The 144,179-nt window shown below is 38.1% G+C and overlaps 3 protein-coding genes across 3 annotated transcripts; 1 reads left to right on the forward strand and 2 right to left on the reverse strand.

Moving 5' to 3' along the window:
* Positions 1 to 3,469: 3,469 nt before the first annotated feature.
* Positions 3,470 to 87,265, forward strand: LOC128864086 (mucin-2). The gene is made up of 5 exons (XM_054103583.1): positions 3,470 to 4,479; positions 82,641 to 82,947; positions 83,039 to 83,276; positions 83,343 to 83,505; positions 83,564 to 87,265. The coding sequence occupies exons 1-5, from the start codon at positions 4,360 to 4,362 to the stop codon at positions 86,789 to 86,791; spliced, it is 4,056 nt and encodes a 1,351-aa protein (XP_053959558.1). The 5' UTR covers positions 3,470 to 4,359; the 3' UTR covers positions 86,792 to 87,265.
* Positions 87,266 to 103,980: 16,715 nt separating this feature from the next.
* Positions 103,981 to 105,723, reverse strand: LOC128863639 (uncharacterized protein K02A2.6-like). The gene has a single exon (XM_054102891.1). It carries the CDS (start codon positions 105,721 to 105,723, stop codon positions 103,981 to 103,983), a length of 1,743 nt encoding a protein of 580 aa, XP_053958866.1.
* A 361-nt stretch (positions 105,724 to 106,084) lies between these two features.
* LOC128863641 (uncharacterized protein K02A2.6-like) lies at positions 106,085 to 108,049 on the reverse strand. Its single transcript, XM_054102892.1, has one exon. It carries the CDS (start codon positions 108,047 to 108,049, stop codon positions 106,085 to 106,087), a length of 1,965 nt encoding a protein of 654 aa, XP_053958867.1.
* Positions 108,050 to 144,179: the final 36,130 nt, after the last annotated feature.

Below are 144,179 nucleotides of genomic sequence, written 5' to 3' on the forward strand. Positions count from 1 at the left end.
CCATATTGTACATACACAACCAAAGGTTACCCGGGTCCACGTTTTGGTCTCTATCTCGAGACCCTAGTCACAGAGCGGCATGAAAAATACTCTGGACTAAAGCATTCACCAACAGCTTCCATTTGATACCCATATTGTACATACACATCCGAAGGTTACCCGGGTCCACGTTTTGACATATATCTCGAGCCCTATTTCCAAAATAAAATATAATCCATGTTACTCGTGGATGATGTAGCTTTCGAATGGTGAAAGAATTTTTAAAATCGGTCCAGTAGTTTTGAGCCTATTCATTACAAACAAACAAAGTTTTCCTCTTTATAATATTAGTATAGACAACATATCTTATAAGGTATATGGTAAATATTAAAATACATTTTTTCCTTCATATATAATAAAAAAAATTAATAATTATAACATTAAAACAACAGGTATTATTAACAAGCTTGGTTTTATTTTAAATTCTTCAAGTGAATCAAATTAATAATAATCAATAAGAAGGCATATGCAAATACAAATACGTGAATTTATATATGTACATATGCGCATATACATACATATATACGTTCACTTAAGTAGGAGAGAGCAAGATGTCGAACGTTGCCGTTCGTTTGCTTTGTTTGCTTTGTCGTTCGTTCCGCGCTTTCGCTTGCAGTTCATGCAATGCAATGAGCAAGGTAACGACAAATGAGCAAGGTAACACTAATGAGCAAGGTAACACTAATGAGCAAGGTAACACTAAAGAGCAAGGTAACACTAATGAGCAAGGTAACACTAAAGAGCAAGGTAACACTAATGAGCAAGGTAACACTAAAGAGCAAGGTAACACTAATGAGCAAGGTAACACTAAAGAGCAAAGTAACACTAATGAGCAAGGTAACACTAATGAGCAAGGTAACACTAAAGAGCAAGGTAACACTAATGAGCAAGGTAACACTAAAGAGCAAGGTAACACTAAAGAGCAAGGTAACGACACATTTTTTCGTGCGTGCAGCCTGTTAAATCGAATTATAAGACGTTATCACGTCAAAAATAATAAGGGAGCTCAGCTTAAATAGTCTTGAAGCTTAAATATTCTTACCGCTCTCCTCATATCCTCAGTTCTCCGTCAAGAATGTTAGAATAAAATACTACTCAGATTAAAGTAGGAAAAAAGCATAGATTACTGTGCCGTAAATAATATAAAGAAGGAAGGTAATAGAAAATAGCAAAGATAGAAAACATATAAAATAAAATTAAGCAAGTTCTAAAACTACAGCTACTTCTATGAAATTCACTAAAAGCTGATCTTCTCTATTCTCCCCACTCTGGCATAAGATCCCATCGGATCTAAGGCAAATACAAAATTATCCACGATGAGAAGATTTTTAAAGGGGTGACCAAAATCAGACCGTTAATCGGCGATTAGCGAATTTCAAAGAATCAGCTGATTGGTTGATGTTACCTGGGGTAATGACAACAGTTTGTTTATGAAAGAAATTGAGATTGTGTTGGTGATATACGAAAAAGATTAACCTTAAGTCAAACCTCATGTGGCTTCGTTGCCGTCTGAGAAACGACTGATTGTACGAGTGTGTGAATACGAGAGAAATGAGCAGGCAGAAGGGTGCTCACACTCACCAACATGGGGCTCTTATTAATTACAACGTATCAACTGATACGGGCGTATGTTTACGTTGGTGATTGTGAGCACCAGAACTCTGCCGCCGAGTACCGGGTGACGTTGCAGCCAAGGTTATTCTCACAATTTTGTTTTTCGTCATAGCTGAAGACCAAATTTGGTAATTTAACATCCTTGCAATTATTAGTGTTTGAATGTTGGAACTACATATGGGTTACGCTCTCGAAATTCTGAGAAAGCTTTGATTTTTTATCAGAAAATTGGGTTTTCACATGGTTGAAGAAATTTAGAAAAAGGTTGCGTATTTTGCAGACTGCTGCTCGAATCTCAGTTAATTTTACACAGTCAACTTTTGAGTTGATCTCATTTTAGAAATTGCTTCATATGTTTCGCTAGGTTAGTATTGTATTAACGTAACTTTACTTTTTCAGTTTTGTTTAGAAAAATTATTTTTCTCACCTTTTTCGTTTTTTCGGCAGTTCTTTCTTTTGCAGCTTATTTTAAATTAAGTCAGCGCAAAATGACTTGAAAAATTCCATACCAATCTGCATGATTTCATCTTCAAATTTTTTTTGTGAGCCATGCGTCAGCACTTTTGTAGTAGGCGCTAGGCCTTTTGTTCCATATAAAAAAATTCGGGCATGTACGTTGTATAGAAGAGAAGGCGTAGCAGTTCAGAAAAAAAAAAGAAAATAAACATTTAAAACCCGTACCCGTTATGCTAAAATGCCGTGGTATAGAAAATTTCATACGCAGAAAAATTATAAAAATTCTGGTTAAGGAGTGGAAAATTTTGATGATATTTCGAAAAATTTAACAAAATTTTCTAGAAAGTTTAAAATATGCGCTTTCTTTCAGGATGAACTATATTAAAAAAAAAATATATTTTTATAAAAAATAGTTTATTAGAGTAGATTCCTTATGAGGTTTGCACTTCGACCTCGTGGCCTTTTGTGCCCTAAACCAGTAAAAACAATATTTGTAAAAAGTATAAATTAAATACTTTTTGAATAAAAAAAATTTTATAAAAAATACAGTCGTTTGTTAATAATTCTGCAACTGGGTGCGTATGAGCAGAAATCGTAGGTGTGAGAATAAATATACCTTTGCCTGTTTTCCGCTTCGCCGTAACAGAGCAATGCTGCTCTTCGCTCTACCTACTCGTATATTCCCCTTCGTTCTACTTACGCACCCCTTCGCTGACAGAACTGTTATGTTCTCACCCAATTCATTTCTGTAACTGCTCAACTCATTGAATGACCAATTGTGAGCCAATAGAAGCAAAGTATCGCGGACATTTTTTATTTTTTCTTAAAAGAGTAAGTAGGATTCTGACTAGTGCTCGGGTGTTAAGCTAAGCTCAAGTGTGAGGTTTAAATTTTTAACCAATTAATTATTAAGAATTTGTAGCGATAACTTAAATACTTTACAGATTTTAGGGAATTTCCTGCAACACACTTAAAGTGCGGTTTTTCATTTCGCACCCGACTTCACATTGAGGACGGGGCAAAAATTACATAACAGACCAACTTTCTTTTTAGTATTTACATAAAAAACTAACGTCACTTTGCAGAATACATCCAATTCAACTTTGTTGCTTTTGATCCCATAAATGTCAAACCTTGCCTATTTAAGCCAAAAAAAAAAAAATCAAACCTGATACCATAAATAAAAAACAGAAAATATTTAAATTAACTGTTTTAGCCTTCCTCGCTGCGTTAAAAAACCTTTGGAAAACTAGGACAGGAATTCCATCCAACAAATTTATTATATGGAAAATTATTACCCAAAGTAGTGTCCAAAGGATTATTTAATAAAATTAATATTTTTATTTTTTTGCAGAAAAATAACAAAAAACTTCAATCGAGAATTACCTTTCACACCTGCAACACGAGCTCGTTGCACAACGTGCGTAGAGTAGCAAAGAAAGCAGCCAACGGCAGCCCATCGCTCATCATCAGCGTCCATCATCATCGTACCGACAACAAGCATAGATATTAATGCTGCCAACAACAACAACAAAAAAGCATGCGGCGCCTTTAGCAACACCATAACACTCGAGCACTCGAACAACGAACGAGCCCAGCCAGCTAACCAATCAACCAACTTGCTAGCCAAGTCAGCGACAGTTGCTGCCAGTTGACAACACCACTCATAGCGGCAGTGGTAGCCAGTGACAGCATCAGCAGCAACAGAAAAAAATAAACAGCAACTTCTGCGTACTCAATTTCATTACGCTTATTAAGCGTCAACAGCAACAGCTGCACTTTTCCGCTTTTTTCATTCATTCATTAGTTAATGCTATTAATATATTTTCACGCGACATCACACACACACGCACACCCATATTTTTTCTCCCTACACCGCCTGCCACTGCTGTGCTCACCTCCGCGTATATTCACGCGGTGTCACTCAGCCAGTGGTGATGTTGCACGAATGATTGTGAGTGACGCGTGAAATGACAATAAAGTTGCATGCATCCTCTTAGCAAAATGTTGCTTGCAGGCGTTGGCCAACGTTGGTATTTGTGATGTGTCAGGCAGAAAATTAAGGCGAAAATACTTAATATTTGTGAAAATTTGGGAAAGTTGTGTGAAATTTAAATTACTGAAGGCTATTTGAGATTTTTCGACAATCAAAGGCAGGGGAAGAAAACGCGAATTTGTGAATTACAAAAAAAAAAAAAACAACAACCGAACAAAAAAAGAAAGCGTGCTACGTAGTGTAAATAATATTTTATGAATTCAGTGGACTACGTACGGAGCACGAAAATGGATACCGTTTACGGCACAAAAAAATACTTTCAGAGCCTATCTGGTGCTAGCGACATCTATCGGACGCCGGCGTGTCGCGCCGTGGTGAGTGTAGCAATTTTTATTGATCATTATTTTTACTTTTACTTGTTTATTAAGCGGAATTTTCCATCAGAAGATTCTATCATATTAGAGGAAAGTTTTTGGTCTTAAATTTTTATTAATTCTTTTGAATAGTCGAATGTTTAATTTTGTATTAATATTGCAATGATTATGCTTATACTGAATTGAGAATATATTTATTTCCATTAATTGAAAAAAGAAATTCTTGTATTCATTCGTTTATAAGTACAAAATAATTCACTGAACTACTCTAAAGGTCAGCTTTAAGTTCATTAAAGTTTTCAAAAAATTTCAATTTTAGTTTACTAATATACAACTATTTTCAATAAGTACAGTTTGAAGTCACTAAATCTTTTTCAAAATTTTTTATTAAAACTTTTTTTTTTAAATATTTAAATTTAAAATATTTTATTAAAACTTGCATTTTCAAAAATATTTGAATTTTAAACTTAAAAAAAATTTATTAAAACTTTTTTTTAATGTTTAAAGTTTTAATAACATTTTCTGTAAGTTCTTTAAAGTTTTCAAAAAATGTTTTTAAAAAAGTTTCAATTTTAGTTTACTACAACTATATTCAATACACACAGTTTTAAGTCCTTAAATTTTTTTCAAAAATTTCTATTATAATTTTTTTTATTAATATTTATATCAAACATTTTTTATTAAAACTTTTTTCAGAAATATTTAAATTTAAAACTTTAAGAAATTTTTATTATAACTTCTTTCAAAAATATTTAAATTTAAAACTTAAAATATTTAAAAAAACTTTTTAAGATATTTTTAATAAAAGTTTTTTTAAGTGCACCAAATTTTTCCAAAACTTAAAAAAAAAATTCAATTTTAGTTTACTACAACTATATATATTCAATACACACAGTTTTAGGTTCGTAAAATTTTTTCAAACATGTTTATTAAATTTTTTTTCAAAAATATTTAAATGAAAAATTTTTTATTAAAACTTTTTTCAAAAATATTTAAATTTAAAACTTTAAAAATTTTTATTGAAACTTTTTTCCAAAGTATTTAAATTTAAAACTTTAAATATTTAAAAAAAGCTTCAATAAAATTTTTTTAAGTGCACTAAATTTTTCCAAATTTTTTTTTTTAATTTCAATTTTAGTTTACTACGCTATATTCAATACATACAGTTTAAGTTCCTTAAAACTGTTTCAAATTTGTTTTTTTTTCAAATATTTAAGGTTTTAATAAAATTTGTTTTAAGTTCATTATATCATAGTTTTCCAAAAATGTTTTTAAAAAAATTTCAATTTTAGTTTACTACAACTATATTCAATGCATACAGTTTGAAGACCTTAGAACTTTTTCAAAATTTTTTATTCAAATTTTTTTCAGATATTTAAAATTTTAATACAATTTTTTTTAAGTTTATTAAGGTGTTCCAATCTCCTTTTTTTAATTTTAATTTTAACTTACAACTATATTGAATACATACAGGTTGAAGTCATTAAAATTTGTTCAACATTTTTTATTAAAACTTTTTTCAAAAATATTTAAATTTCAAATATTTTATTAAAACTGTTTTTATAATAAGCTAGCGGACCCGACAGACTTCATTCTGACAAATAGATTTTGAATGTGGCAGTTTATATCTCGACTTTAAGACGTTTTTACTCTGCTGACCCTCACACACCGCCCTATCATCATGGTGACGGTTCTGTTCAGGAGAATTAAAGAAAAGGGTCAGCTCGGGTGACCTAAGTATCTTCGCTTCCACGAACTTTGGCCACCCTTTTGGGACCCACTAAAAACCCCGATTAGGATGTTTGCCAGAGGGCTTCAAACTAAGAGGGGAACTTAAGGTTCAAACCTGATTGAAAAATAATCTAAGGAGATAGTGGATGCCAAATATTTTTAAAGTGGGTGCTTCAATGACAAAACATATGGTAGAGATAATTAATTATTTATTGTTAATGTTAATAATACACCGATATGTGTAATAAAGAATAATGAAAAAAATAAGTAAGTAAGTTTTCAGTAATCGCTTTATTGTAAATCAAGTGAATCATAGTTATTAACAAAAATCTGTTTTATTTTTATTGTAGTGCTTTATGATATACAATGTTTTTTGTTTGATTACCTGGTGAATATACAAACAAATCTGATGGTTTTCCAACATGGGAACAGGCAACATACAATTGACCATGTGAGAAACATGACTTTTCTAGATTAATACCACAAATACCTAATGATTGCCCCTGGGACTTATTTATGGTCATTGCAAAAGCAAGCCGCACTGGAAACTGTAGTCGTTTAAATGGTACATCAGTCGGAATCGTTGGGATGCGTGGTATCAAAACGTCTTCTCCTTTATACTTTCCTTTCAGTATAGTTGCTTCCTCACGTTGTTCAATAATTTTTTTATCACTAACCGTGTGCCGTTGCAAAGACGCAGTTGGTTAATATTTCTCAATATTATAACTACCGATCCAACTTTTAATTTAAGATTGTGAGGTGGCAATTCTGGTAAGTCCATCGAGTTTAAAAATTCAGACGGATAGTTGAAGACATCATCTTGGTTTGTAGCCGAATCAACTGATTTATATTTCCTCAATTCGCATATAATTTGTTCTTAAATTTTGAAATTTAATTCATTTACATCTATGTTTTTTGTTTACATCTATGTATGTCTTTTGTTCGCTCAACCAATCATGGTTTCTGTAATTTTGAGCAACATCTGGAAACACCTTTTGAATAAGTGCACCTTTTGATCCAGTTAACTGACAAAAACTTTGAGGAAAGTTAATGCAACCACACAAGGTGTTTATAGGCAATTCGCCCTTTCCAATGTCAATGAGTTGTTTAGAGAATATGTCTCCATATTGGTCATTTTGCAACTCGACACGCATACCTGTATTCTTGCTTAAGCGTAATACCTTGACATGTTTTCACAAATTGGAGGACTTTAAACGTGCATTGAGTTCATCAGCTGGCGTTGATCGTGGAATCACTGGCAATGTTTGACGAAAATCTCCTGCTAATAAAATCATTGCACCCCCAAATGGGTTATGATTCTTCTTAAAATACGTTTATCTTTAAAATATTTTTGGATTTGTTTAGCCCTGCATCTTAGAATTTACTTAACTATTTTTATTTATTATTTGTGAATGAAATCATTCCTTAAATCGTTATCACTTTTGTGTAAACGCATTAGATCCTCCAACGCGAACACGCACCTACACGAACGCCCAATACTTGTATGGGGAAAAGAAAAGGGCTGTTTTAGGGGTTTCCAGGAAATTATCGAATTTTTCTCGCCGTACAAACCATCCTTGGACTTCTAGGAAAATTAAAAAAAAAAAAATAGTTGTGATTGGTCCATGCGTTGTTGAGTTATGCGCTTACCAACACATTTTGCGATTCATTGTTTATTATATTGTAGATATTTAAAGTTTTAATAAAAAAAAATGTATGTGCATTAAAGTTTTCCGAAAATTTTTTTTTTTTAATTTTAATTTTAGTTTACTACAACTATATTCAAAACAAACTCTAATTTTTCCAATTTATTGTTTTAAACATTTTTTTAGACACCTAAATTTTTTATATGAGACATTTTATATGCTTAGAGATAACTAATCAGCGATGAGGAATATAATTCATATGCTAAATTAAAATTTTTTTTCCATCTACGAAATTTTGGGAAAAATATTATTAAAAACAGCAAAAGGCTTCACATACCTCTTTTGCTGGAAGCACGTCATTAACGGAAAAATTCCTTTTGAGATAGCTATTCAGAAATCACTGTGGCTACTTGCTTTGCTATATAAAATCTCATAACGGGAATACTAAAATGGTCACATTAGGAGGAATTATGTCTTAAGACGCAATCGTAAATTTAAAACTCTAAAGTCGTTTTCATGAAATTTTTGATTTCTTAGTTATGACATTCTTCCATAAAACTTGCAATATCCGTTAGTGATTATGTGCTTATACCTCACGTAGCCTCACATACTTTTATGCATACATACATATGTACATATATATGGTATATTATTATTATTATTTGGCCATAATTTACTGCGAGCTCTGACGTATTCTGTGTACTTGTATGTGTATAAACATGAATGTACATATGTATATGTGGCAATATAAGTTTTATTCCATTTAAAGCTAACCAACTTTATTTAGGAACCTTATTTTTTATTAATAGAAACTCCATCCACAAATCTTGTACGTAGCTTAACCCAATAACTCCTCCGTGGCCCGCCCCATTCAGTAATCTAAGATTGAATACACTACCCATTGGCAGCTCTATTTCCATTACTTTTCTCCTCACCGCCTTTATTAGCTGATTTATGCACTCGATTGAATGTTTGTGAAATATGCGAAATGGTTAAGTGGATATAGGAGAAGTGTTAAGATTGACTTTTATTGGCACTTAAGGCGCCGCATACCAACAGCTGTAGCTAATAGTAGTAGTGGAGACGAGAGCCAGAGCAAAGCAAACATACCAAACTATTATTTAGTGGGACTAAAGTGCCAGTGAAGGCGGCAAAGGAGAAAGAGTAAAAGGTGTAGGGTGGAGGTAATAAAATAAAAGTGCTAGTTAGTAAGTGCGCTAAGCAGCCGTGAGCTATTAAACAAATGTGCTATGATTTGCGAGAGGCCAACGAAGTGGAAAGAAGAAGAAGAAATGCAAGTACAGTTCGTTTGTTGGAAGTGTTGGGAGAATGAGAAGAGAATTTATTTAGAAAGAAGTTAGCACATTAATAGGCTTTATGTTACTCGTAATAGAAGGCGGAAAGGAAAATAAAATAATGTTATAGCCACCTTGCAAAGCATGAAAGCAAATAGAGGTGTTAAAGAAATTTCCAAGTGACTGAGGTAAAGAGCTGAGAAAATGGTTTAAATAAAAGTAGGATGAGTGCTAAAATGTAAGATTAATTCGTTGAAATGAAAACCTTTCTTGAACACTTTGTTTTGGTCCGGATAGTATTAGTGTACTCAGTCAATTTCCATATAAAACTGCCATATTTGAACTTCAAATAAAGGCACATTTCCTCAACATTTCTTTGCATCATTCGACTCCCCTTTTGCACAAATGTTATGGGGTACGAGGATCCAATGAGAACAAATCTGACCCACGACCAAATATTCATACAATATCGAATATTCATGCAAATATCATGAGGCGGAGAGGCTTTCTCCCGATATATCACATGACCATCTACCGTTATTAATTGACGCACAGAAATTCATCACGAATTTCATATCACTATGTAGGATCGATAGCCATGTTGGAACTCGTTGCATCAGCGTTTCACTAAGTGTGGTGCTTGAACGCTAAAAATCGAAGTAAATTTATTAATGCAGTCTTGTTTCGGTATCCTCGTCGAAAATTCGAATAAATCGTCGAACGAAAATTTTCCCGAGTTGATTCCACCTTTTGGGCGGGATGAATTTTCCAACTCACTGAAACGAACAAATAAAGCACATAAGTGAAAACGTCGTATGAAAGTTTGTGCTAAAATGTACCAAATTTTTCGATAACAACATTTAATTGTAGCTCATTATAAGTAGTGCTGTAAAGGTGCTAAATATAAAAAACCGCTTCCCGTTCGGAGTTAGCATAAAACTGTAGGTCCCTCCATTTGTGGAACAACATCAAGACGCATACCACATATGGGTGGAGGAACTCCGCTAAACACCTAACAGAAGTTTACGTGCCAGTCATTTATTTTTTTTATTTCTAAGAAGATTTTTTTCGATCTTTAAATTTATTTGAAAATTTTACTTTACGTGGCGATTAAGTCCTTTTAGGAAATCGGTTAGGTTAGAACACATTGTAGCCGTTGTCAACTATGGGATACTTATTTACTTACTTATATGGCCTGATCGAAGACCACAACCCGTTACCGGATTATGGTTGTCTCTAACAAGTCTCGCTTTGCGCGTGCTTTCTTCAATTTGTTACACCAAGCGATGATGGGGTTCCTTCGACTAGGTCCTTCCACCGGTTGCATAGTCTTCCTTTACGTCAATGTCCTCTAACTTGTCATACGAACACCTTTTTCGCTGGAGTTTCTGCATCCAGCGCTGGCTGGGCCACGTCAAGCGCTGAATATTGATGCGCTTCACTATGTCCACATCATCGTAGAGCTCATACAGCTCGTGATTCATTCGGCGGTAGTAGTTATCGTCAACTCGAAACGGACCGAAGTTTTTCTGAAGTATCTTTCTCTCAAATCCCCCAAGAGCGGCTGCATCAGTGTGCGACACAACCCATGCTTCGGCGCCATACAGTAGCACGAGCATGAAGAGTGTTTGTTTTGTCGGGCGAGAGAGGTCTTTGCTACACATTCACTTACTGGGGATGAATGAAGGATGGTTCCGTGTAGTGGCCAGAACTATTCTTCTGTATTCAGTCCAGCTCACAACCTCTGGGTTACACCCAAGTATCCTTTGGTTAGCTTCCAAACAGTTGTTTGAGAGCGAGCTAATGTGAGAAGGCGAAGCAGCCCAGGATATCTGGTTGTGCGCCGGGTTTGGGATCCGCCACATAAAAACAACGATTCCAGTGAAGACCAGTATGGAATACAACCAGGCTTAAAAGCCATTGTGATGCCATGTGGGGAACTTGCCTTTATTTTTTCCAAAACCTGTATAAACTTTTAAAAAAATTTAGAAGATCTCTCTTTTTTTCAGTACTCTGATCTTCAGACTCATTAAACAATTGTCTGCTTAAAAGAGTGAATCTACCTCTGGATAGAGCAGGGCAGTGGTGCAGAAGTTGGAATTCGTCTCTGCTTCTTCCTCACTTAGAAAGCTTTTGCAGAAGTTATGTGTCTAGCTTATTTTGGCTTGGCAGATATTCATCATCATTCCCTAGCGGGACATAAGACACCAGAGATAAATATTTAATTATTTAGTTAAATGAGGAACGCGAGTAATGTTACTCTTCAGGGCGGCAATTGTCTCTAGTTTGCCTGTAAAGACCAAATAACCAATGATATCCGTTGCTCCCTCAGAAAATAGTCGAACGATGTTAAGCCATTCGATATCAAGTGCTACTGAATATCGACGTCTAATGGTATGGGGAAGCTTCACGAACTTCTAATTAAATTGAAAATGTCTGGTAAATTATGGCAATCAGCGCCATCTGGTTAAAGTCATGCCATCCGTTCCAGGCCATAAAAAGTTTGCTATCATTATTTGATATGGACTGCCATTTACAGAAGGAGTGGCTCTTTACGCATCTTTCAAGAAATGAGTGTCGATGAAACCGCCGGACGAATATATATATATATTTTTTTTTTTTTGGTTTTTGTCGGGACAACTAGCAAGTGCACCACTCAGACCTTAATTGAGTCCATTGTACTACACTTGGACTCCCTTTTAATTTCGTTTAAACCTACCTGATCTCCAAAGAAATCGGAGTAGATCTTGTGGTGCCAAGGAGCCAAGGTGGTCGCTTCTTAACACATCAGTGCCAAAGACCTAAAACCTGATTCGAGTGAAGGCGGGGCAGACGCACAGAAAATGGTCCGCCGTCTCATCCTCCTCTTCACAAGCTGGGCAGAGCACATTGTCTGAGATGCCCAACCTTTCCATATGCTTCGAAAGTGACCCGTCATTAGTCCAACCAGCCGTCTGCACTCCCCTCTGCTTAATGACAGAAGGGTTTGCGATAGTCGATCGGACATGACCGGTAACATCAGTTTAGTCCATTTGCAGCCTTTCTCAGCCTGCAAAGCTCGCTTGTGGGTTGTAGTTACCCATTTGCTAACTGTGTCTTTGATGGCCGCAGAAGGGGGTGGCAAAACGGGCTCTGAACCAAAGAAGTTGGCCTCAGAGCCCATCCTGGCTAAAGAGTCAGAGGTCTCGTTACCCGCGATACCACGTGTCCTCGGACCCATGTTAGCATCTACCGACATAGTTCAGCCTGGATTTACAGAACTCGACTACCAATGATGAGGTTGGGGGGTTGTCTAAGGCCATAAACGCAGCTTAGCTGTCACTGCATACACGTATAGATCTGCCTCTCGCTCGGTTTTCCACAATAAAGTTCATCGCTTATTGAACCGCATACACCTCCGCTTGAAACACAGATGCCTGCATTCCAAGCGCAAAGTGCAGTTTTGTCCTGCTGGAGTCCACGTAGACCCCAGAGTCCCAACCATGCTCGGTCCTGGAGCCATCCGTGAAAATGCGAAAACAGCGTTTGCCGGGCTCATTTTCTGAGTTTGACCACAACTAAGCCTCTGGCAGCAGTACATTGAATCTCTTTTCGAGTACGACTCTGATGGCATGGAGTCAAGGGGCATGGAGAGAATCGTTGGATCGTCATCCATGCCTTCCCTGTTTTCCAATGCCAGACAGGTGGCGTACCAGTTTCCATTGTGTTTCAGTCTGCAGATGGCCTTGAAAGCCTCTCCATAGATGAAAGTATCAAGTGGTGGCAAACCAATCAGAGCACCTAATGCCGGGACTGAAGTAGTCGGAAAAGCTCCAGATGGTCACAGTGCGTTGTTGTCTCGATAAGGTACTCCTGACTTCCACGAGAGAGAGTCGACTCTTCCAGACCACTGATGCATAGGTGATAATAGGTCTTATCACAGCCGTGTAGATCCATAGGACCTTGCTAGGAGAAAGACCCCACGTTTTCCCAAAGACACCTTTGCACTGCCAGGAAGCTGTTAGTGCTTTTTATGTATTTGTTTCAATGTATAATTTCCATAGAAGCTTACTATCGAGTATTACTCCAAGATTTTTAATTTCCTTGGATAGCTGGATTGTGACTCATTTTAGCTTAGACAGAACGAGTCCATCAAGCTTGCTCCTTCTGGTGAAGCGGACAATACCAGTCTGGGTGGGATTTGCCGATAGCCCATTCGCACAGCACCAAGTGTCAATCAAATTTGTGCACTTTCCTGCAGATGTTCATGAGCGAAGGGCCTGTTACCAAACAAGCAACATTGTCCGCATATGCTTGTGCTTAGACTCCCGAATCGTTTAAGGTGGTGAGTAGAGGATCGATTATCATGCACCAGAGCAATGGGGACAGGACACCGCCTTGGGGGCACCCTCTATTAACTCCGGATGATACCAGCAGATCTTCCCCTGCTCGTACCGAGACGATTCTTTGGGCCAGCATCGAACGAATCCTAATCACTAGCACCCGGTCTACGCCGCGCCTACTAGCAGAGCTACATTTACAGTCAAAAGTGGCATTATTAAACGCCCCTCTATGTCTAAAAGGATGCCCACAGCGTAGTCCCTCCTGTCGAGGACCAGCTCTACCCTAGCAACAAGGTTTTGCAGTGCCGTTTTGTTCTCTTGCTGTTTTTCTATTAAAGTGGTATTTCTTGCATTTCTTTCTACATCTATGGAAACTATATTGTTATTTTCTGATTTGCTCTTCAAGCGCCTTAAAGTACACTAAATATTTAAATTTAAAATATTCTGCGTCCTTGCCAACGTAAACAAAGCTAATGAAAATATAGTGAAAAAAATACAATGATTATAAGAAAAGCACCTACACACACAAAGCTCCCAAAGCAAAATAAAGGAAAACAACACAAAATTACATAACAAACAAAATTGCAATAACAAGTAAACAACAATCAAAAATATAACAAAAATGTAATCAAAAAAACTGCATGCGGGCAAAAACTTAACAACAACAACACAAGCGAAGACAAACGAGCTCGTAGCTTTATTTACATGAAGAGGACAACATGCTTTGAGTATTTGAGTGCACAAAACAAAAACAAAAAGATACAGCAACCGAAACGAAGAAATGAATTTGAAGTTGAAGTTGAAGATGTTGTACATGTTGCAAAGGAAGTAGCAAGACGGCTGCCGCAGTAAGAAAATATTGAAAAAGTCAAAAAGCCAACAAATGTCACAGCACACAGCACAGCAAGCCGCTTCTGTGCATCTACCCGGCACCAGCGCGCTTGGTCTGCATGTTGCACATCTTCAGCGCATTGTTTGCTTTATCTGCATGCCACATCCGGCAGCGCACTCTGCGCCGCAACAAACTCTACATTCGCATTAATGTATGTGTGTGTGTGTGTATAGGCGTTCATTGCATGTTGCATGTGGAGCCTTTTCAATTTTCATTCAAGTAGCACAAGTAAATCCTTGCTGTCGTTGTGCTTTGTCGTTGCTGTTGCGCATAATTTGCATATGAATGTGCATGGGGTGGTGTTGTGTACTCTGTTTGTTATTGTTGTTGTTGTTGAAACTGCTGTTACAGTTGCTTGTTATGTGACATTGATGTTGCTGCTGCGCTGTGTTGCATCAAAACTTTTTCTTCATATTTAACCAGTCGTTATTGTTATTGTTGTTGTTGTTGGTCGCATTTCGCTTTTTGATTATTATTATTGTGATGATTTTGTATTGTGTATGTATATTTGTTGTTTTCGTTGTTGTTGTTGTGGCTGTTGTTGCACTCGTGCCACTTCATAAGTTTGTTGCATCGGAAACCACTTATGGGGCAGACGCTTTGCATAGACTTCCTCTCTTGCGTTTCATGCATTCTCGCAATCGGTGCCTTCGTGTGGCATGCAACTATGTACATACATACATACCTCTTACCTTACCCTCTTCTTGCCACACCGGCTTCATAGTGATGTTTTGACGTTGACAGTGTTGCACATGTTGCACTTGTTGGCTGGTTAGAGCTGCTCCTGTTTGTTGCTGCAGCCTTGCGCAAACACTTATACACACACACACACACGTGCGCGCTTCACATTTTGCATGCTTGATTTCCCTGTCACAAGGAAGTTGTGTGGCAACATCAGCTCTTATTCACTTACACAATGTGGCAGCAAAAGAAGTTGAAGAAGGTGGCATATCAGGTGCAACATAATAGAAAAGGCATTGTGCGTAGCCGAGCGCCAGCGTTAACGAGTATTTGAAAGACTTCAAAGTTAATGCTATTGTTGCACGAGTTTTTGTGTTGTTGTGTTTGCTTCTGCTTTTCTTGCGGCATAACACAATGTAGCGCCGATAAGCAAAGTAGGTGTTTTAAAAATAAATTGAAAAGCTAAGCAACAAGCAAACAACGCGCGTGGGTCGATTGCAATGAATTACATTAAGCAGCTGGCTCGTGCCACAAAGTGTTGCATACAATGTATGCTGTGTAACATAGAGCTCAGTGATGTTTTAAAAGCAAAATTCATCAAAAGTAAATGGAAAAATGATGACAAAGGATTTGAATAAATACGAAATGAGGTTAAAGTAGAGATAAAAGCCAAGTAACGATAAAAAATAGATTTAGAATGTTGACTTTGAAAAGTTGCTTAAAAAGTAAAGGAAATTTGCTTCAAGTACAAAACTAGTCTTTTGCAACTACTCAAGCAAAATTAAGCGCAGCAAATCGTGCAAAACGCCAAGAACCACTCCGATTCCTAGCAGAAGGCCTTCTAAGATAAAGTTCGACCAAACATTTTTGAGAAAATTTGAGCCAAATGGTTAGCTAACAGTCGTCGTTTCTATTTTACTGCCTATTCATGGTAACATTTTTTACTTCCACATTTTGCAAACGCTTACTTTACTGGTGGTTAAGCGGCATTTGATCAATATATCCCGTGGCAAATTTATAAAAGCGCCTCAGAATAACAAGTTTTAACTATTTATTTATTTAATTTTTAATTTCAATTTTTTATTTTTATACAAATATAGCTTATAACAAAGACCTTAATACACCAAGTTTCAAACTTTTTGCTAGATTTATAAAAAATCGCCAAATTTGCATTAATCAGAATTTTTTAAACACTTCGGGTGCGTAATTTTATAGCCCAAACAGTTTTAGTTAAGCGCATTTTTGAGTTTCTCAGTCAAAACTTGTCAATATGTCGTTCTTTTATAACTATGCAACGGCTTATAATGGTAAAGTGGCGTTTAGCTATCAATAAATTGAGAGTGAAAAATGACGCAAGTAAAAAATTCTGTCATAAATAGGCAGCAAAATAGAAACGACGACTGCTAGCTAATCATTTGGTATTAGTTTTCTTAAACATGCTAGCTGTAATTTATCTTAAAAAGAATCAAAGTGGTTTTTGGTGCTTTCCACGGTTTGGTAAGACTTTATTACACTTCTTATCTGAGAACTGCCATGGCGAACGCGGAGTAGCATAAGTACTAGTTGCCCTCATGCCTTACTTCATTCTTAAGTAACTAGATATTAGAGAGTATTGATCTCTATAGTGATAAATGACTCCTGCTTTAATCTAAGCGTAAGTAGGTATCTTTGAACTAAAGCAATTTAAGAACAATTGTTCAGATAATATTCATTCAATGTTCATTTATATTTTCACTAATAAAGTATCTACTTAGTTAGTTGTCCTTTTTACATCGAGCAATCACTGGCTAGTGCTTGATCAATTGACTCCCGGCAGTGTTGATACACATTTGTGTCCGTTTTATAGCATTTTCCTTGATCTCCGATGAATTTTCTCCTTAAGGGTTTCGATTGCCTGAAGCTTATTGGCATAAACTCGTGACTTCAAGTAGCCTCAAAGAAATAAGTTTGCGATGGTTAAATCGGGCGCACTTGCTGGTTATGTCAAATTTCCGAAACGTGAGTAAACGCTTCCTTCATAATCAACATTATGGCCCGTGTTGCGTGTGCGGTTGCACCGTCTTGTTGAATCCACATGCTCAGCCGATTCCGGTAGTAAGGAGTCATTTATCATGGCCTTGTAGCATTCGCTAGTAACAGTGATCATATTGCCGATGATGTTCTCAAAAACGTACGACCCAATCACACCTCATGGGGCCCCTCACACAGTGGCTTTGAGTGGATGCTATGGATATATCAGTTGATCACATGCGTATTTTCTGTGCTCCACAAGCGAAGATTTTGTGGGTATGGTAGCTCGGTGGTATAGAGCTCGAAAATTTAGGATATTTTCAGGAATTTTTTTTACAATAAATAAAATGAAAAACGATATTTAATTTCTTTTATAAACAAAAATTAAATTTTAATAATTTTAAAAATGGCGCGGAAGTTGACCCTCTCAAAAAGTTGGATCTGGACGGTGTTGTCCATTTTGGCTCTTTTATTTATCTGAAAGACAAAAACCAAAAACTCCCGTACTAGAATAAAAAAAAAAAAAAAAAATTGACAAAATGGCGCGGTTTTAAATTTGACAATCTAAAAATCGAGTTTTTCTCGGTTTTTCAATGAAAAAAATACGAAACAATTGAAATAATAATATGATTCTAGTACGGGCGATAGCCATTGATGTTGTGAAACATATTACTAAAACACCGGGCCGTTAAACAATTTTTTGAGATAATTGAGTTTTAAGTTTTGAGAGTGGCCGCGTGGCGAATCTGACTCTATGTGCTAAAAGGGCTGTAGAATCGAAAATACTGGGAATATCCTTCCAAAAATTTGACAGTATATTCTTAAAAGCATATACTTTCGAAATATTATAAAGAAAAGATCGAGTTTTTGAAAATTCTAGACCACCGGGACCCCTTAAGTGGGAATGGAAATGGTTTGTATATACAAATTTTATATGAGTTAGTTTTTGAAACCCATACGAGTTTTTCAATGAATCTATGTAAAATAAATGCTTCGTAAAACCTGAGTTATAAAATAATTTTATGAGCCTTTTAATTTTTTACTAATTAAATAAAATATTTTGTGGACAATACCACCAAATGACTGCAAAATGTGTTACCAGTCATGAGTAGCTAGAAAGACGTGATAGTGCAATTCTGCAGTATTTATTCATAGAGAGAGACTGAAAGGGTGCAGTTGAAATCTATTATTTAATTAATATGACTGCAAAGGTTTTAAATCGTTTTGGTTGCATTACCTAACATGTTTGGTATATTTTTAAATTAAAAAATGCTGGCACGCTGGAGAATATTAGTGTTCTCACTTCATCTTCAGTTACAGATCAATTTAAGGTATCCCTAAAGCTAAAAGAACCAGTAGACAATTATTTTGTTTAAGAACTGAAGAATTACTCATATACACATCACAAGGGCAGTTGATACAATATCATGGAGCTTGGTGTTTAATCAGTTAGTAGGTTGGAAAGTGTTTTTGTAATTGATGAGTTTAAAAAATTCCTTTATGCATCTCAACCCATTGCGCCAGTGGCATGTGTTACCCGAACTTATGTATTCACTGCGGAACCGCTCTCGCATAACTTCGGCGTGGAGACCCCTATTGCACTAGCAATATAGAAAGCTATCTTCCCCAATTTTCTTCTTTTTCTATAATTTTGAGACTATATTTTCGGCCGTTACATTTCCTACTAACAAAAGTAGTCGTACGCGTTCTTTTTGCTATCTTTTGCATTCGAAAAATGTGTGCCTTGCGTTATCTGATAAATTGTCACCGCGTACACAGTAGGGAGAATTTACTTTGAACAACTTGAAAAGGTGTTGATTGAAATACCGTGGCTGGAGAACAACTGTGTGATGTAAAAGTTTACTTCCCCAAAACCTCTGCTGCACCAAATTTGAATGTCGCTGATTATTTTGTGGGTTCATACCCATCTTCCTGTAGCTTCTTTGTGCCATTTGCCTTGCCATATGTGGATTGTTTGCGCTCGGATTTAATGCTGCTCTTCTAAATACGCGGCTTCTTTCTTTTGAATCCAAAGCCGTTGGTGCTGCATCGCTAGAAGGTCTATCGGGGTCGATCTGCTTGTGACTAATGCAACAGCTTTTGATACTGTGCGGTATGCCGCTATTATTCGGAAATCAGCTGTCCTTCGAACTTTTGCCTAAGTCTTACGTCTTCGTATTGTTTTGAGTGCAGCCTAAATTTCACACCCGTATAGCAAAACCGATTGGGTAATTGCCATAAGTAGTTTCCGTTTGCTAGCTATTGGTCCACCAATGTTTGCCAACAGCCTGGATAACTGATTTCTCCATTACTCCGCTGCATGTTTAGTTTGCGCTCAGTTTGTCAGTTTACTGTCAATTCTAACACCCAAGTATTTTAAGGCAGTTTCCATTTTTATAGTTTCAGACTACACTGGTCTGGTAGTAGTGATCTGGTAGTTCGATAAATCGCAGCCCAGTTTTCTTTTCTAATTTTTTTTGTGTGTTTTTTATTTATTGTTATTATATTGCCGTGACAGCATTGCAAATTGAAATTTAACACCCGATCATTATCTACTCTGACAGTCAAACTGCCATAAAGTCTCTAAAGTGCGAAAATACTTATTAATCATTGAAAACAGCTTGGCCGATATTAACTGTAGGTAAAAATTATGTTACTCCTAGAAATATAAAGGGTTTTCCAATAACAGGTATTATTTACGATATTAACAGGTATTATAACGATTATTATGACCGGAATTGGACGCTATTGATCTGGACAACGTGTATTTTCAACAAGACGACGCTAAGTGCCACACAAGCAAGGAAATCATTGATCTTTTACGGGAAAATACCGGACCGTATTATCTCTCGAAGAGGTGATCACAATTGGCCACCGAGATCTTGTGATTTAACACCTTGTGACTTTTTACCTTGGAGCCACGTGAAAGAGAAGGTCTACGCTAACAGCTCATGGTCGATTCAAGACCTAAAAGATGAAATTCGTGAGTCTATAGAGGACATAGAGCAGCCACTTTGCAATTCGGTTATGTGAAATTTAATGAAAAGGATATTGTCCTGTAAGCGTCAGGTCATTTGCGTGATGTTATTTTCCACTATTAACGGCATACCTTCCTCTTTATAATGAAATAAACATCCGATCATTTATATATGACAAAATAGCATTTTTCTTTAAATATCAAAATAACCCCTCTTATTGGAAAACCCTTACATAAATCATATTTAAAAAAAAATGTTAACCAAATTCTTTTAGCAGGTTCTAGATTCTTGATTCTTGATTGGCGCAATAACCGCTTACGCTATTTCGAAATTACCTCTTTTAGAAATCGCGTAGATTTTTGACAATTTTTTCTGTTGACGGTGTTGGGTGTTTTCTTCCTTATAAAAAATGTGGAGTAGGCGTTAAATTGAGAAAATGTAGAAGGCCACGTGCGAATAAAATTTCCAAAATTCAGTGTGATTTTTGATCTGCTTGAAATTTACACTTTATTGCACCTAAATTCAATGATTTGTAAAACTGCATACCTGAAATTTTTATAAAAATTCTAATTTGATATTTTGATGAAAAATTTGCCGAATTTTAAAATTTTTTTTCAAAGCTCGAAACTTTTCTTTATATGGTTATTTTTATGGTATGATTTTATTTATATTTTAAATAAATTTTAGTTAAGTTGATTTTTTAAATAATTAAAATTGTAATGAAATTATTGAAAAGTAATTAAACTTGTCAATATATGGCGTACACTTTCTTATGACGTTTACTGCATGCACTTTAGTATCCCGGCAGAGCAGCAGTTGCATTCCTTTTGCTCCCGGCATAATCAAAGTGCTATAAGTGAGTATACGAGATACATACGTAGATATTGCCATTGTAGATTTTAGTCTTTGTGTTCGCTTTGAGAAATAAGGTGAGTTTTTTCGTTTCTTCCACGCTTTGCTTCGTAAATTTTGCATAAGGAATTTCAGTGGAAAAATACTAAAGGATATTTATATAAAGAAAATTTTTATTCGAGTAATCTATTGTTCTGCGAAACAAATTTCATGCTCATCAGAGTGAACTGATTGTCCTCACTTGCAAAAGTATCTGTACCTCTTAACCTCATTCGGTCAATGGCTCATCAAATCGGCACTACTTCAGTAGGAGGATCTGCCTTTTTGCCACGTTACAAGCATAAAAGTCAACGACAGGCGCTATTAGCAGATTTTTTCTATGGGTTTCTTACTATTTTGAGTTATTTTCAAACAAGTGATTCTATGAAATTGCGCGTAGTACATTTATAAAGAAGAAATGAATACAAATAAAAATATTAAAAAAATGCTCAACCAACCTCAACTGCATTTTCATATCTCTTCTTCTTGTAACTGATCGTATCTTTTGCCGGACACCAACAATTCAACCCAGAACACATCAGCACAGTAGCAAACTCAACATGCAGTGTAGGCAAAAAAACAAAAAGAAATAAAAAAAAGTAAATAAAAAAAAAGATGTTGGCACTGACTAAAAAATATTGTAGTTGTTTTTTATGTTGTACTACTTACGTGTTACTGTTTGTGGTTGCGCACCGAAATTGCAACACTGCGTCATCATTAGCATTAAGTGCACTCACGGAATTACTCCAGCATACCTAATTAACTGGCGGCCATACATGAAATTCTACCAAAGAAGCCCAAATCAGTTTTATTTTTTTGGCAAAAGCAGAGGTAGAAATTGCTAAAAAGTGGCAAAAAGAAAATAGAAGTGGAAACTAAGAAACAGAAAATACGATATGTTTCTTTTGCTTTGTTTTGTTTGTGTTTTTGTTTTTTTGAAATGTAATAGTGGTTTACATAAATACAAATTTATGCACATAGAGACGAGTAAATAAACCTTGCACATTCACTATTCGCCAGCCATTCACTCTTCTACGCTTACAATCGCGATGTGCCAGCAAATATATGCATACATGCAAACATACTTATGTATATTCCGTTACTAAATTTATTTCGGTGTTATAACCCCACAGTGAAACCTGCAGGGACTGAACTACCTTAGTACCAGTTTGCTTTACAGCTGCTCGTTATTGTAGTTGGTCTTCTATTTCTCCCAATACGAGCAACTGGCAAATTAATGCAGAGAGACCTACTAAATGTCAATTGTCAGAATATGCATCAGAATGGCGTCAGTAAATGAACTGTCATAGCTCATAAGGGACACAAAAAGTTGTAGTCTAATTTGCTTCGAAAATCATCAGTTTCGGATAGGCTGAAAAAGTAAATAAAATATGATAAATTAATGTTTCAAAAATATTTAATTTTTTTATGTTTTTTTTTTTTTATTTTTCATAATATTAAGACATTGCCATTAACTACTTGTTACCTTTATATTTATTGTTTGACTTAAATTATTGTAGCTATTCACAAAACAAAAAAAAAAACACAAAAAAAAAATACACATTTCTTGATATTAAAAAATTTAGTTTCTTGCATCCAATAACATTTTTATGTCGACTTCATTTCTCACAAAAAATGTTGCCTTTTCATTGCCATCCATTGTTCGATTCTAAAATAAGTGACAAATCGGCGAGACAAATCAGTTTTTGATTCTCAACGAAGAAAAAGGAGACAAATTTTCTGCCTTGAGTGAGGAGTTGGTTACCTTGAAACTCAGCTGACTACTTAAAAGATTACTATTAAGACATGCGTGCGTTAGACAAGGATAGATACATACCTCCAGTGTTTGTGCTCTTTTCTGAGCCGGCAAAAAACATGCCCTTTTACAGGGATGAGTGCAACATTGAACAATTTGTGCACCGTAGTAGGGCAACATTTTGTCATAGAACCGAAAACACTGTCACATTCTATAGCGTTTTGACTTATTGTCTGGTTTCGACAATTTATTTGCTTCTTATTTAATTTGATTAATTTTTTATGAAAATATAGTTAATTTTGCTGCAAAACCCATATAAATCTAAGTCTCAAACTTTGAGCAGAATTAAAAAAAAATAAAAAACAAATTTTTATCAAAATTTCAAAAGTTTTAATCAGAATTTTTAGAAATATTTTGGATATGTAGTTTTTTGCCCATTAAATTTTGTTAATAAAGGTAAAGTTTAAAATGTTTAAAAAATCGTGCTAATTTTTGAAATTTTTTTTCCTAAAGATTATTGATGGTTTCTACTATACAAACAAATTTCGATCATTCATACAAAAAGCAACACGATTTTTAGGCCGTCTCAAATGTGAGTTTTTATTTTTCCTTGTTCACTCCTCTCGGGAGCATAGAGCCTCGACAAGATTCAGTCTTGCGTTGGTTTCGTTAATCTGTTTCGAGTTCTGACAGGTTAGGGGGTTAGCCTGCCGCTACCAGTCCTAAGTAGTGGAAATGCCCACCTGTCGTTGCTTAGGAACAATGCCTTCTTACTGCTTGGAGCGCCATCTGTGTCTCACATTTTTCTGGCAGAAGAATCGCACAAATGGTTGAGGACTTCGCTAAATTTCGTGCGTCTGCGCTATTACCGCGGTCGCCCGCTTCCTCTTGCTGGCGCCACTGATGCATCTGTAACTGTGTGTTTTTCTTTGTTTTTTTGTTTGTTTTAGCAGCCACAATGCAAATAATGCGCAGATTACGGTGCGGGAATAAGGATGGAAAGGATAAGTTTTTTTGCGGTTGAGGAATGGAATGGGAATTTTTGTTATTTTTGGTTTTTAAAAACAGGGAAAGTAGGTACATTTGGAAAAGTGCGAGGACCGTGTGATACGTGGGATTCCCACAACCCACAACCTCTGAGATGGCAAACACTTACGCTAAACAACCGAGGCCGCCTAAATCTCAATATGATTGTTGCAAAACTTTATGAGCTAAAACACTGCATAGCCGAAATTTTTTCAAAGTTTCTAAATAAATTGTTAGGATTGCAATTGGATTGTCTAACTTGTCAAAAATGCCCTTTCAAAAAATTTATTTAACACAGAGTAAATACTGTTATATAGTTCTTATAGTATTCTAACGGTGGGTTGGATCGAATTCGCTAGAAGTAATAATTTCAATTGTTTGCAATCATTTAAGACTCTTCTATTATCTCGACAATGGTCTTCCATTGTAAACTGTTCTTAGGCTTTTGTTTTTGCCCCGTCCCTTGTGATGTCGGCATCTGCTAGCTTGCACAACATCGACCTGCTCCCAGTGATCTTTGGCCGACCGCGACCTTTGCTCCCTTGCACGTTCCAGTCCAGTGACATTCTCGTGATGCTACCTGGTGGTTTTCTATCGTGAGAGCTATCCGTTGCCACTTTCCGCTATTGATTTGCCTTAGGATGGGCTTCTCATTTGTTGATCCCCACAGCTTGTCGTTGCCGATGGTATTTGGCCAGGAAATTCTACAGATGATGTGGACGAAAGATTATAGATATTATATATATATATATATATGTATACCTTCTGCTCAAATATGAACGAGACGTTATCAATAAAACGGTCCGCGGATGACATATGGCAAAAATAAATTTTTTGTTTTTTGGTAGGACTGTTATAAGCTTCCATGGCAAATTTCAGCGTGATATGTCACATAGTTTGTGTTCTGTGCTATTGTAAACAAGTTAAGCTCGAGTGTGTTCTTCGAATTTAACGATGAAAATTCAAGTTGAACAAAGATATATATATATATATAATTGGCGCGTACACCCTTTTTGGGTGTTTGGCCGAGCTCCTCCTCGTATTTGTGGTATTCGCCTTGATGTTGTTCCACAAATGGAGGGACCTATAGACTATTTTATATATTGTAGTAACAGAAAAATAGCTGTTTTGCATACAACCCCAATTGAGCATTTTGCAACTAGTATAATGCAAGCCACTCTCGAACTAGTTTGAGCTCTTCCTACAAATACCAGTTTATGAACTAGAAGGTTTGCTGAGTAGTTTGACAGGGTTAAGCTCCTCACTATGAATCACCTGTATGTATATATCTACATACTAATGTATACACGTACACTTATATACATATGAGTGGACATGCCAATTTACGCCACTAAAAAAAAAGAAGAAAAAAAATCTGTACTCCGCTGCTTGAAAAGCTGCTGCTGCCACTATTTTGGCTACTTGGCGCAAAAGTTTCAACACCCTAAATATATCATATAAGTATGTATGTGTGTGCTCACCCTTTCAGACTACAGCGAATGTATTCATGGTGAAAAGTTCAAGCAGACAAGAAAGTAAAGTAGAAGGAAATACAAAATGAAAACAAAAAAAAAAAACACTCTCATCTTAGCGGTAAGTAACAGAATATAAGCTTTCTCCGCCTGTTTTGAATAGAACAACTCAATACCCTAATATTAAATATTAACAAGCCACCAAAAAAGTGGAAAGTAAAAAATATTAAAAATGCAAAGAAGTACAGAAAAAATAATACTTTCTGGGTTTATGGTAGTAAAGCGTGGGGCCGGTCGTTCTTGCAGCTACAAATGAGTAAAGATAAAAGTGGTAAGCAAAGTGGCAGCGTTTCTTAAGTGACAGTGCAAGTGGTTTGCTCCGAAGGGGCAAAGTGTCTATAGCAACGCAACCAATTTGCTTTCTTTGCGACTTTGTGGGCTTACCCGATTCTTTTATTTATAAATTTGTATTTGCTTACAACTTTTTTGGTACAATTCAGTCTTTGGTGTGTTTGGGTGAGAATTCTTAAGGGACCTTTTAAGGTACGGATAATGATTTAACATCAAAAAGATATAAAGGGTGGCCCAATTAGTGTTTGGAATTTTTGATGTAAACGATATTTTTGATTTAAACAGCTAAAAAAGCTGTCGTGCTGCAACATGGAATTAGTTTATTTTGTATTAAATAATTACCCTGAAGTTTGACATCATTTCAGCCCGATTTGATTTCGTTAGACTTATTTTTTGTTGGGCGGCATTAAAGAAGAAATTTACGTGTTATAAAACCTGAAGCTTCCAAATACCGCCTGTGTGTGAATAAACTATGTTTTCGTTGTTGCTAAAGTGCTTAAATATAAAATTTATATTGAAATAATCCTAATTAGCGACTAGCGCCGATTTACTATCCTTCCTCTCGGGTGATGTCAGTGGTTTTGTTTTTTGTTTTTGGTGGTTTAGTCAGATAATTTTTGTAAGATCCAAGTAGCAAACTTGTTACCTCTATGTCTCAGATTTCATTAATTTGCTGTACGAAAGGCTTACCGAAAGGGCGAAGTCTTGCTCTAGCTACACCTGGAAAAGCCTGAGATTGAAAGGAAGGTTAAGTCTGATTTCATAATCCCCTACCATCCAGCCACCTGTAAGGGTTGCAGTGATACATGAGATGCTTGAGCGAGAGCAACCTAACAGGTAATTCGTCCTCTGGATATTGATCGACGGCTTTGTTTTTCTAGTCGTGGTGCATGCAGTTAATTCTCTTCACCTTTTTTCGATTAAAATATAGTTGTGTGAAGCAATGGATGTCTTGAAAGAGGTAGCAACTGCCACCGCTTCTGTCATGTCAAGTGCCGAATCTGTTCTTGTTAGCTCATCTGCTATCTCATATATAATTGGCGCGTTTGGGGTGTTGGCCAAGCTCCTCCTCCTATTTGTGGTGTGCGCCGAACGGCAGACATTTTTATGAGGAGCTTTTTCATGGCAGAAATACACTCGGAGGTTTGCCATCGAACCAACGTTCTCTCTGTGAATTCCGAATGGTAATCACGCACAAACCCATTCGGCTACGTCGGCCGCCATCTATCCGTCGGCTATCTCATAACCCTCTATTTTCCTATGACCGGGAACCCATATCAGAGTAATTGGAAGTCAATGACCAAGTAATTCTACTTCATTTCTACACTGTAAGACTAGTTTGGATGAAATGGAATTGGAATTTAAAGCTTTGATAGCTGCTTGACTGTCTAAAAAGATGGCTACCCTTGCACCAATTTTTTTATGGTCTTGTAGTGATTTGCATGATTCTCTGTTTGCTAATAGTTCTGACTGGAACACGCTGACATAGCCAGGAAGTCTTATTGATTTGGATAATTTGAGAGGCCCCGAATAGAGGCCAGGTCCCACACCACAGTTCATCTTAGAACCGTCAGTGGAGATTTCAATGGCGAATCTACCATTCACTTCCCTTGAGAAAATTATAGTACCACAACATTTTGTCCAGTTTTTACTAATTTTCTTTTGTTTTTTCAATTTCTATTAAATTTTTGTAAAAAATGTATTTTATTCTAAAGGGTGGTTAAATTTCAAGGGCCGATGTTGAATGTGCACCACACCTAAACGTCAACGACACCGTTGGACTTCTTTCTTTGAGGTTATCTGAAAGAAAAGGTGTACGTCGATAAGCCAGAAAAAATTCAAGAGCTAAAGGATGAGATAATTCGGCACATTAACGGCATAGAACCTCAATTATGCCTCAGCGTCATCAAAAATTTGGACCATCGGATGGAGGTGTGCCGCCGAAGCCGCGGCGGCCATTTGACCAATATTTTGTTATATACGTAATTGAGCCATACCAATATTATCATAATAAAACGAAATAACCATAGTTTTTTACAAAAATTGTATTTTATTCTAAATCAACACCGGCCTTTGAAACTTAACCACCCTTTAGAAAAAATTCTGTATAAATCAAAGTTTTAAATTTTGTATATACAAGATTTGTGAAAATTCGAAAAATTTTGATTGAAATTTCAAATATTTTGATCAGAATTAAATTTTATTAAAAATTTTAGTTTAACAAAATGCATGCTTGACGTGGTCCTCAAATTCTGCAAATGCATGGCTTATCAACAATAAAATCATAAGTTCTGTTTTTAGTGCTTGGACATGAAATATGAAAATAATTTTGTTCCTCGACAGTCAGTAGAGAAATTTCATATGCGGTGACGTCTTGTAAAAAAAAATTCTCAAAAAAAAAAAAAAAAAAATCTCTATCCTCCACCTGAAAAGAAGAAAAATCTGTGCTCCTTAAGTCTTATATCAACTTTATTTTTCTCTATATTTTAATTCCTTAATTAAGAGTAAGCTGAGTTAACTTGGCTGATCAGCATTGATCTTATATGGCCTCTACTGTTGACGAGAGCTTTCGTGGGAGCAGAGAATTCAGCTTCCACTATTATGCACTGTTTTGTGAGTTTCATAAAACTGCTTAGACTCTCATCTAGGCAATCCATAAAAAAGACGTAGATGTTGTAGTTAAGTCCGCCTTGGAGACCCGTGGAGAGTAGCAAATATCGCAACCCAACCTAACTTAGAAAAGATTCCATCTAACAAAAAAAAAAAAAATTGAATAAATTAAAATAATAATAATAGCTTTTTTCATCGTTGCAGTAATTGGAAGTTCGCCGAATTCTGTTCGTGAATCTAACCGCTCTTTACAGATACACAAGCACCGCTTTACCTTTCGCTCCAAAAGACCATTTTCCTTGAATACAAACAAACGCTTTATGACAAAAAAAATAAAATAATGATAATACAATTTTTAATGCTTGCATATCCCAAGCCTACCATGGAAAACCGCAAACTATTTTTTATTTATATTAATTTTTTTTTAATTTTTTTTTCTGTGCCACACATCACACCATAAATCATTTTGCATAAAAAAAAACTGATTACTGTCAAAAAATCATACACTTTGCACATAAAAGTAGAAAAGTTATTATAAAAAAATTTAGTTAGCAAAATTTTCCTTACAAATATGTAATTTCCCCTTGCGCAGAGTACACAGCCAAGCACTTAAGGCACTCCAAGCCACAATTGTCGACGCCACGAAAGCGGCTCATCATGTCGCGCCTTTATTTGCACCTAAAGGATCAAGCAAAAAACAGAAAGTAAAAATCAAAAAATGGATGAGCAAGCAAAAAAATCCTCAAAAAAAGTTAAGTAATGTGAAAATATGCGCTTGTCACCAACGCGAAAATTCGTCAACCACAACTCGCACACAAACACACAGTGCACATCCAACTTGTGCTTGCCATTCATGCTCTGTATGCATAGACTTTGCCGTGGCAGACGTCGCCAGACAAACGCTAATTCATGCATGCATGAATAGCGTACGAGCCAACAGTCAGTGGCTTACAAACTCATATACTCACAGACCATATATATGTGTATGTGTAGATGTGTGAGTAGCCATATTTGTTATACCTATGCCATTTTTAACTGCCTCACTTTCTTTTCTGTGCCTCCGCCACTCATTACATTAACCCTTACTTACATCCTTAAATGTGTGTAGGTATGTGTGTATGTAAAAATGCATATGCGCAGCGGCCAGGCACAAATTTTAAATAATATGGCAATGCTGGTTGCAAAGAAGTTACTTATGTAGATAAATGTGCAACAGCGACGACTTGCATTACTGCGTCAACTGGAGGTGGAGTGCTCGAGCAAAGCATCTATGCAAATATAAAATGCAAGAAGTGCAAAAAGCACAAGGGGAGGGGTGTGAATGCAAGCAGAGTAGCTGAAATATCTGATTCGTTCAATTGTATGTATCGAGAATGTGACATTCCGTCGCCGTTGGTTGTCGCAATTCCTCATCCGCTTCCGTCGTCGTCAATTTCGTTTCCTGCGGCTGTTGTTGCCACTGTCGCAACTTTGTTGTCGCAGTTGTCAATGCTGGCGCGTTCGTTTTTAATACTTCTATTGCTTCGCTGGTTATTGATGCTCTGGCCCAAGCGACTCTGCCCACTTTTTGGCGTATTTCAATATTATGACAGACTGCCTAGACAGCCAATTCAAGTCCTACAAAAAACTCTTCTCGCCTGAGTTCGGCATTCAATGCATGCCGTCTGCAGGCTGAGTTTGCTCACTGTTGAGTAGTGGAGGAGACGAAATGTGAAAGAAGAAAAATAAAAAAGAAAAATTGGAAGCCCAGTAAAAGTAGCGAATAAAGCAGACATAACATTCCGCTCGAAAATATGCAGTTGCCGGGCATTTACAAGTTTTGTTGCCTCATGTTGCCCTTTTATTCTCTGCCCCTTCCTCTTGAAGCTAAATGCAGCCTGTTTGCCGTTTTTTGTAATAAAAATAAAATCTAAGGATTGAAAAGGACAATTGATACAAAATTTAGTTTTCCAACTTTTCTTTGTGCTGGTGGTGTCATTCCACTTTGCTATTATCAAAATTGTTTGTTAGTGTAAATGAGGGTATAAACGACGATTAGAGTTAAAGTTTGCAAAAACTTTTTAATACATTTTTTGATGAAATTTAAATATATTGTATTACTTACAACTATTGGGCAACCCATTACGGAAATATAAAAAAAAAATTTGCAATTGAAATTTAAAGACAGATTTATAGGAAAAATATTTTCATATGCTGAAAACAGATATTGGATCTGCTGACTCCAGCAGTCGTCTCCGGATGTTTGTTGTCCTTTCGCGTCTGCGGCTTTCTTGGGTGTTTCAGTCAATCGCGGCCTTTGTAATATCGCCTCTTTCTCTCCGCAGTACATGACCGATCCAGCCTCACTTTCTTTTTGGGACTTCTAGTTGCACCGGCTTCTACTATGTTCTGGCCCATTAATCAGCATTGGCTAGAATTTTTCATTAGCGTCTGTTTATAAAGAATTGTAATAAGTTTGCGTTGGCTATTTGCATTTGAGAGCATTACTAATAGCGCCGTGGTGTATAGTATCAAACACCTTTTGAAAGTCTATGAAGACAAGGCAAAGTGGAGTCTTCGACTCAACTGACTATTCAACAACAACTCGGAGACTGTTGATAAGGTCGATGCATGAAAGGTTAATTCTGCAGCTCGCCTGCTCCTGTCTGAGTTTTGGTTACTGTACAACACTGAAAGTCTTTTGCTTATTATTTACGCCATTATTTTATTGATCATGTAGAACAAAATTATGTCCGCTCAAGTTTCCAATCTGTAAGATTGCCTTTCTTTGGAATTTTCACAATCACACCTTCTTTGAGTTCCTTAGGCAAGCCAACGGTTGCCCACAATTCCAAAATTAATGGGTATACTAAACTCGCACTGGCCATGGCACCTGCTTCCAGTAGTTCAGACGAGATGTAGCTTTGCTCTGGAGCCTTTTTGTTCTTAAGAGACTTTATGGCTGCAACAATTTCAGAAATGTTTGAGCAGTCCTTTGGAATGTCAATCGTTTCATCATGCATTGTAAACTGGCATATTTTCCAACATCCTCGGGTGAGTCAGAAAGCATGTCTGCGTAATATTTGGTCCCAATAAATAGCTAATGCTCAAAGGGTTATAATTTCGAACAAATGTGATATCACTGCGGCCCTCTACGCATCTTTGTCCCAAGTTTGTCGCTACATCTTCCAAACCTCCATCAGATTTTCGGTCAAGCACAGTAGACCATATCAGGGACCATCTGAAACTTGGGTCTATAGAACAGAACTCAATAAACGCCCGTGCTTCTTGAGAAAAATAAAAAAATGCGCTGGATTGGTCACACCTTGCGCAGAGGAAGCGAAGACCTAATAAAAACTGGCATAGACTGGAAACCTTATGAGGTAGACCTGCAAAAAATCACTAGAGGATTTCTAGCTACTCGAACCTGAGCTGGAGTGAAGTGAAAGCTTTGGCGCACAACCGACCCGAATGGAGAAATCTTGTTGTGGTCCTTTGTCCCACCTGGAAGCCCTAGGATACATATAAGTATATGCTTACATACAGGGTTGCTAATATTCGACGGACCCATCTGGCAACCCTGTATCTTTAGATAGAGACGTCAGATCGCTTAATGACATACCGCGTTGAAAGCGTCAGTCCAAGCAAATTTTTACCATGGAACAGTAGACGCCACGCGAGCGCTCCCAAATTGTTGAAATGTACATTCAACAAAAGAAGTCAATTATGAAAACTCAACGTGCATATAAAAAGTTAAATAATGTGAAAAGTGCGCCTTCTAAGAACACCATTAGTCGTTTGACTGGTGATGCTCTTTCTAATCCAAAGAGGCCAAATCAAAAAAAAAACACCTGGGTCCGTCGAATATGGGCAACCCGCATGCCCCTTTGTGCTGTATTCTCTTCCATATGCTGTTGTATAGGCAGAGTACAACAAAAAAAAGTGCCATTACACCTGTATATGTTAGCACTTGGTATCATAAATTGATTTACCATATTTTCAAGACTACTCGTATTGGCTAATTAAAAATAAAAAAATAAATAATTGGTGCGTACACTTCTGTTAGGTGTTTGGCCGAGCTCCTCTTCCTATTTGTGGTATGCGTCTTGATGTTGTTCCACAAATGGAGGGACCTACAGTTTCAAGCCGACTCCGAACGGCAGATATTTTTATGAGGAGCTTTTTCATGGCAGAAATACACTCGGAGGTTTGCCATTGCCTGCCGAGGGGCGACCGCTATTAAAAAAATGTTTTTATATTATTAATTTTGCTTTCACCGAGATTCGAACCAACGACCTCTCTGTGAATTCTGAATGGTAATCACGCACCAACCCATTCGGCTACGGCGGTCGGTCAAAATAATAGTAGTGCAAGGAGTGAGCAGCGAAAAAAATCATATAAAATATTTATGTGTGTCAAAAATTTACAAAAAGGTAATTACTGCATTTTCTGACGTATTTTCATATCGTTTTGTGAAAATCTGATTGAAGATTTTCAGCTATGAGATGAGGCAAGCACTGCGCCGCTAAATAGGGCAACCTTATCAAATGACTAATTTCGAAAGAAAGACGTTAAAAGCAAGAAGTTGACGATATTAAGGCGTTTCACCGGCAATGATTTGTAAGGCACTAAGTCAATTAATCGTGTGATGAGGTATTCAAACAATAATTACAAGTGAACTGGAGGTAGAGGCAAGCGTGGAGACTATTTGTAGACGTTTGCGAGAACAGAAGTTGGCAGCTCATAGCCCAAGAAAAGTGTCATTACTAACTTAAAAGTGTGTGACACAAGGGCTAAAGTTTACAAATGACCCTTTCGATTAATCCACTAGGTTAGGTTAGGTTAGGTAGTGATGGTTGCCCAGAGAGTGGACTCACTTGGACGAAAGAGTTTGGTTCATTCTTTGTGATACCATTGCAAGAGGGGAAAAAGAGGTGAAGGAAAAGGATGATAGTACGAAAGGGAAAGGGTTGGGGAGCGTTGAGTGTTTGTGGACTATGAACGGTGACTGGTCTGCGGTTGTGTTAACCTCTCTATGCTGCTGATGAAGTTCATCAGTTTTTTGTTATCAAGACCCGCTATATCAGCAGACGCAGAAAAGAAGTGATAACCAAGATGCTTGAATCTTAGTCCCGCGAGAGCTGGGCAGCTGAGGAGCCGGTGCTGAGATGATTCCACCTCATCCTCCATACAGCTGACGCAAAAAGGACTCGAAGTGATTCCGAGTCTCACGGCATGTGTACTCCGCGGGCAGTGCTCCGTGAGGATGCCCACGAAATTTGAGACATGCGATTTCGTCATCCTCAGAATATCCCTCGAACGCCTCCTATCCAAACGAGGCCAGGAGGACTTCGCGACCCTACACGCTCGTGTACTTACGTAGCGCTCGCTGAGTAGGTGCAAAGCACATCCTTCCAGGAGTAGAGCGCAGGTTGTGAAGGGGATCCCGATCCTCTCTTTTCGCGGGCACACCGCCTCACAGGTCCCTTGTCTGGCCAGCTCGTCGGCTTCGCAGTTTCTAGCAATGTCACTGTAACCAGGTACTCAAATTATCTTTATATCGAAGAATTCTGATGCAATCGAGAGAGAGACCAGGCATTCCCTGACCAGTTTCGAGTGCACCATAATAGAGCCTAGGGCCCTAATTGTCGCTTGGCTATCGGAGTAAATATTTACCTTCTTAACAGTTATTACGCCAGTAAGTAGCCAGTCAGCTGCTTCTTTAATTGCGGCCACCTCTGCTTGAAACACACTGCAGTGATCCGGTAGCCTGAATTTGAGTTTGATGGGGAGCTCTTTGCAGAAAACTCCTCATCCAACTCTGCCGTCCAACTTCGAGCCATCCGTGAACAGGTTAACCAGGAAATGGAGAAATATTTTGGGAACAGATGAAATCAAAATCGTGCTGGATGGTACAAGAAGATCTCGCCAATACGTCAGACAACCTGCAAATTCCGAGTGCAACCCGAAATACACAACCAAAACTATTAAGCATAGAGTATTAAGTATTATGATGTGGGTATGTTTTTCATTTTATGGTGTAGGACCGATACACTGGATATGGGAAACCGTGCATCGTACTGTGAAAGTTCGAGTTGTGGAGGAAATCATGCCACCATATGCTCGCGAAGAAATGCCACTGTTTTGGGTCCTCCAACAGTACAATGACCCAAATCATACAAGCAAGTTGACGCAGCAGTGGTATCAAAGAAATATACAATAGTTGAGGTTATGAACTGGCCTGCAAAGTCACCAGACCTCCATCCAATAGAGAATTTGTGGTGCGATGTGAAGGAGGCAGTTGCTGATGCTCATGCAACAAATAATCATCAGCTTTGGGAAAGAGTAGAGCGGGCATGGAAATCGATACCGAACGATAAGGAACAATATGAAAATTTCATTAATTCCATGAATCGGCGATGTATTGTGGTAATATCGAACAAAGAATACTCGACTAAATAGTAATTATTATTATGGTTATTTAAATAGTATCTTTTCCTTTAAATGTGATTAAAAGAAAGATTTATTTTAAATTAAACAACATTTCATTTCTGTCCCACTGTGTAGGCACTACTATTATTTTGACCGCATCTGTATACTTATATATTATAATAATCACAATACCTAACCTAACTTAAATAAATAGTTCTCATCTCAGGCTTTGTTATCATTTTCATTGCGGAGGTATTTTTAAGTGGCGGCTTCCAAACCCATCGCACAACTAGATGTCCTGGGATGTTTCGCCTTCTCACATTAGCTCGCTGTCAAACGGATGTTCGGGAGCTACCCAGAGGATACTTGGGCTAATTCCGGAAGTTGTGAGCTGCTTGGACCGTGTGCAGAAGAATCGTCCTGGCAACTTCCTAGTGAATGGCAATCAGCGACTTTTCATACTTGCGTGGACTTCTAGACGCGGAACCATCCTCCACGTTGGTAGCGGCGAGTATCCGATGAGCTGTATGGAACGATGAGCCGTATGAGTTTTACGACGACATAGACATATGTTTGGGTATTTGGCCGACTTTCTTCTTCTATTTGTGGCGTGCGTCTTGATGTTGTTCCACAAATGGAGGGACTTACAGTTTCAAGCCGACTCTGAACGGCAGATATTTTTTATGAGTAGCTTTTTCATGGCAGAAATACACTCGGAGGTTTGCCATTGCCTGCCGAGGGGTGACTGCTATTAGAAAAAACTTTTTCCTCATTTTGGTCTTCGAATAGTAGTCAATTTCGAATAGTAGTCACACACCAACCCATTCGGCTACGGCCATACACATAGCGCAGCGAATAAAAGTCCAACGGTTACGTTGGCTGGGTCATGTCGTCCGAATGGGTACAAACGCTCCGGCTCTGAAAGTATTCGATGCGGTAGCAGCAGGTGGTAGCAGAGGAAGAGGAGGGCCTCCTCTGTGCTGAAAAGATCAGGTGGAGGAGGACTTAGCCTCATTTAGTGTGCCCTACTGGCACCGGTCAGCACGAAAAATAAATGACTAGCGCGCTTTGTTAAGCTTGGCCAAAATCTCGTAAGCGGTTATCGCGCCAATCAAGAAGAAAAGGAACCTAACTTAAATTTCTTCTAAACAGATTTTCATGCTTAATTTTGAATACAAATAAATTCTAATAAAGCCCAATTTGCAACTCATTTCAAGTTTTATTCATGCACTTCAGCTTTGCTTGTATGCAGTCCCCAGAATTCAATTGTTTAAAAAAAATGCATGCTTGCAACTTTTTGTGTTACTCTCCATGTGACTCCAACAATAAAGTTTCCTTATTGCCACCGGAGAGAAAAAAAATCTTATATTAATAAAGTGACAGCAGTTAATGTTGTTGTTGTTGCTTAAACGCCTTTGCTGCTCCTGCATGTTGGCGTTCACAATTTACGCATGTTTTCATTTGCAAACTTTTATGGTTTTTCTTTTATTTGTTGTTATTGTTTTGCTACTTTAGAAGTTGCAGTGTCAACTGGAAATTGTGCTCTTGTCGTTTGCTTTTTCTTCTTCTTGGCAATAAACTACTGAACCCAGTTTATTTCCCTTTTTGCATCAGTTTAACCAACAGCATCACACATGCGCACACCCACACACTCACGCATCAGCTACACTCGCATGTATATTAACATTTTCAGCAAGAGCAATCGTGTTTTTTCTGCCTTTTGAATAGCAGTTGCTTTATTACTTTTTCCATATCACTTACTCACTCGATTGTTGTAGCGGCTGTTGCTGTTGTTGCTGTTAAAAACAAGTGTTGTTTTTTTCTTGTTTTTGTGTGTGCCAAAGAGTTCGGTGTTGCAACATTATTGTACTTTGTTGTTATTACATACTACTTTGCAACTTAACATATGCCACTTACGCAAGCAGCATGCAACTGCAGGACTGTGTGAGTTGTGTGTGTGTATGTGTGTGCATGTTGCAAGTATGACATAACAAGTAGCTATTCAATTTCTTTATTCATTCTCCTTCTGCTCTTTTTAGTTAACATTTTCCGTTTATTTTTTGTGTTGACTTAGTTTTTTGCCTTCGGTTTTGTGTTTTTTTGTCCTTCGAAGTTGTAAATTTTCTTTCGGTTGCTGCCATTGACAGCACTTTAGCTTGGCAGCTCGGTTTAGCGCCTTGGTGTATGCAAAGTTTTTCTATGCATTTTTGTTTTTTATTTACCAAAGTATTTCGTGTTGTTGGCTGCTCTCTTTGAGCTGCTAAAAAGATGTGCATTAAATATGAATTTTTCGCTTGAAGCGTAATAATTTTTGCTGCTTGCTTATTACTAAAGTTGTTTATTATCATTTATGGGATGTATATACCGTATTAAAATAAATTTTGCTATGTGCATAAACTTAGGTTAAGTTAGATCACAATGGTTGGCACTCTTCAAGGGGATGTAGAAAGACCCACTTAGGCCTGGAAGCTGCCCGTGATACCAAGTGGTTGAGCTAAGGTGTTTCCCTTCTAATTTAAAATATGGTGAATTTTAATGGAAATAAATACTTTATTTGCAATCTATTTTAGAATACAGATATTCAGCAAAAGAGATCTTATTACCTAATGACAGCATAGTATTTACACTGGTGCAAAACTACATATAAAACTATAGAATTTTTTTCTTTTTACAATTCTTATGCATATTTTATGTTATTAGATTTAGTTTTTACTCGAAAATTGTATAACTTACTTCATGTATAACTTTATTATTTTAACAATTTCATATTTAGCTCTTGTTTTTTTTTGTTTTTTGCTATTATTATTAAATTGACAAATTTAAAGGAATTCTAAGTCTAAGACATGATTGCGCTTTAATCGTCTAATTTCATTGGTTGTGTCCAACAAGCAAATAACATTTGTGTTTACATGATTTGACAATCGTTCAATGTATCTCTTAGAATATACTGAGATTTCTCTCTTAACAAATGGAATACCTAGATCCATGTGTATGGCTTCGTTTGTGATAAACCAAGGTGCATTAACCCTTCATTAGGCACGTGGTCTACAATCGTAGACCACTTCGTTTTAAAGTCGTGCAACTCCTTCAATTTGTCTCTTAAATTACCTAAGCTTTTTAATAGCTGTTTATAATTAATCTCTTTATCCAATTAGTGCATTCAGTGCGGGTTTGACGTGCAGTTGTAAATTTTATCAAGGTCTGACTCTTTTTTAAATCGTCCATTAGTTATAAGGGGGCGTCCATAAATTACGTGAGATGTTTAAGGGGGGGAGGGGGTCGAGTCAAATCTCATCTAATCTTACGTTGGAGAGAGGGGGGGTCTCGGCAAATATCACGCAATTTTTTTTCTGATTGAAACAAAAAAATTGTACATGCTTAAGATTTAATCTCAAGCGTAATCGTAGTATGATTAAGATCATTCACTAATTCGTTCGAAAGAAAATAATTTCATTCATACTTCGACGTTATACATTACTACTGTCAAACCACAATATTTGTTTTATACCAAATAGCTCAATTTAATCTGAATTTGCGGTACAGTGTAGCCCGTCGGTTGTTTTCGCGTCACTATGAGCCGAACGCCCTATCACTCAGGTTGACGTTTGACAATTCCGAACTTTAAAGAACATGACGGAAAATCATTTGCTTCATTTCTAATACGCCTACCGCTGAATGCCTTTATCAGCACGCCTATTGATCTCTATTGCCCAAGTATACGTGATGATTTAGAGAAAATATGCTGCAGTACATGCGGTATTTACTTCGCATCTATCACAAGAGCTGCAGAGCACAGGAGAGCAGCTCACATTGCACCAGCTAAGCAAGCGCGTATGTTCCGCAAAGTGCGACCCTCACGGATTGTCACAAGACGAGCTAATGAGTTACTGGGCGCAAGCGTCAACGGCTTAGAGTGGATAGATCAGAACGCAGTTGAAGGAGCAGATGATTTTACTGAAAATCATATGGACATGTTGGTCCCAATAGTCTCTCTTGAAACCGCGCATGATTCTCCATGGACTGAATTAGAGTAGATATTCTTTTTTTAATCGCAGTAGTTACGATTTAAGTCTTCTACTGTTAAATTTTTATTACACTTATAACTCTCAGCAATATTGATTACTAGTCTTAACTAGTCGTAAATAAAAGCACGAATCAAATTTTTTTCCTTTTTACAATAACAATCCAACGCGTTTACATAAGAAACCCACATTTTGAAAAATCTCACGTGAGATTGGGGGATGGGGGAGGGGGTTGAATAAAATCTCACGACATCTCACCAGGGGGGGAGGGAGGGTCAGAAAATTGAAAAAAACACCTCACGTAATTTATGGACGCCCCCTAAGAAAAAACTTTTATGAATTGCAATAAATGTTAAAAGCACACACATTCATGTTTTTATTGAATTTACAGAAGATACACAAATATTTTAGTGAAAATATTATTGTAGTTTATATTCTTCACATTAAATCACAGAATATATTGTACTTATGAAGTATTATTAAGAAACACAAATGAATAACACTTTTAGATTGTAGACCACGTGCCTAACCACGCTACAAAAATCCACGTGCCTAACGAAGGGTTAACAAGTGTTCGTAAGGTCTTTGACTGATAGCGTTGCAAAATCTCCACATTGGACTTACTAGCAGTTCCCCAAAGCTGTATACCGTAGGTCCATATAGGATTCAATATAGCTTTATACAATCTAACCTTGTTTTCTAGACTAAGTTGAGATTTGCCACCAAGTAGCCAGTACATTCTTTTGGTTTTATTTTTAAGCTGTTGATGCTTAGCTTTAATATGATTTTTCCATGTGAGGCGTCGATCAAGATGCAAACCCAAGTACTTGACTGTGTCGCTAGTAGGAATTTGATGACCATTTAAATACACTGGAGGACATTGTTCTCTTCTTAGTGTAAATGTAACATGAATAGACTTTTCATGATTAATATTATTTTTCCATTTATTGAGCCAAGTTTCCAAAGTGTGTAAGTGATTTTGTAGCAAGGAGGAGGCCTCTGCAGGGGACTCACTAGATGCGATGATGCTGTATCATCAGCAAAAGTCGCCACTTCTACCTTTTCTGTTGTCGGCATGTCGTAAGTAAATATCGTATACAAGACTGGGCCTAAAACGCTACCTTGAGGCACACCTGCGTTGATACTATATATTTCAGATGACGCATATTGGTGCTTTACATAAAAGTGCCTGTCGCTTAGATAAGATTTAAGCACTAAGCAAAAATGTGCTGGTAAAAGTTTTTTAATTTCCCATTCAAAATAAAATGAAATATTTTCGATAGTTTCGGATTCTAAATCCGTCAGTTATTCAAAGAAGTAAGAGTTTGGACAGCAATGTCGCGTCCTGGCAATACTGGAATAGTGACAGAGAAAGTATTCAACACTCTGCACTTCCTTTTCGCTTGCGCAACTACCACAGAAGTCATCAGAGGAGAATGTCATACGCTCGGTCGTAATACCCACCGGTGGGCTAAAGGAATGCCGGCTCATACTGATGGAGATTTAGTTATGTTTTCATTCAATCTAAGACAAAATAATAATTCTTGTTATCTCACAAATGAGCTCCGAGGTCCCTCCGAGCTTGAGACTAAAGGGAGCTGCTCACATACTAGGCAGAGTTTGCTGATTTAAAATTAGTTTCCTTCTCAGCCAGCTCATCCGCGATGCAATACCCTGAAATGCCTCTGTGCCTGGGAATCCAGTAAACTTTCGTGGTGATGCGTTTAGCTAGCTCATTCAAATTAACTCTACACTCAATTGCTACTTTAGAGGAAGTATTATATTATTGCACTGTGAATGAGAGTAATACCAAATATTTGCTGAAATCGAGGCGTCTTACGCAGATACTAAATCTTCACGTGGGAGCCTGCACTTAGGAAACAGTGCGACAGTTTAAATAAAGGGTTTTTCAATTGGCGCGGGTCGATTTTGGCGCCCTGTGGCAGCCATTTTGTTTTGGTGACATCTGCCAAATCTTTTGTTTATTATTCAGGGATTTATGCCAAGTAATCATGGCAAGTTACACGATTGAACAGCACGTTCAAATGGTAAAACTTTATTATCAAAATGAGTGTTCATTAACGCAAACGTTGCGCGCATTGCGCCCATTTTTCGGTAGACGTGGTGGCCCTTCCAATTTCTTATGGCCCATATTGAACCATATGGACCTAGACGACATGTGGTTCCAGCAGGACTGCACTACGTGCCACACAGCAAACGCCATTTTATTCCATTTCAACATCTACCCGCCCTTATTGAAAAATCCTTTATTTGGGAGTTATGTTCACATGCAGCGGTGATCCCACTCCTGCAGTCAGGGAACGCATCAACGCCGCCAATAAAACGTATTATGTCCACCTTGATTTGTTTAGACCTTGACTAAAAGTACAAATTTAGCTAAGTACAAAACTTTTATTCGACCAATCTTAACGTATGAATCTGAGGTGAGCGAAACATTTTAAGAAATATTTTTGGTTCCATAAGAATGAGTTGCAGTACCTACAGAATCCAGTATAACTCGGAATCAAACGATCTTACTCAGAACGAGATAAATGTGCGATTTGGGAAAGCACAGCGCATAAGATAGTTAGGTCACTTTACCCGCATGGCTGCTGGCAGTACCGTGAAAAAACCCATGACAGAGAAGCGAATAGGCCAAGGCCAGGCCGAGGAGACTATGGATAGCCGCAGTGGATTTCAAATTTTTGGAAATTTGAAACTACGAAGCAAAAGCTTAAGATCATCCGCTTTAGAGGAGCACTGCGAAGGAAGCTTTAACGTAGCCCGCGTTGTAACGCTCGAAGTGTTCTGTGAAAAACGCGGTTAGTTCTGAAATATTGAAATATCTTGAAGTGTCGATCATATCCAAGCAGTTAATTGGTTTGTGATGTGTTGTAGTCAGGTCATGTCTTCCTGGACATTGCACAGGTTGGTGGGCTCCTCCATTGTCTAATTAGAATGCCGTAATAATGAGACTCTAATTCCACCTTAATCCGACTGAATGAAACTTCTGCTGGCTCTACGTCGGTCGGAGAGGAGGCTCTTAGTCTAGAAAATGCACCCGCCTTTTGGTTACCCTCGGTGTTGCTATGGCCTGGAACCCACGCTGGAGTGATATCGAGCCACTGACTACATCCACTAACTGAGCGAGCTGAGTTCCTCTATACACTGTAGTTCAAGTTTGAAAGTTATGATGATTGAATTTATTGGTTTTACAGCAGGCTGACTACCCTTGAAGTTAGCTACCCTGATTCCAGCTTGCATGTTGCCAGAGATAACCTTTGCTGGCTTCCCTTTTAACTACAATAAAATTCTGCTTCGAATACGCTAGCTTTGTCCAAAAAGCAAATTAACTTGTAGATATTCAGAGTATATTCCTATTCTAACGTGGTTCATCTTGGACCCCTCGATGTAGATTTCTCAAACAAAATGTCTTAAGATTTTCTTTAATTTCTGCTCTAGATCGAAATATACCTAACTTCCATTAATTTTGGTTTGTAATTAATTAATTGTAGATATTCAGAGTAGATTCCTGTTCCGACCCCGCGGTTCATCTTGGACTCATCAATGTAGATTTCTGCAACAACATCTCTTAAGATTCGCTTCCTTTTCCATTCTGCCCTAGATCGAAATATATCCAACTTCTTTTAATTTTGGTTGGTGCGTAGGGCCAGCGTGGCCAGATGCAAATACCACAGAAAAATCTTCTGTGAAGGGAAAGCTCGGTAAAAGGTACTCGGTGGTGATGTTAGCAAATGGTGGTCCCTGTTGCGTCTGTGACCATACGTTCAAGTGGTCCAGCCCCCATTTCTCTGAGCCTGTCCTCGGTTGTTGTCGGTGTATATTTAATGCTGAGTAAGTTGAGCGTATCAGCGGTCATGATAGCCGAATGCGGTGGTGCGTGACTATCATACGGAACGGCAAACCTGCGAGTGTATTTCTATCTTGAAAAAGCTCGTCATAAAAAGCCATTTACCATTTCTAGGCGGCATGAAACTGTATGTCAATACGCATATCACAAATAGGAAGAGGAGCTCAGTCAAACACCCAATAAAAGTTGCAAGCGCTGATTAAGTTGAGTGTAACACCTCGTTTGCCTTTAACTGGTGCAGGCTACCAAAGGGGTAACTTATGTACAGGGAGGGTCAAATAAGACCTACTAATGTCACGCAGCAGGCCCATAATTTGGCTAGCAGTATGCGCAGTTGCTCCATCTTGTTGTAACAACAAATTAGGATACTGCTCCGTCATTGGCCGCAAAATCAGTGCTCTGTAAGAAGCTCCTGAAATCGATTCCGGCGTTTCATCCTCATTTTCGAAGAAATATGGACCGATATCTCTAGTGGCCATAACACCGCGCCAAATAGTATATTTAGATGGGTGCAACTGATGTTGGTGTGTTGCCCTTGGATTTTTAGAGGCCCACAATCTACAGTTTTGTTTGTTGACATAACTATTTAAATGGAAATGCGTTTTATCCCACATCAAAACATTATTTGAAAAATCAATTTGTGTGGCTAATTGTTGCCAATGAAGGTGGGTTTTGACGAGCTAGACCCATCGCGCTTACCGATTCTGTTGTATAGACCCAAAATTGAAAAATACCACATTAATTTCGTACTCTGTAAACTTTCCTCAAAGCGAGTTGTTGGGAGAAGTCGCCTAAACCTCTTCTTATGCCCATTTTGGAGTTCTCTACGAATGTTATAATTGCTTAGGACGATGTCGATTGTCCTTTTCAGTGTCGTCTTGAGTTGATCAGCAATCACTTCTTTAGGTAAAAATACAATATAAGAAATAGCTAAGACTGTCTTTATTTATACAAAATATGAATTTCCTCCAATAAATTTACTTTTTCTATTTTTTTGGTTTGAAAAAAAAAAAAAAAAAAAAATTAACAGCTAGACTCGTTTTAAAACCATATTAATTCACAGATTCTCTGCTGCTTATTTGCACGCCAGACGTCGTCTGCTACTCAAATAATACACCTACACATACATACAAACAAACTATTTACGTGTACGTGCTTAGCTTATCCTTTGTATCAAACGCGGTCTGTTTTCTTTTCCATTTTTTCGCTATATGCAGCTTCACTTAATCCTTTCGCTCAATAGTTTTTCGTGCCTGCATTTGTATAAATGCTGTGCGGCTGTGTGTGTGGATGTTTGCCATTGAGCTTTGCATTTGATATGCAAAAAGTGTTGAGTAGCTTAGCAAGCAGTTGTACGTGTGTCTGTGTGTGTGTGTGTTTGTATTAAGCAACCTGTCTGCATCAGTAAGACATCTTTTTTAGTAGTTGATTTCGCTCGCAGGTTAGACAAGTTCACACAAATGCACCGAGCCATTCGAGTTGTATGGTTCAAAATCTATTTGTTCTGGCTGTCTGTTGATGTATTTTGGTCTGTTTGTCTGCCCTTTTCATTTGCATGCACTCATGTCTGCTTTTTTTCTCGCCCGCTGACAGTGCGCCGCTTGCACTTTGAGAATTCATTCAGCACCCAGCACTACAAATACATACAAATGCCGCACTGGTAATGCTTCCTCGTTTCGCTGCTTTTCAAATGCGTTTTTGCCCCAATCTAGATTTTCCTGTTTTCAAATACAATTTCTGTTTTTTTTTGTGTGGTATTTTCACACCTTTATATTTTACCATGCAACAGTAAACTGTCACCGCATGTCACTTGACTTACAAATCTGTTCCTGCCACTATCATTCCTTCTGCGTCCACGTTTGTGTTTATGTCTGCATCTGTGTCTGTCTATGCCACAGTCTACACCACTAATATTCCTTTTGCTTCAGCTTTGCTCATTGCATTGAACCTGAACCCCACGTAAATGAACCCTCGGGCTAGCGACGCCACGTATGACTGCACTGGAACCAAAGCAGTTGAAAGCTACAAAGTGCTTGCAGCCGTGGTGCTTATGGCAGCGCCGTACCCGTATTTTCGGCATAATATTCTCCAGCTAAGTTGTGCTCACACACGCCCACTAGTACACAAACCTACACTCATACATACAAACATACACGCGCACTATTAAGCTATCAGCGCTTTTGCTGTTTTTGGGGTCATAGCCTTGCCTTTGGTTAAATTTCTATTTGGGTAGTGGATGCTGTTTGGTGTCGTAGAAAAGTTAAATGGTAACCATCAGTAGTCAGGAGTCAATTATCGGTTGCTTCGCATTTGTTGTAAGCCACATTTAATGTTCCCTGTCACACCTGGTAGCTGCTGTGATTGCTGATTGCATTGGCAATTGGTGATTGCAAGTAGCTTTTCGGGTGGTGGAGATTATTTGTTTATTAAAAAGGGAATGATTACAAGTACTATTATAAATACTGTATACGAGGTAGTGGAGGATAATAATTATTTTGGTATCTATAGTGAACCTAATGGCCCACACTTCCACTTAAAATATCCATTGTGCCCGTAGTGGAGGATATTTTTTACTTTTTTTATGGAGTACAGTTGATTTTTTTTTTTTTTTGGGCAGGATATTTTTGTTTCATTTGTCCCACAGCCAACTTAATCTGATTATAAATACGAAGTTTCAGGCAAATCGGCTTATTAACCTTTGAGATATGGGCTGGTTAGTCCGCTAATCAGTCAGAAATTATCAACTATGGAGAAAATTGAGTTTCGTGCCGTGTTTGAGTTCCTTAAGCAAGGGAAAAATACTGCGGTTCATTTTGAAAGAAATGCCATCTGCATACAAGAAAAGTAACTATTTATAAGCGATGCAGCCTATTCAAGGAATTTGTTTCCTTGTTCACTCGCCTCGGGAGCACAGGGCCTCGAGAAGACTCTTCCATCGTACACGACTCTGTGCTGTTGTTTTCGCACCGTCCCATGAGATCTCGGCATCTGCTAGTTCGCGCAATATCGACTTTCTCCAAGTGTGTTTTGGTCGGCCACGACCTCTGCTCCCTTGTGAGTTCCAGTGCAGTGCCATTCTCGTGATGTTATCTGGTCGTTTTCTGAACGTGTGACTTATCCATCGCCACTTTCTGCGTTTGATTTACCGAAAGATGGGTTCTTCATTCGTTAATCTCCACAGTTCGTCGTTACTGATGGTGTTTGGCCAGAATATTCTGCAGATGACGCGGAGGCATTTGTTGATGAAGGATTGTAGCCCCTGTGGGATGTTTGCTCATTCAAGCAATATATATAAATTTACAACTTCCTTTAGCACCGGTTGCACCGTAGGCTTATTCAAGCAAAGTAGAGGGAAATTGGATACTATAATTTTTGAAGGCAGCCATATACAAACACTTTTTTAGAGAATCAAAGTACCTGTAGGTGCAAGTACGGAAGGTGGAAATTTATAAACGAAACATATCACAGTAATGGTTAGAGTGCCATCTACAACTATTTTAGATATTCCCCATAACCATCTCGATCTATCTAAGACCAAGGTAAAATGAATGCCGAAAATGCAGAGGTCTTTATTTTTAACATCATTTGCAAGTTTGAGCCGAGGTCTAAAGTAAGTTCTACTTATTTCCCTATGTAGCGCTGCAACCCTGTGCCGGTTTCGACCGAATCCAAAATAGCTCGCTGTCCTGCGCTTCCTGGTACATGTGGCTTTCCCCTACCTCGTCTTCCATTTTGGGGTACCACATCGTAGATTTTCCTTGCTGGAGCGCCTACAGGGTACCCTGACCAAGCCAACCTAACCGCTGTATTTTTACACACTTAATTATAACAGGCGGCCGTAGTCGAATGGATTGGTGCGTAACTACCATTCGGGTGTGCGTAGGTTCGAACCTTCGTGCATGAAATAGCAAAACTATAGAAAAAGTTTTTTCTAAAAGCGGTCTCCCCTCGGCAGGTAATGGCAAACGCCCTAGTGTATTTCTGCCATAAAAAAGCTCGTCATAACAACCATTTACCGTTCGGTGTCGGCTTAAAATTGTAGGTTCCTCCATTTGTGGAACAATATCAAGACGCACACCACAAATAGGAGGAGTAGCTGGGCCAAATACCTAACAGAAATGTACTATTTATGTTTGGACTAGCTATATAGCTCATAAAGCTCGCGTTTTACCGTACACGATAATCCTCACCAACGCGCAGGGGAGAATTTCGCTCTCGAAGGCTCCCAAAACTTTATATCATCTGCTGTTGACATCGACCATGCTTCTGTGCCAATAGCTGGACGAAATTGATGAGTATTTGAGTCGTTCAAAAGAGAGCTCTACTTATAAATTACTTTCTGAGCCCAAAGTAGAACTCCGAGTTAATTGATATGTGCTGGTCCCAAGGTAGACAAAGTCCTTCACAACTTCGAATTGTTGGTTGTTAATACTGATATATTGTCCAAGATCGAAGACTCCTTCTGTGTTGACAGCAGATAATTTGTTTTGCCCTCATTCAGCGCAAGCCCACAAGACGCACGCTACAAATAGAATGAGGAGCTCGGCGAAACACCCAAAAAGGGTGTAAGCGCCAATAATATTTATATATAAGAAAAGGACTTTCAGTCCAATACACTTAAAAAAATTAAAGTGCCAACTTGCCCTGCAAATCAAACACTAAAGGATGAAAGTTACAATTACAAAGTTTATTAACTATACAGATAATCAAATGTTACAAGTAAGATTAGTGTCCACTACGCAACTGCCCCTTGATGTGCGCTGTAGGCCTTTATAGGTGTTGGTCGTTCTGCTGTCTTCAGGTGCGCCGTGTCTTGGTACGCTGGCTCCGCCCCTAGCTTCCCACGGTCGGCATGCACTGGTGGCATGTGCAAGTATTTTCCAATCGTGTGAAACATAATTTGCTGACGCTAAGTCTGGCTGTGTTCTTATTGCGTAAGCATTAGTACGTGGTACTTGATATGCAATTGGCCTTGACCTAGGGTGTTGGGTTTGACTATAAAATAACAGCGATTATGCTGATGCAGCGGCACGTGTATCGGTAGGGTGTGGGAATGCAATATGTTGGGTGCCGTAGCGTGTTAACTTATATATATACCGAATCATATATAAAAGTCACAATCCCAAAAGTTAGGAAACTTCGTTTGGTACCGAACTGCTTGGTGAGGTTACTTCCAATTCTGACGGAGCTCGATGACTATTCACGGTTATGTTGACCGCCGAGTGCAACGGATGAAACTTATTACATGGTTAATATCCAGGGCCCTTATAATCGCAGGCATAGAAAAGGAGTGGACGCTTAAACGTTTAAATTTTAGCTTTCCGAGAGCAGGACCGTTGAAGAGAAGGTGCTGCCATGATTGCACCTAATTTTCCCGACAGCTTCCGCAAAAAGGACTTGAAGTAAGTCAAGTCTCACAGCATGCATGCGAAGAGTTTGTGTTAAGAAACTTGAAAGCTGCGGTTTTTTTAACCTTAGAAACTGCCTCCAACTCCAACTCGCTTGGGGCAAGAAGGATTTCGCGACTTTACAAGTTAGTGTTGTTGTCTAGCTTTCGCTGCATACTGCCCAGCAAGTCTTTCCAGAAATATACCATAGATAGGTAAATGAATTGCAGTCTTCTACCACCACTTCCATTTCACGGGTCCTTTACCTTGCTTACTTATTTGTCCAGCAGTTTTTCGCAATATCTGACCAGGTACTTAAGTGATCTTGATTTCAAAGAATTAGAATGCGATCGAAAAAGAAGCCAGACATTCACTGAGCCAGGCATTATGCCGATTTTGGAGCGGTGGCATTGTTGATCCATTTTTCTTTGATCATCCAGCTGAAAACGCCATTTTGGTGAACAGTGAGCGCTACAAAAGCATGATAAACGATTTTTTTACGGTCGCAAATTAAGGACATTGATTTCAATAATACAGGGTTTGATTGAAAAGTAATGAGCCTTCTCGCGCGGAGCGTCTGCCAAGCGATCAACCGAATCGGTTGGTGGGGGAAAATGATCGTAGGACCTTCCCCTTCCGCTAGAAACCGGTCCCAGTTCGCTGGCAACAACGGTGCAGTCAACATCGCTCCGCGCGTGAAAGCTGTTTTAAAAGTGTGTTAGGATTTTGCAGTGGCGAAAATGCAGCTGATCATCTTTCGCGACTCTCGAGGCATTGTCCACAAGGAGTTTGTACCTCCAGGAAGCACTGTAAACGCGTCAGTTTACAAAGAAGTGCTCCTTCGGCTGAAAAACCGCGTCGCCCGGGTTCGGCCCGACCTCGTCAACAGTCGGACCCTTCATCACGACAATGTACCGGCGCACACCGCATTCCTCTGCACCTCTGCATTGGCCAAATTGGGGTTCCGGTGCTTCCCCACCCTCCCTACAGCCCAGACCTGTCCCCTCCGGACTTCTTCTTGTTCCCGCGCCTGAAAAGAAAGCTGAAGGGGAGGCGTTTCGACTCCATCGAGGCGATCCAAAAAACTGTGACAGCCGAATTGAACGCGATTCCGGCGGATGAGTTTAAAAAATTTTTCCTGCAGTGGAAGGACCGCTACCAGCGGTGTATTGACGCTCGTGGGTCCTATTTTGAAGAATATTAGTTGTATAAGCCAAAAGGTTTAATGAAACTGCTTAAAAAAATAAGGCTCATTACTTTTCAATCAAAGATGGCACACCAAGTCACATACCCCATGTCATAGTCATTTGCTCGCAAAGTCAAATAATTATGTTATTAGTCTCGGGCATGCCAATTGATCAGCTATGAGCTGCAATTCATCGACCTTAGACATTTGTTTTGGGTTGTTGTGAAGCACCAATGTTTCACGAGCATTCCTTTAACGATTTAGACCCTTAAGGTGAGTATCGAGGAAGACATTCCTGAGATAGGGCCATAAACCGTCGTCAAGCCCTTAGGAAACTGAATTAAGAGAATATGCCTCCGCGAAGCCAGCCGCAATAGCCACTTGGATGAAATCGTTATTCATCAGAAATGGGAGTATTTGACCCTTCGTATAACCAATAATATGCCGAAAAAGTTGAGCTTTGGTAATTTATTTGAATTTTTGGAAAAAACACTTTTAGAACACATTTTATAACAAATTTAAATTTATAGAATGAAGCAGAAAAGCGCCCATTTAATACAGAAAGGAAACGGCTTCTGTTGAAAAAAGTTATATTCTAGCACGACTCAGTTTTGGTGTTTTTACATTTAGTCAGAGGTGCCGGAGCAATCGATTGGTAGTCCCAAAAAATATCATAAAATATTATTTATATGAAAAAATTGGGAGTAAAATTTGCTAAATAAATATAATTTTACTTTTATGAGAAAAAACATATTTTTCTATCTAAGTCAACACACCAAGGAACCTTGATACTGAAGCTGCCTCTCGTACTTCACTCCTTTGGTCTGTTCTAATGCAGATGGCACAAAGCAGGCTCCTGTTCGAAGATTCAATTATAAAGTAATAAAAATCAAATAAAAGACGCAACTAAGAATATGAAAGCTAATGCTGAAGAAGAAGGAGAAGAATGAAAAGAGCGCTAGCTACAACTAACGCAAGTAAAGGAGTATCTGAGCGTCGCACTACAGAAGTCAACCAGTCAATAGACCATTAAGAAAATGGCACCGCCTGTAGTAAAAGGTTGCTGTAAAAAAAAAAACAGCAACAGCAACAGCAACAACAAGAAAAAGACTACGCTATGGCATGCAAAGGCAGAGTGAAAGAACAAAGCAATGCTTCTTGTGAAAGCGACACACGCAGCGAAGAACAGCAGCGCTCAAGTGCTGAAGTTCCTTTTAGAGCATCCATAACTTTGGCTAAGTGCGAGAACTTCAACTGGTTTTCTATGCGCTGCTGTCTAGTATACTTAAAAGCAAAGAAAGAGAAAGGCAACGAGGCATACGAGTATATAAGGGAAGGTAGAGAGGAGTAGGCAGCATAGAAGAGATGGGCAAATATGCGAACCAACAAGTTGCTGAACGCAACTAATATCGCATAGATGGCCAGCAAAAGGGTTGCAGCGCGTGCGAATGGCTGGCCGGTGGACCGTGCATAAACGCATACTTGTGTGTGCATGTATGCGTGTATGTGTATGTGTATTGCTACTGGTGCAACTGCAAAACTTATACAAGTTAACTGCAATACTATTTAGTGTTTTTTTTCTCATTTTCTATAGCATCAACTCCTGCTTCTTGTATCTGCTGTAACTTGGGGCTTATGCTCCTTAAACACATTATGCTGGCGGTTGCTTGTTGTTGCTATTGCTATTTAATGCCTTTTAAGCGTTTTTAATTTAATTGTTATTATGTCTGCCTTAAGCTGCGAACGCGTAAATGCTTTTGATTTTCATTGTTTGCAATACGCTTCGCTAACTCCTTTGCTGGTGATATTTTTTTTTTAAGTTTTTTTGTAACTTTTTTTCTTGTATTTTAAAAGCCGGTTATTGGACGCTGGACAAAAGTGAGTTTGCTTTGTTGACTAGCAGATAAGCGTTGGGGGGAAAAATGTGAAAAGCGATAACGAAACTGGCGGTACTGCAAAAAAAAAAAAAGTTGAGGAGTCTGTGCAAGAAACAAAAAAGAACCTAAGTGTTGCTGCCATGTTTTTATTTAGTGTAGACATTTTTTAAGTGTGCGCTTGTTATAGTTGTAATTCACTTAGCCGGCAGCTGTGTTAACTATTTTAATTGTGACGTGAGGAATTTTTACAAGGTTTGAGGTGACAGAATAGTAAATAAATAAATAATGAAATAAAGGGACTCTTTGCAAAGAGCAGCGAGTGACATTAATTATGTTTTAAGACGTTGAGAATTCGACTTAAGTGCTTTTAGTACTCAGTTTTTTTTTCCTAAGGGACATTTAAAGACTTGATTGCTTTTATTGTATAAAGAAAAGTTTAGTAAAATTTCAAATATTGTAACAAATTTAATTTGTATAAAGGATAATTATAATTAATGAAATTAAGGGTATAAGAATATAAGTACCTTTTCTTATGTCATCTTTGACATCTTTGATATTTGTCAAGTAGACAGATTTACAATTTTGCACGATAGAACAACGCGAGAAACAGAACAAGATATCGTACCCAATAATGGTAGAAATAATCATTCAAATGAGTCGATAATTCAAAAATTGGTGAACAAATTTCAAGAAACTCGTTCTGTCGAGGATAGAAAATGGACTGACAGGCTAAAAACTGGACATTCTGTTGATAATTTTGTCGCTGTAGCGTAAAATACAACATTCGGACTGAGATTGCTGAACTCAATGTGATAATGTATGAGCGAGTGCTTGAAAATTTCACTTCTCGTATGATAGACGTGCTCATGGTGGGCATGTGTGGCTAAGAACCGTAATTTGAATAAAAATAGTGAAACACGAAAGAATATAAATTTTCATATGTTTTATTTTAAGAAAATAATATACTAAGTGCTTGTTTTAGTTTTCCTTTATAATTATTGGAAACGTCGTGCGACAGTAAAAGTTATTCAGCAAATATTTCGTGGGCATGTGAAACCAGAGATTTAACATAGTAACGTTCTACTTTATACCCAGTTTCTCATTTCCTCAAAAATTCAATTTATTAAAAGACTTTGAAATTTCAAAGGATTAAATTCTCAAAATATGGTTTTAAGAACTTATATTCCCGCTTTTAAAAATGGACATCAAAAGTAAAAGGATATAATCAGCTATTAAAAAATGCTCTCGTTTATTTATCAACAACCTTCTTCTTGCTTCTTTGTGAAAAAGTAAAACTTGAAGAAATAGTTGAATTTGTTGAATGACATTATCTAAAGCAGACTTTGAAGTGTTTCAGCTACTCAACAAACAATTATTTTAATGAGAGTTCGTAATTTTTTCCTTAATAAAAAAGTTTTCTCATTATAAATGATTTCCGGCATTTTAGACAATAAAAAAAGTTTTAGTCAAACACAAAAAAAACAATAAACTTTCGAAATTTAAATAAAAAAAGTGAAGGCTTGGGAATCATTCTCACTTGTGACCAAAAAGGTGTAAAACTTCTGTTATGCAGCTCAGCATAAAATATAAGTTATGAAATACAAAAAATATCATCAAATTAAAAAAAGTATTAAATACAAAATATAAAACATAAAATGTAGATTATAAAATCTAGAATATAAAATATAAAACACAAAAAAGAAATTTAAAAAATATAAAAAATATAAAGCAAAAAAACATGAAATATAAAATACAAAATATAAAATACCAAATATAAAATAATAAATATAAAATGTAGAATATAAAACTTTATATAGTAAAACCCGATACAAAATGCACGGCTTGAAATATCGCTCACTAAAGATAGCGCGCCGCCGTAGCCGAATGGGTTGGTGCGTGATTACCATTCGGAATTCACAAAGAGAAAGTTGGTTCGAATCTCGGTGAAACACCAAAATTAAGAAAAACATTTTCTAATGGCGGTTGCCCCTCGGCAGGCAATGGCAAACCTCCGAGTGTATTTCTGCCATGAAAACGCTCCTCATAAAAATATCTGCTGTTCGGAGTCGGCTTGAAACTGTAGGTCCCTCCATTTGTGGAACAACATCAAGGCGCACACCACAAATGGGAGGAGGAGCTCGGCCAAGCACAGAAAGAGGGTGTACGCGCCAATTATATATGTATAGATATTTATCCAGGTCTAAAGCCACTGGCCACAGGCTTTAGACTTGGAAAGTCTACCATCGACCATTGAAAAGCCGCATGAAAGGAGAATCGACACACATCATCTTTTCGTCGATTTCAAAGCTGCATTCGACAGCACGAAAAGGAGTTTCCTGTATGCCGCTATGTCTGAATTTGGTATCCCCGCAAAACTAATACGGCTATGCAAGATGACGTTGCTGAACACCGGCAGCGCCTTAAGAATTAGGAAGGACCTCTCCGAGCCGTTTGATACCAAACAAGGTTTCAGGTGGAGTGACTCTTTAAACTGATATTGGAGAGGATCGTACGAGCCGCAGAACTTAATTGCTCAGGCACAATTTTCTTTAAGAGCGTACAATTATTGGCGTATGCCGATGATATCGACATCATCGGCCTTAACAACCGCGCTATTAGTTCTGCCTTCTCCAAACTGGACAACGAGGACAAAACGAAGTACCTCCTGTCATCAAACAAACAGTCGGCGTTCTCGCATACCCGCATTCACGTTACTGTTGACAGCTATGATTTCGAGGTTGTAAAAGACTTTGTATACTTAGGAACCAGCATTAACACCGATAACAATGTCAGCCTTGTCGGCAACGGCGAATATCGCAGCGATTAAAGATCCAGCGGCTACGTTGGCTGGGTCATGTCGTCCAAATGGATACAAAGGGTCCGGCTTTGAAAGTATTCGATGCGGTACCAGCTGGTGGTAGCAGAGGAAGAGGAAGGCCTCCTCAGATGAAGGGACTAGGAAAGATCAGGTGGAGAAGGACTTGGCTTCACTTGGTGTGTCCAATTGGCGCCGGTTAGCACGAGAAAGAAATGACTGGCGCGCTTTGTTAAACACGGCCGAAATTGCGTAAGCGCTTATCGCGCCAATTAAGAAGAAGAAGAAAGATATCTATCCACCTATGTAGGTTAGGTTAGGCAGTGCTGACTGATCTGTTGAAAGATCTCACTTTTTATCTCTATCCTCTCGGGAATCACTACTTTATATGCAAATAAAAAGATGCCTGACGAAAATTGGCGAACATTTTTTATTGCATCCAATATTACCCACACATAGCTGTCAGTGTGTGCGTTCACGCGTTAAATTATTTACTTATTTGAATGTTTCACAGTGAACCCACAAATATTCCCAACCACTACTCACATCTCACATGGGGAATAATAAATAATTTTCAAATATGATTTGCCTATGAAATATTCTACTTAATATTTTGCAGCCAAATCTTGTTCAACAAGTGCAAATTTGCATAAATCCAGCAGCTCTACGCAAACACAGCTCTCGAGTTGCGCACAAAATACCTAAAAATCCAATTTAATTTTCTAAAAAAAATAAGAGAAAATCCGCATTTGACATACAAACCGAAAAGTCCTATTCACGCAAATGCTTAAACGTGTGTTTGTGTGTGTGTGAATGCGCTACGGAGGCATAATAAACATTTTGCATGCAAACTGCCAACACGTAGGCTACACAACTCCATACCAAATAAAATATTTAAATACGAATACACAGTTGCACACACAAACACGTTTAGCGCTTAAGCTGCAAGTTGTATTTAGATATTTTCAACAGCATCAAATCAGCATAATCGCTTTATAAGCGGACGACACAAATCAAATGCCACACAAAATCACTGGAATCGCTGAAAGATGAAGTGATGCAGAAAAGTTGAGGCACTCTTAAACTCAGCGCAGCATCGAAGCTTTGCAGGCCAGGCAAGCATTTCAGTGGTTTGAACGGCAGCAGTGAGTGAGTGAGCAAGCGTAGCGACAGAGCCGGGTCAGAGTCAGTTTCAGCGTTAAATCGTTGATAGTAGGCCTTTGCGGGCTTGCAACACGACTATTTGGTTGTCTGCCTGCCTGCCATCAGTGGGAATTTTCTATTTACGCTTGGCGTGACGCACATAAAAGCGACACTCAAGTGGTGCCACGAACTCTAGGCTATGGTATCGCACAAAGGACCGCAAACAGACAGAGAGACAGACAGAAAGAAATACGAAACGGGCTGGGGCTAGATATGCAGATACCGCAAATAGCAAACGACAAACGAGCAAATAACCTATCATGGCTAGACCGTCTAGGTTGGCTGCCGCATGCTGCGGTTGGTGTGTTGTTGTTGGGTGATAGCTGATGCTGCTGATACTCATCTCACTGCTTACCAGTTTGTTCAGGCGTGAATTTCTGGCATAAACAAATTGAAAATTGCCGAAGGCAAATATCAAATTAAAGTTAATTTTCATATTTTCCACGTAACGTGACTGCACACACACACACACACACACACACATGCATTTAAGCGCTCAGTACTTCGTAGGCGTGAAAATCAACTATGGTACGTAAAGAATTTAGCGAAAATATGCCATGAAATGATAAAGCGAAACCAAACCACTCATTCCATAAAAAAAAGCACAAAACAAAAACAACAAAGGAATTATAAAAGGAAAAAGGAAAAGTTGCATATTTAAGTAGATACCACCTAAATCACAAAGCGCCGAATCAAAGTTGCAAAGCAAAAACACTAACAAACCCCGACCGCTGATTTGCCTTAATGCCAGAGCTCACAAGCACTAAATTACGAACTGCATTCGGCGGCGTAAGTAGCCTTGAGGGACGCAAAATGAAGAGAAAAAATCATCAATTTAAAGTAGAAAAAAAATTAAATGAAAAAAAAAGAACTAAATGAAAGAACTGAAAGAATACGCGTGCAGGCGCAAGCGGACAACATGTGGCACGTTTTAGTGCTATCTGATGATGTTGCTGGCTGCTGCCATTGCTGCCTCTGTTTCATTGTACCAGTAACCGCATACATCTGTTAATAGAGCTGGCGGTCGAGCTGTGATGCTTACACACACACACACATACACACATTTGTACATACAGAAGTACTTGCTTGCTTGCTGCTTACATTTACGGTGCCCCGAAGGTGAAAATATGCTAAGCAACAAACGCAATGAGATCCATATCAGTTACAGCAGTGTAAAAAGGGGGACCAATTGACTATAGGGTGAGAGCAGAGCAATGCGAGGCACCCGTACATATACACATACAATGGAAGACTATAACTTGAATGTGAGGAGAAGCTGTGGGAGGAGAAGAAGGAGGGGAATGTGGAACGTGAAGAGGCGCAAGGCAGTGTATTCAAATATTTACGGAGTTGTAAGTGGCTGTTACACACACACATTTGTACATCCATAAGTACCAACAAATTGCCTCTCTGCTTAGAATTAATGAATACACAGGTGAAATGGAGCTGTTGCTTGGTATCCATGTAAATGCGTATATGTATTGAAGTGTGTATGTGCTTGGTATGCCTGCTATGCGTAAGCTGCATAAACTACATAGAAGAGACAATTTTAAAGTTGAATGGACACAATTTCTGAGAAAAATAAAGAAAACAAAAAATGCTTAGAACACATTTCATATTAACCAGCAAGTCGGCGTGATGTAAATTTATTGCTATCGATGTTGGAGAGTAACTAAATTGGATAGGATTGGAATGCGAAATTTCATGCTAAGGCATTGGGATTTGAGTGCGTAAATCTAACGTAGCAGCAGAATAAATGGATAATATTTTGATATTATTTAAAAAAAGAAATTTTTATTAACAGACTAGCAAACCCGACCCGCTTCGCTGGGCACACTAAAATAGAATAGATATAGTTTAGAACAGAAAAGATATGGTTTTCATATTATTTATTTCTTTATTTTTTATTCAAGCGCTTTGGCATAAACAATATGTTTTGTTTTTCTATTTGTTTTTGAGTAAATATATAATGTTGTTGGCTTCCCAACACGTGAACAGCCAACGTATAGTTGACCATGGGTGAATACTGGTTCTTCTTCCCGCATATTTCTAAAGTTTGCCCTTGTGATTTATTGATAGTTATTGCAAATGCTAAACGAATGGGCAGTTGCAAACGCTTGAATTCAAATGGCAATTCAGGTAGAATCATTGGAATTCTTGATATTAGAACGTCTTCATTCTTGAATTTGCCAATTAAAATAGTTGCTTGGATAACATTATTCATCAATCGTTTGACTACTTCATTTTGTTCTTGACGTTCTTCTGATGTCGCGTTATTCCGAGCATTTCTCATGCGCCTATTATTATTTGTCGAACGACCAATAGGATTACGTGATTGTCTTGGCATTTGTACTGTAATAAACATGATTGTAATTATGGTATTCTGAGATTTTAAAACATGTTTTTTTTTTCAATTTTGTGGATTATATTTTCGATGCATATGTGTTTAAAAGACCAAGTCCACATGGTCAGGATTATTTTATTTTGTTGTGATTTTCTTAAATCCTCTCGTTTCTTCTCAAAATTGTTGACAATTTGCATGATAAGACTATTAATTTTTTCATCAAAGCTACGCATTTTTTCTTTTGCATCCTTTGACCATTTCTTTTGTTTTTTCATTTCTTTTTACCATTTTTTTCACTCATGGTTATCGTAGCTTATCGCATATGAACCGAAAAACTAAATCCACAAAACATAATTTCATTTGAACTTTCGGATTTCACATTAAATTCTCAAATTTCGTAAGAAATTATTCACTGTTCCAAAATCCACTCCAAAAAAATTCACAAAAAATGTTTACACTTTGCACTTACGTCTTCTCCTTATGGCGTCCAAATCAGAAAGAAATATTGACACATTGTAACTCACACTGTCAATTTGGCAGTGCAGTTCCGCCCCAAGCGTTAAAAAAGTAAACGACATTATGGCTGGTTCAAAAGAACGCTGTACGCGTTGCCGGTGTTCCGAATTACAACCAAACTTTACAAAACACATTTTCAATACTTACTTAACAATGTGTGTAAATTACCCCGTATTAAAGCACTTATCAACGGCTTTCATTTGATACCCGTATTGTACAAACACATCCTAGGGTTACCCGGGTCCACGTTTTGGCCTATATCTCGAGATCCTAGTCACGGAACGGTATGAGAAATACTCTATACTATAGAAATCATTAACAGCTTCCATTTGCTACCCATATTGTACAAACACATCCTAGGGTTATCCGGGTCCACGTTTTGGCCTATTTCTCGAAACCCTGGTATCCGATTCTTAAAATTTCAAAACACAAACCTTCTTCACATGTGTTTCTTCAATGTGGCAAAGTTTGGTCAAAATCGGTTGAGCCATTCTCCGTAAAGTTCATCACAACGCGAAAAACGGCTGAATTTTTATATATCTACCTATATAGATAGAGACATCATTTCCTCAGTGTGGGGTGTTAAGGGCGTCAAAGCCTCGAGCGTCAGAGCCTCGTGTGCTGAGACAGGCAGTACTGCGTGAAGGTGAGGTTGATAGTTGGATAGAATAGGCTATAAATTCGCATCACCACCGTATTTGACCATATATAAAGGGTGGTTAAATTTCAAGGGCCGATGTTGAATGTGAACCACACCTAAACGTCAACGACACCGTTGGACTTCTTTCTTTGGGGTTATTTGAGAGAAAAGGTGCACATCGATAAGGTAGCAACAATTAAAGAGCAAAAGGATGAGATAATTCGGCACATTAACGGCATAGAACCTCAATTATGCCTCAACGTCATTGAAAATTTGGACCAACGGATGGAGGTGTGCCGCCGAGGCCGCGACGGTCATTTGGCCAATATTTTATTATGTGCGTAATTGAGCCATACCAATATTAATATCATAAACAAAAAATGATGATAATTTCCTAAAAAAATTGTATTTTATTCAAAATCAACACTGGCCCTTGAAACTTAACCACCCTTTATGAAATATTGGGCCACCTATACAGCTTATAGCGGATCATACATTTAGCTAAGCTCACAAGCAAACTTATAAGCGTTGATGATACAAATATAGGATACCCTTTACAATGTATTTAATAGCCGACTATTTTAAGTGAGTAGTTTTCAGTATTTTTGTGCTTTGCTTCCTATATAAGTAGCTCCAAAAACGTCTATGTGGAGCCTAAATTCCTTTTGAAGGCTTTTACACTCTACATCTGCCGATCTTTCAAGCCACCCTATACTACCTAAATACCTACAAACGTAGGTACATTCATTGGTGCACATGTAGATGTGTACCGGCATTCGTGCATGTGTTTTTTGCTGTCCTTTTGTGGTCACACAATCTACAAACCCACTTAAAAAGTAGAATCACGGTAATGGGATAAAAGCAGCCAAACCATAAGTATGTCTGCAGGTGTGCATATAAGTGCATAAGTATAGGTATGTGGAAGTGTGTGAGAAGTGAGATTAAAAGTGCCAGCAAAAAGCTAGAAAGAGGACTAAAAATATTTGCGTCCTTTTGCAAATATGCCAAAGTAAAGTAATGCAATGTGAAGTGAAGCAGATAGCGGAAATGCCAGATAGATTATGTAGCATGTGGAGGGAGATGTTGCAAATGGGGCGGCGGGGGAAAAGCAAAGGAGGAGGAGAGGGAGAACGTGTAAAGAAAATCAAACAACCAAATGAATTTGCATGCTTTTGGTATGTTTTTTCTTGGTATGTATCTACATATGTATGTGTGTATGTATGTTTGCATGTGTGTATGTATGTTTGTATGTGTGTGTGTATGAGTGCATATATGTATGTATGGGTGCATGTAGGAAACAGCTATTACAGCAGCGAAGTAAGCAAAAAAGCGACAATTTGTCGTCGCAAATAGTTAGTGAGTTGTTGTTGTTTTTTTTTTTTGTTTTTTTTTGTACCAGCATTTCTCTATTTTTCTTCGTACAAACACTATCTGTGCATACATCTGCAAGCGAGCTTATTTTTTCTGCATCTACCGCAATTGATAAGATACAAAAAGAAAGCAAAAATATTTGAAGGAGGCAAAACAGCAAAATTGAAAAAGACTTGCCAACATTCGAATGCTGAGTGTTGAGTGTTGAGGTTTACTTTTTTATTGACTCTTTTTTTTTCTCATCAAGCAAATGCGATAAACAAATACACGCTCGTTTATGTATGTGTATGCTTATGTAAATATGTGTGTGTGCGTTTGCCTGCCATTTGGTTGTGGCTAAAATTGTGTGTGGCATGTAGCAGTTACGAATAGCAATTGATGTTAAAATTGTTGTTGATTTTCCTGCTGTTGGTGGCGCTTGAAAACACAAACACAAACACACACACACGTACGCACATTCAGCAACAAACTTACCCACTCTCCAGCCCGCGTACTCCCATTTCTTGTAAGTGTTACTACATTTTGAGTGCCAGCACTAGGTGCATGCGTGCGTTTGTGTGTGTGTGTGTGTGATACCGGCAGAAAAGCGATTTTTCATATGTCAACGATATGTCAACTTTTGCTTGCAACAGACATAACAAATAGGAAGGACGCATAAACCTCAGCGCATGCATAGATTGCATTTAAAACCCAAACTAACATATGTATGTTTGTATGTGTGTACGTGTGTGTGTGCATTGGACTTAAGTATGCGTGTGTGTTTGTGAACTCCTCAGCTTTTTTGGTTCACTTTTTCTCATGCAACTATTTCAACGTTTTGTTGCTGTGTCATAAAAATGTTGTTTGCAGCCGTGGCCGTTGCTGCTGCTATTGCAACATTTTGCTGCATGCACCATTATAAAGGCAAATGCGCAGCGCTCTTTTCCTACACTACTTTTTTGTTAGATTTCTTTTTGTTGCTCCCTTCCTGCTGTAACTCCTCTTAGCCGTAGCCGACATGCTAAAAATTCAACAAGTTTTTTATGATTCTCAAGTGCTGCTGCCAATTGCTTTCTGTTGCATGCATGTATGCATGCATTGTTGGTGTTGTTGTTGCTTTTGCACTTGCTGATGGCCGTCCATAAAAAATGAGCGACACTCTGGAGCAAAAGTGCGCCACGTAGAGCAAAAGTGACATTGTTGCTTAAGTTTGTGGTTGAGTAGAGAGTTGCACCAGTGGAATGAGGAAGTGTGTGGAAAAATGAGCAAAAAAATTAAAAAAAAAAAAAAAAGGAATGCCGAAAAAAGTGAGCAATGCAGTTGAATTGCTGTCAAAATATGCACTTTTATGACACATTTTCATTTTTTTTTTATATTTTTTTTAAGCCTTGGTAAAAATATAAACGAAATGCTGGCACTTGCCATCCTCGGAAAAGTTGCGGAAAAAGGAAAGTCACGCTAGAAGAGTGCGAGAGCAAGAAGAGCGTGTGGTAAGAAATTAATAAAAGTTCGCTTGACACTTAAGCATTACAATGCTAGATCTCTTTTGCATAGGTTACTGGTACTGTGGCAACATTGTTGCAGCTGTCAGCCAGCTTTATCAAAATTTTAATACGAACACTTTGTGAAATGAAAGTTTAACTTGAAGTATGGGTACTCGAAGGAGGAGGCTTCGAATCTGCCTCAGACATCATATCTTATTGTGTGTTTGCGTATTCTTCATTACGCTTACATCATCAAGGAAGAAATGAGCGGCGTGTAATATTCGATAACAAATAAAAAAATGTAATGAACTCACTGAAAGGTGTCCTAAAAGTTCATGAGGGGACCCACAACGCTTATAAAATTAATTTTAAATGTATGCGGTTTGTTTTATTTTAATGTTAATGCAAACAGGATGTTTTTACAGAAGTTTCATTTGAAATCCTTGAAAGAAGCTGTAGACTCAAGTTTCTTCCGACGAAATATTTTTCAAATGCCTTTTGCTAGATAATCCAAAGCCTTTAATGAAACGACTCATTGAATTGCTCGTACTTGCGTACAAATAAACTTAACTTAATTTAACAAAAAATCCCATCCTCCTTGGTGGAGCAGTGAGCTCTCAAAACTAAGGGAAAAATCTGGATCAACGTTTTACCTCGGAGACAGTACAAGAAGGCAATTAGGGCCGCCAAGAAAGGCAGCTGGAGCGAATTTTGTTCGTCAATTGAATCCACCAGGGATTCTGCTAGGTTTAGCTTTGTCCAAAGATCATTCAAGGTCTTCTTGGGTCAAGAAGCCTGATGGTACTTGGACTGCTACGACAGAAGAATCGTTAGAACTTCTGCTAAATACGCATTTTCCCGGGTGCAGCGTCATCGAAAGTGGGAGCGGAAATATCAGGCGGAGCCAATAGAATCCACAGCATCTTGCAAAAGAAATAATTACGAAGGAGAAAGTTGGATGGGCAATTAAATCTTGCTCACCTTTTAAATCTCCGGGGCCAGATGGGATCATTCCAAAGATGCTATAGAAAACCTTGGACTGTATCCTACCATGGCTAGAGGGAATTTTTAAAGCGTGCTTAAACCTAGGTCATATTCCAGATAGTTGGAAGCTAGTCAAGGTCGTCTTCATTCCAAAAATAGGCGGGAGGGGACATGAATCAGCGAAGGAAAATGCTCTCTTTGGATACCTCCGTCGTCGTATTTGCTGGCTTCATTATCTTAAATTTTTAAATTGATTTGTATTCACGTTTAAAATGTAAAGAAATAATCATATTTGCATAAAATCCGCAGCCACAAAACTATTAAGTCATGTCTCAACAATCCCAACTTTTAATTTAGGGATTTTATTTACAACAACCTTACTTTCATATTGAAATTCTTCTATTATTCTCATATCAATAAATACCAACCAATTGACGTATAAAAAAAGACTAAAAAGTCTTACAGATACAGCCTCATTGTTTAATAAAATAATCAAGCAAAAAAAAAAAAAAGAAGCAAAAAAACGAAATAGTGACGCAAAACAAAAGACGAATCTGCCTTATAATCGATAAAGGCAGCTGCTTATATATGTATATATACATATAATTGGCGCGTACCCCGTTTTTGGGTGCTTGGCCGAGCTTCCCCTCCTATTTGTGGCGTGCGTCTTGATGTTGTTTCGCAAATGGAGGGACCTACAGTTTCAAGCCGACTCCGAACGGCAGATATTTTTATGAGGAGCTTTTTCGTGGCAGAAAGACATTCGGAGGTTTGCCATTGCCTGCCGAGGGGCGACTGCTTTTAGAAAAATGTTTTTCTTAATTTTGGTGGTTCACCGAGATTCGAACCGACGTTCTCTTTGTGACTTCCGAATGGTAGTCACGCGGCAAAATGTGGAAAATTTGTGGAGGCGACAAAATTTCAAACCTTCGAAAAGTACAATGGATTATAAAATTCATTTAAAATATTCATTTTGAAACTGTACGGCATCTGATTGTAAAATTTAAAGCAGTTTAATAAAAGTAATTAATTTTTAGAGGAAACCAGTCAACCTTTTTAAATTTTTTTAGTGATTTTTTTCTTGAAAGCGAAAAAAATTTTGGAGTGATTGAAAGATAGAGATTTTTTGCCAATGTCTTCTTAATCTTATAATTTACTTAATCTTATAATTTAGTAGATTTTATCGAAAATGTTTAAGTTATAAGCCCACCAAATCTCCTCAATGCACACAAAACAGCGGCATCTAAATTTAAGATTGCCGGGTAATATGCAGCTCCCAATTTTCATCAGAGAGCAATAATTCGATTTTTTTTTACATTAACTAAATAAATATTTTCTTATTAACTAAATTAATTTTTAGCTGAAAATAAGTGCGTACTAAAAAATTTTTAGTGGTTTAACTTTGCGTATATGAAATGAAGAGATACCTGCCGCCTCATGGTAGTGATAACTGGCTTCTGCCATAGTTGTAATCAACTGAAGAAGAAGGAAACTATCGTCCATGTCCTTTGCAAATGTCCTGCCCCATGGAAGGCATAGATGTAAACAGCCTTATGAGGTTTCTCAATCGCTCAGACTGGATGTAGTCGTAAAGGAATAAGCGTATAACTTGTTGATAGCGAGGATATGGAATGGATGGAAGCGCTAATTGGATTTCTGGTGAATCACCACTTCAATAACCAACCAACTAACATACAAAATCTTCACTTTCGCCCTATTTTTTCGACGCTTTCCGCAAAAAAAATATTCTAAAAATTATTTTATACTTCGACAATTAGTTCACTTAATAAGTAATTTAATAGAACACATTTTTTTTAAATCAGTGGACACATTTTTAAGAGTAATAATAATAATAATAAAATATATATAATCTGAATGAATGGGAAATAAAAATTAATATTTTCAAATTCAAAAGATTCGCCCGAGAGAACTTAAATATGATATTATGCTGTTAAGTATTGCAGCTAGGTGAGCTATGTGATAAAAAATTTGAATAAAAATTCCTGATTATAATTAACTTCTAAACGAATTACGCTACTTGATTAACAAAAACCATTATTTCCATTCCATTTTGTTCCCTACCTTGCCCGTTTCGAATAAATCCCTACACAAATGTGCATTTATCATACAATTTGTGAAAGGCGGCGCATAGCTTGAGTCCGTCCCTGTCAAACCAAAACACGGGTTATTGACATCGTCTGCGTTTCTTTTTGTCAACATTCTATTGTTACTGCTAGTCCAGCTTAGACATGCAAAATACTTAGTTGAGTGATGCTCTAAAGAGTAACTATTTTTGAGCACAAACAACTGGTTATTTTTTCTTGTTGTGAAGTAGCTCATCTTATAACACCGCCTAACTCTCTTCTTTACGCGGGAATAAGCGATTAAGTACTGCTCTCTTAGAATTAAGCTGAAATGAAAGAGAAAGCAAAGCAAGTGATACTTAAGAAAGGTAAGAAGGGTTGGAAGAGTGAGAAGTTTATTAGAATTTCTTACTTTTCGCACATCAAATAAAAGGAGTAAATTTTCGTAAATCAAAAATATAAATTTTATTCTTTGCTTTTTATTGAGAGCGAGTTGTTCTTTTATTTAGCATTTGCTTACCTTAAAAGTGGATCGGTACTACACCTGCAGCATTGCAACTAAAGTTAGAGAACTGGCGCTTAGTCATAAGATATTTGCCAGGGTAGTCTTGTGGTAGATGTGGAAGGCGGTTTTTACAATGATAAGTTGCAGTTCATCGATAGGATTTGCAGAAACTAAAATAAAATCATCTAATTTTTGCTGTTAATTAATTAAAAATTGACTAGAAACTTTCTGATTTTTTGAATAGCAAATGTGTGTGAGACAAACGTTCGTACTGGTCTTGCAACTAGAAATAAACTGGCTGCATATAATATCTGAAGCCATTCATTTCATAATTTTTGGACTGATACGCTTACGTTTACCCTCCGTTGCACTCCTTTTTTAAAACCCTCGGCTTGGCACCCATGTCTGGCCTTTTTTCGTCCTGTTCGAGGATAAAAGGTTATATCCATAAATCGGTACAAAATTAAATTTAAGAAGCTACCTGGAAGCTCAAGTCGTTTGCTATAAATTGTTGAAGAAATTTTTCGCAACTCTAAATATTTTGAAAAAGAAATATCTAAGAGTAAAGATGAAAACCGCATGACTATCGAATAATTTATTAGAGTTAGCAACGCTGGCTAGCGGGGCGGAGCTTTGCGGGGAGAAGTTGGTGATGAATCTAAGCTTTGAGAAGAGATCAGTAGCAGCTGCCTGTGGACAGTTATTGAGTGAACGCAACACCTCGCGTAAAGACTTAGCATTTACTAGATTACCGTCGAGTAAAAAGTGGCCAGGCTTTCTGAGTAGAGTTATGCAATACAATAAAGTTTAATTGTTACTGGTCAAGTTGTAATGCGTCCCCAGCCACCGTGCTGTAGCGCGCTAGCATCAGTGAACTTATTTTCTTATTTTGTTCCCAAGGTTCTAGACTGAACAAGGATCAATCCGAAATCAACTCGACTGGGATGCTTTAGGCTGTTGAAATAGCTTTGACAATCTTACGGAAGGAGATTTCCGTTGACGACTTACAGGGCGTCTTCAGGTAACAGCGCCAAAGTTTTATAAAATTTCAGGTTACATATTTTAGACCGGCCGCTCTAGGAGACAGCTAATCTATACATACATTGAACTTGACTAGAAAATTTAGTGCAGAGTTGAGTCGAAACTTGCAAATGCTAAGATGCCTTTGATGTGGGTATGTTTGGATTGAGCCTTGAAAGCTCGACACCAATTGGCTGTTATTCCGCAGTATCTCAAAATGAGATCCATTGCATTGAAATTTGTTGTACAAAAAGCCTACAAAGAGGTACAATACGACTTGCTTTTGCATTTTATATAGCAGTCAGGAAATCATATGCAGTCTCGAATAGTCACTTCTAAACCCGTTGAGGAATGCTCACTATCGTCAATGCTCTGGGAGCAAAGAACATCGTCTTTCTGTGCACTATGTATGACCTCACGGAGCCAAGAGGAGTATTGCCTATCAAAGTTAGGAGCTGCATCAAAATTTTCATGGTCGGACCCGTTCTATTCGCTTACCAAATCCCACATAAAGGAAGTTTTCAATGACTGGGTAAATACGGAACTCATACGACACTAGACAAAAAGTCCAGGACAGAGAGAGGCAAAACAAATTTCCTTATCTTTTAGAAGAGCATCAAGTAGTAGGCTCCTAAAGCTGAAATGAGATGACAAACTCTCGCTGGATATTATACCGGGTATTATACTTTTCGTTGTTATTGGAGTAGCATATTAGTGGAAGCAAACAGCTGTTATTTAACGAGTTGGCTAATGATCCAGATGATGCCAGAGCACATCCTCTGTAAATGCGTAGATTTCGCAAGACGACTAACAGATTTAGGTGGCGATGTGGAAAAAAAAGTTTGAGGAAGTGCTAAAATTCATTAGGAGGCTCCAATTATATGCTCGGGGACAAACGCCACTTATACCACATCAGAGGTTAAAGTGCACTATGGCCAAATAAGGATAAAAAAAGAAAAAAAAATAATTAGAGGATCTCAAAGCAAACCTTGGTTGTTGATGTAAATGAAGAATTGTCCTTACAATATTCAAATTTATTTCTCCGAATATGCAAGTCAGGGCACTGAAATCACTTTTAAGAAACTTTCAATCTTCTTAAATAAATACTGGGGTTTGTTTTTGAAATCTTATCTTTCCCTCGTAAAAAGAAGTAATTTATTAGAAAATGAGGCTTAGCTCCAAAAAAATCTACTTTTTCGGCAAAATATAGCCGGTTGCATACTCCCATGAAATCTATTCATGTAAACTTGTGTATGAGATGTGTGTGTATCGGCCTCTATTTGCCGCACTCAAGCAGAGATAAATGCCCACATCCTTTTTGTTGCACTGAGCCAACACAAATGTTTGCGTGTTCGCATTGTGTTGATATGCAGGTTCGGGAATGCAGGTGTAAATGTTATGGGGTAATGAAAAACAAAGCACATTGCATGAACATGAAACCTAAGCCAACAATAAAAAACGAAAAAAAAACAACATTAGAGGTCTACAAACGTTGACGCTGACAATAGACCATATAAACAACCGAAAAAACTAAAACCAACATCAATCAAAGAATGGAAAAAAAGCAAACCAACTAAACGATCGTTGGTGAGGCGGCGTTGGTTTGACGTTTAATAACAGGAAAAAATAGACAAGAAAATCACACATACATACGTACATTTTTAAAAAAATGTGTGAAAAAATTGAAAAAGGAAGTAAATATTACAGCATGCAACATAGCCAGTTGCAGCGGGCTAGTTAATGGCATAACATGTGGTTATAGCTAAAGAAGTAGTGGAGAAGTGGCTGTTAAAAAAATGCAAAAGATATGCAAAAGAAAGACGAAAGTAAAGCAAAGAAATGTTAAGAACAAAACTATCGATATTTGCTAAGCGGACTGAAGGGATTGCATTGGGTTAAGACATAGATACATACATTTGTATGTAAATATATCTGGATAATATGAGGAGCTCGTTTGCTACAGATATACATACATACTTACATAAAAAGTTCTTAGCTAGGCAGTCGGTGGGGTGTGCGTAGGGCGAAGAATTGATGGCTGCTTGAGTGATAAATCTGACGGTTGACTGGCAGCCAGCAAACAGTTCAATGAACTAAAGCAACAAACAGCGAAAGCTGTATGTGAAGTGTGGATAAGATGAATTTGCTAGTGCTTCAAAAGGTATGAGCCGACTAAGTGTAGTGTACTCGTAGGTAGGTATGCCGATAAGAGAGTGAGTGAGTGTACTACTGCTAAGAGCATGGAAGTAGTTAAGACATTGAAGTAGTGAGAGAAGTAGTCTGAGCTGCTGATATGTGACCAAGCAAGGGACGTGTGTGAGTGTGTGTACAGGCACGCAGCGAAAAGTAATCACTTTCGTTGTTTGTAAGTCTGAGGCTAAAAAACAAATGCAATGTAAAATGTGAATGTAAATGCTTGAAATGTCTTAACGATTATAAAGCCGATATTTGCTATGTGACAAGATAACAAAAAAATTAGTTGTTCGCAAAGGAAAGAAAAAGCGTAAACATAAATTTATATGCAAGAATATCAAAGAACTCATATTTGTACAAGGTGGCGCAAAATATATCATCTAATTTGCGTCTGAATAACTTTTTACTTCAAAAAACAAAAACCCAAAAAAAGAAAACGATTTTGAGTGATGGAAATTTTAAGAAGAAAACAAAAAAATTTTTTTAAACAAAACAAAAACTAAAAAAATAAGATTTTGAGTCATGGAAATCTTAAAAAAAAACAACAAAAAAACCTAGAAAAGAAGATTTTGAGTGATGGAAATCTTAAAAAAAAATTTCCGCAAAAGAAAGAAAAAACGAAACCTAAATTTAAGCGCCAGTAGATCCAAGTACTCATACTTGTACAAGGTGACGCGACATTAACCATCCAATTTGTGTCAGAATAACTGTTTACCTAAAAAACAATTAAAGAAAAAAGATCTTACAAAAAAAAAAAGAAAACAAAAACAAAATCTTTAAACAAAAAAAAAATAATAAAAAATAAGATTTTGAGTTATGGAATTCAAAACAAAAAAAAAAAACAATAAAAGCAAAAAAACCTAAAAAAGAAGATTTTGAGTGATGGAAATATTAAAAAAAGGACCGTTAAAGAAGGAAAAAAATTAAACATAAATTTAAACGCCAGTAGATCAAAGTACTCATACTTATACTTGTACAAGTGGCGCAAAATTTATCATCCAATTTGTGTCAAAATAACGGTTTCACTAAAACAAAACCAAAAAAAAGATTTTGGGTGGTGGAAATCTTAAAGAAAAACAAGAAAAAATCTTTAAACAAAACAAAAAAAAATATGCAAATAAATAATAGGATTTTGAGTCATGGAAATCTTAAAAAAAAAACAACAAAAGAAAACCAAAAAAAAAAAAAGATTTTGAGTGATTGAAATCATTAAAAAAAAATAAATGTCCGGAAAAGGAAAAAAATCAAACATAAATTTAAACACCAGTAGATCAAAGTACTCATAGCAGTACAATATGGCGCAAAATTAATCATTCAATTCGTGCCAGAATGACTACTTTACTCAAAAAAACCTAAAAAAACAAGATTTCGGGTGGTGGAAAACTAAAAAAAAAACCAAAAAAAAAAAAAAACTAAAACAAAAACGATTTTGAGTGATGGAAATCTTTATTTTGGCCTGTACTCGCATTATTGTCTGTCTGTTCGTATACTACATATAGTTCAAAAGTGACGAATATCGCAAGTGTTAAATATAATTGACGTACAACAACATTTGTAAAAATTATAAATCTTCAAATAGGGTGACCAATAGGCGCCACCTTGTATTTAGTTACTGTTAGCCATTTCCTGTTGGCCATTTTGTTGTTGGCAGTTGCAGCGATTTGTGGCATGCTGCACACAATAAAAACAATTTAATTGAGTTATACTTTTGTTGGTATGTTTTAGAACAAATACTTAACTGCAGCCTTGAGCGCCCACTTACATACAACCGCACACACAGCCTCACACTCAGAGCCACACAGTAGAGGAAGCTTTTAATGGCACAATCAAGTTGATGATATTTAAACAGCGCCGGCATGCCGCAGCAGGGAATTGTGCACTATCACAAAACTGTATGCAGGACGGTATGCGTTTCGAAAAATCCTGTTTATGGTTTATAATATATTTTTGATTTTGATTGAAAATATATTTTTGAATATATTTTAATTACATACTTAAAGAGCTTAAAAAAATAAAAAAATATATTTAAATATATTTAAAAAATAAAAGAAACAAAACAAAGTTGGCTGCGAGATGGTGCTCAGGTTACGGCTAAAATATTTACAACATTCGTAATTTTGAGGCGTTAGAAATTTAGTAGAAATTTTTAATACTTGTATCTGTTACTTAACTCGGCCGCTGAATGGTTTGGGGCTTGACTACAATTTGAGAGTGCATACGTTCGTATCTCCGCGCATGAGATATCCAAATGATAGAAGAAGTTTCTTCTCATAGCAGCCATAGCCAGTTCGGAGTCGGCTTGAAACTGTAGGTCCCTCCATTTGTAGAACAACATCAAGGCGCAAACCACAAATAGGAGGAGGAGCTCGACAAACACCTAACAGAAGTGTATTCACCAGGGTCCGGCACTAGAAGTGTAACCAACTTCAGACCGCCTACACAGTTAGTTGGCTAAGTGACAGTAAAATCAGTAATAGATTTAATACCTAATAGTGTGATTGCATTATATTTAGCTGGAAAATCAAAATGAGCGATTGTTCGGGAGCTCGAGCCCCTTAAAGTAAATAGTTTTTGTTTACCGCGCCATTACTCATTACAATGATACGGGTAGCATCGCCAAACGTCATCAAAGGACTGCAACTTCACACGAAATGGTTCAAAAAGTGAAAAAGAGACTTGAGCGAAATCCCCGACGGTGTCACTTCAAAGCGAAAGATGTGAAAATATCTGACCGTAGCATCCGCTGCATATTGAAAAATGTTCTCAAGGTCAAGCCTTGCAAGATTCAAAAGGCGCATGATCTCACACCAAAGCAGCAACAACACAGACTTGAAAGAGCGAAGGAGTTGCTTCGCTTGGACGAAAGCGTTCAATTTCCGAATATTGTGTTTTATGACTAGACATTTTTTCAAATTGAGCTATTCGTAAACTCCCAAAACGACAGGGTTTACTTGACCGACCGTTCATACGAGAATTTGAGTCATCGGGAGGCAGCACCCGCCACAGTAAGTATTCTGGAGGTTGCTTTGAAGCCGTGGGCAGACAAACTTTTCGGTGGCACACCATGGACTTTTCAACAGCACTCGGCATCGTCTCACAAAACTCACTTGCATGGATGAACTTAATTCATTTTTTGGCGATGAAGCTCCATCAAGGACCAGTGTTTATCGATGGTATGGTGAATTCAATCGTGGTCGTAGTTCACTCCAAGACGAATTTCGTGAAGGTCCTCCAAAATCAGTTGTTGTTCCGAAAACCATTGATGCTGTGCGCGAACTGATATTGCAAGATCGTCATGTGACCTATCGTGAGATTGAGACAATCTTAGGCATTAGTGGGACCAGCATACATTCAATATTGCATAAACATTTGACTGTCAAAAAAATTTGTTCGCGTTGGATCCCACACAATTTGTCAATTGCTCAAAAAAAGCTCGTGTCGACTGGTCGAAGGAAATGCTCAAAAAATACGATCGCGGGCCTTCGAAACACGTCTATGACATCGTGACAGGTGATGAATCAAGGATTTACGCGTATGAGCCCGAAAGTAAACAGCAGTCGACTGTATGGGTGTTTCAAGATGAGTCAAATCTAACAAAAGTTGTTCGCGCACGAAGCACTTCCAAGCAAATGGTCGCCAGTTTTTTCGGAAAAACTGGACATGTCGCAACCGTACCACTGGAACAACGCAGAACAGTAAATTCTGAGTGGTACACAACCATTTGTTTGCCAGTTGTCTTCCAAGAAATGAGGAAAACCAATCGCCAAAGATGGATCACTCTTCACCAGGACAATGCGAGCTCTCACACATCGGCTCAAACAACTGCATTTTTGAGCGCCCAAAACATCGAACTAATGGGTCATCCGCCGTATACTCCTGACTTGGCACCGAATGACTTCTTTTTATTCCCGTACGTAAAAAACAAACTGAGAGGTCAACGTTTTTCGAAACCTGAAGAAGCGGTTGCGGCATTCAGAATGCATGTTTTGGAGGTACCTCATTCAGAGTGGCAAAAGTGCTTCGACAATTGGTTCAAACGCTTACAAAAGTGTATAGATCTTCATGGAGAACATTTTGAAAAACAATAAAGTGATTTTCGATGATTAAAATTTGTTTTTGTTCTCTAATCCCGACATATAAAAAGCACCCCTCGTGACATCCACACAATGGCTCTCAAAGTCACCAGACGCGAGTCCGATGAATCCTTTTGGAGAGCAAGGTCGGAACTAAAAGATTCAACGGTCTCGAGGCGCTGAAAAAAACCATTGGGCCAAAATACTTTCAAGTCACATTCGGGCAGCTTGTGATTCATTTTTGGACCGTGTCAAGGTCATAGTGAGCAAAAGTAAATTGATTCTTAATTTTGTATTATTTTCACACATTTTTTACATCGAATTGAATAAAAGTAATTTTCCAAACTAAATTTATGGCCTTTTTAATTGGGTACACTTCGAGTGTCGCACCCTGTATTTATTATATATTTAATTTGTTCTGAGTAATCCCATGGGTCAACATCACCACTTAAAGGTTAAGATTTGTGCTTACTTGAATGAATGGCTTGACAGAATTTCTTCGCGAATATTCCATACGCCTCAAAAACACCCCTTACTAGTTCCAAACGATCCAGAAATGAAAGGAACCTAGCATAATGGACACCATCTTGGACATGACCCTATAAAATTCAGCAGTCGATTGCATGAAGAACAGTTATAATAACAGTAATAGAAAAAGAAAAAAAGAATTATTGTGAAATCACTAGGAATACACCATTTCCCTATTCCAAGGAATTTCCCTGCAGGGGCACTATTACAATTATGTGTGTTATAGTATGAGCGTAAGGATGTATGTGTATGGTCGTGAATTTTATGTGCGCTCTTGAGAGCTCGCTCTAAAGCGTTGCTAAGTATTACAAAGTATTAAATTCCATTAAATGCAGGAAGCTGTTGCATTTGCTTGCTCTAAAAACCATTACTGATTTGTGTATGCTTGTAAGTGTGTTTATGCACCGACATATGGATGGTTGTGTGTATGTGTGTGTGCATAGTAATTCAAGTATGTAGTTAGAAACAAGTAATTTGTTTTAATGGCACCACCATTAACAGCTGATGATTTTAATGTTGTTGCTGCCAACAGCCGCCGGTGAGTTCAATGAAATCCTTTTAGTAGTTATACCCTCATTCTGGCCTCACACATATCCAATTTAGCGCATGAGTTGAGGATTTTGAGTGGCAGCCGCTGTTCTTGAAATTATTTGAAGGCCTTACCATGCCTCCATGCACACACACACACACACACGTGCATACGTGCATACGTGTACATGAAGTGGTAGTAAGCAAATTTCTATAATTACAATTCTGCCAATTTAGTAGTTGGTTGTGCCCATCAAATAACTAGTCAGCAGTGCAGCTAATAGAGTTTGGGGCTTGTGCGTTCCCTTGCAGGCGATTGGCAAGTGGTGATGAACTTCAGCCATACAAACCTAGTAAATGTACTTATGTGTGTTGGTGTATAGTTTGATAGTTATTTTTGTTGCTTCCTGTAGCCACTATCTTATTAAGTGTCTCTTTGTAATTGCATATATTCTTATATACATATGTATGTGTATGTGTGTGTGTGTAATGTTCCCCTCGGGGCATCATTGTCTGCCAGACGAAAACTGGTTAATTGTTAATCAGTTGACTGGCGTTGGCATTGGCATGTGTCAGATTACAAATTGGCTGACTGCTGCCTGCCTGCTACATAGCTTGCCTGCCGCTCTCTACCTACGTATGTATGTGTGAGTGTGAGCTGTTGAGCTGCAGTAATAGTTAATGGTGAAGCTTGCAGTTTGGGGCGGATGCTGAATATGCAGCCGCCCAGTTAAAGTCTACTGATTGCAAAGCTTTAATTGCCTAGGCGTTACTGCATAACCGGTGCCTGATAATCAGTTTTCTGTTCATCGAAGAAACGAAAATCTGCAAACGCATAAAAATTGCATTGCGTTTTTGAGCGTAGCATTCTAATTAGTGATTGTTTCTCTCTTTATTTCTTCTCATTTAATCGCTTCCTTTTCGCGCATTTGAAGGCTGGTTTGGGTCCTCACTAGTTGACGGCACTAACGATTTAGCAGAAGTGTTTGCCTATTAATTTAAAAAAAAAAAAAAATTCGTTTATGTTATTTGGATGTGAAATACATTTTACTTAACCCTTTTGTTTCTGAATTTTAGATTTACTTACTTACTTACTTAGGTGGCCATAACAACCCGTTACCGAGTTACGGCCGACCTCACTAGCGAGCATAGGGTTTCCTCTACCTGGTCTTTCCACCGGTGCAATGGTCATCCTCTGCGTCGGCTCCCTTGGACTTCGCCCTCGAACACCTTCTTTGCTGCAGTTTCTTCATCCATACGCACGACATGCCCTTGCCAACGCAGGCGTTGGAGGGCGATGCGTTGAACTACGTCATTGTCGGCGTAGAGCTCATACAGCTCGTGGTTCATTCTTGAACGGTAGTCTTCGCCAACGCGCACAGGACCGAAGATCTTACGAAGAACTTTTCTCTCGAACACCCCAAGAGCGGCTGAATCGCTTTGTGACACTACTCATGCCTCTGCGCCATAAAGCAACACGGGTATGATGAGCGTCTTGTAAAGTATCAGTTTGGTCATGCGAGAGAGGGCTCGACTACTCAATTGCTTACTTAGTCCATAGTAATACCTATTAGCAAGAGTGATTCTCCGATTGATCTTTAGGCTGATATCGTTGTTGCTGTTAACGGCCGTGCCAAGATAAATAAATTCTGGCACAACTTCGAAAGTATAGTTGTCCGCAATGACGTGCGTTCCTACACGGCGTGTGTTTCGCGTTGTAGACAGCATATACTTCGTTTTACCCTCGTTCACCGCCAGACCCACTCGTGATGCTTTCTTTTCGATAGCAGAAAACGCAGCGGTGACATCTCGCTTACAGCGGCCGATAATGTCAATGTCGTCGGCGTACGCAAGGAGCTGGACACATTTGTAGAAAATAGTGCCATTACTGTGCTTTTCGGAGCACCCCTTCCATCACGAAGTTGAAGAGGTTGCATGACAGTGGATCGCCTTGTCTGAAACCTCGAACGGTACTGAATGGTTCGGAGAGGTTATTTCCTAGCTTGGCGGAGCTGGTTGTGTAGCTCAACGTCATTCTACAAAGCCGTATGAGCTTCGCTGGTATATCGAACTCAGACATGGTGGCGTACAGGCAATTCCTTATCGGGCTATCGAACGCAGCTTTATAGTTGACAAAGAGATGATGGGTGTCGACTTGCTTTTTATGGGCCTTTTCCAGGATTTGGTGAACTTTTGATTAATTAATTTTTTTTACAGCAATTATTTTCAATATTTTATGAATTTTTCTTGACCCTCATATAGTCTCAGGAAAAGTCCCTGACACTCGGTAGATTTTGCTCTCGCCGTTTATTAATTTATTTCTTACAATATATTTAATGAATTAAAATGTGTAAGCAAGAATTTTTTTTACACGAATTTTTTGAGAATGTATCTAACCAGTAGAAAGAGAATTAGGTGTAACTATTGGGTATGGGAATAAGTTTCTGTCCTTTCTTAGCGAAAGTTACGAATTAATTAAGCAATTAAATACTACATAATGACATACTTTATTATATGAAGTATGTGCCATTGGATACTACCAATTTATTCCATCTTTCATCCCTCTGACGAGGACGGAAACTCAATCCCATATCTAATATTTGTCAGTAATAAATAAAATTTCCTGTGAATGAACTGAATAGCTAGCAGACCAAGGAGGGGGGAGCCTTGTAGTACGTACATACATACGTGTATGAGTAAAATCTATAATATATTTTGTAGTTGTACCCGGGGTGCGTTAGCCTTGGGTTTTGCATTCAAGGTTTGCATTGCTTCTGCTAAAAATAAGAGCGGCGCATGGAAGTTTGTGTCACGGAAGACTTAACATTTTAAAAGTATTTTTCTTATTTTTTTTTTTGTGCACAAATGGAAATCTGTGAAAATGTCAAATCTTAATATGAGCAATCTCTATTTTTGTTAATTAAAAAAAAATATAATATATATATGTAAGATAATATATTTAGTAAAAATGTTATTCAATAGTTATTTCAACTTTAAATTAAAAAGATGGTGATTAAAAAGATGAAGTTTAGTACGGCACGTCTGTTTGGGCAACTGAAAAGAACGACTTTTTATTAGCAAAAGCGCGCACACGAAAATACGACTTAACTCACCGACAACTTAAGGCGAACTCCTTTCTGCCTACTCTCCTACATTCGGCCATTCGACAATATCATCCGTCTCGGATAGATCGGATTCATCCCGTTTCCACGGCTTCATATAGTCACAACTCGTTGATGTTGCATTGGGGCCTTCAAAGTCTGCTGCCTTCTTTACATCGTACCTATCGTTTCGTTTGACCCTGATCACCTCATAAGGGCCCAAGTACTCGTTGGCCAACTTTTTCCCTGCGACAAATTGTGACCGTTTGATAGCCACTAAATCTCCCAATTTGTAGATTTGTTTGCATTTACGACGTCTGTCAAAGTTTTCTTTGTATTCTTTCTGAGCGTATACGATTTGTCTTCTTACATTTTCTCTCATACTGTCACGATTAGATATTAAAATATCGGCTGTTTCACTTTCCACCATATTATTTATGTTGACATCCATTGGCGTTTTCATTTTCACACCAAACATTATTTCAAATGGTGTGTATTTCGTTGATTTATTGATGGTACTATTGATGACTCTTTGCACTTTGCCAACGTATTTATACCAGGCTTCTGTACGATCTGCTGACAACTTCGAAATAACATTTATAACAACTCGGTTCAATCGTTCGACTTGGCCATTGCCTCTCGGCACACCCGTTGTTGTCAGGACGTGTTCTACTTTTTCTGTCTGACACCAGTCCTTAAACGCCGTCGATGTAAATGCTGACCCCTTATCACTGATAATGCGATGCGGTGCTCCAAATATGTTAGCCCATTCCGACATTTTTCTGATTACCTCCTCTGCAGATGTTGTTTTTGTAGGGTACAACCAAGTAAATTTGCTAAAACCATCAACAACGATTAAAATATGCTTGTACAATTTTGCTGTTGCATCTAAAGGTCCAAGGTGATCGATGTGGATTGTCAGCAGTGGCGCATCTCCCTTATCAATGATATGCATTTCCCCTTCTTGTTTCCCAAGCTTCTTGTTGAATAAAATGCACTTGATACAATTTTTGATATATTTTTCAACTTTTTGGCGTAAATGTGGTATAAAATACCTTTGTTGAACCGCATTAACTGTTTTATCAACCGCAAAGTGCCCTTTTTCGTGCTCTTCTCTAATAATCTGTTGCTCCATTAAACGTGGTACAGCAAGCAGTAGTAAACCATTTTGACTTTTGAACAAAATACCATTTTTAACAACGTAATCTTCATAATCTTGCGTTTGTAAAATTTGCTTCACGGCTTTAAAATGTTCATCGCTTGTTTGGGCTAGGCGTAGTCTAGCACTTATTTCGTCAATCATTAAAACACTCGCTGGTGCTCTACTCAAAGCATCCACGTGCTTCATCGAAGTTCCTTTACGGTGCTCTATAACATATTTATAATCTTCAAGATATAGTATCCAACGTGTTACGGCGGGTGGTAACTCTTTTTTAGTAGTAGTGCTCTTAAACGCTTGGCAATCTGTGACTAATTTAAACTCTCGTCCCAGAAGATAGTGACGAAATTTCTGTACAGCATAATATGCAGCTTTTATTTCAAGGTAGAAGCTATGTAACTTACTTTCTTCAGCAGTATTTTTTCTACTCCAATAGTATATAGGATGCAGCTTTCCATCGAATAATTGCAAAAGAATTCCTCCAAGACCATCCTTCGACGCATCGGTATGAAGCTCCGTTGGTGCTGACGGGCAAAAGATACGCAAAACTGGTTGACTAGTTAGTATGTCTTTTACTTTTTCAATGGCTGTCATTTCTGCGGTGCCCAATACGAATTTGGCCTCCTTCTTCAAAAGGTCTGTGAGTGGTTTGGTGATTACAGCATAATTTTCAACGAATTTCCTAAAGTATCCAAACAGTCCTAACATTTGTTGCAGCTGTTTCACGTTTTTAGGCACTGGGAACTTTCGTATGGCAAGACATTTCTCTGCATCAGGTGAAACACATCCGTTTTTTATTAATAATCCCAAATAAACTACATCGTGCTTTAAAAACTTGCATTTTTGCCATTTAATATGGAGACCATACTGTTCAGCCAAACTTAATACTTTCTTCAACTTCTCTATACCTTCTTCTTCATTCTTCGAGGGCACTATAACGTCATCCATGTACATCTGCATAACATTTTCTCTAATCAAATTACGAAAGATGTGGTTGACGAAACGTAAAAACATAGCCGGTGAATTACAGAACCCAAACGGTGCTCTGTTGAATTCATAAATACCATCGCGGGTAACAAAAGCGGTGTACTTCTTCGAACTCTCTTCTATTGGTACATGAAAAAATGCATTTTCAAGGTCCAAAGTTGTAAATATGCTTGCGCCTTCTAACGCTTCAATGACCTCTTCCATGAGTGGAACTGGGAAACGATCTTTTTGCACTATTTTATTTAAGTCTCGGAAGTCTACACACAAACGTTTTTTACCATCTGTTTTATCGACTATCACAACTCGACTACAATATTCGGAACTCGACGGACGTATTATTTTCTTTTGCAGCCAGTCCTCAACTTGCTCGCTTACAACTTTCTGTTCTGGCAATGGTAGTCTCTTCGGTAAATGTCGAATAACTTTATCTTCTGACAACACAATTTTCATACTCATTGGGCTTGTCACTTCGGTTTTAGGTGAATACTCTTTAACAATATTTTCTATTTGATTTTTGTATATTTTTGGCACTTCTAACTCTTTATTTTCAATCGAAATATTGTGAATCCAATTTTCATTTTCCGAAAGAAATTTTGTAAATCTATAACCACTTCTATCATAAATGTATTCGCATTTTCCGATAAAATCAAAACCTAAGATGACCTCATACTTAGACAAATTGTCTGGTACGACCAAGAAGCTATGCGCACAAACAAGATTATCAACAGTAATATTCGCTTCACACCTGCCGATAGCAATCACCTTTTTATTGCCATAACCCGAAAGACTGTCACTACATTTCTTTAGAGAACAATTTAATTTTTTTGCAACCGTTTGCTCAATTATAGAAATTTCTGCACCGCTGTCGATTAGGCAACGAACTTTTATGTTGTTAATCTGTACAGTCTTTTGCATGTTTTGCTGCTGCTCAACTGTATGGACCAAGTTTACGTCATTATTTTTTTGCGTACTTGATGGGCAATTTTTGGATATGTGTCCCGTTTTATTGCACCCAAAACATTTAGTTTGCTCTTTGCATTCGCTTCTTTTATGGTCAGTAGACCCGCAATTATAACAATGTTCTCGTTTGCTCTTTTTGTTTTTATTACTTTCCGTTGCACTAGAATTTCTACCATTATTTGCTTTTGCTTCTCTTTTCGTTTCTATTTGTTTTTCATAAGCTTCAAGCATTGCTTTCAAGTCGTCAAAATTCTTGGCAGCATGTAAAAAAGTTTTGTTCTCTGCTTTTTCATTTATTCCATCAATAATGTACCTAATGATCGAAGGGTCATCTACTTTGCCGAACGTTCCTAACCGTCGCATGTGTAACATATACTCATGCATACTTTCTGTACTCTTTTTGCGTCTCTCCTGCAATTGTTTGTGTATGTCGGCACTTACAAAGTCACGGCGAAATTCTCGTTCAACTTCTTTTCTAAGAGTATCATAATCAAAAACACAAATTGAATCCACGAACAGTTTAGCCGTCTTTGTCATCTTTTTGCGAGCGAAAACATATTTTTGATTATCGCTCCATTTCAGAGCTGCTGCACATTTCTCAAAATTCTCGAACCAGCTCTCCACACGCACCGGTGATTGACCATCGAAATCTCCGATTACACTATCAACGTTTTCTGTTGAAATTGCTGCTTGCTTTGTTTTTTGCTGCTCTTCTTCCTTCTGAAACTTCAACGTTAGAAGTTTTATTAGGTCGCCAATTTCAGTCATTTCTGCTTTTATTTTATTTTCTGATGTTTCGTCGTTGGTAGCGTCGAGAAAAACTTCGTCGTCGACTTCAAACTTCTCTTTTATATTTTCTTCCAGTAAATCGATCTCTTCTGTTGCTGACCTTTTTGCCCTTGCTATTGCGCGCTGCTCTCGGCTTGTTGGTTTTGTCACTTGCAAATTGGATTCGCCGTTTTGCATAGACATAAATTTTACCGTTTATATTTTATATCAAAATATATATTCTACTTTTAGCAACTTTTATGATTTTAAGCAACTTCAACTTAACCTTCTCTTAAAGTGTTTGTTCAACTTTAAAACACAATTAGGTCGACTTTAATAAAAATTAAAACTGCACGGTATTAGATTTTCCGAATTGGTTTTTTCAACTTATTAACCAAATTTTTATCAACTTTTATTCGCGACGGTTGAGCCCCCAAATGTAAGATAATATATTTAGTAAAAATGTTATTCAATAGTTATTTCAACTTTAAATTAAAAAGATGGTGATTAAAAAGATGAAGTTTAGTACGGCACGTCTGTTTGGGCAACTGAAAAGAACGACTTTTTATTAGCAAAAGCGCGCACACGAAAATACGACTTAACTCACCGACAACTTAAGGCGAACTCCTTTCTGCCTACTCTCCTACATATATTCTAAAATTAAAATAAAATAATAAAATAAAGTAAAAAAATTTTTTTTGTGTAAAATTTGTACAAAAAAAAGTTTGTAAAATTTCCAAATTTTATAAAACAAATTTGTTTTATAAATTTTTGAATTTTGTAAGCAATTTTTTTTTAATTGTTACGGCTCCAGGATTTTCGGGATCCCGTTTTTGTGAAGATGTTGAAACTTAATATGAGCAATATCTATTTTTGTTGATTTTTCCAAAAAAAAAAATTTTTTTTCTAAAATTTTTAATAAAAATTTTTTTTTCTAAAATTTTTAATAAAAATTTTTTTTTTGTAAAATTTGTAAAAAAAGAAGTTTGTAAAATTTGCAAATTTTATAAAACAAATTTTTTTTTGTAAATTTTTTAATTTTGTAAACAATTTTTTTTTTATTTTTACGAATCCAGGATTTTTGGGATCCCGTTTTTGTGAAGATGTCAAATCTTAATATGAGCAATACCTATCAAATTTTTGTTAATGTTTTCCAAAAAAAAAATTTTTTTGGAAAATTTGTAATTAAAATTTTTGTTTCAAGGGAACGAGAATATAGCTCTTTCATTTGCAATACGTTTGGACAGCGGCAGAGAAAATATTTTGTACTATACTCATCTTACAAACAAGATATATATGGCTATGGTAACCATATGTCATCCCCATGTATTGCGCCCTATAAACAGGCATGTAAAGGCTCATCGCTTACATGTTCTAGGCAGAGAAGTAATGTTGAGACCGCCCTGTGAGGCCTTTTCAGCAAACATAGGGTACGGTATCAGTACTGCACCAATTGGACACTCCAAAGAACCGCAGTTTGACAATTCATCAGCGAGTTCGTTGCATACTATAGTTCTAGCTCCTCAAGCGCCTACACAAGTTCAAGCTCCTTCCACCTTGCAACGGAGTGAAGCTCTAACTTATATTCCTGCAGTAGATTACTTTTTACGAGGTACGAGTGGTTTTTAAGATCTTTACCGCAACTTTGCTATCAATGTAGATCCTTCTTTTCCCGATGACCATCCATCTAAAGCAAACATTTTTAACGCATTAGGCTCCGGTAGTTGGATTGCGATGTACTGAGTCTGGATAAAGTTCATACTCTTCCTCTTCTGGATCTCTTAAGATTCATCAATGCATCCAAAGATTTGCGGTATTATGAACTGAAACCAATGTTTCCGTCTTACAATCCGTACTGCATCTATCCTGTCTATATTCTTTCCACTTTAATCTATCTGGGGGTAGTGCAATGGCCTTCCTGACTGAGTGCTTGGTCTTGTCCCACGCTCCACAAATTTAATCTTATATAAGTTTGCAGGCTTGTAATGGAATAGTTAGTGTATTTCTGAACAGTTAGAGCGGTGCCATGACGAGCTTGTTTATTAGCCTTGCAGTAAATTTTTATGGGGAAGGGTTTCGAGGCACGAGTAATGCAAACATGAATTGTTTTATGCATCTTTTTTAGCCACTTGATGACATTTTACAGCCAATTTTGGGATTAGGGAAGTTTTGTTCTTAAATTTGTCAAAGACCCTAGTTTACACTGCCCTTACACACTCTTCGCTCATTCCACGCGGGCAAACGTGTTGTGAGTTTTGTATTCATAGACAGGATTGGCTGGTTTTTGTTGGTTTCCAAAAGAAAGTATCCATTTTTTTTACATTCAAGAGCTGAAATTAAATGCATCGTTTTTTAAATTTCAAATACCGAATTTATTATTAGCCAACTCAATTCAAAATCTGAAGATACCAATATTAGTTATAGTTCTTCTTCTATAATTTCTATATATTCTTTTATTCTAAAGGTTTTTTGCTAAAATTCTTTTATTTTCTTTTCACTTACAGTCTAACGATTACACCTACCAAAACACACTGGGTCGCCGTTCAACACTCGGCGCCTATTATCACATGAACAAACAACCTTCATACACGAACGAACTCAGTCAGTACGGTTACAATGCGTGGGGTATATGGCGTGACGGCCGCAACATAGCACCTTCGACTTTCTCCGCCAAAACGCACACCCACTATCAAAAGCCGCGTTCATTCTCCATTATACTTACGACAGCTGTATTTATTGTATTACTCGCCGTGATCTCAATAGCCGGATTGGCGTTCTACTTCAGTTCTGTGAAAGCGAATTTGGAGGATCGTAAGTATTTCAATAATATCGCAATAAATAAGTTTTCTACAAAAATAAGTGTGCTTAACAAATTGTATTATTACTTTTCTCTCGTATGCAGCTGTGCTTGGTTTCGATGGTTCGTTTCGTATAGCGAAGGGTGATCTCTTTTCGACGGGTCTAAAATATAACCACACGACTACTTACAAACAGAAAGTCGAATTTTATAAGCGCTTCATTGAGCGCTCACTAATGGATAATGGCTTGCAACCGCTGCGCGTGGACACGTGGGGCTTTGGTGAGGGTCCACTGATAAAGGTGTCTTTTCGTACCTTCCTGGATGTGAGGAAATTGCCACAGTGAGTGTTTAAACTGATTGACTGTATGAATAAGCACTGAATATTAATGAAATTTATTTTTTCTAGGAATATCCACAGCGTCGAAGACTACATAAAGGAATCGCTCTTTCTGGAAACCACAGCTGCTAAGTCACTGTATCGTTCTCTGCGCATAGACGCCGAATCGGTGGAGATCAAACGTATACTCGATGAATCTGTGGTACGATCAGCTTCACTTTTCAAGGATGCTGTAAGTATTGTTGTTTTTATAGTGCCTTTGCCCAGCTACTAAAGTCCGTTTATTCAAGGCCCAACAACCCACTAGCCAGTCCCAGCTTGAGAAGCGACTTATGAAGAAACCGAATACACCCCCGCTGCTCTCAAAACCCGCCACTACTGCAAAATCACGCACCACTTATCGTCCACATTCCATAGACGATGAACCAGACGTGGATGTAGAGAATGCGCCAGTCATACAAGGTTCATTCGAGGGTTCATTCGAAATTACGAAAACGGATGCTGATATCTCGCGCAAGAAGGTGACCACGCCCACAAAAGCGTACACTAACTTACCACCAAAAGCGGTGACACCATTTGCGTTACGCGTGAAGCCGAAGAAGCCTGCTATTGAGAAGCTAACTACCGTAATACCGCAGCATCAACCTTCAACGACGACATTATCAACGACATCTACAAGAGGCACTAGCACCACTAAGAAGACTACGACCACTAGAGGAACCACGCCCACCACGTCAAAGGCGACGACGACGACGACAACAACAACTACAACGGAGAAACCGACCACAAGCACTACCAGCACCTCGAGCACGTCCACAACCACAACGACAACCACTACAACACCGCCATCCACTACAACTACGACTACTAAAGCATCGACTACCACACCCGCACCTACAACCATCAAACAAATTACATTCCCACCACCGACCGCTTTTACGCCTAAACAACAATTTAGTTTGCCACCAATGACCACACCGTCCGTTTCTTTGTCAGTGCCAAAATTGGACGCAAGTCTCTTTACCTCCGTACCTGTGCTTGATACTCAACCATGGCGTCCGATACATCGCGAAGTGCCTGAACTAATACCTGGTCCACCACCTGCATTCCCCACAAAAACATTAGCTGGTGCGGATATGCCATTGCCGGTGGTGCCACTTTCACCAGTTTTCAGAGCCGACATGCCTACGCGACGCATCGATGAATTCGAATTGCCATTTATATCGGAGAACCCTTCACCGCCAACACCACCTGCCTTTAATCCATATGCACCCGGTTTCTTTGGTACTGCTGTACGCAAACCGGAGATGAGTGCCGAGGCACCGAGTCCACAAGATATGATATTCTATCATAGTTTCGGCAATCCAGTTTTTATGCCAGGCACGGAAGATATTGAGCGGCTAGGTGCTGGTGCACATGTTAAACCACATCCACTGCCAGTGCCACTGATTGATGACGTAATTGTGCCACCATTCAAACCGCTGATACCGGCTAAGGAGAAAGAAACGATTGAAACCAATGATAAATTTGAGCATCTCGGTGGTGGTGTAATCGTCAAGAAGCACGAATTGGAGTTGGCGAAGGGAGAAGAGAAATCCAAAACTAAAGTTAATGTGGAAGCCATAGAAAGTGAAACTGTAATACCAAAATTAACGGAGAAGGTTACAAGTACTACGTTTAGACCAAAGGTCAGCACACCGAATATCAATCGCATAGAATCTAGCGCAAACTCCGAGTTGGCTGACACAATCGGTGAATTTTTCATGGGTCTGCTGAACTTACCTAAAGAAGATACACACAATGCTACGAAAGCGCTTGAGGAACCTATTGAGTCGCGTGTTGAGCCTGAAGAGAATATCGAAGAGGCTGAATCAGAACCTGAACCAGAAATTAAAGCCGCCGAGGTGGAGGAGGAGCAGATTGAGGAAATAGCTACTGAGTCGATAGTAGAACATGAACCCGCATCCGTGCAAACGTTTGCAAAGCCAGTGGATGAGGTAGTCGAGGAAGTTTTAACCACAGCTAAGCCGACTTTTCTGAATATCAAAGAGCTCATTTTGAAACGCAATCAGGCTAAGAATCAAACGCGCAATATCGAGAATAACATAACTGGTCGGCCCACACCCACAACGTCACCACCATCTACGACTACCACAACGACCACAGCGCCTTCCAGTACGACTTTCAAACCACCGGTAGCAAATTGGAATCGCTTACGGCCCGCATACAATCCGAAACCTTCTACAATACTAGACGACTCAAATCTCTTCCCCTCACAGTCCAAATGGGAATTTGTGAATAGTTCATCGACCAATAGCTTCGGTCATACGGGTAATATGCGTAAGGTATTCAATAAGACACTGCAGGCGTGGATATCTGAGGATGTGGGCAGCGGCAATACAGAGGATAATTTTACGCTGAATGATATTAAGACACGCATAAATAATGCAACCAACATACAAGATATTTCGCTCATCTTCGATACACTGGCGTCCAAGCTGGGCATTACCCCCATTGTACCGACAAAAGTACCACCATTCTCACAAAACAAGATGAAACATCCACAAGTCATGAATGTAAGCAGAACAAAATTACCAACCACAACCACAACCACAAGCACAAGCACAACAACAACCACAATACGACCAAACGTCATTAGAGATAGACCAGCAACATCAGTGTATTGGATGCCCACAACTAGACGAGGCACAATAACTGCAATTCCTGCAAACGAGACTAGAAGGCCGTGGACGTCAACAACAACAAGAAGGGCGACTACTACCACAACGACAATCACACCGCCGACAATGCCAACGTTGAGAACGAGGCCAGATATCTCTACAACGACAACCACAAAAGCGCCAATGCCATTGGCATTGCCATCGCCGACAGCAACAACACAAAATTCCATTGAACTTCCGTTGCAGCGACGTGAGCCATTCATCAAACCCATGTCCAGTTTCATGGAGGACACATCGTCCGAGGGCATTGGCGCAGCCATACCAGTAGTGGGTGAGGCCGAGGTGGAGGTCATCGACCCAAATAAATACGAGGAAATGTTGAAGTCATCACAGTTTGCGGCGGATACAACAACGGAAACGGCACCACAATTGGTGACGTTGCTGCCAGTGCGTTCCAACTCGGGCATACGCACCTACAGGCCAACGCTGGACGAGTCCGAGGCGCGAAGCAATGATCAATTGCCAGTGGCCAAGGTAGAGGCGGAGGCGGAGGCACAGCCAATTGCATTGGAGGTGGAAGGTACTGGTCAGGTTGAAGTCGTGCCGGAAGCAGTTGGCGAGTCAACAGGAGCCGTGACAGCAGAGCCAGTGGAAGCTGCAGCTGAAGCAGTGTCAACAACATCAAAGAGACCGAGTATTGTCAATGTAGCACGACGAGGCGGCAGCGGTGGCGGGTTTTTCGCAGGCATACAGAGGAAGAGCGATATTAGTCAGGCGAGAAGATTTCCGCCAGCGGAGGCTGTTGTCAAAGGAGGGTTGCACGTAAAAGTGAAGTGAAGTGAATGAAAGGCAAAAAAATTGAAGTGAATTGTGAAAAAAGTAAGAAATGAAGAAATAACTCTGTTGGTGGAGAAATAGCGTGCATATGCATCATTTTGGAAAATATGCAAAGAAAAAGGCGAAAATATTTTTTAAAGCAAACGACAAGAAATGCAGGAAAAGTGAATTGTGGGCTAGAAAACTTAATGAAAGGTATTTAGTCAAATTAAATGTGGAAATTTGGGATCATAGCAAATGCTTCCTAAAGGTAGCGCATATTTTCAATACACAGCGTTTTTAGTATTTACAACTTAGTCAGTACTGCAACAGGTTCTTGTTCATTAGTTGTTAGCTGTCAGGCTGCTTGACGGGAGACGTTAACAATTTTTGAGTGACAACATTTAATTTATAATGAAATTCAGGTTTTGTAATTTTTAGATAATATTTCCTAGATTTTGACGGTTCTAAGAGTAGTTTTATGCAATAAATTTCAGCTGAAAAATATTTTAAAAACTTAATGTATCAAAAAATAGTATTTAAGAAAACACAATTAATAGAAAAACGTTTAACTGATACATAAAGGGAGTTTCAACTAAAAAAAGGAATAAATAAGTAATTATAAAGAACTTAAACGAAAAATTAAAGGTATTTTCGAGTAAAAACATAATAATTAAAAAAAAAAAAAAAAAAAATTGATAATAAAAGTTAGTTTTAAGTAAAAAGAGAAAAAAACGTATAAAAAAGTGCATATCTAAAAAAATAATTTTTTTTTTCATTAAACAATTTTTTTTTCATAAAAAAAATTTTTTTTTCCAATATAAAATTTTTTTTATTTAATTTTTCCATAGAAAAAGTATTTGCATACAATTGACTTAAGTATAAAAATTGTATGCATGCAAAGGTTACCTATAATCTGAACATTTCGCAAAATATTGGTAAGCAACATTTAAAGGAAAGGAAGAACTAATTTTTTTTAATTTGATAAAATAGAACTTTAATTTTGTAATTTTACAACTTAAATATTTTTTTAAATTATATTTATATTTTGTATGTAATTTAAATATTCTAATAATTTCTTACACTTAATTAAAATAAAAATTAAATTAGTTTTAAAATTCTTATCGATGTGTGCGAAGTATTTACTACTAAGTTTTTTTAAATTATTATGTATTATAAATAATTTCAAAGCTGTAATGGCTAAAACTTAATCTCGAATTTTGTAAAAAGTGCATTTAGAAATTATCGAATTTTTATACCTTAATAAATAAAAGAAATAAAAACAAATAAAACATTTTTTTAATAATATTATAATTTTGGAAAATAGAAAATAAAATTTTTTTAAATAAATTTTAGGTAATCAAAGTCTACTTTGAACATTTCCAAAGGGACAGAACATAAAGGAATAGAACATACATATTTTTTATAGAGTAGGAGCTTGAAGTCTTTAGTGACAGTCAGGCTGCACTGAAGGCCCTGGATAACGCGAACGAAACCTCAAAGATTGTTCAAGAACGTAAGAAGAAGCTTAATTCTGTCGGATCACAGAATAAACTCATATAAGTAGGCTCTGGGACACCGCCGTGTTTAAGGAAATGAAATTACCGATGATTGCGAACCACTGATCGATTGCCTTATAGGGACCAGTGCCAATGATCGGAATCAGTTCTGCAGGAATCAAGAACTGGATCAGCGGTTATGGATGCAATTTACATAAGGAGGAAGGGTCCAGAACTGCAAAGTGTTTTGTGACACGCCCGAACAGTAACTGTCGAACTTTCTTCTAAGGCTTGTTAAAAGAGACGTTCGGTTGATGGCCGGTATTATTACTGCACACAACCCATGGGATCTGCATATGACCACCATTGGAATCATCGAGGTCCCGATTTGCCTATCTTGCTTAGAGGAGGCGAATTGTACTGAGCATTTTCGCTGAGTGTCCTGCCTTTGCTAGAACAAGGCTACAATGTTGGGTTCCGATGTCATGAGAGCGACTAAAATTCATTATCGCAGACTGGAGGATATTTTCAGATTTGCCAAAGAATCTGGAAAATTCTCAAAGAACTAAATATCTTCGTGCCTGTCTCTATTCTATCCTATCTTTTTCTCTCTGTTACTTTTCTCCTTTCCCCACGGACTATCAACCCTTTTACTTTCCAGAGCTTCGAATACAATGGGTTTTTTAACCTCAGTGTTTCACCTTCAACACTTATCTTCTATTATCTCGCCATGTATCGACCTTCGGAAATTTCTTGCTGGATAGCGATTGCGAAACCTTCTGTTTCAGAAAATAATTTTCCTCTTTTTAAGCATAAATTGGATGGTTGTTCGTCTATCCACGGACACGGGGTATTGGCTTCCATGCTGCAATCATTTCTGCAGGGGATTTAACCCGCTCAGGTACTGGGAAGTTCTGCTCCATCCAACTGAGCGGGGTAAAGCCATTATCTGGCATAGCGATAGCGTTAAATAGATGAGACTCGCTGGTAAAAAAATATGTACGTAGTTTCGACGTTTGCGAAAAGTGTAGACGCGCTATATTAATGATGCCTCTCACACCAACGTTTCGAGGAAGCGATATTCTTTCCACAACGATTTGAGGGTAATGGCTCTGGAACTTTGTAAAAGTGGTGCGTATCAGCGTTTCAATCCGAAGGATATCTGTCTGAGACCATTTTATTACCAAACGAGTAAGTCAAAAGAGGTATGGCCGAGGTATTAATTGCTTTGCATTTATTCCTACTGTTCAGACTAGTTTTTAATACAGCTTTCAAACGTGCTTCAAATTTGTTGGCATTGCTTTATTAGCGTGTGGTTTATTCCTTTAAGTTGCAGAAATCCTAAATATTTATAAGATTTGCTGCTATGCAAGTTGGCTATAATAATATTTTGGTCTACTGCGTAGTTTTCTTCGGATTCATCAAGCTGACCTCTAATTAGAAGTATTATTTTGCACTTATCTGTTCCAAATTCCATTTCCACGTCATCGCTAAAAGCTTTAGTGGCATCTATCAGCTCATGAAGCTTATGCTTTTTGTTTGCGTAAAGTTTCAAGTCATCAACAAATAGAAAATGGTTGAACGTATGCTCTCTTGTTTCTGTTTTGAGCGTAGAGCCGTTTTGCTTATGTGTAAGAAGCCTGCTAAGTGGGTTGAGGCCAATGCTGAACCAAAGGGGATTAAGGCATCCCCTTGGAATATACCACGTTTGATTGAAATTAGTTTTGAAACAGTTTCATTTAAAACCAGTTTAGTATTCCACTTGCTCATTATGCGATCTAAGAGGGCAACAGTGGCAGCATCGATTTTGTATATTCTTAATATTTCAATATTTCTAATAGGTAATAATGCGGTATTGAATCAAAAGCTTTTTTGTAGTCAATAAACGCGACGCTTAAATTCCGCCTTCTTCGCAGAGCTACTCCTGTGATTACAGTATCTATAATAAGCTGATCTTTACAGTCCATTGTGCGCTTCCTGCAACCTTTCTGTTCTTCACATAAAATGCCGTTAATTTCACAATGTTCGTATATTCGATTAGCAATACTTTTTGTCAAGAGCCTGTATGTGGTACTTAAGCAAGTAATTGGGCGATATTTGGCTGGATCAGCATATGGTGTGTCCTTTGGGAGGAGATAGGTCACTCCGGCTGTAAGGAATTCTGGGATGACAGCTGTATTTTTCAACAGCTCGTTGTAGCATCTTGCGAGTGCTTCATGCATTACTGAAAGCTTTTTAAGCCAGATGTTGTATAGCTGATCTAAGTCAGGGGATTTCCAGTTAGCTGTAGTACATATAAAGGGTGTTTTTTTAGAGGTTAGGTTTTCAAGTTGGCACTACTTTTTTCGTAGATGGTCTTTTTGACAGCTGTCACTTGATTTATGCTCAGTTTGGTTTGCCATTTCATAATGAATAGGCTTACACCTGAACAACGTTTGCAAATCGTGCAAATTTATTACGAAAATAATGGTTCGATTAGCAATAGCATCGAAGAAAATTTTGTTCAGCGATGAAGCTCACTTTTGGTTGAATGGGTATGTCAATAAGCAAAATTGTCGCATTTGGAGTGAACATAATCCACAAGCCATTGATGAGACGCCGTTACATCCTCAAAAAGTCACTGTTTGGTGTGCTCTATGGGCAGAGGGAATCATTGGTCCATATTTCTTTAAAAATGAAGCCGGCCATAATGTTACAGTCAATGGAGAGCGCTATAGAGCCATGATTAATGACTTTTTCGTGCCTGAATTGGACGATGTTGATGTGGACGACCTTTGGTTCCAACAAGATGGCGCTAAATGCCATACAGCCAACGCAACAATCGATTTATTGAAGGAAACTTTTGGTGAGCGCATTATCTCGCGCCTCCAAGATCGTGCGATATAACACCGCTGGACTATTTCTTGTGGGGCTATGTGAAGTCGCTTGTCTACGCAGATAAGCCCGAGACGATTGACGTCTTGGAAGATAATATTCGGCGCGTTATTGCTGACATACGGCCCCAATTGCTGCAAAAAGTGGTCGAAAATTGGGCCTCTCGGCTGGAATTTATTCGAAAAGCTCTTTTGATTTTTGTGAAAAAGCTGGTTTTCCCTCCGTCTCTGATTACTTTTGAGGAATCTTCTTAATCGTTTTGAGTAAGCGGCGAGTTGCTGCACTTTCCTATCAATTATCTCCTATAGTTGGTCAATTTCTACAGTCTGAGGTTTAAGCGGCGTGATGATTTTAGATATATGATTTGCCGGAGATTACACATACCGGATAAAATTTTCAAGCGATTGCGATTGTGGAGCGTAGTCCAAGTTCTACGCCCATGCGATTACTATTGCTTAAATATTTAAAAATCTACGAACTACATGTGTCCAGTATGGTCGACTTCTGCATATCTTCTAAAAGGTGTTGGCAGTCATACTTCTTCAAGTTTTTTATTAAATGCTTCGGCACTAATCCAGTGGAAGATATAATTATTGGTATTACGTTCACTTCCTGCGCTTCGATATTTTGGTGGAGTATGTGCTTTGGATTAATTTTGCTTTCACCGAGATTCGAACCAACGACCTCTCTGTGAATTCCGAATGGTAATCACGCACCAACCCATTCGGCTACGGCGGCCGAAACATTTTTCTAATAGCGGTCGCCCCTCGGCAGGCAATGGCAAACCTCCGAGAGTGTATTTCTGCCATAAAAAAGCTGCTCATAAAAATATCTGCCGTTCGGAGTCGGCTTGAAACTGTAGGTCCCTCCATTTGTGGAACAACATCAAGACGCACACCACAAATAGGAGGAGGAGCTCGGCCAAATACCTAACAGAAGTGTACGCGCCAATTATTTATTTTTTTTTTTATGTGCTTTGGATGTTGCGATTAAGAGGCACCGCTATATCAATTACTTCGATTGTTTTACTTATCTTGTCGAACGAGATGATGTCAGGTTTGTTGGCAGCTGCTGATTGATTTGTAGATACACCTTTGCTATATTGTTATGTCTCATGACGTATTCGCGGGGGGCCAGTACGCTACATTCAGCAATAGTTGATGGTCAACGGTCAATTGATTCACCATCAATGCCGCACCTTCGGCACCTATCTTCTATTACCTCGCCATGTACCGACCTTCGGAAATTTCTGGTTGGAATACCTCGGTCTTGCATAGCGATTACGAAACCTTCTGCTATAAAAAATAATTTTCCTATTTTTAACCATAAATTGGAAGGTTATGCGTCTATCCATTCCATTTCAAAATCATGGGGATGGACACGGGGTATTGTTTTTGCCTTCCATGCTGGGGATTTAGCCTGGTACTGGGAAGTCCTGCTCCGTCAAACTCAGCGGGGTAAAGCCATTATCTGCCTTAAATACATGAGACTCGCTGGTAAGAAAATATGTACGTAGCTTCGACGATTGCGACTATTTTATTTTATTTTATTTTACTTTACTTTGTTTTAATTAATTAACTTTTTTATTATTTTGATTTCCTTCATTTTGCATTATTTTTATTAAACATGATTTTAATTCATTTTATTTCACTTTACTTTCATTTCACTTTGCTTTCATTTATTTTATTAACTTTTCCTTTAATTTTGATTTCTTTATTTTGAGTTACTTTTATTTTCAATTAATTTGATTTTATTATTGTACTTAACACCCAGAGGAAACTCAGGGCAACAGTTTTCTATACAGTTTCGATCGAAAAATTCTACGCCATACCTTTCCAATACTCTTTCGTACTTAGTTACAGAGTTGAGCCTAAGTAGACACAATTTTCCTAACTTAATTAAAATACTTAACCTAAAATGTTAAAATTTAGATCACTTAACAGCTGGTAAATATGATTTTCATGTAAATTTGTGATGCGCGTGGACACGTCTTGTCCTTTTAAAACTATTTCTTCTTAATTGCCTTGCACGATGAGTTTCAGTTTGGTCATGCAATTTCCCAACATTTCTTGTACAAAGCACATTTCCCTACATTTTTTTTTTGCATTTGTCCAACTTTCCTCAAAATTACAGTGAATATTTAATTAGTAGATTTGTTTGAACAACGCAATAAATTCTTGAACTAATTAAAAGTGCAGTTTGCAGACAATAAAAAAAATATTAAAAATATTTATTAGAATAAAAAGCAAGAAAGGCGAAAATCGGCAACGGCCAACTAAAATGATGTAAAATTAAAAAAGAAATTAACTTAAAAGCACAGAGCAAATGAAATGGCCAAAGGAATTATGGGCTAAAACAAACAACAGACCCAACGGACAGCCGCTCTCTGGCGTGTAATAACAATGGGCTCATTGGAAGATCTTGCCATTTCCTACTTCATTTCCATTGCAATTACATTTGCATTTGAATTTTGTGACGCAATCACATTCGCCTTCGCGGACTTTTGAATTTGCATTGCATCGCCAAGTTGAACGCTAATTAAGTGTAAACTCTGACAAAAGTTCAGGCGATGGCAAAAGGACTAATCGGGGCAAGGCAAATGAGGGGAGGAATGCGGCTAGTAAGATGAAGGGCGCAATGGGCGAAAGACTTGATGTGCTGCCATAAAAGGAGGCAAGGTAGGGGCGAGGTAGAACATTAGAGAGCAACGCAGGGGTGGGAGCAAGAAAAATAAGGAAGAATTAAGGAAATTCAACTAGTAGAGCAATGCGTTTCAGATGCTTGACTTTAACCAGCGCTTACCCTATCGGTTGAGGAGGCAGCAGCATTAGTAGCTGAGCTGTCACAACGAAAGTTCAGCTGCAGTTGCAACTATTCAAGGTATGCGGCTTTCGATTTGTGGCAGAAAATGCTCAGCCACACACCACACACTAACGCATTCCACAGACGTAGACGTTGCGTCCGGACCGGTAACCTTGCGGTGTGCGACACAGCAGCGAAGGGCAGCGAGGTTGGTGAGAAGAGGTTTGGCTAAAAAATACACGGGAAAGTTTATTTGTAAGTGTGTTGCTCTGTGTGACAGGGGATTCGCAGACGACCGCTGCTTATGATGGGACACAGTGCAGGTGGTTGCGGTGTGATTTGCATTTAAATGCGTGGTTGCAATAAATAATTTGGCATTGGTGAGCGGGCATTCGCGGAGCTGAACGAGTGGGTATCCGTGCACCGCTGCATGCACTACTGTGTTGTGGCATCTTGAACACTTGGCGGCGTATGCAGCTGTAGAATTTGTGAAACTCAACCGCCTTGACGCTGATGCTTTTCCTTGAGAAAACATGCAGCTTCCTTCGTCATTTACTTTCTTCGTCATTTGCTTCATTCCAATCAGCTTTTCTCCAACAGTTTCTGCAATGCTAATAAGGCATGCAAATCGCTATTTCATATTTCAAGTTTCCCGCTTTAACTCTTTTGCGGCATTTGCCATTATCTAACTGTGAGTGAATATACTTAAATATTTGAGGGCCATTCTATACAAAAGTTATGCTCAAAATTTTTTTGCACACAAATTAACTATTTTGTGTTCTCCGATAACAAAATATTTTTTCAAATGCAATAAAATTATTTTCGATTTTATCAAAGCGTATTAATAAAGTACGGCAGACTCGCATGGGGGCCTGTTTTGCTGCTGACCAAAAAAGAAAAAAAAAAAAAAAAATTTTTCAAACTATTTCTGAAAATTAACTCGCCCAAAAATTCAAAATTTGTTTAAATAAATTTGTTGGAAAATAATAGAAAAAATATGGTAAAAAAATAGAAAAAAATAAGGGTGGAAATAATAGAAAAAATTAATATCTGTTTCTTCAGGAGCCTTGGAAGCAAGTCACGAGCAGCCCTTTAATTCAGATGAGTCTTATATTCTTGATAGCAAAAGTCACTCTTGCTGATAATAATGAAGGGTATCGAAAATTGCATGTTTCTTTGTTAGCTGCATGATGAAAATATGGTTTACCAGCTACCTGTCTGAGAATGGCAAACTGTGTTGACATTTCGTGAGGTTTGGCTAGGCATCATTAATCGTTTAACGCCAGAACAACGCTTCCAACAAGATGACGCAACTTGCCATACGTTGCGCGTTGAACAATCGATTTTTTGCAATATTCAAACCACCAAAAATAGGAATGATCGAATAGACCAAATAACTCTTAGTTGCGGCAAACATATGCCGTATATCATATATATATATATATATATATAATTGGCGTGTACACCCGTATATCATATCCCAAAAATAAATACCATGAAATTATTTTCTAAATTACTATAAAAAATTCCAATAATATTTCTATTTTCTTCTTTTTCCTCTTAATTGGCACGATAACTGCTTACGCGATTTTGGCCGAATTTAACTAAGCGCGTCAGTCGTTTCTTTCTCGTGCTAACCGGCGCCAATTGGACTCACCAAGTGAAGCCAAGTCCTTCTCCACCTGATCTTTCCAACGCAGAGGAGGCCTTCCTATTCCTGTGCTACCACCAGCTGGTACCGAGTCGAATACTTTCAGAGCCGGAGCGTTTGTATCCATTCGGACGACATGACCCAGCCAACGTAGCCGCAGGATCTTTATTCGCTGCGCTGTGTCTATGTCGTCGCAAAGCTTTTCTGTTTTATTTCATTATTTTAAGTCCTCAAGCTCTTAAAAAACTCTCGACAAAAGTAGGGGTGCTTAGCTTTTGCTCTAACATTTTCAACGACGTAGGCATCAGGCGACTGTGAAGACCTATCCAACATTTTAACCCCATTTTGCTGTTTTGTTTGCCTTTCTGTAAAATTTGAGCTTAACTGGTTATTCCAAATATCTTCGCAGCTGATGGCAACGATGCTTTCTGGTAAATTTTGTTCATCAAAACTGAATTGAAATTGGCAATAAACACAAATAAACGACTAAATCCTTTTTCAAATAAGCAGCCCTAACAATGGACCTTAATTGGATGCCTAACAGTTCGTTGAAGTTGCCGATTATTAGCAGTACACAGAACCGACGTGTGCATTTATTCGCTCAAAACGAAGATTCACCCGTGGATATTACGTTTGTCCAGTTCCGTTGTGAATAGGCAAAGGCAAGTCTTTTTTCAATTTGTAATAATGAGAGTAGCAGTATTTTCAATGCGCTGCGGAATTTGAGGTCTTCAGCACGTAAAAGTTCTCGCATCGCCTCTTTGAATACATTAACACCACTTTTCTTTAAAATTGCTGCAGCTTAACGCAGCGATAAGTTCGGTTTTGTCGCAAGCAAATCAGTAATCTTCTGATTTTGCTTTGGACAAGTTTTTTTGTTTTGGCTTTGTCTGAAGAAGCTATCAACATTTTTAACTTCGGTATACTGTTGCACCAATTAATTTGTGAACTTCTTCGAATTTTTCAAAGATTTTATTGCAAATACACGTGAAAGTTTTGGACCTTTAAGGTCCAACACAATTGAAATCGCTTTTTCATTTATTTATTAATTTTTTTTCTGTTTTTCCTTGTTCACTTCTCTCGGGAGCATAGAGCCTCGACAAGACTTGCCTTGCTTTGGTTTCGTTAATCTATTTGATTTCTGACAGGGAAGGTGATTAGCCTGCCGTTACCAGTCCTAAATAGTGCGAATGCCTACCTGTCCTTGCTTAGGAATAATGCCTTCTTACTGCTTGGAGCGCCATCTGTACTTCACATTTTTCTGCCAGAAGGTTCGGGCAGATGGGTGAGGACTGCGCTAAATTTGGTGTGTCTGCGCTATTACCGCGGTTGCGCGCTTCCTCTTACTGGCGCCACTGATACAATGTGTAATTGTGTGTTTTTGCTTGTTTTAGCAGCCACAATGCAAATAATGCGCTGACTATTGTGCGGGAGGACACGGTTTTGGGTTTGTGGAATTGGATTTTTTTTGTGATTTACGTGGGATTCGAACCCACAACCTCTGGGATGGCAGGCTAGTGCACTTACGCTAGACTACCAAGGTCGCTTTTTCATACGTGGAACTAAATTTTTAAAAACAAGTTGCTAAATTTCTCACAAAACTAGCAAATTGCACGACGCGTATTGCGAAAAAGAAATATCTTTTTAACAGTACTTAATTTTTTGTTTATAACGGAACTTTACGATTGCATTTTTGACGTACCCGCTCGCATTAGACAGACTGTACATAGGAATAAAAACCAATTTTAGTATATTTGGGAGATGGCGTGGTTTTTACCTGGTTCTGCAAGTTTTTCAAACCCAGCCTAATATCAAATATGATGTACTCAATTTAGTAGAGTTTACTAAAATGCTTTTAGAAATACCCACGCTTACTTAGAGGTGTGACCGTATTATAAAAACAAAAACTTCTTTCCCAATATTAGATTTAAATTTATTGAAGTTGTGCACTTCGGTCTCAAGGTCTTTGTGCCCCCTTTTATGATATTCTGCCGGCCTAAACATTTAAGAAGATTTTATTCATTAATTGCAGAAACAAAGTGGCGCAAAACCAGTCATCAAATTTTGTTTTTGAATAACTTTTTACTAAAAAAAAAAAAAAAAAAAATATTTGAGTGATGGAAATCTTTATTTTGACCTTTACGAGTTCCATTGCTTACCTGTTTGTATTCTGCAGCTGTCTAATTACCAAGTCTCAAATATGATTGGCGTACCACAATACTTTCAAAATTAATAAATCTAACGCTGACGGGGGACTTACAATTTTTAAAATTGTCGTTATACTAAAGATGGATCAGATAATTCTCGAATTTTGTTCTTCAACTCACATTCCCGATGTCTGTCTTGCTTGGGGGAGGCGAATAGCATTGACCACTTTCAGTGCTGTGAGTGTCCTGACTTTGCTAGAGGAAGGCTAGGATTTTTTTGTTCAGATGTCGTGAGTAATATTCGTTCTCTAAAACTGGAGGATATTTACAGATTTGCCAAAGAATCTGGAAAATTCTCACAGGACTAACTATCTCTATCTCTGTCTCTACTCTTTCCTATCTCTTTCTCTGATACTTTTCTCCTTTCCTCCTTGACTATCTCCTCTCTTTTCAGAGCTCTGAATACAATGGACTTTTTGTGTTCTATGGGCTTTGAGTGTTTTAGTCAGCAGTGCTCCTTGGCTTGACCTATTCAAATTTCAAAAATTTCAATTTCAACTCACATTAGGTCAAGGGTGCTATGTGTAGAATGTTTGGTTATCTAAATTTTTTTAGAGTTATTTAATGCACTGACGGACGGGAGAGGCAAATATAACTTACTCCTTAAATTTTGCTACTCATTTCGAAAATTGTATATATGTATGCATGGCTATGTCTTTCTCAAAGTCATCAGATTGCAGAAGAAACTCTTATGTGAACAAAGTTAAAAACTTTCATACGGATCCAACACAATTAAGCACATTTCCTTTGAACATTTTTTTGAATTATCCATTATCAATGAAATGACCCATAAATATAGTTGCTTATACTGTCAGCGTCAAAAGAAAGTGGACGCCACATATTGATAAGTTTGGACTATCTACTTATTTATTTTGTAATTCCAGTTATTGTGTTATAAAAATATAGTTAATATAACAATAAATACCATATAAAACATAGTTTCGAGTTTTCTATAAAATTTAAAAAATCCGACAAATTTTCATCTCATTTGTATAGAAAAATTTTGCGTATGCAGTTTTATAGATCACTGAATTTCGGTACAATAAAGTGGAAGTTCCAATTAGTTCAAAATCGCGCTGGTTTGTGAAAACTTTTTCTGCCGACGGTGTTGGGAGTTTTTGCCCATACAAAAAAAATTTGGAGTAGGCGTTAAATGGAGAAAATGCACACGACCGCGATGGAAAAGAACTCTCAAAAATCTATGTGAGTTTTGTTTTACTTGAATCTTGATCTTTACCAAAATTTAAAGAGCTATAAAATTGCATACTTGAAAGTTTCTCAGAAATTCTGAATGCATTTGCCGAATTTTTATAAATTTTGAGCAAAGTTTGAAACTTTGTACTGTTTGGTTTTTGTGGTAGTATGAACTGTATTCTTATATAAAATTAATTAGAACTAAAAACTAAATAAATAAATTGTTAAACCTTGTCAACATATGGTGCACACTTCCTTTGGACGTTGACTGTGCATCTGTATATTCGTGCACATTCTCTCTTCTCTAGTTCACCTTAATGAATGTTTAATTTTCCACCAACCGCAATTCCATTCTACCATGCCAGAGTAGCATCTAGAAACTTGCCGCATGAATGTTGGAAGTTGAGATAGACTTTATTTAAAAGTAGCTACAAATTCATTAAAGCGATTAAACGTGTGACGCCGGACTAATACTTCGGCCACGGAGCACTTCTCAAAGCACTTCCCAAATACGGCAAACTTAAATGGATGAAAGAGTGAGAAAATGTAGGGCACGAACCAAAAGTCACGCAAGGACATTAAATTTAGGTGAATGTAGATTACTTTTTCATTAAAATAAATCATAAGGAGTGTTTGAGTTGTTCTTTTTTTGTAATAGTAATTAGCTGCACTATGCCAACGCAAAGATTCCTGGCAGCGCTCAAATGTGCCATTTATTTCAGATGTGTTAACATAATTTATTTTGTAGAGCTTGACATATACACACCTGAATAGAAGCAATGTTTGGGTGCGTGACTGCTATTCTTTTGATCTTAGGTTCAGTGTCAATAAGTGGAAACTCTTTTTCCCAGAGTAGATGGTGGCACATCGCTAAGCGGATGTCTGTCATGAAAAGGCGGTCATTTAAAGTCATCTGATATTCAGAGGTGTCATAAATCTGTAACTTCCTCCATTTGCGGAACAAAATCAAGATAAATAAATAATTGGCTCTTACACCTTTTATTGAGTGTTTGGCCCAGCTCCTCTTGTGGTGAGCGTCTAATGTTGTTTCACGAATGGAGGGACCTACTGTTTTAAGTCGACTCCGAATGGCCAATGGTTTTCTTTGAGGCGCTTTTTTATTATACACCCAGAAGCGAATAACTAAGACAATAAGACGTAAGCTGACACTAGGCTGAGTCCTTACTGGAAGGGTATAACCGAAAGATATTTAAGCATCGCATAAACCTCCTTAAGGACGCACTGAGAAAGCTTACTGACGCAGCCATCTTCATGGACTTCGGATACGGTTCAACAATTCTTGACGCTTTTGCGATCTATCTCCGCAAACACCATTCCATTTGATTCTCGAGTGCGATGCTCTACCGAGAAGAAGGAGTGACATCTCGGTCTAGTACGGCCAAACGAAAATCACATACGCTCAGCCCTACGCCAATCCATCTAAGGATTAATGAGGGAACTGGGCTTTGGATGATATATTCTATAGAAGTGCGAACTAATTGTTATTAAATTTTTTTGTAATGCGAAACTTCTGCGAAAACTTGTGTTATATTGTAAAATGTTCAATGAAAAAGGGAAAGAAAATTAAAGATATGTCAGCACTTAACATTTCCCAGAATTGTTAAGAGTTTTGTTTTATGTTGTATTTATTTATTTGAAGAAGTCAAGAAAACATAATTACAGGCTGACTGCTGAAGCTAACGAGTAATGAAAATATATACAAAATCAATTATAAACTTAGAACTAATTAAAATATACAAGCTTAGCTCTAACTAACTGAAAGGTAGCGTTCATTAGTACACAAAATTCTTTCTTAGAATATGGGGGAAAATCTAGCACGTTAGAATTGGAGATCTCATTAACATCACGAAGGCCACGTTCAATAGGAGCATTGCGGGAATAATTGGCATTGAACTTATTTAAATAGAAAGGAAGAGCGTTACGCAAAATTTCGGGGGGTGTAAGAAAATTAATGCGTTGAAGCAGAAATGAGATGTCAATGTCGCGTTATTAACATTGAAAACAAACGAGAGAGAAATGAGCGATCTTCTACTCTCTAAGGACTTCAGGTGGATCAACAGAAAATGTGATGTGTAAGATGCGATAGGATCAAAAAATTTTATTGATCTTAATAGGACTATGAATAAGTTCGTGCGGTTTTTTTCGAAATTTGAAACTTTATTGACGTAAAATGGTTACAAATTTAATATTCAAAATATTGTCCATCGCTTACTACTACTTTTTCCCATCTTTCTGGCAATTCACGGATTCCCTTTGTGAAAAATTCGGTCGGTTTTGCCGCAATCCACGAATCGATCCATTTTTTGACTTCATCGTAATTACGGAAGTGCTGGTCAGCCAGGCCATGTTGCATCGATCGGAAGAGATAGTAATCGGATGGCGCAAGGTCTGGACTATACAGCGGGTGGGGTAGGACATCCCATTTGAGCGTTTCTAAGTATGTTTTGACCACTTGTGCAACATGTGGCCGAGCATTGTCATGTTGCAAAATAACTTTGTCGTGTCTATCGGCGTATTGCGGCCGTTTTTCTCGCAGTGCTCGGCTCAAACGCATCAATTGTCGTCGGTAGACATCCCCCGTAATCGTTTCATTCGGTTTCAGTAGCTCATAATACACAACACCCAGCTGGTCCCACCAGATACACAGCATAACCTTCAGGCCATGAATATTCTGCGCCGACGTCGATGTTGAAGCATGGCCAGGGTATCCATACGTTGCCCGACGTTTTGGATTGTCGTAATGGACCCACTTTTCATCGCCAGTCACAATTCGATGCAAAAAACCCTTTCTTTTGTGCCGTTGAAGCAGTTGTTCGCATGCCATAAAACGGCGTTCAACGTCTCTTGGCTTCAATTCATACGGCACCCAATGGCCTACCTTTCGGATCATTCCCATGGCTTTTAAACGTTTGGAAATGGTTGATTGATCAACTCCCAAAGTTTTTGCAACCTCTTCTTGCGTTTGAGCCGGATCTTGATCGAGCAATTCCTCCAATTCGGTATCCATGAACTTTGGCGGCGCACCCTCGCGTTCTTCGTCTTCCAAGCCAAAATCACCACTTTTAAAGCGTGCAAACCACTTCTGGCACGTTCGCTCAGATAGAGCATGCTCACCATAAACTTCCACCAAAATACGATGACTTTCGGCTGCTTTTTTCTTCATATTAAAATAATGAAGAAGAATTCCCCGCAAAAACACATTATTTGGCACGAAATTCGACATTTTCAAGTGTGGTAAAAATATTGTTGTTTACGCTTCAAATAAAAAACTTATACTGACGTTTGTGCCTTACGACAGTAGCTCTCCAATGAATGTTTGGAAATGTGGATCGATGGAATAATAATCAAGTTACGCCATCTGTTGTAAAACCGCACGAACTTATCTATAGTCCTATTAGTATAAATTTCAAAGACACATTTTGTACACGTTCGATCCTGTCAATTGAAAATGTATGGTATGGCCTCCATATAAAGGCGGCGTATTCCAACTTGGAGCGAACGAATTCAGTAAACAATAATTTCAGAAGTATGCTTTTTCAAAAATGACAACAACAAACATTTTCAACAAACAAAACAAAATTTTAAAGAGTATTTTTTATCCTAAAAAATTAAAAAAAGGACAATATTAGGAAAAGATGTTGGGAATTAATTTCTCAAAAATGACAAAAAAAAATCCAAAACTTTTCAAGACAAAAATAATAAAAAAAAAAAATATTTTTAAAGAGTATATTTTATCTTAAAAGAATTAAAAAAAAATCTGAACAAGTATTTGTTTCTAAAAATGACATAAAAAAGAATCTCTCAAAAATTTTCAACAAAACAAAAATAAAGAAAAAAATTTTAAGAAATTATTCCAACCTAAAATATTAAAAAAAGTATATTTTATCATAAAATATTAAAAAAAATACAAAAGTTTTTCCAAATATGATAAAAAAAAATTCGGAAAATTACAAAAAAAATATATGAGCCCTTGATTTTGAAAGTCGACTAAGTCAACATTTTTAAAAATCGAGTTTATCAGCTACTTGTTATCTAATCCTAATGAACTAACATAATCTGAAGAGATTAGCAGTATGCCATGAAAATTAACTCGTAAAATTTAGTGTATTTTTTGGTTGTTAAACAAAATACGGAAGCTGTTCATTTTGATAGTCGACTAAGTCAGTTCGTTGAGAAATTTTGGAAAATAAATAATAATTTTGTAATGCCTTCAGATAGCGATTCAGGTATGATCAAGTAATCATTTAAATGTAAAAACGTACTATTTATAGTTAATTGTAGACATTGTACTGCGAAGAAGTTTAAGTAATGCTCCCAAGAAATGGAAACGAATAAGAGCAATATCGTCTTCAGATGAATCAACTGATACTGTGAAAGTGAATTCGGAACCCCTACAAATGGAAGAAATCAACATGAAATCAAGAAAGAGGAGCCGAAATCAACTTAATTATGCACAAAATATAAGAAAAATTAAGAGAAATAGTGGAGAGGAATATAAAACAAAAAAGCTTGTGAGTGGTATACTTTTCGAACATAAAGATTGCCGTTGTTCCAAACAATGTATAAATGCAATTGGATATGAAGATAGGAAAGCAAATTTTGATTTTTTTTGGAAATTAGCAAGTTTTGAAAAACAGAATTTGTTTCTGCATGGTTTGGTTCGAAAACTATCAATAAAGCAAAGACGACCCAGAAATGAAGAAGGATATATGAGAAAATGTAGTTATAAGTGTTATGTTTGCTGTATGTGTATACTCACGCAATTCGGCTGCCGTTGAGATATACACGCATTGACTGCTATAAACTTAATGACACTTTATTTCTGATAGATATAATTCAGCATTGCCAAATGTACAAAAGTTATGTCAAATATATCATATAATAAGGTTAGTTCACACTGAGAGAATACAATTCATTGTTGTTAGTAAATTTTAATTTGCATATACAACATCATCCTCCGCTTTAATTACGAAAATCTTCAGCTTGGTAGCGGTGTACCGATCTACGAATACGGCCACTTCGACGCACTTCTAGTGGACTTCTTGGTTGTTCCTGATACTGCTCATTAGCAGTATCCACCATAGTATCAGGTAGCAATATATTGGTAACTGAATTAGGTCCTCCTCTGCTGTCTTCAACTGGTTTGGCGTCGTTAAGATGGCGAGATTTCATTTGATTTTGATGTCGTTTAAAGTAGCCCATACTAGTTCTTACTACGTACATGACTTTTCCAAGATGTCTGTCCACGACCCCTTTTAACCATTTTTCTCCGCGGCCATAGTTTCGAATATAGACACTTTCGTTAGATGAAAATTTGGTTGAAGTTTGTTTAAAGTCATTTTTGTCATTTTCCACTGAAAACATTTGCGAAAAGAGAGTACGTGCAGGACGACCATGTAAAAGATGTGCTGGTGATATGCCTTTTGCGTTTGGCATAGTGCGATAGGATGAAAGAAATTTTAGAACCGATTCATTTACTTGCAAGCCGTCATCTATGTTCTTTTTTACGGCTGTTTTAAAAGTACGCACAAATCTTTCAGCCAGTCCATTAGAAGGTGGGTGAAACGGTGCAATCGTAATGTGCTTAATAGCATTTTGGTGACAGAATGTTTTGAACGCATCGGCCGTAAGTTGTGGGCCATTGTCACTTACTATAGTTTCTGGCAAACCTTCACTAGCAAAAAGGGTAGTTAATGCGAAAATCGTTGATTCCGTCGTTGTATTTGCTAGTTTGTAAACAAATGGAAATTGCGAGAACGCGTCTATGCACAGAAGCCACATAGAACCAAATACCGGACCAGCAAAATCAATGTGAACCCTCTGCCAAGGTGCTTGTGGTTCAGGCCAGCTTGAATATTCCCGCCGATCACTTGGACCCGCTAGTTTGCAGTTTTCGCATCCAGCTGCTATTCTCGCTATATCATTATCGATGCCATCCCACCAACAATGTTGTCGTGCTAGTTGTTTCATTTTTACCACACCCCAATGTCCATCATGAAGCCGACGCAAAACTTGATCACGTAATAAGTATGGAATAGTAACCCGTGTGACATCACTCTGTAATAAAATCAAGTCATTTTGAGTAATCAAGGACAACTTACGATTGAAATATGGCCGGAGATCCTGGTCGTTTGGACACAACTTATGCGGCCATCCTTTCTGAATATATTCTTTAACTCTTCGTAGTATTTTGTCGCTGTTGGTGCTTTTTCGTATGACCTCAATATCAATTGGAGTTTGTATAGCGACAACTTGGTTAATTTCACCATTGTCGAAGTCTTCATCTGGACCCGATGGTAATCTCGATAATGCGTCAGCGTTTGCGTGATTTGTTGTTTTGCGATATTTTATTTGAAATTGGTACCCCATGAGCGTAATAGCCCATCGCTGGATACGTTGAGCCGTCATTGTTGGGAGGTTTTTATCGGGACTAAATATGCTGACTAATGGTTTGTGATCCGTGATCAGCGTAAACTTCTGCCCGTATAGAAACTGATGAAATTTTTTGACTCCGAATATTATCGCCAAGCCCTCCTTTTCAATTTGGCTGTAGTTTTCTTGATGTCGGTTGAGTGTTTTGGAGGCAAAGGCGATCGGCTGCTCAGTCCCGTCTGGATTGATGTGTGAAAGCACGGCTCCCACCCCATACGATGATGCATCAGTGGCCACGACTATAGGTAAGTCTTCTCGAAAATGAGCCAACATCGTAGCTTTAATGATGTGCTCCTTTAGCAAATTAAACGCGTTTTCTTGTTCGAACTTCCACTGAAATGACGCCCCCTTTCGCCTCAATTTGTTCATGGGTGCTGCGAGTTGAGAGTAATTCGGAATAAAATTGTGGTAATAGTTTATTTTACCCATAAATGCCTCAAGTTCCTTCAAGGTTTTGGGCCGTCGTAAGTTCTTCACTGCTTGAATACCAGATTCGTCGGGCAGAATGCCATCTGCGCTTATTTCACGCCCCAAGTAAGTTAATTTTGTTTTTAGGAACTCGCATTTTTCCTTTTTGCATCTTATGCCCGCGGATTGGAGTATATGCAGAACTTTGGCTAAGCGTTCGATGATGTTAAAGCGGAGGATGATGTTGTTGTTCACTCGCACCGGCCACAATGATGTCATCGATATAATTTGCACATCCGTCGACTCCACATAATAGTTGCTCGAGATGTTTCTGAAACATGGCTGGTGCGCTTGCTACCCCATACGGTAATCGCTGGTATTGAAATAAACCGAGCGGTGTGTTGACCACCAGCACTTTTTTCGAATCTTCATCGAGCTCCATTTGTAGGTATGCATCACGCAAATCTATTTTAGAAAAATATTTACCGTATCGAATGGTATGCAATAGGCACTCTCTTGTGGGTAGAGGGTATTGATCTACATCAATCTGCTGGTTAACACCTTTTTTAAAATCTCCACAAATGCGTATCGATCCGTCCGGTTTTGTTGCTAGGACGATGGGGGATGCCCAGTCGCTGAAAGTTACCTGTTTCCAAATACCTGCTTGTAATAACCGTTGTGCTTCATCTTTAAATTTTGGTAACTGAGCAAAAGGAATTGGCCTACTTTTAATGAACTTAGGCACTGCATTCTCCTTAAGTCTGATCGAGGCTTTGACTGACTTCATTGTACCAAGTGCTGGAGTAAACACGTCCGCGAAGGTGGACAAAATTGTATGTAATTTTGCGTTCGACTTGGCGGTCACGCTATCAACTTGCACAATTTTAAAGCCTAATTGTTCAAATAAATCTACGCCCAATAGATTGTTTGAACCACGCACGTTAGAAACCACAAGAGGCAGTATTTTTTCTACTGACCCGTATTGTATTTTGGCAGCGATTTCTCCTAAAGTTTCTATTTGCGTATGACCGTACCCATATAGTACACGCGAGCATTGCTTTACTGGCGGTTTATTTAACATTTCGTAAGTGTCTAGAGTTATAACTGAGACTTCCGCGCCCGAATCCATTTGAAACCGAGTCTCTTTTCCATTGACCACAATTTGAACAAACTGTTTCTTACTTTTGTTGCTAGCTGCGCTAGCTACCGAAAATGCCGTTGAAATGTAATCTATTTTGTCACCTTTCTCACCTTTGATGTTTTTACTCCCTTTATTCTGCTTTTGTTCCTGCTTTTTTTCATTCGATAAACACACAGCTATGATATGGCCTATTTTACCGCAACCTCTGCAAACAGCGCTTCTAAATTTGCAATCATCACGATTATGTGAAACTCCACAACCTGTGCATGAACGGTATTTTGATTTTTGGTTCTTTTTGTTTTTGTTACGCATGCTAGATTTTTCTGTGTTTTTCGTTGTCATCGAATAAATTCCGTTGCTGTCTATTGCATTTGCAGTGTCCGTTCTGTCTTTGATTGTACTTACTGTTTTCGTTGTTGTTTCAAATGACTCAGCGATTAGCTGCACTTCTGCCAATGTTGGTTGTTGTTTTTGTAATGCAGCTGTACGAACCGCATCATGCGGTGACTTCAAAATTAATTTGTCCCTAATCATATCGTCTGAGAAATCATGTAGACAATTTTCTTTTTTACAAACAAAATCACATTGCCGGGCTATGCTTCGTAGTTCGGCAATCCATTCTTTATATGTACGATTACCCATTTCAGCCTTATGAAATTCATAACGAGCTGCAACTACATGAACCTTTTCCTTATAAAACTCTGTTAGTTTTGCAGAAAGCTCATTAAATGTTTGTTTCTGTAACTCGTCAACGCCGACAAGCTTTTTCAGGGTTTCGTATGCGTCACTGCCCAACCAAGATAAGAAAAATGATTTCTGCTTGTTGGCGTCAATTACCGCGTAAGCAGAGAAGTGTTGTTTTAGTTGCTCCAAGTATGAGTCCCATTTCTGGTGTTGACTGTTGAATTGAACAAATGCTGGAACGGGAGTATTATCTTGACCTGGAGACCTTTTCGCAAAGTTGTCCATCCACGCCTTCTGCTCCTTTAGAACGTTCATTGTGAAGACACGTTGCTCCTCCAACAATTTCTTGTAAAATCCTTCAGCCATTGTAGAAGTTTAAAATTTTCCTCGTCGCCAGTTGTTATGTTTGCTGTATGTGTATACTCACGCAATTCGGCTGCCGTTGAGATATACACGCATTGACTGCTATAAACTTAATGACACTTTATTTCTGATAGATATAATTCAGCATTGCCAAATGTACAAAAGTTATGTCAAATATATCATATAATAAGGTTAGTTCACACTGAGAGAATACAATTCATTGTTGTTAGTAAATTTTAATTTGCATATACAACAATAAGTATCATATAAATTTACGGAATTCAGAAGTTTCCATTTGTAGAACTTTTTTTTTGGATACTTTTAAAATATCTTACGGAAGATTAAACGGTGCCTTAAATGCCAAATCACCTGGAATGGATTTACGTGGCAAAATGCTTGGTTCATCTAGAAAAACAGATGAAGATAAAATTAAAGTGGTACGAGAACATATTCTGAGTTTTCCAGCATGTGAGAGCCATTACACGAGATCACATCACACTTCAGGTCAAAAGTATTTAAGTGCTGACTTAGATATCCGAAAAATGTATTAGCTGTATGTGAAAAAATGTGATGAAAATAATATATCACGTGTGAAGGAGTGGACTTACAGGAAAATTTTCAATACGGAGTTCAACTTAAATTTTCATACTCCTCGTAAAGGCACTTGCCAAAAGTGTGATTCACTAAAACTAAAAATAGATGCATCCAGTAACGAAGACGAGAAGTTGCATCTAATGGAAATTCGTGATTCACATCTTATCAGTGCCGAACAGGCCAGAAAAAGTTTAACACATGACATACAAAAAGCAAAAGATAACCCGAGTGAATATTACGGTTTCACATTTGATCTACAGAAAGCACTTGCGTATCCAAAACTTTCTGTTTCGGTAGCTTATTATAAGCGCAACATGTATGTATACAATTTGGGGTTTCATAATTTCCACAATGAAAATGCTAAAATGTATGTATGGGATGAAACAATCGCTTCAAGAGGATCACAGGAAGTGGCGTCCTGCATCTTAAAGCACATTCAGGACATTACCACTCAAAAGCACGTCATAGCTTACAGTGATCGCGATTTTGGTATGATAGAAACTAAAATAAAAAAATCGAATTATTTATACATACCTGAGCATTATTATAATTTAATAGAAGTATGTAAAAAAATTTTCGGTGGTACAAATGGCTCAGAAAAATTTCATTTCGACAAAACAACTAAAAGATTCAACGAATAATAGAAAGAAAAACACCAATGGAGAAGTTGTGTCTTGGCTAAAAATTCAATGGATCAGATTTCTAAAAAATTCTCCATATAAGATGTTTTATAAAACTTCCTTAGATGACAATTCCGAATTCAAAATATTAGACCTCTCACCTAAAATAGGAAGACCTAAAATATACAAAAATATTGATTTGCCTCCATTGTACACAACTATTACACCAATAACAAAAGAAGAACATAAAGATATGATGGATTTACTACCCTATATCCCACCAATTTTTCACAAACACTTTACTTCCCTAAATATGTATTAACAAATAATTTACTTTGTTACTATGAAATGAGTTTGAATAAAATGTTAATTACTAATAAAAATGTTTCCTTGGAATAAGTAATTTATAAAGTCATTCTGTTAATTTTGAAAGTCGACTAAGTCATTTGCAACCTTTCAAAAGCACATATCCAGTTAAAAATGGTTATAAATTTCACAACCATAATAAATTCTTGTTTGTTGGCACTACTTTACTGTCGAAAAATCATTTTCCATAGTGCAAAAATATTTTTTAATCCTTTGAAACGCAAAACTCTAATTATCTCGAAACAAGGAAAATATGACTTAGTCGACTTTCAAAATCAAGGGCTCATATATTAAAATAAAAAACTTTTAAAGATTATATTGTATTTTATTCTAAAAAAAATTTATCGTAAAAAAAATTTAAATCCATGTTTTATAAAAATGACATAAAACAAAAAAATTCCCCAAAATTTTCAACGAAACAAAGATAAAGAAAACAAACAACAAAAAGTTTATTTCAACTATAAATGTTAAAAAATAGTATATTTTATCAAAAAATATTCAAAAAAAAAAGGAAAAAATTAAAAAATATATAGTTTATCCTAAAAAATAAAAAAATTTATGTTTTCCTTAAAACAAAAAATTTTCAACAAAACAAACACAACGAAAAAAATTAAAAAGGTTTATTTCATCCTAAAATATTAAGATAAAAGGAAAACATGAGAAAAAAATCTGACGAAGTTTTTCCAAAAATGACAAAAAACGAATTTCCTCCTCCATCAAAAACATATTACAAAAAAAAATTTAAAGATTATTCATCCTAAAAAATAAAATGAAAATAAAAAATCTATGATTTTTTAAAAATGACACAAAACAAATAAAATTTCAACAAAACGAAAAGAATAAAAAAATTTAAAGAGTTTATTTCATCCAAAAATAGTAAAAAAAGAAAAACTTGAGAAAAAAAACTGAGGAAGTAAGTTTTTCCAAAAATGACCAAAAATAATTTCCCAAAAGTTTTCAAGAAACAAAAAAAAAAAAAATTGAAGAGAATATTTTATCCTAAAAAATTAAAAAATATATTAAAAAAAAATCTGAAGAAGTATGTTTTTTCAAAAATTACAAAAAGGAAAACAAAAATTTTACAAAAAAAATTTCAAAAAAAAAACATAATTTTAAAGAATATATTTTATTATAAAAAATAAAAAAAATAAAAACAAAGAAATGTGTCATCATATTGATTTGAGCGCCTTCATTTACATAGTATTAAAGGCGCGCTGTGTAACTGGTGTGCCTCGATAGCGTAAGCCATAATTGAACATTTTGAATTCGAATTCACAAATCTTTTTGCTTTTATTTTTCCATACTATGTCTCTTAAAAAGTAAGAAATGCATGCTGCTTTGACTGTTTGGTCTTAACCTCATTGGTTAGATCTCTTTGTGATGTTGAGGTAGTTCGCAAACATGGAAACTTCATGATTTGTCCCACGCTTCGTCCATACACGGCCGAGGATATTTTGCACCTAAAAGGATATTTTGATATGGCTTTGGGTGGTTTTTTGTCACAGATGCGCGTGTGGAGTTTTGTTGCAGATTGCTCGAATGCATGCAACAGCCTTTGCGCATTATCTTCAGTATCCGATAAAATAACAGCATCATCTGCATAACACACAATTTGTTATATCTTTGCCGCCGATTGTATAACCCCTTGTTGATATTGATCTAACATCATGGATTATTTCGTCCATTATTACGGGCTGAAACTGTCGCCTTCTCTGTTACCTGTCTGTACAGGTATTTTAAAAGAAGCCTCATTGTCCTTATGTATGTGCTGCTGTTTTTTATTAATATCATCTATTATTGAAACTATTCAACTCTCAATTTTCAGTTTTCAAAGTTGGTTTAACACATCTGACAAAGGAATTTTATCGAATGCTTTGGTTAAATCGATGAAACATAGAAACAGCGGCTTGTCATTCGGTCGCTTTTTCAGTTAATTGTCTGATGAGAAATATGGCGTGAATTGTTGATCGATTTCGACGAAATCCTTATTTCTTTTACGAGGATTTTCGTGAAATATTGTATTGTTGGGCATAAAAGACTGATTCCTTAATAATTATTAGGATCCGGGTTACCCACTTTTTTATGTATAGGAATTGACTATGGCTACTATGGCCGCAAATAAACAAGAAAACAATAAAGGAATTGCTTAGTCTCTCAAGTCGTGGCTTGTTTAACCGGTCACTGGCTATTTGGCAGGCATTCCTCGAGACTAGGAGTTTTCTCCCACGAATATGGCAGAAGTTGCATAGATGAGGAAGAGGAATAAACAGTTGTGCACTTCCTTTGCAATTGTCTAGTCTTAGCTAGGGGTCAGTGCAGGTTGTCTAGGTAAATATTTTTTTAATTCTCTTACAGAGATGTCTGGCGTGGGGTTGGGATCAATACTACGCATCATAAGAGCCACAAAATGGTTCCACGAAGGAAGGTAAATAAGGTTCCCGCGTAGCACAGTGGTACGAGGGGTGCCTTTTATATGTCGGGATTAGAGAACAAAAACAAATTTTAATCATCGAAAATCACTTTAACGTTTTTCAAAATATTCAGGACTAACGGCGAGTGACCCATTAATTCGATGTTTTGGGTGCTCAAAAATGCAGTTGTTTGAGCCGATGTGTGAGAGCTCGCATTGTCCTGGTGAAGAGTGATCCGTCTTTGGCGATTGGTTTTCCTCATTTCTTGGAAGACAACTGGCAAACAAATGGTTGTGTACCACTCAGAATTTACTGTTCTGCGTTGTTCTAGTGGTACGGTTGCGACATGTCCAGTTTTTCCGAAAAAACAGGCGACCATTTGCTTGGAAGTGCTTCGTGCGCGAACAACTTTTGTTGGATTTGGCTCATCTTGAAACACCCATACAGTCGACTGCTGTTTACTTTCGGGCTCATACGCGTAAATCCTTGATTCATCACCTGTCACGATGTCATAGACGTGTTTCGAAGGCCTCGCGATCGTATTTTTTGAGCATTTCCTTCGACCAGTCGACACGAGCCTTTTTTTGAGCGATTGACAAATTGTGTGGGATCCAACGCGAAAAAATTTTTTTGACAATCAAATGTTTATGCAATATTGAATGTATGCTGGTCCCACTAATGCCTAAGATTGTCTCAATCTCACGATAGGTCACATGACGATCTTGCAATATCAGTTCGCGCACAACATCAATGGTTTTCGGAACAACAACTAATTTTGGACGACCTTCACGAAATTCGTCTTAGAGTGAACTACGACCACGATTGAATTCACCATACCATCGATAAACAATGGTCCTTGATGGAGCTTCATCGCCAAAAAATGAATTAAGTTCGTCCATGCAATGTTGCTGAGTTAATCCACGTCGAAAGTTGAATATTTTAAGTTACTGTAAACAACACAAATAGCACTGGTATTTCAAAACGTTCTGAGTACGTAAAAGCTAAAAAATGTCAAACTTTGCGATACAGCTATCAGTTGCCAGATTGCCACACCAGGCTTGCCAAATCCCGACATATAAAAGGCACCCCGTAGGTCTAAGTGAGTTGGTCGTGCATACCGACCACCACCATAACCTAACCTAACCTACTTCCTGCATACTTGTATTTCAGCATCTTATTACATGTACCGATAAGTATGTTGTCAGGCCTTGGTGACTTTTAAGGAGAATATCAGGAGATCTTATGGCGACACCACCGACACATTGGTTGATTTCGCATGCTGTATTCCACATCTAATTTGCACCAGCGCTGAAACAAATAGCAAGAACACGCATATATATGTATGTACACTTATACTGTAATAAGTATTTTTCTATATTGTGTAAATTTCCACTACAGTCGCACGCAAAAGTACACATAATATGTCCCGTGGCATTGTTAACGAATTGCGTGTGCATGCAGAAAATTGCATTCCACACCTTGTGCAACGAAGCAGCAATGACAGAGTAAGAGAATCCAGAAAATTGTGCACAACCATGCAAGAAAAGGTGGCAACATGCTATTGCCTGAAAAACGAAAATGTTGCGAGGAAGTACAGCTAACGACAGAGAAAGAAATCAGAATTCTTGTTGCAACCAGCCACGTTGTCCTTGTGGTAGATGCTGCTGCAATGCTGTTGTAGTTGCTACTTGCTTTATTTTTGCTTTTCTTTTTGTGTTGCGCAATCAGTGCACCCAAGCGGTGGCAAAACAAGGTGACATCCGGCAACGAAATACTCGTGAGACAAGTATCACATGGGTCGTGTCGTCTAATTAACTTTATTGGCTGCTTATGAGGCCATACTTAATTCGAGCTCAAGTAAATTGGAGCGGCCAATGCACACGAAAGACAGCATGGTGAGAAATTACAGTGGAAGTGAGTGAAATAAGAAAACAGAAATACGGAAAAAATAGTGGAAAAGTTTTTTATATGTAATATTTCAAATACCTTTGAGTTTTTACTGCTTCAAGAAAATTTTACATAATCTGCAATTATACGATAAAATTATTAATGCTGTCGGTTCAAGGATAATAATATTTAATCAGCCTTATGTAGTCCACCTCCTACCTGGTCATCGGCATTCCCTTGAAGGTTGTTAAAGGGAAACTGCACAAATTATTTCTCAGGAAAGCGCAGAAAAGATGGAGCTCCATTTCTTCATGTGCTATTTTGGAAACCCTTTGGCCCCAATACGATATATGAAGGATTCAGAAAGTTCTTTGGATTCCTCGCCCTTCAATTTCCAAACTCGTAGCTGTGTTTACCGGTCACTGGACGATCGGCACATACGCGGAAAAGCTAGGGTTACCATTTAACCCTCATTGCAGAAGCTGTGGGGACCTTTCAGAGAAGGAGACTGTAGAGCATTTTCTCTGTAAATGTCCGGGCCTGACAGCTAGAAGGCTAAGGTCACTGGGAGCTCCTTTCTTCAAAAGCCTGGAGCAGTCCGCCAACCTAATCTTCTCCATTATATCAACAGCTCTGGCTGGCTGTAGATATCTGCCTGTTGGAGGTCTCATAATGGTATCAAAACGGCGCTTTAGTGCTGCTTGAGGAGTACCAGGTGCACTTCAACCATTTCACCTACCTACCTATGTAGTCCACTTAAACTCGATTTGTGCTCAAGATTGTTATTATTCTTTTTATTTTAGTTAGTAAAATTTAGAATCTCTCTTGCCAACAAGTGCTACTTTGGACTAAGTAGGCAATTGAGTAGTAAAGTCCTCTCTCGACGAACAAAACTAACACTCTACAAGACTCTCATCATGCCACGTATGGCGCATAAGCTTGGACGATGACAACATCCGATGAAGAGACGCTTGGAGTGTTCGAGAGAAAGATTCTGCGTAAGATTTTTGGACCTTTGCACGTTGGCAACGGCGAATATCGCAGACGATGGAACGATGAGCTGTATGAGCTTTACGACGACATAGACATAGCGTAGCGAATAAAGATCCAGCGGCTACGTTGGCTGGGTCATGTCGTCCGAATGGATGCAAACGCTCCGGCTTTGAAAGTATTCGATGCGGTACCAGCTGGTGGTAGCAGAGGAAGAGGGCGGCCTCCTCTGCGTTGGAAAGATCAGGTGGAGAAGGACTTGGCTTCACTTGGTGTGTCCAACTGGCGCCGGTTAGCACGAGAAAGAAACGACTGGCGCGCTTTGTTAAACTCGGCCAAAATCGCGTAAGCGGTTATAGCGCCAATTAAGAAGAAGAAGAAAATTTACTCTATATACCTGTAAGTAAGAATTTACTCTATATAAGATTTAAGTATATCTTTAACATATATTAATTTCAATTCAAAATTATCAAAAACTCCACATAATTTTCTATTTCACTAAATTTTACTATTAATTATGTACTTCACTTAAGTTCCACATATGTTCCACACATATTTTGGCTATGTGTGTTATACACTTATTATTAAGGTTATTATGCACATATTTAGCCAAATAAACTTACGTTCCACATACGATCCACACTTTTCCGTGGCTGCAATTCATTACACAGTTCGTAGAATGGTTTTATTTCAGCTACTGCTAAACCGATTATAGATTCCACATATGATCCACATGCAATCCACATTTTTCATTTTAGTAATATAAAATACACCTGCTTGATATAATATTTTTAAAAAATATTTCAGGTACTGCTAAAGCGATTTTACGTTTCACATATGATCCACATGCAATCCTGGTTTTTCATAGAAAAAATACACCTGCTTGATATAATATTTTTATAAAATATTTCAGGTACTGCTAAAGCGATTTTACCTTTCACATATGATCCACATGCAATCCACATTCTTCATTTTAGTAAAAATACACCTGCTGGATAAGATTTTTTTATAAAATACAACTAAATGAAAAAAACACAATTAGCTGCTGCTCTTTAAGAGCTGCACTTGCATTCTTCTTCTTTTAATTTACCTACCATATCCTTGCGCGAAATCCCAAAGGTATCCGCAGCATATCACCACCTACTTCACTAAATGACATACATACATGCACAAACTTTTCTAATTAAGTGCATGCCATTGGAATTTGCGTAGTGAACTAGAAAATGCCTGAGAAAAAATCAAAAAAATAACATTTCCAACACACCGCAAGATTTGTATGTGTGTACATATGTATATACTTTATATTAGTTGCCGCTGTGTTATTGCCAAGCAACATAAGAACTTTTCCGTTTTCTTGTACTTTCTTATGTATGCATGCAGCTGTATGCTTCAAGACCCTGCCTCTAAATTCTTGCTTTTTCGTCGCTCCTCTAATGCTCTTTCATCGTTAATAATATTTTCTTACACTCGTAGTTCGTAGTAAATTTCTATATGTGTCTACAAGTATGCGATACAATTTTCCCACCACTAATGCAGTTGTACTATAAAAGTATGTGTTTTTGTAGCACACAAACATTTGCAACATTTCATTGCATTCCTTTTTTAATTGTGCCATTTTTTCGCTATGCTTTTTTTCGTTCTTACTTTGTTGAGTGCTTTTGCAATTAGGCACACCCGAGCACACGCACACTTACTAACGAATTTTCACGTTACACACACACACACTTATGTAGGTACATACTCGTATATGGGGTATAGTGCAAGTTTGTGGCATAAGTTTGTTAATGTCCTTTTTTGCTGACACTCTTGCCACAACATTACCCACTACTACGAGTAGTTTTTATTTCGTCCTAAGTTGTGGCACATGTAGTGCTTAATAATAATTATTTCGAATTCTTTGCGGTTTTTCTTGCCCATTTAATTGGGGTATCAAATGTCTTGTCGACGAGAATTTTTTTTTTCTCAAAGTGTTTGTAAGTGAATATTTGTACTGAAAGTGCTTATAGTTACAAGTTAGGATGGAAAAATTTAAGAATTACAATAAACTATTATTGAATATTAAAAAAAGTTTAGTAATAGAAGTGCATAGTCATAGTATGACTAAAGCCGGCTTTAATTTAGTTAGAGTCGGCTGTTTCACTTACAGGCTGCTCTGAAAATTGAGTGACGCAAATTTGACTAGCAGCTACTAAACATGAAAAATCTGTTTCAAATCTTGCTGTGTTCTCTGAATATTGTATATCATTGTAAAAAAAACTCAAGTTGATCCTGTTTACACAGACTTTTCAAAAGCGTTTGATAAGGTCAATCACAGGGTTTTAATTTCCTAATTGAGTGCTATAGGATTCCATTCCACTCTTTTAAAATGGATTAAATCCTATCTCTCCTCTCGGAAATGTGTTGTTAATGTTGATGGAGCGTAATCTATTTCTTATATTGCGTCCTCTGGTGTACCTCAGGGAAGTATACTGGGTCCCCCACTTTTTATACTTTTAGTTCATGACATTTCTAGTTGTAAAACAAACCACAGTTGTAATGCAAATTTTCTCTTGTAAGCCGATGATTTAAAGATATACTCGGGGATTGCAAGTACAGTGGACTCTTTAAACCTTCAATCTGATTTAGATAACTTTGTTGCTTAGTGTAAAAGAAATATGTTAGATTTAAATGTAAGCAAGTGCTTTTATATGATATTTCTTATTCGAAATCTTGGTCTCTTATGCCCACTTCCTTTAACATTTTTGGTTCTAGTTTATCCAATCGAAGTGAAATTACTGATCTTGGTGTGGTATTTGATTCTAAACTCTCTTTTCAATAACATTTAAATAACACCATTTCAAAGTCTTATTCCGTACTTGCGTTTATTCGACGTTTTAGTTCCGACTTTGTTGATCCATATACTCTAAAGTTTTTATGTACGTCTCTGGTGCGTTTGAAGTTGGAATACGCCGTCTCTATTTGGAGACCATATTATGCTTGACATATTAATAGGCTCGAACGTGTCCAGAAAGCTTTTGTGCTTTGCGTTCTTTAAATTTCACTGATCCAATTCCATCCTATAAAAGTCGGTACTTGCTCATAAATCTAAAATCACTAGATATTAGAAGGACTATTCTTTCCATTACTTTCCTTTTCGATTTGATAAATGGGGTTATTGACTCCCCAACGCTACTCGAGAAAATCAATTTTAATATTCCTCAGCGAAGTTTACGGAATCATGATTTTTTCTGGTTAGGGATGGTAAGAACTAATTATGGTTCTAATGGTTCTAACTAAATATGGTTTTTAAAGCTCTGGGAGATTTTAATTCGCTTTCAAATCACACTGACCTGGATTTTTCTTTCACAAAGATTCACTTCAAATTGGTTCTAAATGAGTTGTTGAACTAATTCTTAGTATTATCTAATAATTTTCCTCTGTAGATTATAAGAAATGTTATCTTTTTCTTTCACTCATTACAATTGAAACTAGTTAATTATAAGCTTGATTTTACTATGATTAATTTATTTAGCATTAATCTGTTTTCATAGTCTTTAAGAAATACTCTATTTTTTAGACTGTTAATTAATTAAATAAGTAAATAAATAAATAAATCTTAATTTATGCGTTTAAAGGTGCTGGCGCAATGCAGTCTGTCCTTGCTTGCTTGGCTTCGATAACTGTCAAAAACTAATAGAAGAATACTAAAATATATGAAATGAGAACAAATTACCCGAGGCATTGAACACCCGCCTAATTCATTTATATTAATTTGAGCTTGTTTAGAAAATGTATTAAAGAAATTGCGAATTTATACGAGGGCGGTTCTATAAGTACCCGTGTTTGATGACAGAGGGCGTTTCTGAGGGAAGTTGGCATCGTGTGCAGCCATCTATCAAATGACGGCAAAACAAATTTCAGACAGATTGATAGGTAAGACGTGTTTCGTTATTTTCGCTAAGATGGGAAAAGAGCAGAATCGTTCGGTAATTTGCTTTTTATTTTTGGATGAGAAAAAATGCGAGGAGATAAAAGCAAAGTTGGATGCTGTTTATAGCGACACTTCGCCATCTATGACCGCAGTTAGATATTGGTTCAACGAATTTGAACGTGAGCGAGCATTCGTTTTTGATTGGGAGCGACCAGGACGCCCGGCAGACGTGGTTACCGAGGAAAACATTTAAGAAGTCTATGACATGATTGTCGCTGATCGACGAACGAAAGTGCACGAAGTAACAGAGGCCATAGGTGTGTCGACCGGAACGGCAATTAATATTTTACATGATAAGTTGCTCACAGTGCACAACAAGCGGATGCAACTCTTAAGGGGGAACGCCACTGCGAAAATTCAAAACAATAGATTTTTTTTTGCATAAATTGTTAGTATAGCTACTCAAGAAAATGTGGTAAAAATTTTAAAGCAAAATTCGCTTCATTCCCGATTCTATGTGCACTTAAGTGAGCGCCCTTCAGTTCACAGGGCCGAACTGAGAGGGCCGCTCACGAAACGATGTTTTCTTTCAAACGCGCTTTGCTCGAAACGACTTTTTTTGATACGGTGGCAACAATTTCTCGAAGACTAATGAACCGATTTTCATCATCGAAATTCAAATCACCACCATTTTGTCAAAAAAAAAAAAAAAAAAAAAAACACACGGCTACGTACAACGATAGTCACTATTATGTAGATTAATATAATTTTTGGTTTTTTGATTTCAGATGATTATCCATTGCTGTATCGCTGCCACCAGATGACGTCATTTTTTTAACTCGTTACGTTTATTTACATAAATTTGTCAATTATCAATACTTTTTAATAAAAATTTACATCAGTATCATAGTTTAATACATATTTAATAAATTGCCTTTTCTCCGATCCTCGAATAATCATTCATACTTACAAAAAATCCCTAAAATCGACTATTTTTTACCCCCCACAGAGGCGTTCCCCCTTAACTTAGAAGCAGTGTTTGGAGCAATTTAAGCCGTTGATGAAACCTGGATTCATTATTACACACAAGAAGCTAAGCAACAATCAAAAAAATGGATTTCTCCCGCTGAATCTGCTCCAAAGAAGGCGTAGGCAGTCCAATCGGCCTGAAAGGTCGTGGAGATAGTTGTGGAAGCAATGGTCTGTATAAGACGGTAGATGCTGATGAGGATGATGAATATGGCTAATATTTCTGTTTTTTTCTTCGCCCATTTGGCTATACAAGTTTTCAAAGCCAAGTATATTAAGATAAGTACAATTTGGTATTTTGATAGACCAAATTTTATGAGAATGTAAATAATCAATGAAATAGACTAAGCAACAACGAAGTGGCAGGTCACATTGACATTGGAAACACCGAATTTGACAAAAAAAAAACAAATAAGTTGCTCTGTAGGTGCCACTTTTTACTTATATGGATTCACTATTGAGCTTGGATTATACCTAAATACGTGTCTAACAGTGTTGAGTAGCTGATTTTTTTTGCTCAATAATGGAAGACTGCGCAAAGTAGGTTCTAGCATCAAACTGTCTCAGATTTTTTATGAGGTTTGCACTTCGACCTCATGGGCCTTTGCCCCGATGATTTGATGATAGGTATACTTAAAAATACAGTCGACTCTAATTATTTTAGTAGTATTACTCTATAGTGCTTTTGTGTGAAGTGATACACGTTTGTTGGGAAATTGTCACTGATTTTTCTGACAATTGGTTTATCTGTAGGCTTGACTACAATCAGAATAAAACTGAAAAAATTTTCGAAAAAATTTAATAATTTTGAGATTTTTCTAATACAGAAAATTTCGGTGTAGAGTTTTTAAAGTGAAAAATCTACGGTTATTTTGAACATTTTTATATTATTGTTCTAAATTTTAGAGGATAAAATATTCTAAAAAAAAAAATTTTTTGAAAAACAAAATACATGGAACAAATTTGTTGACAATTGGGATTTTTGTTTTAAATAATTTTTGATAAGATCTTTTCCATTGATAGCTGAGACTATATCCAGTTATCCCTGAAAGTGTCATAATGGGATTGACGTGATTTTTCTATTTATATTAAAATACGTAGAGCGAATCAGTCAAGTAAAACGTAGCGGCGCTTCAATCCATTTGCAATGGGACAAAATATTCACGAATATGCTACCACTTCTTTGGGATAGTGGCGACGATTGCCAGCGATTTTTCACTAGTTCACTGAACGTTTTTTAATATAACTCGAAAAAGTAATGGAATCCCACTCTGAAATTTTTTACGACTTACTGGTGTAATATCAGCTATTAATGACAAAGATAAGAATAAATGTGTGTGTTTTTTTTCAAAAATTAAAAAAAAGGGATAAAAACATTTTATTTATTTTCAAAGAAAAAAATCTTAAAAGATTATTAAGATATAAAAAAGAACCGAAAACATTTGTGTAATAATCCACTTAAGTAAATATATTCAAATTAAGGCAGATATACAGTCATTCACAGCTCATTTTGATTCAGATACGATTTATTTTAAAGGTGCTCTTCATAATATTTAGCGAAAATAGAAAAACAGAGTATGCAAACATCTTATTTATTTTGCCTTATTCCATTTTTCAACATAAAATACAAAAAATTTGTTCACTCATTTCATTGTAATTCGAAAAAAATCAAGCCATGCAGAGAGCTCATATATTTTATTATCTTTATATATAAAAATGAATGTTTGTCTGTATGTCATCGATGAACTCAAAAACTACTGGACTGATTATTATAAAAATTGGTATATATATGTATTTTTCCACGGAGAAGGTTTGTAGAATATGCTCATTGATGCCACTTGCCACCAGGTGGCGCTGCAGAGTAGCAACTTCTGCCCCGTTCACACAGAGGAAACGAATATGACATGTTCATAGATGGAAGCGCTTGATCATACACTGCGAGATATGAGAGGAAACAGACGGATCTTCGTTGGCGCACTCATTTTATTGTCTGGTGATTTTCGACAAACACTGCCCATTATGTTCAACATCCGCTGATGAACTTAATGAATGTTTTATGTCATCAGTTCTATGGCGTCATTTACAGAATTTGACTTTGAAAACTAACATACGTGCACAACTACAACGGGATGCATCGGCTGGAAATTTTGCAAAACAATTATTAGATATTGGAAATGGGCGAATGGAAATTGATGAATCTACACAATGTATCACCCTGCCAGCAGACTTCTGTAAGATCACAGAAAGCATCAACGAATGGGTGCAAGAAGTGTTCCCAAACCTTGCACAAACTATAAACACCCTCAGTCGCTCAGTACGCGCGCTATATTAGCAGCCAAATACATCGATGTGAATACCATTAACTTCACCATTCAGCATGAAATACCCAGTGAAACGACAACATATAAGTCCATCGATACTGTGGAGAATCAAGACGAGGTTGTCAACTATCCAACTGAATTCGTGAATTCGCTTGATTTGCCAGGTATGCCGCCGCACGTTCTTACATTGAAAATTGGCGTACCGATCATTCTTCTTCGAAACATAAATCCAACACGACTTTGAAACGGAACCAGACTCTCAGTCAATAAAACGATGAACAATCCAGGCAACAATTTTGACTGGAAAATTCAAAGGTGAAGACGTACTGTTGTGGCCACGTATCCCAATTATCCCGACAGATATGCCATTCGAATTCAAACGTTTACAGTTCTCGGTGCGACTCGCTTTCGCAATGACTATTAACAAAGCACAAGGACATTTGTTACAAGTGTGTGGATTAAATTTGGAGAATCCATGCTTCGCATATGGACAGCTCTATGTGGCTGGCTCACGTGTCGGAAAATCTTTTGACTTATTGGTCTATGAACCAGATGGAAAAACACGAAATATTGTGTATCCACTCTACGGCACTTCTATAAACATCGAATTGAAAATAAACTTTATAGTGTCACAGTTTTTTCGAAATAAACCAAATCAATAAAATGGTTTAGAATGAATTGAATATTTGTGTACTGATTTTTTTTTTTAATTGTTTTTCTTAAATTTTTTTTAGTTGTTGGCGTAGCAACGCGCGCCGGATACAGCTAGTATTATTATATATTATGAAATATAGAAGAATTAAAAAAAAAACCGTATCTGCATCAAACAAGCTGTAAGTTATTGTAGATGCACGATCAGAAGAAAATCAAAATGTTTTCTATATGGAGTTAGTCATGCCTCCTACTTGTCTTCGATCATTTTTATTCATAGCCTAACAGCTCACTTTTCCCTAATTTTAAAATAATCGAATTGATTTTGCTGATTTGATGCTAATCTTACTAAATCTTCTCCAAAATCTGTCTCACTACGTTAGTTATATGCAAAATGGGCGAGGTTGCCGTGTAGTTTTGACCGTTTTCAATACCAATCCACCTTAGGCCTAGGCCAAGTGCGACAAGTGTACTAAGCTGGGGTGAGAAATTTCAATTTTAAAGTGCTGTTTTGAGCGCAAGCAGGCGGATACTGTACATTAAAATGTGGCTGAACATTCATTCATTGTGAATACTTAAAGGTATATTTGTACGTTTTAGCACAAAGCTAAAATACCCTACTGCACTAGTGCGCACAGGCAAAAAAAAGGTTGGGAAAACTTAAATCTATAACAGCAAGAATAATCGCGCTTTTTTCCATCTGCATAATCTCCATCGTGTTTTGCTTTGCTACACAAATCTAGTACTTCCTTTAGCCCGTAATTGAATCATGGCGAGCCCCTGGAGCCTCATTTGCGCTCAAGAAATCTGCGTCAAGAACACGAATGTCTTGAGCAATACCAAAAAGCAAGAAATTTAGACGTACAAATTATATATACGTGCCTATATACGTACATAGATTCATAGGTATGTATGTATGTAAGCCCAACAGCAATAAACACTTGAACTCCTACAAACTCATCTCCCCCCCTCGAACATATTAAACAGTAATGATGTGTGATGGGAATTCGAGAAGATGGGCAGATGGGCAAATGGCCAGATGAGCAGCAATGGCGTCATCTAGCGTCCTTCGAGAGTTGTGTGCGTGCGTGCAGACTTGGTTTCTTTCAATTTACTGGCTCGCTTGCCACACCTGCTGTTGACACTTGGCGACCCCACACAAAATCGCTGAAGTGCCATACACACATACACCCACACACAACTACGTACGGTATATTTTATATATCTGTGGAGAGTAGTAGATTTACCAATTATCAGGTAAGCAAGGAGCAAGTTGCACGGACAGTTGGTTAGTCGGACGTTACGTATACGACGTGGTAACCAATAGTTGTGCAAACATTGAAAATATGTTGGTTTTAACTAGCAGCTGACAAGCATCCAATAGACATAACAATCACATTAGTATATCTAAGTAAGTATGTTTGAATATATGTCAACTGATATATAGGTATATATATATATAAAGGTGAGTGGGTGTGTGTATTGCCCAACTTAGTTGTACCTTCCCATAGGGCACTGAAACGAAAGCAATAAGTTTGTTTGGCCAGTTGGACAGCTGAAGCTGGTTGCAGTTGTGGCATGACAGGCGAACATTTATGTGAATGAACGGTTGGCAAACAATGTTGCCAACACTATTCAATGTGGCAATACATTGAGCATGACAAAATGTTCTTTTTTCTTGCTTAACCCCACAAACTCGACACTGCAGGTAAATACTTTGCTTGAAAGGTAGGCGCACTTACTATTACTCGTACATTATGTAGGGGATTATGTGAGCGGTGCAAAGGGTTGAATCTGCTGAATGTGTGGGAAGCAGATTGTGTGTACATACATATATTATGATGCTTGGGTCAGAAAGAATAATAAATATTTAGTTGAGTGAATGTGATATTCGGTATGAGGAAATTTTCGTAGGGGAAATTTAATTAGCAAAGTAAATGAGTATGCAAAACATACAGTTATACTTATATATTTATTTATTTATTTATTTAATACACAAACGCCAATCGGCAATATACAACTTGGTAACAATTAATGAAAAGAGAAAAAATGAATTTTGAGGGGAAAGGTTTAAACAAACTAATAGGGTATTTGTAACAATTAATTGATTAAAAAAAAAAAAAAAAAAATTTCGAAATGTTGTTTGACCTAGGGGTATGGTAATAGACGTGATTTATTATCTGGTACGAAGGGATTGAGTGATTCGCTGTAAAAGTCCACCTCGTTGTGCAGAGAGTTGACGCTCCTAGCTATTCGGTTATCTGGACCGTTCAAAACATTTAGTTGTCCTTGTGGCTTTTAGCAGGCGATTGCGTCTCAGTGGAAGTCCAACAGGTGCGAATTCAAAGCAACTATTGATATCTGGGGCATCGATCAGACCGCTTACAACTTTGAAAAAGAATATTATATTAGGTCCGCTACCTGCCGACGTGCTTGCAACTTGTTGATGTGGAACTGGTCATAGATCTCAAGTGTTGATCTGTATCCTCCTTGGCGTCTGTATCGGTAATCCAGGCTTCTGCAGATTTTCAATTGTACTCATTCAACGCGCTTGATTGCAGAGTCAGTAAAAGGAGACCATATTCCAGAATTAGAAGGACTAAGGAGGAGAAAAGGCTCAGTAAAGTGTTGGGATTTGTGAAGTCCTTGCTGGTTCTAGTAATAGAACCAAGAGTTTGAAACGCTTGGAGAGTAACCTTGTTAATATGTTTGTTAAATGTCAATCTGTTGTCTATGATGATACCTAGATCCTTTATGCTGTCGATTTCACTAATTGTCTCGTTGTTTTAATTATAGTTGGTTGGAGTACAGAAGTGCGATCTTGAGAAAGATACTGCTGCACACTTTTTGATATTCAGGCCTATTTTGTTTCTGCTGCACCAGGCCGACAATAAGTCAATATCACTCTGGAGAATTTTGATGTCTTGTACACTAGTCATCGATCTGAAGATTTTTAAGTCGTCCGCATATAGCAGGACCTCAGACAGTAAATGATCGCCAATGTCGTTAACGAGTATGTTGAACAGGGTTGGACCCAGTTGTGCTCCTAGGGGCACACCCGACGTTACATCATGCTTGGTGGATAAATGACCATCCACCCTCACTTGAAATTGCCTTTCAGATAGTTATGAGTGGATCCAGCCCAGAGCATTGCCTTGAATACCGTATATGTTGAGTTTATTTATCAGGATACAATGATCGACCCTATCGAATGCTTTGCTAAAGTCCATGTAGATGGTGTGCACTTCATGTCCTTCGTTTAGCGCTTCTTGGAGGTAGTTCACATAGATAAACAAATTCGAAGTTGTAGACCTCCCGCCAACAAAACCGTGCTGCTTGTTGCTGATAACGTTCGAGTAAAATGCTGTGAGTTGGGGGAGAACTATTTTTTCGAAGTGTTTAGCGAGAGAGGATTGTATGCAGATTGGTCTATAGTTGGAAACCCTGGTATTAATTTACCATGAAGGTTCCGTTTATAACTCACTTACAAACACCGTAAATTATTTACTTTTTACCTGCTGCTGTAGGTTTTTTTGCGGCTGGCTTTTTATTCGATGCAGACTTCTTGGATTTAGCAGCAGTTGCTTTTGCTTTTGCTGCTTTTGGCTTAGCAGTTGCAGATTTGGCTTTAGTTGGTTTCACTTTTAATGCACCACCCTTTTTTGCATCTTTCGCCTTAGCCTTTTCAGGTTTCTTCTTTTCAGCTGTGTTCTTACTGGCAACAGCTTTTTTTACCTTTTTCTCACCACTTGCCGCCTTTTTGACTTTACTCAATGATTTTTTCTTTGATGCACCACTATCTGCTGCCTTCTTTTTAGCCTTAACCTTCTCTGCTGATTTTACGGCTTTTGATTTCAATTTTCCCTCGCTTGATTTACTAGCTGCAACTGATAGTTTGAATGAACCGGACGCACCTTTTCCTTTGGTTTGAATTAATTTGCCACTTGTAACAGCCGATTTCAAATAGCGTTTAATGAATGGTGCCAATTTTTGGGCATCACATTTGTATGTCGCACTAATATATTTCTTAATCGCCAAAAGTGATGAGCCGCCACGTTCCTTTAAATTCTTAATTGATGCGTCGACCGTTTGTTGTGTTGGTGGATGGGTAGGGGCAACCGACGGCTTTTTGGGTTTAGCTGCCTTAACCGTTTTGGCAACCACTTTTTTTTCAGCAATAGTAGCAGCAGTAGCTACTGGGGAGCTTACATTCACAACAGCAACTGAATCAGACATCTTTATTTATATATTGTAGGTTAAGACCTCAATTAAAATTCCACGTATGTATTATACACTTTAAACACTTCACTCACTTTATGCACTGTACGCACTACACCAATAGAGCACTGGTAAATAAGACCGTCCTTGTAAATGGAACAGACGTAGGAGGATTTCCAAACTGTTGGGAAGGTACCGGTTTGTAGAGAGAAATCAAGTATATGTGTGAGATGTCCGCTGAGGCTGGTAGCACAGTTTTTGCACAGTTTGGTAGTCCATCCGGGCCAGCACCTTTCTTTGTATTCAATGTCAGCAGCGCTTTGTAAACATCATTTATATTAACCTCGAGCTCGGTGATAGTATTAGTCGGCCTGTGTCCTAGATCAGCTAACGTTAAGCCTCGATATGAAACAAATTATTTAATTTCTTGAACATCGACCTTCGCCAAGTGATCTTTGACCGACCGCAGCTTCTGCTCCCTTGTGGGTTCCAGTTCAGAACCAATCTCGTAATGCAACCTGGTGGTTTTCTAAGCATGTGACTTATCCAACGCCACTTTCTGCTACCGATTTGCCATAGGATGGGCTTCTCATTCATTGATCTCCACAGCGCGTTGGTGCTGATGGTGTTCGGCCAGAATATTCTACAGATGCTGCGGAGGCATTTTTTGACGAACGATTGTAGCCTCTGTGTGATGGTGTTGAAGACCAATCATGTCTCACTTCCGTATAACAATATAGATTTTACATATGAGCTGAATATTCGCAGTTTAGTGCGCCTAGAGATTTAGGAACTCGCCCATACTGTATACATTCGCCCGAACGCCACCCTTGCTTTGTTTAGTCTGCAGTTGATATCTTCTGTCTTCCGTCTGTCGTGATAGTGCAGCCGAGGCAGCAGAAGCTTTCGGAAAATTCCGCCGGATGCCCGTTAACCAATAATTGTCTTAAGTATGTCGTTTCACCAGACATTTTGAGGACCTGGACTTCACCAATTGTACCTTAAAGATTGGTCGCGCAAATCATTCAGTTGGGACTGCAGAAGAGACGGTTTTTTTGTGAAAAGAAAGATGCCGTCAACAAGTCGTTTGGATGCTCAAGGGTTAGTGTATTCCATACAATACCACTTCGGGGACTTTTGTCAATTGCATGGTGGAAAACTTCGTCAATTACGATCGGAAACAGTAAAGCAGAAAGGGGAAAGCATACATCCTTGTCTGACGTTCGCAGCTACATACTCTGATTGGGTCTGAGAGCATTGCTTCATGCATTACTTTACATTTGAAGTTGGAGTACTGCGCGACGTGGATTAGCAAGACAAAAACGTGCTGACTACACGGCGAGCAAGTACCATCCTTAGTGTCGCAAAATCTGCTACAATGAATTTTCTCGTGGTTCCCGCGTTCGCTCACTGACGAATTCTTGGAACTAATACAAAATCAGTTGTCGTGGCAGGAAATATCGATGCTGTGCGGAAAGGGATTGCACGAGATATGTCATATACCGCCCCATTGCGACGTGTTGGAACATTCTGGTTTTTTCTGATTGACGGGATAACCGCCTAACGGATTCTGGCCGAGTTTAACAAAGTGCGCCAGTCGTTTCGTTCTCGAGCTAACCGGCACCAGGTGGACCCACCAAGTTAAGCTAAGTACTTTTGGAACTGTTCTTTGAACTGTACTTTCTTCCTCTTTCTCTGCTTCTATCAGATGATACCGCATCGAATGTTTTGAGAGCCGGATCATTTGTATCTATGCGGACGATATTACTCAGCCAATGAAGCTGGTCGAACTTTATTCGTTGCGTAATGTCTTTGCCGCCTCATCATGTTGATCTCCATGTCGCGGGGATGAGGCTTAAGTGCTGGTTTGACCCCCATATCATGGGGACCAACCCAACACGAACTAAGAGGGAAGCTCCATATGAGGATTGGCTAGCCATCCACCCGCTTCATGGCAAAATTGGTGGCCATCCAATCACCATATGAAGATCACCGTGCCGACGCACCTGTTAATCCTTAACCCTCATCATCCCATCATCTCCTCTTCTCGCCTTCCACCCCCAAATCTGGAAGCTGGGATAACTAAACCTAGTGGAAGTGCCAATACATCCAAGCCCTTCACGGCTAGCCCATTTCGTGCGGCGGAAGCTGGTGCTGAGGACAAACCTGGCAACAGCAGAAGCGGCGGTACTCACAATAAACCTACGGCCAAGAAGTCAATTTCCTCTACCACCAATACTGGGACTAGCCCTGGTAAAGGTGGTAAAGCTGAGTCTGAAACGACTGATACCTTCGCAGTAGCAGAGCCTGCACGGCATGGCTACAAGGAGAGACGTACTGCCTTCAGGCTACTGGAGCGCTTGAAAACGACTACAGAGGGGGAGTGGTCTGTTAAGCAGAAGCACTCATTTAGCTGGGCGACAAGGGTAACGGAGGAGTCCCCTCGGGGTTCTGAACCGAACCCAAAACGTCAGTTGTCGGACGACCCACCCAGCAACCCCAGCATGTTGAAGAAGCTCCGAAACAACAAGACTTCTCCAGCTACATACAGCGAAACTGTCAAAGGCCAACAGCTATGGGCGGTGGTTGATAAAAGCAACCCTTTAAGGCTCAAAGCGAGCTCACAATGGAGAACTGTCACACATGGACATTCAACCATTTTAGACTCCTACACGGATATACCCAGTGACTGTGATTATCACCCTCCCATTCTTTGATTCGAAAGGAATTTCCTAATGAAAATCCCTTCCAGACTGGAATGGCTTGAAGAAGATCCAACACCCAACACACCCGTTAAGATCTACACGGACGTATCCAAAATGGACACTGGTGTAGGATCAGGGCTATTTTGCGAAGAGCTTTCTATTAGTGAATCCTTTAAATTACCGGATCACTGTAGCGTTTTTCAAGCGGAAATAAACGCTATTCATGAAGCCTTAAAATGGTTAAGGGTGAACAGAATATCATCAACGGATATCTGCATTCTATCAGACAGCCAAGCTGCCCTACGAGCCCTGGATGCATTCCAAACAACATCAAGGAGTGTCTTACGTTGTCGCCAATCTCTAAATGAGATGGCCAAACAATATCGTATAATCTTGTGCTGGGTTCCAGGCCACAGAGATATACCAGGGAACTGTAGGGCCGACCAACTTGAAAGAGAAGGTACCTGTTTACCAGACATAAGTAATTTTATGTAGATACCTCTCGCAACTTGTAAGCTTCTCATTAAGGACGCACTAATCAATTCTGCAAATCAGAGATGGATTAACGCTAACACCTGCGAAATTGCTAGGCAAACATGGCCAAGGCTAAATTTACGTCTGTCCAAGAGTATTATAAAACTGAGTAGACTTCAAATTAGGACCTTAGTAGGGGCCCTCACAGGACATTGTCTCACAGGAAACCATGCAAGGAGATTGGGCGTATACACGCATGATTTCTGTCGTAGCTGCAGAAACGAGGAGGAATTGAAAACAATTCAACACCTTTTTTGCACATACCCGGCTCTAGCCAGAAGCAGAAACCGATTTTTAAAATCCTACTTCTTAACGAATATAGATGATCTATACACTTTAGGCATCAACAACCTTTTACGCTTTGTCAAAAGCTCAGGATGGTTCAATATGGAAAGGGAAATGTAGCCCAGCTCCCGCGGCTCACAACGGACCCATTCCGTGGTCTAAGTGGCATCGTTGTCTCTATGTGCGATGCGGCTGCCAAACCTACCTACCTATGTCTTTGCCGCCATGAGCATTGCGATGAGGAGTATCGATAAAGTTTTGCATGAACAACTTGCCGTAAGAAAGAAGTGCCCAATGCGAGCATACAATTTAAAAGACGTCATGGCAATGCGACTGGTCAAAAGCCTACGGAGATTGATTTAGGAGAATGCAAAAGTGGACTGATCATCATGGAGAATATTTTGAAAAATATTAAAACCATTTTCAACCATTAATGTTGATTTTTCCATTGTTACGCTAGCAAAATAAATAGCAACCCTCGTATATTTACAATTATGTTAATTGATATCGTCGTCGACTTTTTCACAGCGCAAAAGAAGATCTTTGGGTAATTTCTGTATGCAGCCTGAAGTCTACAGTGAACTTAAATTTATTAATTTAGGCTACGAACTGTAAACTGAAGAGAGAGAGCAAAGGTGCAACGCGAAATTTTACAGTTTATAATTTCATTGTTTATTCGAATAACTTACAAACGTACACCCATAAATACATACAAACACACAAACACACTTACATTCATATAAAAATGAGTTCTACTGAAAGCCGCGCTTTAATTATGCCTCCGCAACGACAGTCACATAGAGTCAGTAACTGCAAATATGCTTCTGCTCTCATACACTCACACACATACATGTGAATGTATTCGTGCCGCTGCCTACATAGCTGCGAGCTCCTACATACAAACTGCTTGCCTGTTTCTGACGTTTCCTTAGTTTTGCTTTTGAGAAAATTAAAAAAGCTTGCAACTCACTGTTGAAAATGTGGCAAGTGTACTTTGCTTTGCATATTTGCAGGCGCAAAGCAGCCAACAGAGCGACAGTCACCATGCATATGAGTGCTCACGTTTGCGTCCGTTGTGTCAAGGTGTGCGTGTGTGTGGCATGTGAGCGCATACATTTTACAATAAATTCTTAATGCAAATACCGGATGCTTGTTAACGTTGCGTAAATTTATGTATGTATGTGCGTAGGTATGTGGTGGCGTGCAATGCAAAGACTGCAAAGGGGACTGCCGCAGGTGAATGCATTGTTGTTGCGGGTTGTAGGTCGCTCTTTTTTTGTTGGCTGCAGCTTGGCAACGGTTGCCATTCGGTAACAACATTGCCAACGTCGATGACGATGTGGCTGCCGTTGTCACTCTGTGCAAGTCTTACATAATTTACAATAAATTTTTTAAAACCATGCTCTGGAGACTTCATTGCATAAGCTGTGTGCTGCATACAACTGAACCTTCCGCAATGTGTGGCAAGTTGGAAGTAAGTAGGTGTTTTGTACAACTACTCATTGACGAAGTGGCAAAGTTTGCTACTCGGCGACCGTCATTGTCGGCCAGCTAGTCGCTGTGCCCTGTAATACATACGTACGCCTTACAACTGACTCTGATCCCTCTGCTCTAGTTGTCCCCACCTGCAAATGCACCAGTTTGTCGTTGTGCAGTGCAGTGATTTTTGCAAACGCTACCTCCAGATTATGTGTGGCATTTCCTGCTGCTGCCGCAACAACTACCTACTGCATCATTTTGTTTGCCTTCGGTTGTTACAGTTTTTGTTGTTGCCGTCGACGTTGCATGTCGTTGCGGTTACTTGTGGTTTTGCACTTTACTGCCCCGATATTTGTTTCACTCAGTTGGCTTCACCCAAAGTGCTGTGCTGCTAGTACTTACTTACTTACTTACTCGTACTGTCAATGTGGCAACCACTTACTATTGCTATTGTCGGTTGTGTTAGTGTGCGTTTAGTATCTGTTTTTCCACTCGCTGTGGTTATCCGCAGGTTTTTCACATATTCGTGTCGTGCTAGTGGCGGCTTTGCTGCTAACTAACGTGCATTTTGGTATTGCTGTGCTAAAAGCTTTTGGTTATTGTTGCTGTAAAGTTGAGAGTCGCCTCAATGCAATTGCAAGTGTAATTAGTGCAGATTTTCCGCATTCTCTTACATTTTCTTAAGCGACAGCAGACGATGATCATGAAGCGAGTTGGCTGCCATTTTCCATTCTCACTTTGTTTTTTGCTAATTTACTATTTAAAATTTAAAGTTTTGCTCTTCACTACAAGCCAATTTTTTCATGGTAATATTTTCCTTTTAAGGGGTTATATACCTTGTGGTCCGGTGAAATTAGCGAAAGTTGGGTTTTTTTTAAAGATATGTAGCAATAATTTTATTGTATAAAAGTTTTTATTATTGGATATTACAATGTTTAAAGAAAAAAAAAAGGCTTTGTTTGTGTAAAAATATTTAAAAATGGCGGAGTTATGGCGTTTTCCCCCAAGACCCTTTTTTTGGAAGAGGCTTGCGGTGGACGCGATTCAAGTCCACCAAGTCAACTGAAATCAAAAAATCGAAAAGATTTCATTAGTATAGGGCTATATCTTCTTAGTGAACGATCAATATATTAAATATTTTGATTTTTGTGAAAATAGGAACATGTTTTTAAAAAACTCCACTTCTACAGTCCTAAAATTGGCATTAAAAAATTCATATCTGCAAAATAAAAATTTATACATAAAAAGTTGATCGTTCACTAAGAGGCGACATCAATTACGAACAATTTAAAAAAAAAAATTATAAAAATCGGTTGAATATATTACTTTTTTTGCAATCGCGTCCACCGCAAAAGCATTTTTGGAAAAACACGTTTTTGAGATAATCGCGTTTAAAGTTTCAAGCGCCGCATGAGGCCGTACGCTCAGGACGTGACGACGCACAATTTAAAACGCTGTAACTTTCGATCTATTGCTCAGATCTCTATGAAATTTTTGGAAAATGTTCTCAAGGGATTGTACTTTACGATAAAGAAATAAAATTTATTTTGATTTTTTTGAAAAACACAAGGTATATAACCCCTTAAGCTGCTTCTGGTTACCGGATCACTGTAGAGTGTTCCAAGTACAGGTGGCCGCAATCAAAGAAGCTGCGGACTGGCTACTTACTTGCGTAATAACTGTTAAGAAGGTATATATTTACTCCGATAGCCAAGCGGCAATTAGTGCCCTAGGCTCTATTATGGTGCATTGGAAGCAGGTCAGGCAATGCCTGGTCTCTCTCTCGATTGCATCAGAATTCTTCGACATTAGGATAACTTGGGTACCTCGTCACAGTCACATTGCTGGAAACTGCGAAGCCGACGAGCTGGCCAGACAAGGGATCTGTGAGGTAGTGTGCCCGCGAAAGGAGAGGAGCGGGATTCCCTTGACAACCTGCGCTCTAGTCCTGGAAGGATGGGCTTTGCAGGAACTCAGCGAGCGTTGGGCAAGCACACGAACATGTAAGGTTGCGAAGTCCTTCTGGCCACGTTTGGATAGGAAGCGTTCGAGAGATATTCTGAGAATGACAAAATCTCATCTCTCAAGTTTCGTGGCCCGCGGGGTATACATACCGTGAGACTCGGAATTACTTCGAGTACGTTTTACGTCAGCTGTATGGAGGCTGAGGTGGAATAATCTCAGCACCTGCCCCTTAGCTGCCCCACTTTCGCCAGACTAGGATTCAAGCATCTTGGTTATCACTTATTTTCTGCGCTTGCTGATATAGCAGGGTTTGATATTAAAAATCTGATGAACTTCATCAGCAGCATAAAACGGCTAACACAACCGCAAATTAGTCACCGTTCATAGTCCACAAATACTCAACCCTCCCTACCCCTCTCCTTTTCATCCTATCGTTATTTTTGTTTTCTTTCGCCGCTTTTTCCCCTCTTGCAATGGCATCACAAAGGATGAACCAAACTTTTTTCGTCAAAGTGAGCTCACTCTTTGGGCAACCATTACTACCTAACCTAACCTAGCTTCTGGACATCTAAATATTGCAAGTATCTCCCTTTTCAATCCAAATCTTGTTCCTAATTTCCTGTAACACACATCACTCGCAGCCTTTGCACTTCCACAGTGCGCCCATAATGCAGTAAGAAGTAGAGAATTCAGATCATTAGCAAAGACACATACCCAACCCCTACTCCGAAAAACTGTTCAGGGTGACACAACAGGTCCATTGAGTAGCGCTGTTCTTAGGCAGCGATAGATTGCAGCCCATTACCTAAAATTTAGACCGCCAGACTAATCAGCTACTTTGCTCAAATACGTACTTGGACTATAAAGGGAGATCAGCTTGGAGGTAGTTTTCCAATAGGGGTTTTTGATATATCCCGCGTGACTACTGTCAATCTAAGTACATAATTGTTTTCAGTATTCATTGACATTTCACCGTGGAAAGACATTTACAAATCGTCCAATTGTAGTACGAAATTCGACGTTCTGTGAAAAGTGTTCATCTCGCGCTTTGACACACTTATGGTGTACATAACCATTCAGCGATGTGGCCCATTTTTGGCTTATGGATCACCGTGTAGATGATTAACTACATCAACATTTATGTCCGTTTAATCCCCATTAAGAGCGTTTGAATCATTCTTATTCAATAGAGAAATATAGATTCTGCCTATCCATATCCCTAGCCACATTGCAACTGGTCCAATTCTAGTCACTCTCGTACTAGTACGACGATTTCCAAAAAATATCAGGTTATACAATAGAATGTTTACTAAGTAGCTTGGTTTTTACTGTAGAAAAGAACCACGTATTTTTAACAGGTGGCGCTAAAGTAATCTTCCTATCAAAAAATGCTATACATTTTGCGATTGGCCCCTAATGTCAGTTCTGTTTTGACATTTGTGTAGTAAACACATGCGAAATACACGTTAATAAACAATGTTACGCTACACTGCTCCAGAACGCGGAATATTGCTGACTATTTATTTGACCAATAATCGGTCGGTGACTTTGGCACAACGTGAATTTCGTCGCAGATTTCCTCGCCGTCCAACGCCTACTGGTGAAACATTGCGACGTTTAACCGCTCGCCTCGAAGAGACTGGCACAACACGAGATGCTGCCAGGCGTGGTAGACCCCGGAGTAGCCGTTCTGCAGAGAATATTGCTGCTGTAGCCGAGGACGTCATGGAAGCGCCGTCGACATCGACCAGACGACGTGCCATGCAAATGGGTATCAGTCGACGGTCTTTACAGCGAATTATGGTACGAGATTTGAAGATGTTTCCGTGCAAAGTCCAGACGGTGCATCAGCTGTTAGCTGCTGACCGCCAATCGCGTCTAACATGCGCTCAAGCCATCCTTAATCACCACCAAGAGGAAGATGATTTTTCATCAAAAATAATCATGAGTGATGAGGCCCATTTCCATCTTAGCGGGTACGTAAATAAGCAAAATTTACTCTTCTGGGGCACTGAAAATCCGCGTGTAAGCCACGAAGAGCCATTACACCCGCTCAAAGCCACTGTATGGTGTTCTGTTTTCGCTGGAGGAGTCATCGGACCTTTTTTCTTCGAAGACGTCGCGGGCCAAACGTTTACTGTGAATGGTGAGCGCTACAGAGCAATGATCAACGAGTTTTTTTTGCCGCAACTTGATGAATTGGGATTGGAAAACCTGTGGTTCCAACAGGACGGTGCAACGGCACACACTGCACGTGCCACAACCGATATGCTGAAGGATGCATTTCCCGGGCGCCTAATCTCCCGTTTTGGCAATTTGCACTGGCCAGCAAGATCGCCTGATTTGACCGCTCCTGACTTCTTTTTGTGGGGCTTTTTGAAGTCGCGGGTTTATGTTAACAAGCCTCAGACTCTTGCAGTTCTTAAAGACAATATCCGTCAAGAATGTGAGGACCTATCGCCGGAAGTTTTGGCCAAAGTGATGGAAAATGCCATAAAAAGGGCTCAAATGGCAATCAACTGTGGCGGCGGCCATTTACATGACATCACATTCTCGACTTGATGTAAAAAAAGTTAAAAGACCAAATAAAAAGAATCCAGAAGAAGAATCAAAGTTTTTCATTTTTTTTTTTTAAATTACAGCCAAAAAACATCGCAAGGTTACTTTTGCGACACCATGTATTAAGAGGGCTCTCCAAGCCATTTTTTAAAATGTTGGTGGTCAATGCATTCGTTACATTTTTCTTTCATCACCAAATATGGTTACAGGAATAAATAATAGTCACAGGGTGCCAAATCCGATAAAAGCGGGAAATGATACAACGAATTAGTTTCAGTTTTGATCGGAAATCCACTCAAAACTCTTGAATTATAGAGGGTAGCGTAAAATTAACTACCCTGTCGGAAGATTTAAAATTTTTGCACACGGCAACGCGTGGCAATCATATTTGTCACTTGTGAACTAGACAGCTGCAGTATAGAAACAGACTGGCAAATATGATTGCCATGCGGTGCCGTTTGCAAAAATTATAAATCTTCCGACAGGGTGATTAATTTTACGCTACCTCGTAAAGGTCAAAATAAAGATTTCCATTAGTCATAATTATTTTTTTTACTTAGTAAAAAATTTGTTCAAAAATGAATTCTGAATACATAGCATTTTTTTAATTAGAACCTTAAATTTCGAGGAAAAAACGCTAGTTATTTCAATATTTCTCCTTTCAAATAAACATTGAAATTAATTTGTATTCTCTTTAATAATTTTTTTTTTTTCATTTTGTCTATTTTAATGCTGAGTACAGGAACTCAAGAAAGTACGAAAAATAATGAAGCAATTTTCTTTCAGCAAAAACCAAGTGATTTAAGGAATGTATGAGATTTGCCCACTATTATTAAATAATTAACACAAGCGCAAAGCGAGGGGACGACGGGAAGTAGGGAATGCAGAAGATGCATGCAGTGAAATACGAAATATAATGAACAAAAATTTAATTAAAATGCCAAAAATCTGCGCTCACCATAAAATTCTGTCTTGCAAATAATAAAATAATAAATAAATAATTAATTGCAACTGAGAACAGAATATACAAAAAAAAAAAAACAAGCAAAAGTTCTTGCGTTCAAGAAAAATGTTAAAGAAATAAGAAATAATACAAACGACGAAAGGGAGGCGCCTAAAATTTTTTTCTTTTTTATACTATTTTGCACAACAATAGCAAAAAGCAGTTACACTTCCCAGTGGCTACATTTGATTTCCATATAAAATCCACTCCATGGGCGTAGTGCTCTTCTAATTTTCTCTCCTCTTCTCTCCTCTCCTCTCCACTATATTTCGCTAGCTCGACGTTTATGCCATTGCGTTTGTTTTATTATTATTCCGTTAGTCGCCAGCCTCTTCTGTGTACGCGCAGGCTGGCCATTTTGAAATAATAATAAAAGAAAACTTTGCAACAGTTTCCTGTGCGTTTTGACGCGCTCTTTATACAATTACCGGGAATTAGGGCAAAACGTTGACAGTCAAATATTTAATGAGCACTGGGAGCTATTGAGCTGAGCCAGTCGCTATAAAAATCACCATTGTCCCTTCACTTCCGGTGCTTTGGCAGGCGTAGAAAAATGCGAAGTGGATTATACCTTCGTGGCTGTTTTTGTTTAATGATCTGGTCTAGACTAACAAAATAAATTAAGTAACAAAAAAAAACAAAAAACTAAAAAAAAAAAAATTAAATAAAGGGAACATGCAAAAGTTTGCCAGTATACGAGTATGTAGTGGTATGCTAATTTGTTTATTTGCGGTTCGCTGTTGGGGAATTTGTTGCGTTTTTTTTCGTTTCTTCCACAACGCATATTCCAATGATACTAATGGCATAAGTTTTGAGGTAAAGTTTTCATTTTTGTAATTTTTTTCTTTTTGGTTGTCTTTGAAAGTATCAAATTTCACTTGAGGCTATTTCGTGGTGGCAAGAAGTAATTATAAAGCAATGAGGATGCATTTTAAAGCGAAAAAAATATTTTTATAAATTTATAAATTTAAATTTACTACAAAAGGAGAAACAATTAGGAATATGTTTTTCTATTGAATATTTTTGGCAATTTATAGATAATATATTTGGTATAGAAAAAACTGGGAACTAGGAAAAACACATCGATAACTATTAAATGGGATCGAATCAGATCAAGAAAAGTCGAATGAAAACCAAAAAATGCGAATTTATTTACTAAAATTGTATGGGAAAGTTTGTCGGAGGTTATGTGTTAGCTTGAAGCGGTTGACTTATGCGACACACACCGGCTCTGAAAGTATTCGATGCAGTATCAGCTGATGGTAGCAGAGGAAGAGGAAGCGCACCTCTGCGTTGAAAAGATCAGGTGTCCAACTAGCGCCAGTTAGCATGAGAAAGAAACGATTGGCGCGCTTTGTTGAACTCGGCCAAACTCGTGTAAGCGATTATCGCGCTAATCAAGAAGAAAAAGAAGCGCATACTTCCATTAAAATTTGGATCCATAAAATACGCGTACCTTAAGAGTAGAACACTCATATACAATCTACATATCTCATTTTTCTTATATGTCACACCAAAAATTTGTCGCCGTGGGCTGAGACTTCCTTCTTCCTTTCTTCAATTGCCTCCATCCTTTGCGAAGTTCCATAATTTTTTCTTACCAACGGTGAAGCGGTCTTCCGCACCTGGTCATTCCATACCGTTCATTAGCATTTTTGTTTTCTCTGTCCTCTTGTGGGTACTGAGACGAAGAACATTTTTACCGGAGCATATAACACGTCCAAGCCATCGTATTTTTTTGAGGTTCATTATGCCCATACAAAGTTCTTTCTAATAGCGGTCGCCCCTCAGCAGGCAATGGCAAACCTCCGAGTGTATTTCTGCCATGAAAAAGCTCCTCATAAAAAAATATCTGCCGTTCGGAATCGGCTTAAAACTGCAGGTCCCTCCATTTGTGGAGCAATGTCAAGACACACACCACAAATAGGAGAAGGAGCTCGGCCAAACACCCAAAAAGGGTGTACGCGTACATACTTCGTGTGGGCAAAAAGTAAGGTGAATTTGGTTGTAAAATTAAAAATCTTTATTTATTCTTGTAAATCAATTTCATCCCCTTCAAAATAATCTCCTCTCGATGAAATACACTTATGCCAACGATTTTTCCAATCCCCGAAACATGCCAAATTGTCCATTTCCGGTATAGCCATCAGCACCTTCTTCGATTCTGCTTTTACCTCCCCAATCGACTCGAAACGCGTTCCCCGGAAAGGTCTTTTGAGTTTTGGGAATAGCCAGAAGTCACACGGAGCCAAATCAGGCGAATACGGTGGTTGCGGAACGATATGCGTGGAATTTTTGGCGAAATGGTCACGAAGAACGAGTGCAGTGTGAGACGGTGCATTATCGTGATGCAAAAACCAAGAGTTGTTGGCCCATAATTCTGGTCTTTTTAGACGAATTGCTTCACGTAAACGACACATAACGCTCAAATAATATTCCTTATTAACAGTTTGGCCAGGTGGAAGGAATTTATAGTGCACCAAACCACGACAATCGAAAAATACTGTCATCATGACCTTTATTTTTGAACGACTTTGACGTGCTCTTTTCGGTCTGGCCTCGCCTTTAGCACGATATTCGCTTGATTGGTCGGTTGTTTCAGGGTCGCAAGCATAAATCCAAGTCTCATCTCCCGTAGTGATGCATTTGAGCTTGTCCTGATAGTCCGACAGCATTGTTTCACACACATCAACGCGACGACTTTTTTCCAAGAAATTGAGAGTTTTCGGTACCAAACGAGGTTTGACTTTTCGTAGGCCCAAATGGTCTTTCAAAATGGTTTTCACAGATCCTTCTGATATTCCGATCATATGAGTAAGTCTTTAACAGTCAACCGACGATTTTTGAGCACTAACTCCTTCACTTTATTGACGTGTTGGTCATCTGTTGACGTCGATGGTCGTCCGGAGCGCTCCAAGTCATGAACACGTTATCGACCCTCTTTGAAGTCTTTGTACAACTTATAAACATTTTTCTGCGACATGGCACTTCTCTGCTCAATCAAATCAGACATTGTAAAAATCGAAAAATGCACTCTTGGTTGTTTGGTAAACACAAGCGTAAATATATTACTGATAATGACATTCACATGAAAGTTGGCACAGATGTTATTAACAGTGCTGTGGTTGGTTGGTTAGAGTGGTGATTCTTCCAGAATCCAGCTAGCGCTTCCGCACCATTTTGTTGCCACATCATCGTTCCCAACTTGTTTACCAGTTATTTACAGCATGACTATATCCAGTCTGTGCGGTTAGGAACCTTATTAGGTTGTTGACTTCTAAGCCAGACAGCTGCTCGAGACTCTCGAACAGCGGTTTGCCCAGGGTTAACATTCTGTCCTTCCATAGGGCAGGGCATTCACAGAGGAATTGGAAGATTGTTTCTTTTTTCCCCGGTTGTTTACAACTATGACAGTATGTGTTTTGAGGGATGCCCATTTTGGCGGCTTGTTCTCCGATAGACCAGAAGCCAGTTATGACTGCCGTAAGTCTACAGGTGTCCCGTCGTTTCATGTTAATTAATGTCAACGATTGCTTGAGGTTGTAGATGGGCCATAACGTTCTGCTGATTTTGCATTTCGTCTGGTCTCTCCATCTATAATCCGCAATTCGAAGGTATTTTAGGGAGATTGCACTCTTGGCTGCACCTAGTGGTGTGAATACCGATTCTGCAAGAGCGTTATTCATGGCAGATCCCTCTCTTGCCAGTTCATCAGCTTTTTCGTTACCTTCGATGCTCCGATGTCCCGGGACCCAGATTAAGGTAACTTTATGGTTTTCGCCCAAGTTGGTGAGGCTATTCCTACTTTGCTCCACCACTTTAGAAGTTGTTATAGTCGCGTCCAGCGCCTGGATTGCGGCTTGGCTATCCGAAAGAACAGTGCTGCCAACTCATGAAAAAAATAACTAGAGTGGAATTTTAATCCCGCGAAGTTTGACAAATAAATTCACCTTACTTTTTGCCCACATAAAACGTGAAATATTTCGGAGTGTTTTTTGCTGTCTATCCCACATTGGGTCTTATATTTAACATTTTACAATATTTCCTTGCTTTTACTCCGGTCATACTGCGTATAACTGTGGATTGGAAAATGCTCTTATAGTAATACCCTTTTTTAACAATTTTAACACAACCGGCATGATGGACGCATTCTGCCAGACGTACGGTCCTTTTTTTTAGATCTGATGCAAGAAAGTCACAAGTTCCCACGACAGTCGGTTCTACGTAACAGGAACGAGCCGGATTTATATCCGGCTAAGGACTGTCACTTCAGTAGCATTCCTCGTATATGCACGGGGAATGTTTATGCTGTTACAACAACAACAACAGCAACAACAACATTAAGTGTTGAGCCCTAAGAAGGTTCAGTTGCAGAAAAAAAAATTCATCAGCTGAATAAAATCCTAGAGATATACCATCGTCAATCATTGACATAGAGACGATAGAGTCAGTTACTTAATAATTGACCTTTCGATAAAAATTTAAATATTCAAACATTTAAATATTTCTTCTTTCATTTAATGCTTGAAAAGTTATTTCTAAATACTGCACTTTTTCACAATGCCCTGAGCAATTTGCTCAGCCTGTAGTTTGAATGCCCAAATGTGATCTAAACATTTCCGAAAGCGAAAGCGCAAAAATTCATAAAAATCGCTCTCATGCAAATCGGTTATGCAGTAATTGAACGAAAACCACACACATACGCGCGCAGCATTGCCACATATGAGATTTTTCCAACTAACTCACTATAAAACCACAATCATGCTGTAGTGCCTAAAAGTATGCTACAACTCATATACATTTATACACCCATAATAGCCGTGTGCACAACGCTCCATAGTCAGCACATGCAACCAGTTTAGTGGTCAGCACTTCTACTACAAAATAACCCAACAAAACCGCAAACGCGCTTTGCCACGCGCAATGATGCACTGTTAGGCTATAGGAAAAACGCTGCAAAATAGGCAATGCACAGCAGCGACCTCGACCACCAAAACGGCTGGCAAATGGACGACGACTGCGTGCGAGCGTATATAAATGAATGAAAAAAGTTATAACGAGTACAAAAAAATTAAAAGTAAAAAAAAATATAAAACGAACAGAAACATGGAAAAAATGCAGTCAGCATTTCAGTTAGCGAAAGTGGTGTTTTAGAAATGAGCGAAGAATGTTAGAAAAGCGCAGTACACACACCAGCAGGTAGGCATGAGAGCAAACACTAAAAAGAGGAAAAAATTAAAAAAAAAAAATCCTACAAAATGAAAAAGCAATACACCAGCTGAGCGATTGCTCATCCAAATTGCATGGGCGGGAAGTTGTTGGCAAAGAAGTTAGGCAGCTGTGGGCTGCAATGGCGCACTGCTGATGGCACGTAGAAGCAGAAAATCGACGATTGCATTTGGGATTGGGATTTACGCCGTATATGCCATCTTGTAATGCCCGCTTCTTGCCAACGCTCATAGGCAGCGCTCGACAACGCTCTACTGCAAAATGGGTTCCATATTAAATGGAAAAAGTTCGAAATGGAAAAAATTACACAAAAAACAAAAAATGAAAACAAGCATAAAAACTGCGAAACGGCTATAGCCGATCATAAAATTTCCAATTTGTATTGAAATTGCGGCAAAATCCATGCCACCTTGCGCACCTGAATGCTGCGCGGGTCACTCACCACTCAGTAGTGCATGAGTAAGAGCGGTAGTGTGTGCATACATACATACACACATACATGCATATAAGCGAATAGTTTCCTGCCGCCTCCGCAGCGCGTCAAATGCCCTAGGCAACTGTTGGCGGCTAACAAATTGAAAGTGGAACGAAATACACGAAACAACAACAACAGAATAACAAAAATCATACCAATATGCCCGCGGGTGTGTTTGGAAGATATGAATGTGTGAGCGATGTGTAGGCGGTGTATGTGTGTGTATGCTTTTAAATGCTTGCATGGGAGCGAGTAAGCCAGAATACTTGGTTTTAGTGTATGTTTGCGTGTGTGTATATCTAATTCTATGTCCGGGCCGTGGCTCGCTTAGAGCATTGATAGCAATAATAGACTTGATGAATGCACTACAGTTCGCTTGAGTGTGAGTGCATTTAGTTATGAATGCCGGGCTATGGCTGCAAAATCACTCAAACACAAAAACCATTTGATTGGAATCCGAAACTTATACAGTTTTTTAGCTTTTATACGAGAGTTTGGGGTTTTCAAATAAAATTTAATAAAAGCCAAGGGATTGTGCCTGTCATTTGGTTGGTTCAAAAACACAACAACACAAAATAAAAAATGAATGAAGCTGAAGAAACGGCAAGTGATTGTTTGGTTATTTTCTGTTCCCAAAAACTAAAAAAAGAAATTATGTATACAAGAAAATCACTAGAAAAAGTTAATGAATAAAAGAAAATTAAAAAAAACAAAACACACAAAAGAAATTAATCAACAGAACAAAACTTACTAAGGAAAAAAACACATTAAGCGATGCAAGAAAATTCAAAAATGAAAAAAAAAAAAATTAACCAATAAAAGAAAAGTAACAAAAAGCAAAGCAAAAAAGTGAATGAAGCTAAATAGCCGAAGTTGTTGTTCTCAAAAACAAAACGAATTCA

This window comes from Anastrepha ludens, chromosome 5, assembly GCF_028408465.1.
Source record: "Anastrepha ludens isolate Willacy chromosome 5, idAnaLude1.1, whole genome shotgun sequence".
Taxonomy (NCBI): domain Eukaryota; kingdom Metazoa; phylum Arthropoda; class Insecta; order Diptera; family Tephritidae; genus Anastrepha; species Anastrepha ludens.

What these genes read in the sequence shown, in the direction of transcription:
- LOC128864086 (XM_054103583.1), top strand. Translation starts at nt 4,360, where the DNA reads ATGAATTCAGTGGACTACGTACGGAGCACGAAAATGGATACCGTTTAC. An exon ending in GATGTGAGGAAATTGCCACA is followed by an intron (nt 83,277 to 83,342) that starts GTGAGTGTTTAA and finishes TATTTTTTCTAG; the next exon opens with GAATATCCACAGCGTCGAAG. An exon ending in CTTCACTTTTCAAGGATGCT is followed by an intron (nt 83,506 to 83,563) that starts GTAAGTATTGTT and finishes CGTTTATTCAAG; the next exon opens with GCCCAACAACCCACTAGCCA.
- LOC128863639 (XM_054102891.1), bottom strand. Translation starts at nt 105,723, where the DNA reads ATGTTGGCTCATTTTCGAGAAGACTTACCTATAGTCGTGGCCACTGAT.
- LOC128863641 (XM_054102892.1), bottom strand. Translation starts at nt 108,049, where the DNA reads ATGGCTGAAGGATTTTACAAGAAATTGTTGGAGGAGCAACGTGTCTTC.